Source organism: Aptenodytes patagonicus, chromosome 7 (genome assembly GCF_965638725.1).
Source record: "Aptenodytes patagonicus chromosome 7, bAptPat1.pri.cur, whole genome shotgun sequence".
NCBI classification, from domain to species: domain Eukaryota; kingdom Metazoa; phylum Chordata; class Aves; order Sphenisciformes; family Spheniscidae; genus Aptenodytes; species Aptenodytes patagonicus.
Genome location: NC_134955.1, coordinates 36,076,079 through 36,220,257, shown reverse-complemented (window position 1 = coordinate 36,220,257; position 144,179 = coordinate 36,076,079). Strand labels below are relative to the sequence as shown.

At 38.2% G+C, this 144,179-nt stretch overlaps 2 protein-coding genes across 4 annotated transcripts; one reads left to right on the top strand and one right to left on the bottom strand.

Moving 5' to 3' along the window:
- The first annotated feature begins 28,927 nt into the window (after positions 1–28,927).
- Positions 28,928–45,171, top strand: THBS1 (thrombospondin 1). Of its 2 annotated transcripts, XM_076344894.1 has the most exons (22): positions 28,928–29,071; positions 29,270–29,361; positions 30,106–30,683; positions 31,241–31,316; positions 31,564–31,760; positions 31,943–32,068; positions 33,604–33,697; positions 34,019–34,192; positions 34,580–34,756; positions 35,073–35,246; positions 35,433–35,560; positions 35,675–35,827; positions 36,358–36,576; positions 37,155–37,262; positions 37,645–37,804; positions 38,182–38,300; positions 40,044–40,278; positions 40,670–40,897; positions 41,051–41,322; positions 41,748–41,845; positions 41,955–42,094; positions 42,799–45,171. In XM_076344894.1, the coding sequence occupies exons 2-22, from the start codon at positions 29,295–29,297 to the stop codon at positions 42,804–42,806; spliced, it is 3,531 nt and encodes a 1,176-aa protein (XP_076201009.1). In that variant the 5' UTR covers positions 28,928–29,071; positions 29,270–29,294; the 3' UTR covers positions 42,807–45,171. The 2 variants fall into 2 exon arrangements, with proteins under 2 accessions (XP_076201009.1, XP_076201008.1); XM_076344893.1 differs by lacking the exon at positions 42,799–45,171 and having other exon boundaries at positions 41,955–42,786.
- Positions 45,172–52,035: 6,864 nt separating this feature from the next.
- On the bottom strand, positions 52,036–141,670 carry FSIP1 (fibrous sheath interacting protein 1). Of its 2 annotated transcripts, XM_076344891.1 has the most exons (13): positions 141,666–141,670; positions 140,030–140,161; positions 138,485–138,656; positions 137,510–137,608; positions 135,402–135,574; positions 134,380–134,464; positions 130,985–131,083; positions 127,918–128,018; positions 127,081–127,188; positions 119,570–119,734; positions 110,974–111,111; positions 55,674–56,220; positions 52,036–52,384 (listed from the first exon to the last, which is right to left on the bottom strand). In XM_076344891.1, the coding sequence occupies exons 2-13, from the start codon at positions 140,153–140,155 to the stop codon at positions 52,362–52,364; spliced, it is 1,836 nt and encodes a 611-aa protein (XP_076201006.1). In that variant the 5' UTR covers positions 140,156–140,161; positions 141,666–141,670; the 3' UTR covers positions 52,036–52,361. The 2 variants fall into 2 exon arrangements, with proteins under 2 accessions (XP_076201006.1, XP_076201007.1); XM_076344892.1 differs by lacking the exon at positions 141,666–141,670 and having other exon boundaries at positions 140,030–140,177.
- Positions 141,671–144,179: the final 2,509 nt, after the last annotated feature.

Genomic DNA, 144,179 nt, shown 5'->3' with positions numbered 1-144,179 from the left:
AAATGGCCAATATGAAAGCATCACTCTACAAGGAGCTACTTCATCATCTCGTGAATTATGAGGGGATTAACGACTGAACAGGATAGTAAGCAACCAGTGAGAGCATGACAACGGAGAAGTTTACACTGCTGAGAAACCTGACAGAGTGATTTGAGTTCCTGCTTCATGAGATGTTCTCTAGCATCATTACCCAGGAGTGGAGTAAAATTCAGGCCAGTATAAACAGGATGCTGTACTAGGATGAAGCTGCATAGAACCACCATTGATGTGCCTTTGCAACACTCCTTCCCCTTTTCCATCCATGGTAGCCAGATGCTGGACCCATATTTTCAACAGGCTTTGCAAGTTCTCTGGACTAAATGTTGTCACAACCCATGCAGAAAATATTTCCTAGGCCAGTGATATTTTTTAGAATTGTTGGCTGCTTCTGAAAACACTGTAATGCTAGTGCTAGCTTAAGAAGCAGCACACTGGCGTGCATGTATTTTCACAAGTCCTCTTGTTTTCCTTTCCTCTTCCACAGTTGATGACAGAGTTTAGTTTGCATCTCTAATACCAGCTTTCCATACATGCAGTAGACTACACTAATACCAGCTCCTGCATGCATGCTTACATTTATTTGTTCCCAAGAGAAATCCTTCCTGGCTTGCACCTAGGATGCAGCAACTGTTCTGTCACCTAATATAAGGTTGTTGATCCCTTTACAATGACCTAGATAATGCCAGTTTGTTCTTGTTGACATACCAACAAGGTGTATCTCCCTAGGTCTTTTTGCCTCCCAAGTCAGTTCCTCCATCTCTTCCTTAGACACTTAGACAGATTCAGGCAGGCTTTGCCCAGAATATGTCCACATCCTCTGTGCCTCAGCTTTGACCTCCATGAACAGCACCGGAGCTGGTCCTGCATTCTGCTCCCCCTCTGTTTTTACATATTTAACTCGATGCCCTTACGATGCTGTGGTAACACTCAGCTCCCATCACAGCCCATAGAGGAGCACCTTGCAGAGCTACTGGATCCGTTCCTTTGCGATATGCGCACTTATGCCTATATGGGTCATTTCCAGAGAGACAACTTTGGGACAGGTACAGGGAAGGCTAGATGAGATTCAGATGTATTTTAGAGCATCACAGAAGAGCTGGACCTCTTCAGGTGTGGATAAGAGTCAAACTGCAGTCAAGGATTTCTGCCCCAAATTCAGAGTCTTCCCCCCTGTTTTGTAGCAGCTGACCTAAAGGAATGCCTCTTTACTCAATCTTATATTAAAAAATTAGTCCTGAGCGGTTAGAATAGTATCTATTATGTTTGCAGCAATATGTTGCATGCTGTTTTGAAAGATTAAAAATAGACAAAAATTGAGTAAAACCTTTGAAAGCAAAATATCTGCGCAACACTAAGATTCTGCAGTGGAACAATAACCATTTTCATTGTCAGAAGTCCCCCCTCATGAAACAAACAAGGAATCTCCTTTTAGCTTTTGCCATTGGCAATGAAAAAATAGCATTTTTCGAATAAATATGCACAAAATGGCCACACTGTGGTCTGACCCAAAAGCTGAGGCAGATTTGAATCTACATTTTTGAAAGACTTCCAGCTACATCTGAATTGATACTCCTAAAATATCCAGTTTGCAAAAAAAACTACCCGTTTCAAAGGAAGTGCTGTGTGTATGATTTAGTTCTAGAACAAAACAGTTTTTTAAAACAGCAATCATTGATATTGGTCTAGTAGAGAAGAAATATAGTCAAGATAGCACTCATTATGACTTTTCATATTTGACTAATAAATCATATTTCTGCAATTATTTCTTTTGCATGTAGGTACTCCAATCTTATACAGGACTATTGGGCTTCAGACACTCTACAAAAGCTTGAAGATTATTGATTACCATAATATATTCCATCCCTTATACGTTCACATAGCTATACAGTTCCAGGGAATCAGCCATAAAGTCCTGTCCCAATGTCATCATGTCAAAGTTTCTGAATTAAGTGGACTGAAATCTCAGTTGGGAAGCTTAAATGAAGTTTAACTAACCTCTCACATTATAAAATGCATTATTATTATTCATGCAAGATTAAACATATATTTAGATCCCATAGATGAGGCTAAAACATATCTATAAAGCTACTTAGCATTTGTTGAGCTAAGAAACAGGAGAGGGAAAAAAGGAAAAGGGAGAGGGAAACCGAGAGAGAGAGAGGAAAATAACGAAAAGAAGGAACAGAGAAAGGTAAAAAAGAGAGACAGACAGACAGACAGACCGACCACACTACTTCTGCAAGAGAGCAAAGTACTTCAGAAAGGGAAAGAGTGAGACATTATTTACAATAAGAAATTTTCATAGATAAGAAAAAATAAATGAGTCACAGTGACACAACATGATGGAATTTAATCCAGCTGTTTGTGTCCTATGGCAACCCCAGATAAGCAATATCAGAAAAATGAATTAGGAAATCCAGATGGCAATAAATATTATTCTCATCAATAAAGAACAGATGCCAAAAGTACTTTTGACATATAAATATTATTTTACTGTGTTCCTGTCCTTTGGCTATTATACTTTAAAGTGAAAGGTTGGACAAGACACTCTTGATCTCTTTTTTTAAGTTACTTCACATGCTACTCTTAATTTTTCATATACTTCTATTACTGTGTTAATCCCCTCCTGCAGATTAAGTAACATATGTAGGCACATCCTTTATTTTATAATAAATCCTCAAATCTAGTGGCTTTAAAATGCTACAGAGGAGCAATTTTCAACAAATACTATCTTTTTGTAAAGTGGTAAAAGCATAGTAATTGTGTAGCGCCATTCTGGAATCCAAACACTTTAATGGACATTCTGGTCGGTTTTTTTATCTCTTTGGAGCCCTCAAAACATCTGTCTGGAAAAGATAATTTTCCTCAAAATTATGTGAGAAACTAAGGAAATGTTTTCTGTTGTGAAAGCTAAAAAGTACAAACTAAACTGAAAAAAGAATGGCTCCCATTTAATCAAAATCAGAATTTATGTTTTATAAAATTATATTTAATGAGCATTTTAATCTGAAAATATAAAACAGCTCTGACCAAATTCAGAACTAACAATGATGTTTTCCATTATGGAAAGGAGGAAAATTCCTTTCTTTATCAGCTAGTGGAAAAGTATACCCTGAGCTAAGATAATATCTATTCACATTTGCTTCAGAAATAGCATTGGATATTTTCTTCCCTGCAATGTTATTCAAGCACTTTTTATTTATTATTTTGTTAGCAGTAAAATTAAAGGATAATTAGCAATTATTAAAAACTTCAGAAATGCATATGCAAAAAAAAAGCACAAATTAAGACTGAAGAGCCAACCTAAGTTCTGGTGTTTCCTAACAGGTATTCAACTTCATAACTCTAACAGTGTTGACATATGGGCAAGAAGGAGTTATGCATAAAAATCAGTAGATTAGTAGCTAACCTGTGGATGTGTCATGTTCTTCCAGGCATGAAAATAACCCACTTTCAGAATGCCCTCACTTATCCGTCATGTAAATCTTTATCATAAGCCTTATTTTAAGGGGCAAGTGGGCATGAAGAGGTGCTCAATTTCAGCACCAAATGTAAAAATTCAGTCTAGGGAAAAATAGCTGCCTGTACCATCCATGTCACTAGAGAAGGGGAAAAGTACTGCTATTCCTAAATTCCAGCTCCTATAGGAGACGTAGGTGTGCCTGGTAGTTATGGCAAAATATTACTGTGGAAAGCCAAAAGACTTTCAGCGAAGGCTACCAAAGCTAGCATGCTGTACAAGTTAAAATGAAACAACACACCTCACTGCTCCCAGTGGCAATGTGCTGGCATTCTTATTTAAAGACGGGTGAAATAATAAATCACAAACTGAGAAATTACATCTGCATCAGAAACACTTGTTTAAATAATAAATCAAAACCGAAATAATTGTAGGCTTGTTGTCTCTTTCCTACTGGAAATTCTCTAAAGGGAAGTACCTACCTCTGAAATATGTACGTAAGACCGAGAACTCTCCAGTGACAGCAAGCAGTGCATAACCATCTCTCCTCAGACATCTGCATGTAACTCCTTCTGCCTTGAAATTCTGCCTAGCTACCACATAGCTAAGATATAACACTTCAGGCATGCTTCGTGGAGAGGTACCGCAGAGGTGGCAGTTCAGATCCAGCTGCAGAACATCCCACGTGCTAGTATTTACCAAGTCCTGGTCTTTGCAGAAAAAACATTAAGAAATGAGTTGAGGGGGAAGTGCACAAAACTAGTACAAGCTTGTCTTTCTTTTGGCTAGTCTATAGTAAAAGTGTTGAGCGATAGAGAGCTCTGTACGGTACCTGAAGATGTAAGAGCTCTTTAGATGTCTTCCAGCAAACTGATCCAGCATTTAGGCTTCTGGATAAAAACAAGTTGAACTAAAGGATATTGTCAAGAATGGGCCATGTCTGCTGTTGGTATGAATCCATACTGTTCTGCTGAGGTCAGCTAAAGCATGCTGATATTCATAGAGGAAAATTTGGTTAGATTCAGTCTGGTGGGTCTATCACATCAGTATTTTCTCCATACAGACAAAACTGGTGTCTAAAAGCAATCTCCTTCGTGAAGGCCGAGCTATATAATCAACTTTATAGGAAGAAATGCGAAGTATTTTCCAGGGAAAAAATTGGTAACATGACAATGCATCACTGTAATTTCCTACCTTTCCCAGCTGGATATTTTGTATTTGGAAGCTTTCCCTTGACACTGGTGAGCTATCTAATTGCATTTAGAATCATCTGTTCCTTTTAAATTGGGGTATATTTATCTCTCAGTTTTAATACTATAATACTGGCCATCTGGATGTAACAAACTCTGTATGTTTGCATGATACCTCCTGCAGTGCTTGCAAAGGGACTTCAAAGCATCCACCAAAATTACCCTTAGTTTTACCTGAGAAATTTTACTTTCTATCTCAAATTCCTGCCTTTGCCAGCAGGAAACTTTACTTGCCTAAGCATAGCAGATAGTATTTAATTCACATATGCAAATGGCAGCAGGATGTGTGGACAGGATTCTACACACAGACAAATCTAAGTGCAAAATTATCAGTGCATATTTATCCACCACCTTTCAAACCCTGTTCCAAGAATACAAGCAATCAAAATGAGGGGAAAATGGTTTCCTTAGCTTAAACATAACGTAAAATATGCAACACACATCAATCCCAATCTCAGAACGTGACTGTGGATCAAGGAGACATATGCAAGTGTATGAAGACTGGTAGAGGTTTGAAGGCTGAAATACGTAGCTGAGCATTATTTCTTTGCATTTTGCATAATATCTTCATAAGACAGGTTCTGAGTGCTACAATGTTGACAAGCCTTTCAACTGAGGCAGTTCAATGCTGCTGTCATTTTTAGGCAGGTATAACAGAGCAGATGCACCAGAAGCATATAAGAGGCCTATACATACACAAATTCAACTTTGCTGAATTTAGATGGCTATCTGGAATATTTGGCAGCAAAGAAAGTATCAGTTAGAGCCAGGTCACTGTAGCATGAGTGAAGTTGGCTCTGGCCAAAAGGGAACTGTTCCAACTTCTCTTCTTTTTAATTGCTTCTGACATCTCATGAAGGAAATAAAACAACAGAGAAAAGCATTCTGCAAAAAAAAGTTGATTCTGTTTATATTTCTAATACTCTAGGGAGAAAGGGAGGGAGGAATTCTCACCTGTTGCTTATTACCAAGAAATACAAAAAAGTCAAGAAAATCAGTCTCCAGTATCCATCTTTTCTTGTTCCTTACACTCCAAAGCTGCAGAGAGGCCCAGCACAAGGCCTGAGCTCTGCATAAATGCCCTGTTTATTGAGACAACATTGTGGATAGGCCCTGAAGTTGGTGACTTATGATAATTAGTGTCCACCAAGGGAACAAGCTCAAAAAACATAAAACCCATCAAAAGCATGACACAAAAGTATTGTAGGTAGTTTTAAAAATCAAGATATCTAAAACTGTTAGTTAGTCTTAATTGACATGGGACTGCTTTTAACCATTACACTTATAACAGCTGCATGGCTCTGAGGAATTTTAAGTGGTCAGATGATGTTCCTGTTGCGCAGACAGGAGTGCATTTCATACTTTAGTATGGTACTGTTTGCTTACCTGTTCTGACTTTTTAAGTGAAATATACAGTGTTGCAGACTTTGATGCATGAACATTTAGACCACCACTCCCGACTAGCTTCGTTCAACTTAATACCTTCCACAGCATCTGTATCAACTGAGGCACTGCCTCTCCACACCACAACAGGAAGAAATATAGGGAGGGATTCAGTTCATCTAAAATCTAGGTGTCCAGCCCATATTAGTTTTCCATGTTACCTCTATAACCACTGGAAAGAGACAGGACCACCCAGAAGGTGAATCCTTCCAGCTATCTTAGGCACTATTCTTTCAAAGAGATGAGTCACTTGCTGGAAGTGTCCATCTCCCTCTACTGTATAGAAGAGATGCCCAGGCAACTAGCTTAGACTAGATGCCTAACTTTCAGTTGCCTAAAACTAGATGCGATGAATCCCACTTACATTGCAATACTGACAATTTCCTAAGACACCAGTAGACTACCTGCTATTTTTTTGTCTTTGAAGCTTTTCTCCAGAATCCAAACTATTTCCTCTCCGTGGTCATGAGCAGATGGGTATGTTGCCTAGCAAATGTATTTTTAAAGAGACCGTGCTGTCCCAGATGGAGGGATGATATCAGTGGTCTCTAAGCACTAAACTCCTAATATCAAAGTCAGATCTCCATCTGACTAAAACCACCAGGATTGTGTGTCAAATCAAGGATTTTTAAACTTCCTTTTTAGATGACGTTTTCATGTTTCCAAATAACTACCAGAAAGAACTTGTCTGAACTCAATCTGATCTTTCATATTACTGTACTGAAATTCTTTAGAATGACTGCTTCTGTGTGCTAGTAATGCTGTCCCTTTAGAAACTCCTGAGATTTAGAAAGGGACTTCTTACCTTGGTAACATCCACTGAGGAAAATGATGTTTGTGTCTCTGCTCTTCCCCAAAAGGGACTGTTTCAGGAACAACCACAAATGTCTATGCATTAACATCCATCACACCCTTAACCTTTAGGAGGCTGCAAATAATTGTTCTCCAGGCATGGAGATTTCTGCACAGAATGCCCGTTATTATTCAGACTTCTTCTTCTTCTGTTTTCTGCCTTATACTACAGCGGGAACTCTCATCTTTCTAAAAACTCCAAGAAAAAGGAGAGCAAATGTCACATATTTGCTATATCAACTCATAAAACCACAACACAGACAAGAAATGGGTTTAAGCCAAAAAGGCTGGAGCCACATCCCGATCTGAGCCCTCCCACAGAATGAGCAGACTGAGATCCTCTGTTCTGGTCTGGATTCAATTCTGCTGTAGATGGAAATCATTTATACTGATTAAGAAAAGACTTGCCAGAAAAACACACCACCACCGCTGAGTTCGAATTCACTATCTTCATGGCTCTCCAAGTGCATAATGTGTCTAAGAACATGCAAAGCTGACTGTAGTCCTTGCAAGTAAATCTCTGGGGTAGAAGGCAGGAACAAGGAGAAACTCCCTGTAGAACTCCTTAGCTATCCATTGAGTTGACAAATCAACTCATCGACACCACCCTACGCACTGCTTCTGCCCTAAACTTTGCCTTCTTGACCTTGTGCTACACCTAGTTCTCAAACTGGAGTTCTGGCTGCTGATGGTGTGATGGTGCTGATGTTACAGACTCAGGGCTCCTTCTCCAGCCAGCCAGTCATTGGCTACAGTTGTATTTTGCTCCTCTTAGACTTTGAACCCTGGGGGGGGAAAAGGATTGTATTGGCCTGTTCAGCCTCCTATTTAATACATTTGCAACAACTCCAGGCAGTTCAGAATTACATCACCTCCCAGCATGCTGTCCATTCAAATGAGGGCTTGTGCAGCCATCTTTAGAGAGATTGATGACTAGTCTCATTTCTACCATTTGGTGATAACAGATCTACCTCAAGGCAAAAAACATTATTCATACCATAACAGCCATTAAAAGTCTTCCTTTATTAAAGCTTGCTTGTGCTTATTCAGAGGTTCCATATGTAAGATCCCCAAAGACTGTTTTGGACAAAAGCCGGTATTCTAGAAGACACATGAGTTAAAAGTTTTGTGTTTCTCCTGATGCTTTCTCTTCTGGCATCAACTGCTTGCCTTAGGACCAGGAAAAGAGCTGGGTCAGGATACCTGAGGGAGCCCAGAATGTACCCTGGAGACTCTCACACCAGCAGGTAAAATTCCACCTCTGACAAGCAAGTACTTTCCCATGGCATCAAGCAATTAGTAACACCAAGATCTGTGATACAGCAAACATCAAAGCTGCCTAAGTCTTTGGCTCAAAACAGGCAAAAATCAGTGAGAACAGGGAATGCAGGGGAATTTTTCTTCAGCAAATATATACTCACTTGCTAAAAGCAATGTTGGTTCTACCATTTTCTAGGTTGTCACTCTCTTATTTTTTAAACTCTTTGTATAGCTTTTTCACAAAAAAATTGTGGGTGGGAGTATTTAATTAATGTAGATCCAGACCACTGGATCTGATTGGACCCCTTAAAATATCTAGCATCACTTTGAGGAATATTCACAGAAAATGAAGGTAAAACTAAGAGGCTCCAGCATTATCTAATATCAAATTTTAAATTACCTTAATCTTTTAAAAATTGGAGAATCACAATGCAGTGGTTAGTCCCACAATTCAGGGGACAGGGAACACAAAAAGCATCTCCTGCCTTAAATAAGTTACCAACTCAGAAAAGACTGATTAGTCACATCACTCACCCTCCACATTAAGCCTCAAAATTAAAGCCATATGCAAAACTGTAGTATTGGTGGTGTATGTTTTACTCAACTGACTCCACTGGAGTCTCAGTGGAAATTGCAGGAACCTAGATCCACTACAAGGGAAAGAGTATCTCAGCTTATTTATTTATATGAATATCTTCTGATTAAAATAATGATGAAAATATTGACTCACCTGATGCTATAGCCTGATTTAATGGAGCAAATGGTGACAAATATAAAAAAAATATATCTGCACTTAATTTTTCTATACACCTATGAAAACAATTATAACATCTAAAATGGTTACTCCAGTCATACAAGTTGATCTAAAGTTCCTATATCTCCTCTGCTTAAATCATGTAGCTTTCTGGTGTTAACATACTGCATGACAGCCACTGGGATATCTCCAGTCATCCTTCTGCTTTAGACATGGGATATATATGGGGAAGCCATAAAACAATCACCAGAGTTTCTTTACAGAAAATGGGCACTGGTGCAAGCAGATGTTGTTCATTGATAGCTTTTCCAGAAATATGAGGCCTTACAAAAGATTGGGTTGACTCAAGCACAAGTAGGAATTTACTGAGCCAGATAAGGACTGGGATTTCTTGAAATTCCTGTGGGAACTTTTCATGAGCCTCTTGATGTTGAATGTCCTCAAGGAAACCTGTAACCTCACCTCCTTTTTTATGATAGTGCAGATATTCATGTCTTGGAAGTGTAAACTGACACAAGGGCTGAGGTTGAACTGCAAATGCCAAAGCAGTACATGGAAATATTTACATGCCCTATTAATACTTATTTAAACAAAAAAAGGGGGGAAGAAAGAAAAAAAGACACTACCAAGCCAAACCTTTTAACGTAAAAACAAGCAGAGCAGCTACTATGGCAATTGCATTTAACCAAACTTGGAATTGGCTTGTTTGTTTTCATCTTCTGCCCTCCAACAAAGACAGCCCTACAGCCTCTTAGCACTGTGAAGGCTGGAAGTCAAATGCAGGTCTGATGGGAAGATCATCAACAAGCTGGCTACGGTTTTGCACTGCCATATCGGGAATCAAACCCAGTTTGCCCAGACAGAGCTCCAACAATCAGTCTGCTGCTACATTTTGCTTCTCTGACTCTGAATCATCCTATTCTTTTGTGTACTCCTCCCACATGCAAGGTCTCATATGAGGCAGCCTATCCTTCCTAGCAAGAAAGGCTGCACAGAGATTCCCTCGTGAGCATGTGTAATACTGCTGCTGAATTGGCTAAGGATGTAACACAGAGCACCAAGAGACCGAGCACAAAGCCAGCCTGGGAGCAAAGAGCAGAGCCGTGAACTGCGGTTCCACCAGGCCCTATACGGTAGCATGGGACTAGGTCAGCTGTATATCAGATTACTGCCACGCTCTACAGACGATGGAATGCTAAGCAGGCAAACAGCCTTGTTTTCTTGCACTATGTTTTTCTGTCCTTCGGGGGGGGAAACAAAAAATCTAGTTTAGCTCAAAACATACTAGTTTTCCAATAGCATTTATCATGCCAATTTCAGTGATTCTTCATTTGTTCAAAATTATTCTGGATCACTTTTAGAAAATGTTTCTGAAATTATATCTGAGCTGAGTAGTGAGGAAGATCTATAGATAGTTTTTTTCAATTTTCTAAAAGTAATTTTGAGCATATCAACCAATTATGACAAAATAACTGCGTTGATACTATCAATTTACATTTCTTCTAAGATGGCACAGGCTCTTCTATAAAGTATCTTTAAATCATTCAGGAATCGATTCATCAAGCTGTGAGAGGCAGACAAGACAGTATGGAAGACAGTAGTACTGCCTAACAATGCACAGTAATGGCATTTTCCATGACACAGTAGTATTTAAAAATAATGCATTCTACTGAGCCTTAACATTTCATGCAGGGATTATGCTCAGAAGTTAGTCATGGTAAACTGTGGAAAAAAACCCACCAGAATTATTACCCTCTCCTTATTAAGTGCAGAATAACATCTTTAAGGACTTGCCAAATAATTGAGATCATGCTTTTGTTTAAAATCAGAAGAAAAATTGTTTTAGCACTGAGGGAAAAACATGTGTTAGCCCTACAAGAGGCACTGTTCTAAGGCAGTGTCAATGGATAGGGCAGCACCCACTGGATTCCTACTCCATTTTGGTTTCATACCTGTGGTCTCCAACATTGCTAACGGAATCACTCATCTGGAATTGAAGGTCATTAACGATTTTCAGAGGGCAAAGTTAAATTATTTTTAGAATGTTTGCTTTAAACCATACTGTATTCAAAGGTGAAGTGATGCTTATGCATTTTCAGTCCCAGGCATATAATAGAAAATGGTCTTGAATTTTCACGTTTTATAGAATTAGGAAGTTTAAAAGTAACAACAGAAGCAGGTAAGATTTTGCATCGTGCTGGGAAGTAGGCATAACAATCCATTTAGCATGGATCTTTAACAGAAAACATTTTTACATGTCCCCTCAAAAGATACTTCAGTTGGAAGAGTATTTGGTTCTGCAACATTTAAGTAAATCAGAAAAGTTTCTTATGGAAAACAATTTTAAAATTATTTGCTACTTTCAGTTTGTGGGAAGCTGAGGTGGGAGGATTTTTGTCAGACAGAAGGATCTTTGGGGGTTTAGGTAAGGTTCTTTTAGTCATCAGACTTGTTGAAATCCTCCTGGTTTAGGAAAGCTTAGTTTTGTTGTGTTCCTTTGGTTTTCCAAAGGCTTGTCCCTAGTCGAGGGAGTACCAAACTTCAGGGACACCTGTTGAGCTTCAGGGAATTCATCATCTGATTTTTTATATATAATGTAGTACCCTAAAGGAGCGAAAATGAATGGTCTCAGCATTATGGTGACATGTTGAAGGATGATCTTGTGCTATGCTAATGGAAGAACTCAGAGATCTAGTAAGTCATTTCCATCTGTCATTTCTATGACTTTTGCATTTTCAGTGTGATGTAGTTCAAATGTTGGTGTCATACGGAGAGAATGTAATCCAGAAATAAGTTTATTAGCTCTTTGGGGAGCAAGGATTCATGAATATGTACTGAAGACTTGCATTAATCGCTTCTGGAAGGCCTTTTATATGACACAAAAAGAAAAACATTTTTGCCTCCAGGATATAAAACAATGTTAGTTAAATTATATATATCAGAATGGAATAATATTAATTAATCTTTCATAGATTTCTTTTACTTCTTATACCTGCAGAGATTTTGCAATGGGTTCATCATTTCCCAATAATCCCCTCTGTACCAAAGTACCTAGCTAATACTTGGGCATAATGCTACAGCTGAAGCATATGGTCATTTCAGTTCTGGATGAGACTGTGAAATGGGAATACGACAATCCCATTTCATATATGTCAATGTATATACGTTTAACCTTAACAAGCCAAAGAGCCTGATACTGAAAGGAAATTAACTTTAAAATAGCTTTGATCTAAAATACTGTCAGGACAACATTTCTTCTGAGCCTCACTCAACACATCTGAATGCATTTAGGCTTTTAAAGTCTCACTGAGAAACAACAGTAACAAACTATAGACTTCCTCAGTCCACTTAAAGTTGACAATAGATAGAGAGAAAGGAACGGACATTTCAGGACTTGAACTTTTGCACTGGCATCTGACTGATCATGAACAGCTTTAGCATTTATGTAAAAGTAAGCAGACACATACCATAGATTGGGAAACAGAAAAAATACCCTGAGTGAGTAATCTAACCTGAAGGGTACCACAAAAGCTGTGAAAGAAAAACATGATAAGCAACATTTCAGAGCAGTGTGCTAGATTATTTAAACCTTCAGCCAGTGTTTGGTGTAGACACTAACTTACTGACGATTTGCAAGGGATCTGTCCTAGCTACATCTGGCTACATTGCATAAATGAAAAGCAAATGAAAAAATAAATTCTATCACATGCTATTGTCAATAGCATTACTTCTTGTCTCTATACCACCTCAGCAACTAAACTACCAATCGACAATCGTGTTCAAATGCTTTCTCCCAGCCCCTCTTCCTAGGGATGTGCGAGTCTGACTTTGTGAAAACTCAGGGAAGTTCGTCCAACTGATGAGCAAGGAAAGGGAAGCTGTTGGGGAAGAGAGAAATGCCTGAAGCCAGAAGGACCTGGTTCCCCTTGGAGTCCGACTGAAGTGCCTGGAAGATGCTGATGGCTCACTGGAGGTTTACGAGATGCTGTCTGTAGAAAGTTTTCTTTGGTTTTATTTGGAAATCAAGCTTTTGCTTTGACTTTGGTACCTGCATACAAAATTGGCACAGGAGATGTGTTGGTGCAGATGGGCCAGGCTATATTTCCGCCACTGAATAACTTAGCTCAAAGGGACAATGTGCCCTGATCCTGTCACACAAAAATTTTATCCCTTCCAGCTCTTCACAAATTCTGAGACCAATTTTCTGTTACTTTGTCAAGAAGCAAAATTAGCAGATTTCACTGAAATAAAATGTGAGCTAGTTGCTGATGATAAAAAATGCTGATCTCACAGAGAAAAATCACAAATGAGCAAGACATGAATCAACCAGCTACACATGAGGTCAGAAGAGTGCAAGAAGAGACAGAGCTCTGTCAAACCTTTTGCGAAAGTTTAATACCAATCTAAGGTTTGTTCACAGATGCCATGTACTGTAGCAGTTGCTTGGAAAAGGACAACACTGGAACCATGCAGTTTATTACTATATACTTTGTAACTTTTTCTTCTCCTTGTTCTTTCATAAACACATTGGCTGAGAATCATTATTTTGCAGCTGCCAGATGCACTAAAATCTCCCAGCACACTCACTCTCCCAGCTTTAGTTGTTCTCAAAGAAAAGGCAAACACTAAGATTTACTAAACAACTAGCCTGCAAACTGAAAACGCCCCAAAGACCTGCCTGGTAAAGTCACTCACACAGGATTGAAATAAATTTGAGACAGCAGTTCATAATTAGATTTTTTGGCCAGGGGAGGAAGGGGTAAAGTGTGTTTTTTGGTTTCATTTTCTTGGGCAAAATGAAGACTTTTTAAAATTTGACTTCTGAGTTTGTTAGCTTTCCCTGTGATATGCACAATGGCAGTGCTAGTCAATAGCATTGCTCCTCCAGAGACAGAAGGGGACAGATACTGGTCATGGCAAAAGGGAAGGGATTTGGTGCAGCCACCAGACAGGAACACCCCTGAACTTTAGGAAAGGCTGAATCTGGATCTGGCATTTAGGATTTAGGCTCATTTCTGGAACAAACAGTTCTGCTGTGCATGCTGCAACAAATGGGTGAGTGATTCACTACAACGTGCTGGCCTAAAACAAAGCCATCTATTCTGTTTGGAAGTGGAGGTTCACTCAGGAGCCTGCAGTAGGGCAAGGTCCTGATTAAAAGCTCATTGAAGCCAGTGGGAGATTTCCAGTGGCTGTGAGCGGCTTTGAATCCAGATAAATTCCTCTCCATGCTTCAAATACTCCTCACCCTCCCTCCAGACTTGCATATCAGCAAGGAGACATGTTGGAGAAGCCCAGAGGAGCAGGCTGGGACTGGTAGGGCTCAGCAAAAGCTCTGGGACAGTCCAGTCCCCTTCCTCATATTGCGAGCAGCCTTCCTTTTTTCCTCAGTGTTGATTTTCTCCCTTTTTTTCCAGACTTTTCTTTGGTCATGTTATTTGGATTTAAAACATTCTGGAATTGCAATCCTTCCACATTTTTGCCTTGAAGACAATTATAAACAAAGATATGTTAATAAGATTCATACCCAAATGAATTATATGGGGAAATCATGGGGGAAACTGTGACAGTGATGCAAAACCCACTGTGTGAAAATCCTCTGGGTGAGATGACTTTCAGAATTTTCTACGAATACCCTGAAACTATTCTTTAAACTAACGCTTTCATCCAACAGCCGCTCACAACTGGGGAGTTTATAGGTCTATTATAAGCCTGCCAAGAGTACTGTGGTCACAGTCAAATCCAAATAGCCTCTCTGAAAAAAATCCGCATCGGGACAAAATGAAATAAGTTTGGTTTCTATGACATTTGGAGGGAGAAGAGTGAAAGAAAATTCAGTGCATAACTAACAATTGCCATCTGCCATGCTAGGAATTGGTATTTTCACTTCCCAAGATAAAAAACAATAGGCTGATATAAGGCTCTTACTCATGACTGCAAGTGGCTATTTTGAGGGGGATGTCGGTTGTGAATTTAAACATTAAAATCTAACTTTAAATTAGCTCACAAATCGCAACTCTCAGAGTAAGCATGCAAGGACATTAGGGAGGGAAGATGCAAGACCCTGACTCTGAACTGTAGACCTTTTGCACAGTTCCCAGTGAAGGAAAAAAAAAAAAAATAGGATCAAGAACCACACTATGAGTACAGGCAATGATTCAGCCCAAGGATAAATTTATACTGCAGCCCAGAACAGAAATGGGATAAATGTGCCAAACAGACATCCATATTTCTGCAGTTGCTATCGGAACTTAAAACGTAAACCTCACTCCATACTGTGGAGGTCTCCACAGTGAAAACTGTCCATGATCTAAATTTTCAGTGATGTCCTCCAGGAGCCAGGAACTGGCAGAATAGGGGGGGATTCGCCTAGAGTAAAGAGCTTTACATTGATCTCTGTTGTGCTGAAGACCATTTCTCCCATTATCCAGGTCCACAATTGGACAGTGCAACTGGAAGAGCTGTTTTCTTCTGCTCTTCAAAACCGATTGGACTAGACTTTGAGATCACTCCCAGTATCTATCACAGGATAGATGGACACAGTAGTTTCCTCAGGCAGGCCATTCTGATCTGTTGCAGAAATTGGTCTCTGCTGTTTTTTTGGCAGCAGCTCTCAATCTCTTGCCAGCTCAAATAACCTGCCAGCAGCATTTCACCATTGCCATTCCCTATGCCAGGCTAATAGTCCTCAGTTTTTGTGCCTACTGCTCATGCCAGGCCATTGCGCTCTGTGACATTGCTACGGCACTCAGCTCAGGCTCAATGATTCTTGCAAGGTAAACAAGACCATAGACAGTATGCTAAAGAGCTCGACTAATCCAGGGCTAACCCCGCTATTAGAGCTGTTTCTTCACAATGAAAATTAAAGGAGAGGGGATGGGTAGATGTCAGGAGCAAAAATGAACATCTAATGAACGTAATGCTGCCGGACTGATGTGACATGCTGTGTTGATTCTTCTGGAGGGTGTGGGTATGCGCGTGTGCGTATGTGTGTGTGTGAAAGAACGCACACATCCTGAAGAATTCTGGAATACAGAAACTTTATGGCTCCACAAATTTCACCATAAAATCTCTATATGTTGAAAACAGAACAAAATGCCACAGGACTGAATTTCAGCTTTTTCTGGAAATCTCAGCCATGACATCTTTGGCACCTCACCAAGAAAACCTTTACTTCATGCATGGTGTTTTGTGATCCTAATTCTTTAAACCTAATTTTGACCAGTGTAAGATCCTGCATCATTCTTCCCTGTCTATGTAAATAGCAAATACCTAGCTGAGGTCATATTTCTTCTGAGTCTATCATCAGAATATATCACTTCCTTCAACAGGGATAAAGTAAGTGTGGCACTCTAGACCACAGGGAACATTTGCCAAAACCACCTAGAAGGACTTCAGCGCCAAAATTTCCATCTCCAAAAAATATTTTGACGTTCAGTTTCTACATGCTTTTGCAAGTCATTGGATTAAAGCTGAAAGTCACATTAGACCATCAATGCTACAGCAAAACGCCACCAAAAAACAAGGTGGAGCAATGTTTGAAGTTTTCTTATACCAAAAGGTACAGGTGAAAAAATTAGAGGAGGTTTCACTTACACAAACCCTTTGTGAGCCTAAGACGCTTCAAGCATTTTAAAGAATTCCACTCTTACTATCTTTCCTCATTTTATGTGTTCCCATCTCCTTTGAATGGATACCAACTTCTGACCCAAGTGGAGCTTCAAAACAGACTTTTATTTGGAACAATAACCTTGCCTCAAAAAGCATAATACTATCTTGCTCAATTTACTAACAGCAACAAAACCCAATTAACGATTGAATCTGTGCCAAAATGAAAAGCTGGGTTGGTTGAGGTTTTTTGTAGAAAAACCTGTTAAGGATTTCATACAACTGCGAAGAGTCTTGCTCTTTGCAGCTACCTTTACCCCTCAAACAAATTATCAGAGATAGTATCAGATTCTAAACCTGACAGAAAAAAAAAAGGAAAAAAAAAAAGACCACCACCAGAGGAAAAATAACCAGTATTGTTCTCTAGCAACATAGCAACTGTTCGTTGTTCTGGACATTGCCACACACAAGTAACCACTCTACTCTTCATATGATACGACACACTCATACTGTCAGTGATACTCCTCCCATCTCAAGAGGATTATTTTGTATTTCTTTCTGAAGTCTTTTTGAAAACAAATATTTGTTCCCATTCTGCACATCCTGAGTGCTGATCCCAAACTCTTTTGCTAGGAAAGCATGTTCTAGTGTATGTTCTTTTGTATGAATAATTTCTACAGTAATCTACTTTCCTTTCCCCACATGACTGGATTAAAGTTTTATGGGGCCCAGGGTAAAACCAAACAATAAGAATAACGTTACTGTCATCGTCACCAAGTTTCACAGCGATTCTGTTTGCATGTTTTCCTCATTCCATCCTTTTCCTCCCCTCTTTTTTAGACAATTAATTTCTCTACTTGCTGTCCCTTAGTCTGAAGTCTTCCCTGCTGCTCACATGAAAGAGTGTAAGTTACTGGCTGTTGAAAACTTCAGCTGAAATGCAGCCAGGTCAAGATGAGGTTATATAAAAGTCTAAAGGCAACTTTTTTAGGTCACATTCTCAGCAGCGCAGATTCCAAATGTTTCAGTACGCAGAATGCACTTAACACTCCAGCTGACAGTATTCATTAAACTAATACTGTGTCTACAGACAGTTCTTAAAGTGCATTTCTACCTATAAGCACATGCTGTACTTGTACCATTCCCAGACTACCTATACAGCCAGGCACTTACTTGTAATGCACAGAAAGGAAGAAACTTTAAAGTAGCTGTTTTTCCCCAAAATAATTTTATAACAAAACAATGGCTTTTCTTTTTTTTTTTTCTCTGTATGGAGATTAGCTAATCTTTGAAATTACAAACAAAATGAAAAGCCTAGTCCTTCTAAATACTTTATATTGTGCATGCTTGTTTTCTTTTCCTAACACCATTGCATGTGCCAACTCTCATCACCGCGAGGAATCTTCAGTACACAAAAGGAGTTTACCTTGGTTTTTTCCTTAGTAAAATGGTCTTTACAGTATTTTGGTTAAGCATTCTTATGACTGGAGATTTATCTGAGCATTTTAGACGTGAAACCTCTTGGGAATGCATTCAGTTTGGTTGCAAATCCTGAGAAAACATGCGTATTTGCTCATAGCTTCAATAAATTAAATAGAGCCTATGACTGTAGGCATGAATGGACCAGAAGAGAGCAACAGTATAGCTCTAACAGTAGCTGCAAAACTTATCCTTCAGAAAAAAATTACCACATTTTCTTTGTGCATTTCTTTACATAATAAACTTATACAATCCCATACCATATGGCTGCAGATACTTCTTTTTACCTAACAATCAGTATGTTCATGAGAATATTACAGCATTTTATGACTTTAGGGTGTACAGTGTCTCACTCCAGACCCCACTGTACATCACTCACTGTTCTGTGGTAGGTTTTTCAGATAAATTGGTCACACCAATGACTACAGTTTCGCATCATACATCTAGCCATACTCTTTGCTAGAATTTCAATAATGAGTCCATCTCCAGCCAAAACCTAAGCTCTGAGGAACAAATGCTTTTCTCACTGAAAACTTGGAAAGAGAACATAACCCAAAGCAAAATACAAATGACAGGAAAAAAGTGAATTCTGTCACTTGATCATCAGGCCAAAAAAGTTCACTATACCCACACATATCAGCTTTCTGGTCTTACCAGATTAACACTCCAGTATCATTCCCTGTGATTTTCTTAGCATCACATCTTATATGAACACTCAGAAAGGAGGAGACAGTAACAAAGAGCCCCTGTAAGCCTGAATCAGATCGATTGTCATTCAGGATCAGAGTCCAGGCTGCTGGTAACAGCTTGCTATTCCTGTCCTCACTGGTAACTCCCTATACCCCTAAAGATATACCCCAGGAGGGGCACAGTTAGTAGCCTGGCAGTTAGAGCTAGGTTATACCGTTTAAATGGACCCCGGCAAGATGCTGAGCAGAGAATGCAGAATCAGAAGCCTGCAAAAGACCCAGCTAAATTCCAAACTGAGAATAGCAACTAATTTCTGCCTTAAAAATATGAAGTATGCAAAAAGCAGCAGGCCCATCATCATTGTCAAATCCTTAATCAAAAGTATTTCCCTTTGCAAGGTTTTTGTGCAAGAGATATAAAGCATTTCAAAGCACAAAAGGGCTTACATACAAATAAAATAAATAGAAAAAAAAGGCCCAGCCCTCTTCTACCTAGTCCTGCTCTCTGAGAGTCATCTTCAACTATCCCACCCTCCAGAAACCTCCCTGAGCCTTCAGTTCTTGGCCATGTCTCGTTACCTCACTCCAGACACCTGCATAAGGTTTAAACTTTGCTAATGCGGTTCAGCTGAAGCCTCCTCGCCCCTTCCAATGCCAACAGCATTGTTTCTTAAACTGTTTTTTAAAGCAGTTTTGTAAAAAACTAGTACAACTCATTACCCTCTTTTTCCTGCTGGCTTTTGACTGAAATGGGTAAATAGAATTCTGGTGGAATCTGTAAAAGTGATGTATTATTTGACAGAGATATAATTTTTTCAAACTCTCTGAATTCATAACAGCATCATACCTTTGATATGCTATATGTATTTCATGACTATCCTACTGTTTGTGCTACGGTCCTCATTGAAGAGATGGGCGATCTGAGGTATAGAAAACTGATTTGGCTCGCCACACGGCAGGCAAAGCAGTGAACGGCAAGGCCCAGACGTGTAGGCTGTTCATCCTTTGTACTCCCACCAAATGTTCCCATAAATGTTCTCTTCTCTTCCTTTTTCCCACTCAAGTTCAAATTTTTCACTTCCTACCTGACTCTACAGTTACTCATCTTTATGTGTAAACCTCTGTGGTCGTTTTGCTGCTAGACAAGTTTACGTTTTAATAATTGCCTATGCAGAATTACACAAGCTGGGAAGGCAAAGAATTAAGTACAAAACTGACATTCCAAAATAGGGTGAGCTCCCCACTGTAGAAATAACAATGGTATTTAAAGAGGAGTTTTGCAATTATAAAAATGCTTTAACTATGGAAAGAAAATAAAAGAAAATACTCTCGGTGTCGCTAACATCCTTGCATGATGAAGCAACTACAAGCCAGTGTTCTTAAAGCATCATTTACAGGGAGAAAGTAATAAGCCAACAGGCTCTAAAAGCAGATGAATTACCATACATGAGTTAGCATTCCCCCCATAAATGTATCAATGCATGCATTATAAATACTGTCAAAATTTCCCTTTTGTGGTTACAAGTGGTATGCCAATTAAAAACCCCATAACCTTTATATACATACTTTCTGCATTTCAGTTGTATGTACTCAGTTATACGGTCCTCTTTAACCTATTAATATACTCAGTATCTTGTTTATGTATGAAGACGTTCAAGACACAAAAAGTCTTTTTTGAATGAAGAAAACTTCTTATGTTTCCTTTCCATCAGAATAAGATGTGGCTAGCAATCTGTTCCCCTTAGTAAGGATGTCATTGAAGAAGAAAGAGTGTTTTGACTGACAATCTACTACGCAGGAAAAACATGTTGATCATGATGTAGTCAATAGCAGCTAGCTCATTCAGGGTCAGGTCCCAAAATCATGGTCATAACTGGTACAGCAACATCTGACTACTATCACATTCTAATTTGTTAAAGCTAATCCTCTCTCCCAACCTTACGGGCTAACCCTCTCTCACAACCTTACGGTCATGCATGTTGGGGTGCAAAAAGGTGTGCAGAATTCCCTGTTTCCAGTTTAAGTTCATATATTTAGTTGCTTGGTTCCAAAATCCAGAGACCCGAGCTGCTCAGAGAATTTCTCCACAAACATGCCTTCCCTTAACGTATCATAGGCAATGGGGTTTGGATTTATGGGGGTTTTTTTTTCCTTCAGCCTACATGGGCTACCTGACCTCAGGTAACATCGTCCAACAGAGAAAAAAGGAGGCGCAAAGGAAAATGCCTACTTTTTCATGCCAATCACACATTCCACTGCCTTTTTAGTTTCTGTCTCCTGAAAGCTCTGATTAAACATAAATTCCTACTTGTTCGTAGAGTGGTTATTTTGTATGGAGTATCACTGGCTCAGAAATAAACATCTTGTCAAACACAAAGCAACACAGACTGATTTATTCAGCAATACAGGGGCAGTTTCTAGTATATGATGAACTGAAAAGCTACACGCAGATTTATTAACCCCAGAAACTAAATGTCTTCCTGATTTTAATCTTTGTCTATTTTTATCTAAAAGCAGAAATACTCCGTTTATCTCTCCCTGAGGATATATACTTTATTAAATACTTTATCTGCTTATGTTTCTGCAAGTGAATTGGAGGCTGTACTTTATCCCTGGCTTGTGACTATTGTTCACGTTCTGAAATATGTTCTAGCAGTTCTGGTTTTCTTGCATCTGTATGTTAAATAATATTCGCTCTTTAGCGTGGCAAAAAAGTTGTTCACAGCCACAAAGCCAGCATTTGGTTTTGTTACGGCTCTTAGCACATGGAGTATGTTTGTAGGAAGGGCTGTAAGAGGGAAATACGTATACTGAAATTCACACAGTGCCTACAGTTTTTTCTCAATAAGCAAATTCAGTGATGAGAGAGAAAAGCAGAAAGATAGAATTAAAAATGTCCAAAAAGGATAGGCACTTTGGATCAAGAGTGATGTCTTTTAAATCTGTACATGCCTGAGAATGTGAGCAAGGATACTGGATGTGCACACACGCATGCAACATTTAGCAATCTACAGGAGTATCTCTGCATTGATGAATCGGCTCTTTTGAAAAGTACATTTAGCACCACTCTGCACAGGGAAACTTCAGGTAGGTAAAAGCTCCTAAGAGAAAATTGCAGTCGGTATCCTCAAATCTTGACATTTATGGCTTGTGAAAAATGTTAGGCTGCCAGTGTGAGGCACTACAGTGCTTCATCCACCCATTGAGGATAAGACTGAAAACAAAGATTCGGTGTTTGCCTAAATGGACAATGAGATAGTCTCGTGTTAACTCCACTCACAGACTGAGCCAGCTAGACATGCACCAGCTATGGTATAGAGACACTGCCGGTTAGTGCCGTACCTGAGTTAATAAGCATAGCTGCAAGGCTGTATATTTTACTTCAGACCCTTTGCCAAGACATAAGATAGTGCGTACTTGTAGATACATACACTCAAATTACATTCTGATTTCTGCCTTGGCTTGATGTTTTCAGATAGGTTCCTTTGGTCAAAATTTTCCAAACAGCCTTCAAGTTTGGATGCCTTTACCATTGCAGGAAATCAGGCTTATTATTAGGAAGCAAATCTCTTACATTTGACTGATACATCTAAGGCTGTTTTGCGGTAACACAAAACTTGCACTGGCTGCTTTTGAAAATGTTACTGTCAAAACCTTCATGCCTCTAGTTTCCACCCCTGCAACTGAATAATATAACTCTCTACAAATATTTAAAGAATATTCTTGAATACTTCTGTAAAAAATGCTGTAATACTGATAATAATTTCCTAACAGAAGATAAGCTTTCCTAGTTTGTTCTGCACAGGTATATCAGATTCTTGGTCTTCACTTACCTAGGCAAAGTTGGCTACCTTGGCAAAGTTGGCTAAAACCATGTTCAGGTACAAAGAGCTCTACCCTATAAACAGTCTTGTATTCAAAATACTAAGGTGAAATTCATCACAGTGAAGAACAAGTCCTGTGCTTAGGAACAAGAAATCAAATACAATGTGAAAATAACTGGCAAGACAACAAAAAACATTGACAGGATGTGAGGCCTGTATTAAACCACAGGCAGAATACAGATTAATGATATGACACTGTTGCAAAACTAAAATTAAAGGAAAGAAAAAGTAGACCACTGTCATGCCAGCATACACCACCAGGAATATTCTATATAAAAGACAGTAATTATTTTCCTTCACTAAGGCTTCAGCTGGAACATTGCATTGCAGAAGAGTTTTGGTTATGATGCTTTTCAAAAAGCTAAAGAAAAGCTGGATAAAGTCTAAAGTGGAGAAGAAGAGGTTCAGAAAATATGACCTACAAAGAGAGACTGAAGAAATTGGGTGTGTTTAGCCTAGAAGACTGAGGGGAGACATGATAGCAGGCTTTCATGCGTGAAAGATTGCTTGTAAGGGGACAGTAACCAATCTCTCTCTATGTCCACTGAAGGAAGGACAGGAAGAAATCAGAGCAATTTGCAATAAAGAAAACCGTATTATGAAAGCACCTCTACGAGTAGAGAGGTGTAAGCAACTGCATGGGGAAGCTATGGAATTTTATTCAACAAAAGGTTTAGAAAAACAGGTTGGGCAATTATCCCTTTGGGATGGTCTGCTATACTTGAGCCTGGTTTACTGGAGAAGACTGGATTAGACAATCACCTGAGATCTCAATCCCATTCTTCTATTCCTTCCCCTCGCATTGCTGCTGTCATTCTAGAATACTGTCTACAACACAGCAGTAGTTTGGGTTCCTTTGTACTTGTATGCTATGTTGCGTATCTTCTCATCTCACCTAGCTCTCTGTGCTCTGAGATGCCATTTGACAGCTGCAGCTCCTTCTCATATTGACAACCTTATCTATCTGCTCTGAGTTCTCAGTTCCCTGCTTACTTCATCTGCATATTGTCTGGGAATAAAGAAGCAAACATTGGGGCTGGTTAAGAGTGCTTGCAAATAAAAAGCATGGATGGAGCAGCTGACTGGCCATCCGGCAGCTGACTGGTTCATAGAAGCAGCTGACTGACACCTTTGCCTGTGGGTTGTCTTTCTTTACCCAGCTGCCAATTTTCATGTGACTTGTTAGAACTTCCTTAAGATTTCTGCTCCTCCGTCAAATTTGTGTTTGACTGTGTTTGAAAACGGATTTAAAGTTATCAGGTGGGGAGGGAGAGAGCAGTCTATTACACAGATATAGCCAAACAGACATAAAGCGTGATTACACATGCCTCATTTCCTTACAAAATTAGGCAAAAAAAATCTACCCCTACTAACTCCACTTCATTCAAATCAAAGATAAAGTGATTTGGATGTCTACATTCTCAGGTCCTAGCAACTATTTCCACTCCCACATTCGTTAGACTGAGGCGCTTGCTACCAAAGGGAGGCTATAAAAGAATATGCTAGGCTGTGAATTTAAGGCCCGCATGTCCCACAGTCATTTCCTAGAGGATTCCCCTAATATTGAGTGAAAGCATCTCTAGGCAGAACTATTGTAGAACAGTGCTTGTGCTTTAGTTCTTTTTTGTAGACCAAGCCTTTAGCCTGAAAAAGGACCAGAAGTTTTCCTTACTAAAGGTCAAATGATTTGGTTTCTCTAACGTTACTGGGAGTTGCCAGATTGTCCTATTTCAGATATTCTAAGAAGTTATGTTTCAATGAATGTAGAGGTGGCTGGATAGTGGGAAAGATTAGTTTTATTTTTTCAGGGGAGAGAGGGAGTTACGTGCTACACATCACACTTGTTTATCTCCCGGATGACTCTCTCCAGAACAGCTTACTCTATTCTACATGCTGTGCAACTAGGCAACACTATGATATCAAACAAACTGCAAAGACAACTCTCAAAATTTCCTCCCATTCCCAATAGTAATTAATGTGACACAATTTGGGAGATGACTGTAATTCCTATAGGTATTATGCTATATGTGATTTGAATTTAGAAGGCGTGAGTCACAGCAGGCTGCACTTCTAATAAAGCAGTGTAAGAACCTGATCCTGAAGAATTTTATTCATGCCAGTAGTCCTTAACCATGTAAGCAAGTCAACGGTGCTAACGATGTATCTAAAAATTACAGGTATGAGAAAGGCTTTGCAGCAAGCATAACACTGCTGTTATGACCTCTGGGATAAAGAAAAGGCTAGACACAGTCTGAAATTGCAAGAACTGTGCCCATATTTTTATGCACTTTTCATCTCATGTATGTACATTATGCAGCTTGCAGTTCCATTAAGTAGCAGACTGCATGGGAGTTTCAACTGGGGCGTATCAAAGATTCTTAGTCACAAACTTCATAGATAATTTTGTTTGCTCAAAATAATCTCTTGGCAAGACATCTTACTTCCCTGCCCCCAAGGCATTGTTTGTAATAAAAGCCTGCAAATAGCTATACCAGGCAATCTTGTTATTCAGTCTCCTTCCTCAACATGAAACAGAATCTCTTCCAGTCTGTGTTCTTCCTAAAGTGTCTACTGTTACTCTGTATGTGCACATTGTGCAACAGCTGCTGCGTCAAACTGCTGCAGATACTTGTGCAGAATAAGGGAATGACTAAATGCCAGTACTTTTCATTTTACAGCTCAACAGTGAAGTTCAGCATTTGCCTTACCTTGTTACTCTAGACCTAGTTCATAACACAGATAAATTGTAACATAGGATGCTCTACCAGTTTCCATGAAAGTAGAAAAAAGCAGACAGCTACATATGTTGTGATAACATGGAGAGGACTTTGGAAATTACAAAACAGGCTTTTTATTTTATATTTCAGTTCTGAAATTATATGATGTGGTATGATATGATATGATAACACATTCACTTTGCTCTTCAGCTTTCTGCTGAGAAGGAGTATACTGACTGCAAGAAGGGAGCAAAATAATCTCAACTAGTATACAATGTGAGCTATTACAGAGCTCAGACAAGTTGAAGATCCAGCTCTACATTTCTTCAGTTTTTGTTTCCAACATCGGCACTTCAGAAACCATAGTCTTATCAATACTTCGGTCCCACCCCCCCACTGAAAATTAATCTGCTTGTTCAAGTCAATAAAGAATTTATAAAAAGCTCTGACATTTTTCACTGAAGGTTTTATGCAGTAAGCAAAATTATTCTGTGTACAATAACTGCAAGAGTCCAAATTAATTCTGCGTATATCACCAATTAAATGAATGGTACTGCAATAGAAATTAATTATTCAATTTCTGAGGGTATCATGAATATATTAGCTAAGTCTGAGCCAATGACTACACTGGAGTGAGACCACATTTACACTCACAGAAGTGAAACCATTATCAATGTTCTCCCAAATACTTACTGTATATCCATTACTTTTTTCCAACTACTTTTTTTTACAGTCTCAAATGAAGCAATACTAAGAAGCTTTGGACTCGTAAATATATTCTGCAATGAATATTCAGTGAAAATATAAAAGGACCCTGAACTCGAGAGAAAGTAAGGAAAAGGATGTGACTCCAGGATTCATGGCAAGAGAGTGAACGATGGATTAATCACATAAAACACCCATGCACTCCCAAGACCTGGCTACCAGTTTTAACAGAGCTTACATTCTTGAACACATCCAAATGACAACAGGTAAATTCCACTAAAAGTGTTTCAACAAATCAGTCATCTCTTGCCTTCTAGAGCAGAGCTAAGTGTCAAATCCGGCATCAGCTATAAGGGTGTAAATTGGTATTAGCTCCACAGAAGTCAACAAAGCTAGGTTTACACACTGTGGTAAGAATTTGAACCTAGAAGTGTAGGCCATGGTGAAATTATGGGTCAGATTTTGACCTTAATCATTGTGGTGTATTTCTGGTGTAATCAGATAGTTCAAAGTTGAATTCATGTTTTAAAGGCATTCTTTAAAATTTAAAGATGGGTCCAAATTACAAAAACTCACAATACCCATCAAGCAGGAGTATTCTCACAAAAGATTAGAAATTCATCCACACACCTTGGGATGAAATAAGAGATAAATTTTGGACATTATTTTTCATTTTGAAGTGGATGGTTCCTGGTTGCTGGCCCCAATCTCCTCACTTAATGTAAAAACACTTTTGAGGTTCTCTCACTGCCTTTCAAATCTAACCTCAGCTTGACTTACTGCCACATGAAGAAAAGCTTGATCGTAACACCCCAGGCTCCAAGACACAAGCTCACATGAGCAGCAGCCCCTTTGGCTTCCATGAGACAATCCATCAGAGAAACTCACTGGTATATAAAGGGCTTAGTGGGCTGACCACGAAGAATTACAACTACCTGTCAATTAAACCTGTCCAGGTAGGAGCAGTCAGCATCTCTTTCTTGCTCTCTTTCTTGCTGATTTTTTTTTCCTGGCAGGGCTCTCATCATCACCATCATCTCTCCTCTCTCTCAGTTTTTTATCTTGAGACACTTAAGGTTTTTCTTCTATGAATCATTATACAATAAAGAGGCCTACTTCAGATAGTGTACTCTATCTCTTAAGTTAAAAGGGCAGACAATCATTTTGGCTTTACCCTAATATACACAATTCTGCAGCTATCTCATTCTTTGGGTCAAGAATTTCCCAAGGCATTTCCTGGGATAATCTGTAGAGCAGTAATGCCTCCTCATACATTAGCCAGTCCGATTGCCTGATGCGTTTTACACAGTTCAGTTCAGAGTCCAACTCAGTCACTGCTCAGGGCTGCCAAGCTCACTCCAATTTTCCCTCACCACACATGCAATCGCCTGACGAGATCCTTCTCATTCACTGACACTCAGCTTTCCACAGGAGCACATGCCAAGCATACAAAGGCCGGGGAATGCAGAGGAATTAACCATTTTTGGAATTCAATTACTTCAAAGCTGTTTCACACACTCAAGTCACTTTCTGTCATACGGAGTATGACATGACGTAGAGAACCTGCCTTTTTAACCTTTAAAAGCTTTCCTCTTACCTGAAATCCGGATTATGTGGGAAATTCTTGGCGGAAGTAGCATTAGTCATTTTGCTCATTAAATAGAGCCACTACGGGAGATTCTCAGCTGCAGTACAGCCTTAGTAATGTCATTCCTTAAGGGAAGTCGTTAACCGGGGGTCATCCCCCTGCACTCTTCTCCAGTGACAAGGAGAAGTGGAGTGGGAAGGAGAAGGCGCCAGGCTCCCCCGTTCCTCCAGCCTGCCTTCCACCCCCACCATCGTTCCCCTCTCTTCCCCCACACGACCTGGCCTGCGTCCTTTCCAAGGTGGACAGAAAGAGCTAAGCAGAATTTACGTTATTCCCCCTTTTGTGGACCCAATGTCCCGTGTGCTGTGTATTGCGACCAGTGGGCAGGAAGAAAAGCTTTCCATTAAGTGAATTAAGTTAATTAAGCGAAGATTGCTTTCATTAAGTGACTCAGGACAGCCGGAGGTAGCGGCGTTTAGGCACCCCTCTCCTCTACGTCCCAGCCGGGCCGCCGGCAGACACCTGCGGCGGGGTGCGCCCCCTCAAGCGCTCCTCCTGGGGTGCCCGCCGGCCGCAGGGGCTACGGTTGGCCGGCGGACACGGCAAGGCCAGGACACCCTCACCCCTCAGCGCGGGGCTAAGGCCAGGGCGAGCGGCCGGGAGCCAAGGGGCCGGAGGGCAGGGCTGGGACGCCGGGCGGGCAGCGGGACAGGCGCGGAGCGGCGGGGAACGGGTGCCAGACGCGGCTCGCCGCAGGTTCGGGGGACGAGGGCCCCCGACGGCCTCGCCGCGGCTCCCCGCTGCTGGCGGGGAAGGCCACAGGGAGCCGGCGGCGTCGCGCCCGGCGCGGGGGCGAGGGGCGGCGGACGGGCCCTGAAGGACAAGCGCCGTACGAGCTCGCGGGGCGCCCCCAAGTGGCGCGGCCGAGCGCGGCGCCGCCCGTCAGGAGCGGCGCGGCGGCCGCCCGCTCCCTCGGCCGGCGGGGCGCGGCGGCGGCGGCGGCAGCGGGCCCGTCCCCGCCCCCCGGCGCCTGTGGAAAGTTGTCTCTGGCCGCGGAGCCACCCGGCGCCCGCCCCCCGCTTCCTGCCCCGCCGCCGCTGATTGGCCCGCCGCGCGCCGAGGAATGCGAGCCACCCTTTAAAGGCGCGCGCGGCGCCTGGCGCCCGCAGTGCCTCAGCAGCGCCGCTCACGCTCCCGCCTCCGCCTCCTCGCCCGGGACCCGCCGCGGCGCCGCTGTTCGCCCTCCTTTGCCTGGACGGTCGAGCGCTGCCCGAGGATATTAGTCGCCGGTACCCGGAGGTGCGGGAGGCCGGCGCTGCCCGCCCGGATCGCTCTCCCCGGAGGTAAGTGCTGAAGCGGCTCCCGCCGCGCTCGCCGTCCTTGCCGAGGATGGCGGCGGGTGGGGGGCACCTGCCCTGCCGCCGCTGCCTCCCGCTGCGCAGCCTTTCTGCCTCCGGGGAGCCTCGGGTGCCGGTGCGCTGGGCGGTAGGTCATGGGTGCGACGGCAGCGCGGTGACCTTCTTCCTTGTGCCTGTCCCCAGGCAGGTTCAGAGACAGACCTTTGCCATGGGGCCAACGACTGTTCTCTTCCTCCTCCTCGTGCTCGGCATCTCGGAGGCCAAGCGCGCTGCAGGTAAGACTAGCTCTGTGCTGGTACTCGGAGCAGCCAGGGAAGGGGGGGGGGAATAAAATGCTTCTTGGTGTCTGTGTAGGCAGCTGAAATTGTGCTCGGTGGTGAAGAGTTCCAAAGTTTTCAATGAACAAAAACTTTTTAACCTGAGCATCAGCTAGTTGGGAACAGGAAACTTTCTCTAGTGTGGAATTCCTGTAACCTTCAGAAATAGGAACGCATAGTCTCCAGGACTTGAGCACATAGCTCAAGTCCACCTCTGTGTTGGGCAGAGGAAAGGGGAAACATGATGTAGGAAGTGGCTGAAGAAGGAATGGGGCAGTAGGCTGCCGTTATGGTGCTATAGAGAAGCCGCTACTGTGCTTGCTGTCACCCAGCCGGACTAAGCAAGCTCACTTCACTGTATCCTAGCATAGGAATATTGCAGTCTGGGCTTCTGCTGTCCATTTCTCCTCTGCTAGAGCCTAATGAGGTGCCAGAACGGCTGCTACCTTTGTGTGTCAGTCAGCAGGTACCTGGCACTCCTGTGCCGACTGGCTCCTGTACAAGAATGCACATGTACTGCCTCACAGCAGCTCCTGGTGGGACTGCCGTACTATCAGAGCTACTGTCTGTGCTCTAATGTGAGGCGCTGTACCTTGCACGATGCACACCATGAGCCAGTATGTTAAGTAATCCTGGGAGATACGCACCTACTCAGCCTCTTCTTGTCCCTTGCTCATGATGCTTGTTCTGATCTCTCTGCAGAGTCCAGGAGCGATGATAACAGCGTCTTCGATCTCTTTGAACTCATTGGCTTCATTCGAAAGGGAGCCGGGCGCCGGGCACCCGGGGTGCACCTGGTGAAGGGACCAGAATCCTCCAGCCCTGCTTACCGCATTGAAGATGCCAGTCGCATCCCTGCTGTCCCTGACTCCAAGTTCCAAGACTTATTAGATGCTATCCATGCTGAGAAGGGCTTCATCCTCCTGGCCACCCTCCGGCAAGCCAAGAAGAGTAGAGGCACGCTGCTGTCTGTGGAACAGAAAGATGGCTCTGGTCATGTCTTCAGTCTAGTATCAAATGGCAAGGCAGGCACCCTGGACCTGAGCCTTTCTGGTGATGGCAAGCAGCAATTAGTGTCAGTTGAGGATGCCTTGCTAGCTACAGGACATTGGAAGAATATCACCCTGTTTGTGCAGGAGGACCGGGCTCAGCTCTATGTGGGGTGTGAGAAAATGGAGAATGCTGAACTGGACATCCCCATCCAGAACATCTTCACTAGGGACCTGGCCAGCAGTGCCAGGCTCCGTATTGCCAAAGGGGGAGTCAATGACAACTTTCAGGTAAGACTTTCACTTATGCTTTTGCCTAGTATTTTCAGTCATCTGCCTTGAAGGTGCCTTAGCTACTCAACCAGCCTAAATAGCTACAAAGACATGGGTAATAGGGAGAAAGGGTTCCACCACTGCCTAGTTTGTGTACATCTGATATGGACCGCCTCTAAATCTACTAGACTTTATTGATGGAGTTTGAAGGGTGAAGCATTAGATTTGCAGGGATAGAACTTTCTGCAGCAATAAGAAGGCACTGAAGCTTCCAAACAGGTAGTTGTAGCTTCATTGCTCGGCTTCTTATATGAGATTCAGAAATTCATAGGTTCTTTCTTTCTAGCCTGGAGAGTTGCCAGGTCCTTGTGGTCAAGGATGAGGATGTTAGGAAGCAGGGCTTGTTATCATTAAGGAGAATAAAGCAACATAGGTCACTTTGCCATCTGTCTGTCATGAAGTTACTCTTAATGATCTTACGTGACCTTAAGTGCCTACCAAGCTCTCTCCATGCAAGTTGTACTTCTTTCCCTTGCAGTCACTGCAAGTAGCTGTAATTCTTCCTCTGTCCACAGGGACTGCTGCAGAATGTGCGGTTTGTGTTTGGAACAACTCTGGAAACTATCCTGAGGAACAAAGGCTGCTCCAGCTGTAAGTTTGCAATCTTCTGAATCCAATGACCTATTAAAAATAAGATTCCTCATTATGTTAGAAAGACAAGTTGAAACAGAACTCAGCAATATGCTGACATCTAAATCCACGTTGCATAAGAAATAAGATTATATTTCTGCAGGCACCCTGATGAATCTTGTGGCAGCTGTTTAGCAGGTGTTACCCTGGAATGATAAATGCGCATGGTAAAAAATGCATTTACTTTATGTGTGTTTTTGTCTCTTAGCCACTAGTGCGATCATTACCTTGGACAATCCCATCAATGGTTCCAGCCCAGCTATCCGCACTAATTACATTGGCCATAAAACAAAGGACATCCAAGCAGTCTGTGGTTTTTCCTGTGATGAACTAACAAATATGTTTGTGGAACTGCAAGGGCTCCGGTCCATGGTTACAACACTTCAAGACAGAGTTCGCAAAGTGGTGAGTGTTGGTTAAATTCATGCTACCTTTCATTAACTGGCACTTAGTGAATGAACAACAACCTGCCCTTTGAGAGCCTGGACAAACAGTAATAACTTTACTCTGACTTTTGTGGAAAAGGGTGTTTTCTGTATTAACTTCTAAATATCTTCTCTCCACTGCCTCCCCCCCCAACCCCCAAGACTGAAGAAAATGAACTCATTGCCAAAGTGGTCCAGATCACTCCTGGAGTATGCATTCATAATGGAATCTTGCACAAAAACAAAGAAGAGTGGACTATTGACAGCTGCACTGAATGTACCTGCCAGGTAAGATTCCTCACATTCATAAATCCTCTGTATATAAATTCATGAGTTGAAATTAACAGATATTTCTAAATGACATTCTTTGTTAGAGTGAATCCTACACAGAACTGGGCATACTACAGTAGCCAGAGAATTACTCAGTTTATGTCATCCTACTAGATCTCTAGTATAAAGGCAGCTTTCATACAGTGTTACAACAGCAGTATTTTAGAAAACTATACAAAACATCACTTTGATACAGCTGTTAACACACTTTTAGTTCCTTAATTTGGGGAATGCCTGTCGTCTTTATGTAAGTCCATGAGTAAACTAAAAGTCAGCATCAACAGAACAAACTTATAGTACTATCAGTTTTGCTCCCTGGAATACTTTAGATCCACCTTCTGTCCTCACTGAACCTCCTGCTGGCTTAGTAGGAAAAGACATTCTAGTACTCAGTAAAGGCTCTTAAACTTATGGGGTTTTATTTATCTAACAAATGCTTCTAGCTGTGTCCTATTAGCTGTTACAGATTATATGGAACAGCAATCCCTTCCATATTTCAGTTTAGCTGTTTAAATCCCAGGACCACCTGGCAAGATATTCGTACTTTGTGTTCCGCTTCTGTGGAATGTTGTAAAAGTACACCAAAACATACAGTTTCAGAGTTTCTTTAAACTCTTTGCTTGCTCCCTTTAACTGTAAGTATACCATAACAAAAGTATCTTGGAGTACCAGTCTACCAAAGAGTGGGCTAACTAGCCTGCCGCTGTTTAGAAACTAAAGGCTGAGTATTTGTACATGTGCAATCCAAGGCATGTCACCAAGTTCTGCATCTGCTTCTACAGGTCTCTATCTTTTGTCTTGTAGTCAGCAAATGATACTTCTGCATTTGCCTCTTTCCTACCAACACTCACTCAATGTTAGCTGTAATTGCCTTAATGTAGTCATTTGCTTGGGGAGATAAAAATAGTAATCATGAGAGCATTCTTCTGACCAAGCTGCTACCTTCAAGTAGCAAAACTACAGGCTACCCTTTAGCTCTCATTGAGATTGGAGGTGGGTGTTCTTACTCTGCCTGCTTGGCTTAAAGATGAAAGACCTCTAAGTATAAGTTACAGATTTCATGGCTCTTCAGCAGAGTCCACTAAACTCATTTTATCTTTACCATATAATCAGCTTAAATCCATATTAACTGAAAAGAAAGTTGGCTTCTCATTCTTGTTTCATTCCCTTGAAGTCTGACTTATACTTTGGGTATCACGTGATAGCCTTTTACTCTAGCCAGCATCTGGTAGCTCTTGATCAACTTCTGCAAAACCAAAATACTTCCGCTCTTGACTAAAAAGTAATGGGTGAGAATGGGAATGAGGTGAAGTTTGACCAAAAATACCTGGGACTACCCTTGGGTTGTGTTAGCTCTAAATACAAGACCCTCTGCTTTAGATGTGGTATTGAGTCTTTAAAGCGCTGCAGAAAAGATCTTTTTATCATTTAACCAGACTCCAGACACTGTTTATATTTCACTTACTTATTGCAGTTCTCTCAATTCTTTATAGAACTCTGCCACTATATGCCGCAAAGTGTCCTGTCCTCTCATGCCTTGTTCCAATGCCACTGTGCCTGATGGGGAGTGCTGCCCCCGATGCTGGCGTAAGTACTTAATACCTTCATGCTTTTGTAGCAGTTGGCTTCATCTAGCTAGACACATGCTGCTCTAAAGTATACTACAACTGGATATAACCTTGTACCACTGGAGTAAGGTTAGCCTGATGCTTCTTTGAGGTTAATCACTTAGGTGATGCACGTGAGCACTGAAACATTTGAGTCCATGGCCTTATCTTGTACAAGAAAGGAAGATGCATGTGGCTTTTGAGGACAGTTCTCTCCTTTTTTTGTGGAGAAGAGGGGTGGGAGAAAAGACTATGGAAAACACATACCTGGAGTCTTATTCAGAGCTGTATCCATCTGCAGCTAGCGACTACGCAGATGATGGATGGTCTCCTTGGTCTGAATGGACTTCATGTTCTGTCACCTGTGGGAACGGGATTCAGCAGAGAGGGCGATCCTGTGACAGTCTCAATAACCGCTGTGAAGGGTCTTCTGTACAAACTCGGACTTGCCACCTTCAGGAGTGCGATAAGAGATGTAAGTGCTTAATCTACGCACACTGGTAATAAAACACAGGCCGCTTTTATTGGCTTAATGTTAATGGCAAAGATTACCATGTAGCTCTGTCACTGGGATGGAGCACTGGCTTCTAGCTTTAAGGACTTACACTAATCAGTTAAAGGGGAGCAGATAGTTAGTGCAGTAAATAGGCATTTTTAGGCACTGCTCCCAGGCAAAATTTGAGGCCAGTTTAGGTATGCAATTTCTCTAGTGACAAAACAACTTGATCTGTGATGGTGCTGAGGCTATCCAATATATATGGAGTCTTTGGTACAGTTCTGGTACTGGCTATGTCCTAAGTGCTGTGCAGCTGAAGTCTGTTTTTCAGAAACTCTATTAACAACAGACACTTCTCTCTTATAGTTAAACAGGATGGTGGCTGGAGTCACTGGTCACCATGGTCTTCATGTTCTGTCACTTGTGGCACGGGCATCATCACTAGAATTCGTCTCTGCAACTCTCCAGTACCACAGCTGAATGGCAAACCTTGTGAGGGTGAGGCAAGAGAAAACAAATCCTGCCAGAAAGATCCTTGCCCAAGTAAGTGTGTCCAGGTGGTAACTACTACTCGGTAGCTTAAATGGTGAACTTCCTGAGTAGTTGCTATATAATCTAGTTCTAGTAATCTTCTCTCTTTAAACTTAGAGGTAGGCTAGGTAAAACCTCACAGGTTAGTTTCAGACGAAACTAAACTTGTTTTCTGACTCTTCCATGGAGTCCATTAATTCTGTCATTTAGGTCTGAACAAAGTCTGAAGTGCTCTCACCGCAAAAGTAATAGTCCTTAGTCAGGTAGAAACTAGTTGTACCACTGAATTTAAAGCTATACATGTCTTCCAACTTCTATCTCCCTTTAGTTAATGGCAACTGGGGACCATGGTCTCCATGGGATGCTTGCACAGTGACATGTGGAGGAGGACTTCAAAAACGTAGTCGTCTCTGCAATAATCCTGAGCCTCAGTATGGTGGGAAGACTTGCGTAGGTGAAGCTAAAGGGACTCAAGTCTGCAACAAACAGGACTGTCCAATTGGTGAGTATCCATTTTCCCATAAACATCTGAAGGTTGTGGACAATCTTGAAAATACTGATTAAAAAACTTTACATGAGGCTGTAAAACACAAGTGCTAGAATGTTAAACCAGCATATCGGCCAAATACAGTACTGTAGCAGCATGGTAAGCATCCCTCATCTTAACACTTTCTCATTTGTTTCTCAGATGGGTGTCTGTCTAATCCTTGCTTTGCGGGGACTACATGTACCAGCTCCCCTGATGGTTCCTGGAAGTGTGGTGCCTGTCCTGCTGGCTACCATGGTGATGGTGTCCACTGCCAAGATATTGATGAGGTAAGAAGACTAGTTCACTCCTTGAAAGGGAGTGAAAAGATAGGAAGGGCGAATAAATCCTGGTGTTTTATAATGCGAACTGTTGTTCTCCTCTATTTCAAACTCGTATTTCAGTGCAAAGAGGTTCCTGATGCCTGCTTTGTCTTCAACGGAGTGCACAGGTGTGAGAATACTGAACCTGGGTACAACTGTCTGCCTTGTCCACCACGTTTCACTGGGACACAGCCATTTGGTCGCAGTGTTGAGGATGCCATGGCTAACAAACAGGTATTGTCAACTTGAGAACTGTTCTGGGTTATAAAATTTCACGAAGTTTCTAAACAACAGAAAGCACCTATGCATTTCAGGCAAGAAGGACTTGGTACACTTAATAAAACACCATCCTCTGTGATTCAGAACAGGAGGACCATTAAGCAGTTTCTATTGGAGCTCAAAATGAGTCTTAAAAATCACTATCCTCCTCAGCCACGGAGGGTTCAGATGTTATACATAATTTTAGGACACTAACTTAATCAGTATTCACTTATGATCCAACGATATGTGCCTTAGATATTTTAGTGCTTGGTTCCATTTGAAAATAAATAAGGTCTGAACAAGAAAAATAATAATTAGTGCTAAGGCTGCTACTGGAGTTGGGGAGTGGACGAAAGTAATGTATGAGGCTTTTCTTTTTTTTTCTGATTGAAGGATCTCTGATCAAAACGAGCATGTATTCTCTGTTTTACTTGAATCTCTGGGGGAAAAATGAGGGATAAAAAGATGTTTACAGTGGATTTAATTTCTGTGTGGTCTTCTAGGTCTGCAAGCCACGTAATCCATGCACAGATGGAACACATGACTGCAACAAGAATGCCAAATGCAATTACCTTGGCCACTTCAGTGACCCCATGTATCGCTGTGAATGTAAACCAGGCTATGCTGGCAATGGCATAATCTGTGGAGAAGATACTGACTTGGATGGGTGGCCAAATGAGAACCTTGTTTGTGTTGCCAATGCCACTTACCACTGTAAAAAAGTAAGTTTATCGTGTTTTCCCATCTACCATTATAATAGCCTGTCTATCTGAGAAATATAGAAAATATGTTAGGTTTGAGGTATAAAGCAAGTCTTTATCTAGTTAGAGCTATTAAACTGTCCTCTCTGCAAATAAAACTGGTAAAATACCCCTCTCTGTAGGGATGCCATTGTCAAGGTATTGCTAGGAGGCTCTTGCTGTTGCTTTAGATATTCCTGCAATATGGGGGAAAAAAATGAAGCCTGACACAATTATAAATGTTTGTTATAAGTGTTCTAGGAAGACTGTAGTTTAGGCTATACCTATATCAGCTTTGCTCTGACAGATATCGATCCCCAGGGGAAGAAAAGGAGGGTAAGATTCTCAAAAGCAGCCAAATCTTTGTTTTAAAAAATTATTTAAACTATGGCTTTCTAAGACTTATCCTCACAGTAATGACTAGCTAGAACTGAGAGAATTACAGTAACCTACCTGATTTGAGGTATTATGATTTTGCCTAATGATTAGATCTTACCTGCTAAAATCCCTATTGTAATCATGCCAGGAGTAAACACATCTGTGTACTTTCTCCTTCCTAGGATAACTGCCCTAATCTGCCCAACTCTGGGCAGGAAGACTATGATAAGGATGGGATTGGTGATGCCTGTGACAATGATGATGACGATGATGGTATTCCTGATGACCGGGTAAGACAACACAGAAGAACAGCCTTTGAGAAGGTAGCTCTCCCATTTCCCTTCCTAAGGCTGGGGTCTAGCTTCTGACCTTAATCTTGAGAAGACCATAGGAAGTTGCTGGCACTGGACAGCCATCCTAGAAACCTTTAGATATGCATAAATATGCAGACAAACTTTCTGCAGCTGGTTGAGCTTTGGAAGTGAATCTTCATTTTTATTCAGCCATTCCTACACTCATGCAAGCAACGGGGTGTTTTGAGATAGAAGCGTCCCAGTTCTGTTTCCCTGCCTTTCATTTCTCCTTTCATACAGCAGTACAAGCATAAGCAGAATCTGGTTAAAGCTTTAATTTGACTCTTTTTAAAGCTTGACTTCTTTCTTGCTCTTGTAGGACAACTGTCCATTCATCTACAACCCACAGCAGTATGACTATGATAGGGATGATGTTGGTGACCGCTGTGATAACTGCCCCTACAATCACAACCCTGATCAAACTGACACTGACAACAACGGAGAAGGAGATGCATGTGCAGTGGATATTGATGGAGATGGTAGGTGGCCTCTAATCACAGATTGATCAAACATACCCAATATACCACTGACTTCCTACCAGAATTCCATTCCTGAACACACAAAAATTCTCCTCTAGTGGTTTCAGGATATAAAGACTACTAAAGTAACAGTTATAGCTAATGGAAACTTGCTTTGAAATATACACATTTTGGCACAGTTAAAATCTAGCTCTACTCTCACAGGCAGTAGGAACAGAAGCATGTGGCAGAGCTAGTGATGAGTCAAGTCTCAAAGCTTTCAAATGCTGCTCAAAATGCTTTCAAAAATATATCAAGAAGTGTGTGGTGGCTTTCTACAGTTCTCTGCAGCATTTAGATGTCTGACTTTCATTCATGAACTCTCCTTAATTTTGCAGGGGTCCTTAATGAAAGGGACAACTGCCAATATGTCTACAATGTAGACCAGAGGGATACGGACTTGGATGGTGTTGGAGATCAGTGTGATAACTGTCCACTGGAACACAATCCTGACCAGGTAGGGGATTTGCATTTTTTTATATATATATATATATATATATATATATATATATATATATATATATATATATATATATATATATATATATATATATATATATATATATATATATATATTTTTTTTTTTTTTTATATATATGACTGGTATTATAAAAAACATAGTATGTTGTGTATTGTAGAAAATATTTGAACAACAAGTTACAGCTTAAAATTGACTTGTCACAAATTATTCTTATTAATTTGCCAAACGGTGCCTTTATCAAATAACATGCCCTCACAGTTCAAACAGCTGCTAGGTATTCTCTGAAAAGTAACTCTAGTGAAGATCTGTGAGACTACCGTGTGTACTCGTCTCCTAAACATTTCTTAGGTTTGTCAGTTGCAGTGATTCTCATAGTGAGGATATGAAATTCCTGGGAGCACTGTATGAAATCTAGGTAGGTAGGAACTACCCTCTTCATAGCCTGTAGTGCTCTTTAATCTTTGTCCTTAAGTTTGAAACAGCGCCATTTCAAAAGATAACTTTGCTACCAGTAAGCTGAAGGCAGCACAGGTTGCTTTTCTCTAAGGAAAAGGTGTATTCTGACACTTTAAAAATTCCCTTTCATAAAAATCTAGGGGATCCAACCTCTCACACAACTTCCTGGTTCAAAAACGTTTGAAGGCAGAGGTAGATAAAGCCTGTGCCATCCTGTCAAGCACAAGGCTCTAAATTTAATAGCTTCAGGGACATAACTGGAATGTTTGAAGGGCTAGAAAAGCTGTTGCAAATCAGTGGAATCTAGTGTAGTATGGTCATGTAGCCTAAAAGCAGTGTTACTTGAAGGATTTAAACAGATAATATAAAATTTCTTAGTCTCTGTCACTTGCTTTACTACTTCCCCACCTGAGGGTGGAAAGTGCCTGAAGATCCTTTCAGGCAATGTTCCTCTTACCACTTTGAAACCTTAATATAGGACTATCATGGGTTTTCAAACACTTTTCTAATCCAGTTCTAGAAGTGGAGATATTAGATTTCAAATGGCAGAATTAGTAGCTATTCAAACTGTGTGGTATGCCTTCTGTCTACACCAACACCAGGGTCATCCACTAGTGTTGACAAGACTACTAGACTAAACCTTGAGGCAGCCTCAGGGATGACTGGGTTGTTTTTTCTTATTTCAGAAGCTGACTAAGCAAATGACTGGCTAAAATATGTGATCAGCAAGCACAGCAGCTCATGCAGTCTTTGATCACTAAGGGAATAATTGTCTTGACTGATGAGTCAGGGGGCACGAAGAGCATTATAGGCTTTTATGATAAAGAAAATTATGATACGGTGTGGAAGCTGTAAAACCAAGACTTGTTAGACTATGTTTTAAGGCTACAGTCTCTACTGGCTAGGGACAGAGTAGTCCTACCCTTATCTGGCTCTTGGAACCAGGGAGCTGCCAGAGAAGGTGGGAGGTAAAGTACCCTGTGTCCAGTATGGTAGACTGGCGGCAGAAGGGAGAAGAGAAGCTGATGACCACACTGCTTTCTGCTGCTGTGGATTCAAATTAAAACCAGGGCAACACTAAAGCAGCCCAAAGCAGCTAGCACAGGTAGCTTTAAGCATGTATTAATCCTAATACCTCACTACATCTATCTTAGCTCTTGCTAAAGCAAGCAGAAATCCCAGTTAATTCTAGCTATTAAGACTCTATTTCAGCCTTTTTTTAAGTGGCTTTTTGAAGTGTTCTTTATTTTTTCCCTTTCTTAGGAAGACACTGATTCTGACCGCATAGGTGATCAGTGCGACAACAACCAGGACATAGATGAAGATGGCCATCAAAATAATCTTGATAACTGCCCCTATGTGCCCAATGCCAATCAAGCTGACCATGACAAGGATGGAAAAGGTGATGCCTGTGACCATGATGATGACAATGATGGTATCCCTGATGACAAAGACAACTGCAGATTGGTTGCCAACCCAGATCAAGCTGATTCTGATGGTAAGATGGCCAGTATCATAGCAACATTTTTAAAATATCTTCCAATAGTTTGATGCTACATGGTTTGTTTTGGTTTTTTTTTCCCCCCACACTATTTAGAGTTGGACAAAACTTGCAAGTAACAAAAAGATAGAACGTCTGTACTGTTGTTATAGTGCCCCTCAGGAGTAAGGAGCAATGTAAAAATGACCACATATCCAACTTACTCCTAAGTCACTATCGGGCTGGAGTGAAAGGGCATTTATACAGTAGCTGTTGTGGCTTCTGTAGCGTGTCTGCCAGCAGTACCTGGGCAGTCAGAGATCTGCAATTAAGATTTCAACTCCAAGTTGTAAGACTCAGAAGCAAACAACAATGGTGATATAATGGTGAAATTACTTGTGTCCTGCAGGTGATGGACGTGGAGATGCTTGCAAAGATGACTTTGACCAAGACAGCGTGCCAGATATTGATGATATCTGTCCTGAAAATGTGGACATTAGTGAAACTGATTTCCGAAGATTTCAGATGATTCCCCTGGATCCCAAGGGAACATCCCAAAATGATCCAAACTGGGTTGTTCGTCACCAGGGTAAAGAACTGGTTCAGACAGTCAACTGTGACCCTGGCCTTGCAGTTGGTAAGGGGAAAATTTTAACTCTAACGGACATTACACTGTTTGTTTTTTGGGGTTGGGGGGTGGGGAGGAGGAGAATCTGAGAAACCATTAAGGAGTTGTTTAAGAATCACAAAAGAGCAGCACCTAAAGCTTTCTCCTTTAATGCCCCCATAGGTTTTGATGAATTCAATGCTGTGGACTTCAGTGGCACCTTCTTCATCAATACAGAAAGGGATGATGATTATGCTGGCTTTGTATTTGGCTACCAATCTAGCAGTCGTTTCTATGTTGTCATGTGGAAGCAGATCACCCAGTCTTACTGGGACTCCACACCAACCAAAGCTCAAGGCTACTCGGGTCTCTCCATCAAAGTGGTGAATTCCACCACTGGTCCAGGAGAACACCTTCGTAATGCTTTGTGGCACACAGGAAACACTCCTGGCCAGGTAAGAGTGGCACTATGATAACCTACTCTTCAGCCTGCCTTACAGTGCAGTTCTTCCAACAAGTTAGATACTTGCAGGGGGTCTGTACATGCTGATCAGAATGGCGTAGTCTTCTTGGCAAAGACCAATAACTTTGTAATTATCCTCAATCATGCAAAATGTTGTATAAAATTAAAAGGATTGCATGCTGCAGACAGGCTTTCCAGGAGCAGTGAATCAATTGTTTCTGGAATTGTGGAGTAGTTTCCTATTTACATATTTAAAAGTAAATTTAAATGCAGTTGATTTCACAAGACCCCATTACAGAGCCTAATGACTTACTTTAAGCCTTTACTAGTCATAATGATGATCGTCAAGGCACTTTCATGTCAAAATAATGGTCGTTATCTCAGGCCTTTGGTTAATAGAAAAGTATTCTTTTGTAGGTGAGAACTTTGTGGCATGACCCGCGTCACATAGGCTGGAAAGACTTCACTGCATACAGATGGCGTCTTAGCCATAGACCAAAGACTGGTTACATCAGGTGAGCATCATCCTTTATCTTAAGTAATTATCACAAGGAAGGTGGATGTCTGTAAACATGCACCTAACAGAAGCTTGTCAAAGATGGCTGACCTATTGTCTCTTTGTAGGGTTGTAATGTACGAAGGGAAGAAAATCATGGCAGACTCGGGACCAATCTATGATAAAACCTATGCTGGTGGTCGGCTAGGATTATTTGTGTTCTCTCAAGAAATGGTGTTCTTCTCAGATCTTAAATATGAATGCAGAGGTAAGGAAGACATTGTATTGTAAGAGATCCTGTATAAATAAACTGGTTGAAGAAAGCTGCTCTCAAGGAAAAACAGAATGGATCAAGAAATAAGAGCTAAGAGGGAAAGTTCACCCATGATCTTCCATGGCTCAATCTCAAGCGAGTTCTGCAGGCAAAAACAGGACACCTTCTTGATAAATTCTTCCCAATTAGATATATATACTTGGATTTTATACACTTAAACTTTTATCCTGTTATTTCAAAGTATCAGAAATCCATGTTAAGTTCCAGATGTGAAATGTATCTTGAATCTCCTTTAAAATGCTGACTAGAATGAATCAACACAGCTGACAAAGTCCAAGGTGGAAAATGCAAAATATTGACTTTAGCAAGCAAGAAAGTAGTGTCTGACATGCAAAAAAACTGATTTGCTTAAAAGCCAGCAAAGTAGAAGGTTGTCCATATATTGCACTCTGGCAGTTCAGTGGAGGTAAGTGCACATGACTAGTTCCAGGTGCCCTAGTGTTCTTAAACGGTGACTTCAGAATCTAGTCTATGTAACCATTACATAATGAACTCTAACTCAAGAAAGTTCCTAAGCACTTTCAGTTTTCTTGACCAATATGTTCTTTACAAATGTCTCTAGAGATCAAGGTCTTAAACATAATCATGCATAATACACAAAAATATTTAAATATCTTCATTCTTTTTCTTCTTCACAGATCCATAATCATAAGGTTATTGGATCCAGAGACTATTAAAAATGCTGGTATTGCACCTTCTGAAACGTTTAGCCTTACAAATCCTGGGACCATTATATTATTCCTTCCTTTCTTCTTTCTGCATAAAAGTGGACTCGAAACACATGACCTGCCTCAAGAGAATGCTTTTGAGAGAATGGAAGTGAGAACATACTTGGTATCTGACCTCTGCTGAAGTGGAAGGAAACAAATGTGTCTTGCAAATGAGAATTGTCTTCACTGAACAAGCACACTTCTTTCAGTAGGAAAGACATTTGTTTGCTGTTTATTACAGTGCAGTGTCACTGCCTCTCTAACTGGAGGTCCCATGGAGTAGCATTTTTGTAAAAAGAACATCTTTGGATGTGCTGTGGACTACTTAAACTGAAGACCTTTCATTGTGTGGGGAAAAGGGGTTTTGGGTGGGAGGGTGAACTCTAAATCTTTTTCTTTATGGGGAGAAGATTTTTTTAATGAGGGCTGCGTGACCTTGGTTTACATCCATTTAACCTGGAGAAATGAGTATCTTTTTATATGTCATATCTTTCAGATGAAAACACAGCCTTTTACTCTATTTGTAGTGAGCTAGATCAGCTGCTCTATTACACAGGACAAAACAGATATCCTAAAACTGATTTCCATGGTGGGAGGGTGAGAGGGGATAAAAACTGGCACACTGGATCACACCAGCTTTGGGAGAATTGGGATTTACAATTAGATTCTGTTTTTTCCTGACTAGATGCAGATCTTTCTTGCCTTTAAATGTTTTTTCTTTCAGATATGGTGCCAGAAAGCACCGCCATCTCAGCCAGCACTGTGCTGTCCTTCAGGAAACCAGCATGTGCTTCACTTTATGGTTAAAAAGGCACAAAAATAATAGTAATGAAAACAACATTCCTTTTCTACATGCCATAGATGCTTTAAACCCCTCACTTCTTGGGAGGGGAAGGGGCCTGTAGATAAAATACTGAAATTGTAAAATATTTATTTTTACCTATCCTTGATGTTATAATGACTGAGGGATTATTGATTAAAACAAGAAGAAATGCGTCAAGACTATCCACCTAATCATTGTTACAAGTCTTCATGACTGTAAGATTGTAAATACAGATTATTTATTAACTCTGTTCTATATTGAAACTAGAGGGGTTTTAGTCAAGGAAAAAAAGTCTTGTCTGGAGCAGATAGTGGTGATGTATTTGTTACAAAGAGCAGTTTTCCCATAAAGGCTTTGAGGCGCAGGGAGAAGTGGTGGGGTGGGGAATGGGATGTTTGTTTTTTTTCTCAGTCTGAGCTCAATGTTGGCTTTTCCTTTCTTTGTGCAAGGCAGTTGGTAGCCTGGCAGGCAGCTGTTCTGCAGTGCTAAAACTCAAGTCCCCTTAGACGGTAGCAGTTCCTGTCTCATCCATAGTGCCAGAGATGAGGGAATGCCATTTACCATTTTAGCAGTTATTTAGTGCTGGGAAATGTCTGCAGTGCTTTACCACTGGGTCAGTGGGCCTGACACAAAACCAGAATACCTGCCCTGAGGAGATGGCAGAGAGGCACGACGACCGCAATCAGTAACCGTTCAAACCAGCTATTTGTGCCGCTGCACACTAATTATTGTAACTACTGATGTGCAGCTACAAACGAAGGAATTCTTCACGGACTAGACAGAATTCGGGAGCTCCTTGCAAAAGAGGGAGAGGGCTTGATGTACACTAAAAGAAGACTTTTCCCTAACAGAAGGGGCAGCATCCTTATACCTGTAGTATTTCCTTGTCTTTTCAAAAAAGGAAAAGAAATGAACACAGTGAAAGTTTTACGTACAAATATTACCTCATTGTTTTGTGACTGAGAAAAGCCTTTGGATTAAGCAGAGTTCAAATGTCTAACAAACTTTAAAGCTACTGTAGTACTAAGAAGTTAATGCTGTACATAGTCAAAATTTCTTTGCAGAAAATGTATTCCCAGTAAGGAAATGGCATTGGAAAAAAAATTGTCAAATACAATTTCTAATGTTGTGTTATATTTTTTTCCTGTCATCTTGTATACCATTGCTTGTATTTTTATAAATTATTTTTCTCATTGCCATTGTAATAGTTAATCACGTAATTGTGTAGATATGCTATTTAAATAATTTATCATGAAATGCTACCTGTAGAGTTAGTATTTCTATTTTTATAAAACGTTTGCACACTGAACTGAAGATTTTTTTGCTTCCATCCTCCCAATGTTTTTGCTAGCATAATTTTCTAAAACATGCTTTTTTGTAAATGTTTTTAACCATTTTCCATTTTAAAGTTGTGTAAGTTGTACAATAAAGCTTCTTACATACAAAGAACAATAAACCAACAAGGACATTTATATTTATACCTTTGTGCTCTAATTTTATTCATGTTTTGTAATACTTCTGTGGTTCACTGATGTTATTTATGTCAAACTTGGCTTCAAAGCAAGACACCTTTACACTCTACATTAAAACTATGACAAGGGGCTGCGCCTGAGCTTTCACCCCAGGTATAATAGCTTGTCCATCTGAAGGCACTTCTGCAGTTATATAGCATGGACAGCTGGCAAATTTGATTCTGAAGACTTCAACTGTAGACACAGCCATGCTGCCCCTGATGCAGCCACAAGGCAAAACACTCCTTGAGGGATTTCAATCATCCCCAGCCAGGCCGACCCCCTATTTCTTTCTTTGACGTGAAAAGAGGCAGCGTGATGGCTATCTGCAGGGGCAGGTGACTATCTGTTAATATCTCTTCTAGACTGAGACTGCTAGTGTGGTCAAAAAAGCTGATGACGTGGCGCTGTATCAACTGCTGGAATGTGCTGCTACAAATAAGAGCAGTTAAGACTAGTTGCTCAGTCTTTACTTACAGCAGTGGTTTGTTTTGTGAGCCCTTTAGCAAAGCCAGGTGCTATATTAGGAGTGCCAGATATCCACATGAGAAGTGTATTTAGGAGGTCCTGCAGGTATACAAAATTAATCTTTACATCTCCTTTTCCTGAGGATTAAGAGTCCTGTTCTATGAAGTTTTTTCCTATTTTTCTGTCACTAAAATTTTGAGGACAGTCCTGTATATTTTGTTTTATCCTACTAAGAACAAGGAGAAAAAAGACAAAGAACTCCTGAGCTGTTGCTTCCAAAATACGAGTGGCTGCTGAATTTCTGCCCTTGCCAGTTATAGGATTGTCTGCTTCACTTCTCTGGAGTGAGACGTGGTAGTCTCTTGTGGGAGTGCACCGTCAGTGTAACCCGTCTGATCTTATCTGGGCCTGCTGTACCAAATGTCCTGCAGTTCTGGTCCCAAACTCTCTTCTTGCCTCCCAGGGGCACCGAGAAGAGCGAGAACTACAGAAAACAAAGTAAGTTCCCACCTGAAGAAATCTCTTTGCTGTACTTGCAGGAAGAATGAGATACTCTGGATTTAGACAGCAAATCAGTTGTATGAACAGATATATCCATATATGGATATATGTAGGTCTAACCAGAAGTTTAGAAAAGAGAACTGCTGCTGATGTGGCGGAAGATAGCCTTGGCACGCCAATCCAATGACCTTGTCTGAGCCCAAGCCAAACTTTCACGCTAATTTATTGCATGTGTTTATGTAGCTTATATCAGTGTAGTATCTGAATTGGGGATGATACATGCCTTAGAATAATAAAGGCAAGCCGTATGCCGTGTGTTAACCCATAGGTTAATTCCACTCACTCGTTGCCTGGGGAGCGTGACTGCAGTAGGACAGAGGAAAGAGCTATAGGTGAGGTAAGTTAGGCCTGTACTTGCCCAAAGAAACAACTGTCAAAGAAAAACTAAACAGGGAGAGCATAGGAAATGGCCACACGCCACAGCGTAAAAACTCCGTAGTGGAAGCCTGTGGGAAATATGTTGTTCCCAGCTCCCTGGAGACTCCTCAGCGGGACACGTAAGTGTACCACCTAATGCATGCCCTTCTGGTGTTGCTGGGTACTTGGCCAACTTTTTGGCATAAATAATCTTTTGAGTTTCATGCTACTGCAGAGCGTGCAATGTTTTCTTACCGTAACATGCTCTTCTCAGAGCCCATACAAATACAGTAGCTTAAGTTTTCAAGTGGTCATCTGCATCAAACCTATGTTCAAGAGGTGTAGTAGTTTAACCTGTAAATATTGATACCCTATGGAGATAAAGACTGAGATAACCGTAGCAAGATCTGCATCTTAATGACAACAGCGCACTTTTTACTGATATTGCCATGATTTTGTAGTGAAGTCCGTAGTATGGTCATTGGTTGATTTTCAACATAAATTCATTTTGGAAAGGATTGCTGAGATTATCGAAGAGAGCATCTTAATATAACCACAAGGGGATTTCTAGCTCTTATTTCTCACCTTTTCCAAGAGAGAAAGAACAAGTGCACAAAGTTGTATAAATATTTAAGCAGAGTTATGACGAGAGGAAAAGAACTCATAGAGAAAAGTGTTTGTCAAGCAAAAGTCTTAAAGATAAAATTGTCCGGAGGAAATCCATAAAATTAGACAAGTATCACAGAGAAACTCGGATTTTCAAATTTAGACAAATCCCAGGAAGCCCAGCCATCATTTGTCTTTAATTTTTCAACTGCTTTCAAATTCAAGAACTGCTAGCCTAGGCAACACATACAAGAGCTAAACTGAGTGCCGCTTCGATACTGTGTCAGTCTCCCTTGATGACTCCACTCACAAAATGCGTACGGAGAGACCATTTTAGTGTTATTGTAAAATTAGGGTACAACGCCTCTGGCAATACCCTTCCCACCAAAACTATGCATACCAAATACACAAAGCAAACAACAGGAAAATAATGGCATAGAACACAAGAAGATAGCAAATTTTTAAGTGGAAAAAAAAAAGTTCTAGATACAGAATACCTGCCTGTAAATCAAAATCATTCATGCACTTGAGCAGTCTAGAAATTAATACACACTTGCGAGCATTCCAGTTTGCTTTTTTGTTTAAAGCATAATAGATAAGGTACTGCAGATTCAATTGCAAGCAGTGAACTATTTCACATAGACTTAAATGACAGGGAGCCTTTTATTCTAACTACTGCACCTGGATTCCAGCCAATCCCTCAATGAAACGTATAATTGGATAACTGTAGGTTATAGCATTAGTAGTATTCAAGCGCCTCTATTCTATTTAAAAAGGAAACAGTCTTCCTGACCTTTAAATCTAGCTACAAATAAAAGAACAATTATGTCTCAATAAATAAATCTGTTGAAAATTAAAAAAAAAAAAGAAAAAAATCACAGTTATTATTTTCCCTAGATTTCAAAAACCTTCCTAATTTAACAACATCCCAAGCATCTGCCAAACCACCTTGTCTTCTGTGTCTACCCTTCAAACGGTGAGATTCCCAGAGGTGGGGCTCTTTATTTGTAACTGGGGGAGGAAGCACTCTTGGCAGTGTATACAATGTAGCATAGTTTGCACCTAAAAAGCAAAAGAGAGGGATCTCATTTAGAGCTGCGGTTAGAAAGCCTTTCTAAGAAGTGAAACAAGGAGAGGTGCATTCTCATATTATTTGCTGAAATTTTATCTAGGAAATAGGGGGTTTTAATAAAATACAGAAGTTCTTATCATCATTGAAATTACAGAAATTGAGCTGCAAACAACAGCCTCTCACCTACCCCTCCCTGACTGGGAGGTAAAATCGCACCCTTTCTAGCCCGTGAATCACTGGCATACATTTTCACACTTCTAGACTAGTCCTCGCTACGCGGATGACATGTTTAAGCAGCCCTTTCCTCTCTGATCCATGCAGCAGATAGAGTTTTGCGCAGCCTGTTTTCACTCTGCGCTCAGCATGTCCACCGACTCTGCAGGAGTTCTGCTCCGGAAGCCAGAGGGAAAACATGCACTACAGATCCACAAAGTAGATACCAGCCATCGTCTGGCTTGGAAAAAAGCATTCGGCTGAGAATTTCGGGGGGGCATTTTCCTCTTGTTTTTTTTTTTTTTTTATGATGAAGCTGGAAGTTTTTTCACCCCTTGATAGAATTACTTTAATTTAAACTTGAATTCTGGACATATACGAATAACTTCACTCCTTTTATCATTGTTGTCTATAGTCAACAAACTTTTTCCTTCTTTTTTTAAAATGGGGATATTTAGTCTGCCACTTCTCCTTGAAATGGAAAAGACCCTCAACCACTCTAAATCTGCATCATAACTGTAAATCTGGACTGAACTTCTCGTACCATTACAGTATGCTGAAATCAACCCTATAGTTCTTTAAATCTTCTCACTCAAATATGTGTATTTATAGTATATATGATATATATTAATACATACAGGTTTTATATACTTTTATATATACACATACGGTTCATGAAAATGATTGAATCACCTTTATTTTCCTCTTTCAGAGGAAAACACTGTGGAGTTTGTAATTTAAAAGGGCAAACCACGCAGCATCGAAACATAGCCACTGGAGTAAATCAGTATCAACAGCTGAGCGCCGGCCACCATGAACACCAGCACTGTATGTATATTACCGAGGAGTCTCAGTGACAATGGCAGAATGGTTTGGTCGTGTATGGCTCAGCAAATAGATGCAAGCACAGCAAAATCTTCTCTTCATGGGTATGTTGTTTTCACCAACATTAAATTTTTGGAACAAAATTATCTATCTTGTGCTGCAAAATCATAGTGGGAAATAAGATAAGGAGCACAAAACAGCACAAACCTACATGCACACAGAAAATTTCTTATCCCTCAATACAAAACAGATCTCAAAGCCCAAAAGTCAGAAGGATAACTTTAAAAATCAGTCTCCTCTTCTCTGCTGTGGTTTTGGGATGAACAGAGCTAGGAAACACTGTAAAGAAGCTAGTTGTCAGAATTTTTTACCAAATACAGCTTACACTGAATGAAGGTATTTTGGAAAACCTGTTTCCAAATCCTGAGTTAGGCTGCGAATGAAAATTCATTTAAATATCTTAATCATCACTGCTGCATCACTCCCCGAGGAGAAGCCGCCGCATTCCAGTGCAGCTGGAATTCCAGTGGCAAGCTCGACAGAGGGGTTATTGCAGGTCACAACTGAGAGACACTGGAAAAACAAAGAAAAACCCATGAATCTGCCTGAACTCAACTTTCCTTTTACCCTGAGACTGGTGATGTTTCAGCAAATGACCTTGTCACTATATTTTATATAATATCTCCATTATTCTGTACCTCATACCAGTAAACGTGTTTTACCAAATAATTTTATTTCCTACAGTTTTACTTAAAACTGAAAATAAATAAAGGAGGGCTTGAATTGATATTTCACCTGTAGCATCAAGCAAGAAATAAAATCTTCCCAAAGAACCTGTTGTTTAATATCATGCAGTAGAAACCAAGCACAGATAAATATTAGGTCACTAATTTTTGACACAGTCTCTGAGTTCGGGTACTGACCCTAAGCACCTTTGGAACAGCGTTTCACGAGCTCTAGGTCCCTGCGGTTTGCAGTGACTCCAACTGGTGCAGGGTGCTCGGCACTTCCCAAGACCTGAAGTGAAGTAACAGAGTTCCTGTCGGGATATACTCTTCAAGTCAATAGTCATTCAAACTTGCCTGCTTATCCCTGAAATGCCAGATGTGAATAAAAAGTTGTATTCATGGCTTCAGGAATATCGTAAGGCTTAGTCAGCAACAGGCTCTTCCTTGAGGGTGCTAGGAAAAGCTTTTTCGTAACAGTAAGACATTTAAGATAACAAAATACACCAGAAAAGTAAGAATTAATTATTATTTCTCTTAATATACATTGTAGATATTCTACATATAAACTTGAAACAGAACTTAGTTTTCTTCAAAAACTATCCGAGCACTTTAACACTGTTTTTGAGAAGGACTCTATAAAACATGAATTCCATGTGAAAATAACTGGACTGTGGAAGGATTACAGCCAGTGGACAGTCCTGCATGAATATCATACAGGCACAGAAAATACTCTTGAAAAAAAATTGTCAGTATTGCTTTGATTATATTTATGGTAAAGAAATTATGACACAGACTTAAAATTTTTAAGATAAGAAATACATCTAGGTGAGATTTGCAACGCTCCATGAAACACGCTTACAGAAATCCTATGCAGAGCAATGGGACTACGCAGAACGCCCAGTATCCATGGATTTGTTATTGCTGTTGCAAAACAAGTAAAAATATCAGAAAATAAAACAATAAATAGCACTTGGTTGTCACAAATATAGTGTCCCGTTTACATTTTTAATTAAAAGACAGTAGGTTAGATTCTGATCTCTGTTATATCCACACAATTACCACTTCCTCAGGAGCGTACATCCACTCAGACTGGCAACTCTGTAAATGAGATTAGAATCTGGGCCAATATGTGCATTAATTTAAACATTCGGATTAGTTCAAGTAAGCCCTATGCCATAATGCAGCCATTGTACAGTTAACATGGTATCCATACAACTTTTCTTGTTGAATGTTAAATGGCTAGTATATTATCTGAGGAAGAATTTGTCCTTTTAGCTTGTGGCAAATGAGAGCCTGGCAGTGGGAAAATCTATTGAGTTTTCTTTGCTAGAATATCTCTCCCTGCCCCCCCCCCCAAAAAAAGAGAACCATGGTTTTTTAATAACTTCTTATTCTGACACTACAGTGCATGAAACGAAAACCTAACCATCAGCTCAATAAATTAAGTAGAAAATTCAGGAGAAACAGTAGTTAACTTGTAATGAATTTTTATTATTATCTCAAACACAAACCAGCTGTATTACCCTCCCCCCAGCTAGCCATTACTAGAAGGTTTCACAGTCCAGTAACTGCTAGGGCAAAGTTCTGATCTCCTTGACTTTTATTTGCACCAAGCCTCCACAAGGGACTGCGATCTTTCATCACGTAGTTACACTTCTTAACCAGAGGATAAGATTGTTTGCTCTATGGTTACGTTCTTCGCAGGATCAAGAATGGGACACAGCTGAGCAGACCGGTGCTGCTGTTCTGATCCAGCAGAAGACTTGTGCCAGTCTTCACCTTCAATCAAGCCCGCAGTCCAGCTGACGGCCCGGGGGCAGAAGATTGAGTATGTATTTGGGTCCTTCTCTGAGTCAGGGCTCAGCAGTCAGACAGGCTGCAAGCTCCAGCAAACTGTACTGGGATAATAGAGGTCAGGTTTTAACTAACTTCGTGAAAAAAGTAGATTGTGTTTAAAGGAGGAAAGATAAAATTATTATATACATTTCACATCCGTTCTAATAAAGTCTCATCAGTAGAAATGGAACTTTGCAAGTTGCATTTTCTATTTTTCATGAACAAAGACATGCATGTCTATCAGACACACAACTACACAAATGCGTATGTATATTTATTTATTAGCTAGAACACTCCCAGGAAATTTAATGAAGTGCAAGAGTTTATTTTGAAATCAAACTGCAACAATATATGATAATAATAATTATCTCTTAAGAATAAATCACCTCATGGAACAGTTTTCAATGCTGATAATTCATTGCCTTCAGAGTGTCTGAAAACCACACTTTCAGAAAAACCGTTGTGTAAACAAGCATACAATCACTCTCCCCTCAACTTTCAATCTTCATATCATCTGTAAAAAAGAAAAGAATCATATGCTGAACTGCTGCAAGCACAGTATTATTTGCAAGAGGAAAAAGCAACAGCGGTTTGTGATACAACTTCTACTTGAAACTTAATATAGCCAAAAAAAAAAAAAAAGAGCTGGAAATAATTACCAATTGGCTCATACAACTGAGAAATAACAACCTTTTCATATCTGTATGTGGGTAAGTCTGGCTTCTCTTTATCTCAATAAACATCATGTATATTTACATGCATAAGACCTTGACGCAAATCACTGCTTCTTTCAAGAAGCAGGAATTACTTATCTCTGAAGGCACATGAGAGTTTTCTTCAGAGATATATATATACATATATATATATAGGAGAATGATGTTAAAAATTATGCTTTCCTTAAATAATGTATTACAGTAAATCTATGTCACAGACTACAGTACCATAATGACTGCGAAACTGAAATTCTGCTAAACCAGTTTCACACAAACACAGTTTTGTTTGCTTACACAGCACTACACAGAGTTTAAACCATGTGCAGCAGGCCAGAAAATCAAACTGTTTACAGAAGATTACGCATATATGTTTAAATGTCCTTTAGAATTAAGACCATAACAAAGCTCAACTATGTAAATGTCTCTTAAAAATAGAAATACACCTGACACCTTCATCTGCAGGTGTATTTGCCTTAAACTGGACTCCACTGGGATCTCCATTCCTCCATACAGTTAGCACATCTAATCATGTCTGAACTAACAACAAGCTTACCTATAGAATACATTAGGCAACTTTCTAAATTTGATAAAAATCACAACCTTTTGCTTATGGCCAGGAATAATTGCTTAAGACAGAACTGGGTCACCTTTGCAGGAGAGGTATCAGGGTTTTCTGGTTTATGCTGTACACTTTCTCATAATCAGTACATTGACAAAAATAGTAAGAATGGACTGCCACCTATTTAAATGCTAATTTTAGATGTATGTTTTATCATTAGAGTAATATTAACGGAATACAATAAATCTGAATTTAAATTTCAACTTATGGATAACTGCAAAATATTTGGCACTAATGTAAAAACAATTACAAACCTCTGAAGTGGGTTTTATTTTGCACTTACTTTTATTGTGCCTAAAGATTACCTGTTCACACCATTTTTAAAAATGAGACACTGACACAAAGACTCAAAGCCTGATGATGTAATGATATCTGTAATGATATCCTTGGGTTTGTTTTCAGGTTTTTAGTAAAAATGAAAAGACTTAGAGACTCTGAAAATGCAGAACACTTTTCCCCCCTAAAAAAAATATTTGGTAAGCAGTATCACCATCAACCCAAGATGTTTATTAACCATACAGATTTGAGGTCTATATGGTTGAACGTTACTCAGCCGCTACTGAAAATAGATAATCGAAACACCCTATTGCATGGCTCTGACACAACGCATGGTTATGACTCGAAGTTATTTAAATTGTTATGTGATAAACATTAACACATTCACTTTAGAGACTTTTACCATGAGATGTCCCATATGGAAATTTACTTAATAGCTGAAATCTCCTTTCTCTCTTATGCAATAAAATTACCGCATAGTGACTATGTCTACCGCAACAGGTATGAACAGTTACCTGCTCACTTCACTACATAGTGGCTACAGTGCATGGTGTTTTGCTTGATTTAACACATCCCATCTTAAAATACACTAATAAAGAGAGATGGTAGTCGGGGCTGAGTCGCACTTGACTCTGACTGTACTACATCTATTCAGACTGAAGGAGAACTTTAACTCAAGTGAAGGCAGCAAGTTAAACTTGAGTTTTTCTCACTGTCGGTTGCTGAAGAAGACTGGTGGTGTAGTATGTAGTCATGTTAATCCTGCATGAAATCAGGTTGCCCCTGGCAGAGGTGGTTCTCTGTGGTGTTCCCCATCACCACCACTGCCATCCCGCTCTCCTCTGGGGCAGACCACTTCCTTCTTCCCTTGCTCCACTCTTCTGATGCTTGCATCTACGTGAAGAGCAAAGCTGGCATGTGAAGTTAGCTGAAAACTAACCTACCAAAAAAAAAAAACAACGCACACCCAACCTTTTCTACAGGTATTGTATTTCTATTTTCTTCCTATTGCAGCTATGGCCTAAATCTCATAATGGGCAAATATGGCAGGTGAGTCTAGATACCAAGTTTGTCTGGCAGTGTAAAAACAGCAATAACAAGCCTTCTTGCTTACTGATAGGTGGAATCATTTAAAAAAAAAAATTAACGTTCCCTTCACTGTAGAAAGGTTAAGTATGAACAATCAAAGAAACAGTTGTGATCATAATTAAGAAATTATAACATAGTAAAGAGGTATTAGGATGTTCTTCTAATTACCAATTAATGTGAAAAAATGTTTCTCCAAATTCAGAATAGATTACCAGTATAAGAAAGATCTATCTTGACAAACCTAGCAAAATTCATTGATTTCTAATACAATTAAACTATAGCACTGTAATCACAAACAACTTCATACTGTCACAACTTTTATGACAGAAATGAAAGATGTAGATGTACCTGCCTAAAATCTGGCTTATTTGAACAGTTTGCTTTCCAGAAAGAGAAGTGGTCTTAGGCTAAAAATCTAAATGTAGATTTAGATTACAATATCACTATATAATTGCATTTAAGTAAAGGACATAAAAAATAGAGACATTTCCAAAATCTTTTTATAATACCAGATAGGGTGAATTTAATTTTTTGCTGGTTAAAGTCTACTCTTTCTTTTACTGAACTAAAAGTAATTTATAGAAATTATGCAGTATTTATTCAGTTTGTTATCTTCTATGTGTAAATTTCAACTCCCTGAAAGCAATTTATTATTTTTAATATAGCTAGGTCATGTTTGTTTCTATACTACCGAGTTTACCTTATTAAAAACATTCAAGAAACACTTGGATTTTTGTGTGAATTGTTATACCAACTACTGGGGGAATATTTGCTCTCCACAGAACAGCGAACATGACTTTCTACTACCAAAAAGATAATCCATATGGGTTGTCAACACTGTTTTCCAGTTGACAGAATTAATCAACATCAATATTGTATTTCGTAAGAGTCCTAGTCTTATGGTCAATTATGTCAGGGCAAGAATTTTAATAAACATTCTGTTATTTTGTGTGTATTATTTTTGGCACAGTTTTACATTTTATAAAAGTACATCCTTGCCCCACCGTAACAATCAGTGTGTATTGGTGCATACCTTTGGTGAGAACCTGCTTAGTTTTTTTCATCATAATCAAAAGCCTATTCTAAAGGGTTGTTAAGAGTCTCACCTCCTTTGGTTTGCAGTGGTATGCTGAGAATGTCAGCCTCTGTGGATGGCTCATTGTTCATGCTGATGCAATATAATGGTTCACCCACGAAAGAAAGTTTCTTCAAACTTTTTGTGTTGAGTGCTCTTGACATAAAGTAACCTTCAGTAATACTCTTATCTCCCATCTTCTGTAAACCTTCTAGGTCATCAGGTTCCTCTGTTTGGGCCAGTGAATCCTTTGATAAGTGACTATCAGCCAATGCTTTGCTGATATAGTAGCCAGGGATTTCACTCTCTGCATTAACACACAAGCTTTTGTCTCCGAGTCCAGCCTTTTCCTGAGCCGTTAACATCCCTACAATATGGTCTTCAACTAACATTTTGGAAAGAGTAGATGTGGAGTGAAGAGTGGAGTCTTGACTTGTGTAACAAGGGGGACTTAATCCACAAGAAAGAGATTCCTGAGACTTTGGCATGGTAACGTTGCTTATTGTTCTCTGAGGCTGCATACATTCTTCCAGAAGGGTCTTAAGCTGCTCTTCAGAGAGGCCCGTTTGTTCTTCAGCCTGAAAAAAAAAAAAAAGGCCAAGAATTTCTTCTGTCAAAATATAATTAATGAAAAGCAGCGCCATAAAACAGTTTGAGAGATACAAAAGCAGTGGCAGAACTCTTAAACTGATATCAATGTCTTTCAATTCAAAATTAATTTAAATATACATTTACATAATTACATCATTTACGTAACATCTTCACTAGGTTCTAGATAGATTAGATGCTGAAAGTTAGGAAAGAAGTCTGATGTCCACAAGGCACTGAGAGGCCTTTGATTTTGCTTACTCTTCCACTAGATATCACTGCTTTTTAATTACCAAAGCACGTACTTTTTCATATATCTTGGTTTGTTGTGTGTACATACAGACACACATACACTTTAAGATTTTAGTTACTGAGAGCAAAACTGCACATTGCTAAAAGACTTTCAGCTGTTGGGGCGATGCAACTGCGGTCAGAAATGGTTTTGGATAGCACCAGCCCACAAAGATTGTCACATATTGACTGAAGAATTCCCAGCCACTCCCTGTAGAAATGCAACACAGCCTCTCTCAGCCATGTGACAAAAAGCACATCAGTTACTCATCTACAGGACCTACCACGTCAAGTATGTCCCATGGCATGTGACAGAAGAAAGCCCCATCTTCTGTAGGACAGTTTTACTGCTTTCTACAAGCTGTCACTGCTTGGATAGCTCACAGGTGTATCTCTTCAGTCAATTTCTTTTTCAGACAGTGGCACACTCCCATCATTTTTACCATGCAGGTTTCCTTTACTGGACATTTCTTAAAATTTGATATCAAAGATAATAACTGATATTAGCTGGTAATGGTGAAGAATAGCACAGGATATTTTGCTTAGAGAGGTTTGCAATGGGGAGTTACTTCTAGCCTTTAATCCTTAATGCTCCTTGGTAATAGAGAAGCACAATATTCCCTGACAATTTAAAGATTATAATGAGAAGTACAAGACATATTTTAGATATGCATAATACATTTGCCCATGAAATATGAGATATAGAAGATATAATAATATGTATTATAAATGCTATAGATACTATGCAATATTTAATGGAAAAAGATGCTTTCTACAATCAAAACCTCGGTTTTACCCAACCTCCAAGAGACAAAGGATCAGTTGACAATCTGATGAACTCCCTAAGGCTGCAGTGATTTATGTCAAACAACGATTTTATTCACTGTGTAATGACTATTACACAGAATTTACCTTACATTGTGCTAGAGCATGGAGCTACTGTCATTTCAGAGGAAAGACCAATATCCGATGTCTAGCTGATTTTTTTTCCCCTGAAGGTCTCTTATCCAACGACAGGAGTGATATCACTCTGTTTGATGTACATGACATGATGAGATTGCAGCCTAAGTAGCACAGGGTGTATGGATTACATCTGAAAACTCATTATTCATGTTCATGAATGGGGACAGTTTTCAGTCAGGAAAGAAGCAGTATTTCTTTGTAAAACTTATTGTGGCTATTAAAAATTACAAGGTGACACTACAAAGTGAACAAGACAGACATATTAGGTTACTTTCAGTCCCCATTCTGTATTTACATGTTCAAACATTAATAATAGCTAATAACCGCTACTATAGACTGATTGCTTTACAGTTCAGGCACTAGCTGATGTACTTAAACTCAGTTTTGTAGATTTATCCAACCCACTAATCTTTTCCTGCACAGAATGATTTCCTTCCCAAAGACACTTTGAGTTAATTTCCTACACAAACAAAGAAGACGACTGCATTAAAGAAGTTGAGATACTAAGGGCTTTTAAACAAAACAAAACAAAAAAAAGAGAGCATCGACAGCCTATCATTATGTGTAGAGAGCTTTATTTAGATGAACATAAAATCAGGTAATTATATTGAGATTCGGCTAATCTTGGTATCAATCAACGTACTTTTGATAATATAATCGATATCAAACCACAACCTTAAGCACTTATTTAGATAACAAAGAAAAAATTATGACCTCTTCAAACTTTTCTCAGGCTTTTAAATTTTATTCTTACTGCAGAAAGTACTGGCTGATGAAAAATAAGTCAGACAGGGAAAAACAATCAGTAACAAAACACATGACAAATCAAAAATGAAACATGGAATTTTTCAAATTTTTCACATTTCTTGAAGGAGTATTTTAACTTGCAGGACAATGTCTGTTTACAAGTTGTCATTATTAGAATGGACTCACTATAAGAAACAAGATGCATTCACTCAGGCAGAGCACCACAGTAACACAGTTATACCACTACTGGAAGCACAGCTGCATCGAGAGTATATCCACAGAGCAGAATATGCTGCTACGTAAACATATTTGTATCACTGAAGATTCTCACATCTGGAAACCCACATGGATTCCCACGTGTTTTTGAGTGTGTGGTTCTATACTAACATATTTCAAAGCTCTTGGCCAAGATCATTTGGAACTAATTTTATGTTAATGACAGGGCAATTCACTCACTGCAGAAAGGAATTCTGCATCTGGTGTAAATGAATGGCTGAGTACAAAATGAACATAGTGAGGAAGATCATTTTGTCTTGCCTTTCTTTTGTCCTTTTATTCCCCCCATCCCATTTATCTGCAATCTACTTTTCCTTGTCCAAATTTACTATTTTCTCTTTTTCCTTTCAGGAAAATCATACGGCTTGTATTGACAACTAGTCCATAGATTACCTTGATTATTACCAGAGGGCTAGGTGGGGAGATTTAGAGCCTAAGGCAAATGGGGAGGGAAATGAGTATAACAGCTACAGAGTGAAAAAGCTTGGTAACTTGTGGGCTTGTTTTCCTCCAGAGTGGCAGGCCTGCGGGCAAAGCAGACAGTGTAAAACATTACCTATTTTTGTTCTTTGTTTATCCCTTCCTCCCTTTGGATTGTTTTGTAAGACATGCTTGGAAGGATGCAAAGATAAGGAATCCAACAATTACATTTTAAAATACTAAAAGCTCACTGTTCGCAATTTTCTTGTGCCAAAGTCATTTTAGGGTTAAGGAAAAACATACAGTAGAGGAGAGGATCACTCTTAAATAGCCATCGGTCATCCACTAAGGAGCAAGCAATTTACATTGAAATGAAAGCAGAAAGGCTGCTGTTGAAATCAGAAAACTGAGTTTAGGGAAACATGCAATACCCTAAGGAGAGACACCTCACACCAACAAAGGCTGTGCATTTGCAACCAAATGAGCATTTTAACTCATGGGATCGCATAATACAACAACTGCGTTAGAAGTTTGCAAAGTATACATTTGCACACACCAGAAGAAATCCTGTCACAGCTAACTGTACTAGTTTAGAGTCATAAGACCTGGAATCAGTAACACAGTCTTAGGGAGACACTAGATTCTACTTCTCCCAAGCTTTTACTGCCCTCACCGTAAATAATTTACAACTCCTATCCAGAAAAAATACTTGAACATATTTCTTTAAAAATACAAGGACATAAAATTAATGTAATTCAAAATGCAGAAACAGCTCACTAGACAAGGGAAAATGAGCTAGTAGGTCTGGTTCCCATTAGAAATTGGAAAACCTTTTAATTGTTCTGGCTAATTTTTAATAAGACACTGAGTCCTATTCATTTCCTAGGCTTTTTACCGTTAATGATCCAAAAAACTAATTCCTAGCCAGGAGTTTAGGAGCCTGCTAATGACCTTTACTGTTTATGTGTGGCTAGTTTTTCACACACTTGTGGCCCTTCTCTGACTGAAGATTTCTTGTTCCTTGCTAAATTCCTTGGTGACATTGGTCTATAGAGAAAACCTTACTGCATGTGGTAGGAATGCAAACTTGTAGATGGCTGTGGACAGACCTGCTGTGACTATGGGCTTGCAAGTTCAAAGCTTTAGGCTTGTTTTCCACATCTAGACAGTAACAGAAACAGACTAATACTGAAAGGCCTTATCAGATTTTAGCACGGGGAGAAAGCTAATACGTCAGGATTATTTCTAATTATAGTAAATAATCATAAAGTGACACACAGTAAATGAATAAGCATTAGAAAGCCAGGACTATTCAAGGACTCATGTAGCTGGCATATCTATAAACACGTATATTTTGTTGCTTAATCTGAAAGTATTACAATCAACAGTTCTCATGATACTTTATTTGCTTGAAACAATTTACTTTGATGCTCTAATTTACTTACATTTTTACTGATGTGTAGGACTGCAACAGTCAATTCTAAAGTAACTGCTCTCTTCCTGATAAAAAGACTCCATTTTAAGAGTACATTGATCTATTGAGACAGCATTCAGATTTTTGACATACCAGCACAAGAAGGTTTTGTAAGTTTTAGTTATTTCATGACTTACTAATAGTTTCTCAAACAGCTCTATTCTGCTTTGAAAAGGCAATCCTTGCCTTGTATCTCCACACTGCTCAACTCAACGTGCACCATCAACTCCAAGGTCTCACCTTTATGCATCACACCCAAGCACCATGCACTTGTCTATGAACAGTACTGGTCAGTGCTACTGTGGAATATTATTAATCTGCTGCATACAAAACCAGACACATCATGTCATTGTGGAAGAGCTTCTTACAATTTCCAGAAAATGCTAAAAGCCCGAAGTTCTTTTGCACCACAGAAGTCAGGATTGGTGTCCATAACTTGTGAACTAATTTAAATTATGGGAATATGTCCTATGAAACTGTTGTGGGTTAACCCCAGTGGGTAGCTAAGCACTACACAGCTGCTTGCTCACTCCCCACCCCCCCGTCCCAGTGGGACAGGGGAAGAGGAAAGGAAGAGTAAAAGCAATAAAACTTGTGGATTGAGATAAGAATTGTTTAATAAGCAAAGGAGAAGAGAAAGAAGAGAGAAAGAAAACAAAACAAGTGATGCAAAGGCAATCACTCACCATCTCCCATGGGTAGACCAATGCCCAGCCAGTTCCTCACCAAAAGATGGGTAACTTTCTAGAACCCCCTCTTTCCCCTTTTTATTGCTGTGCATGATGTTATATGGCATGGAATATCTCTTTGGTTAGTTCGGGTCATCAGCCTCCTTGTGTCCCCTCCCAGCCTATTGCACATCCCCAATCTATTCACTGGGAGGGCAGAGCGAGAAAAAGAGAAGGCCCTGAGCTGTGCAAACACTGCTCAGCAACAGAGAAAACATGGGTATGTTATCAGCATTGTTTTGGTCACAAATCCAAAACACAGCACCATACCAGCTGCTATGAAGACAATTAACTCCATCCCAGCCAGTCCCAGTACAGAGATCCATACATCCACTTTTACAAAGAAATTCTTAAGTGTCTAGCACGTCATGTTACGGCTTTTAGCGCTTGCTTGTTTGTTTTAAAAACACTACTTTACGAGAAAGAGCTTAAAGATTGTAAAAGAAAAAAGTTAATCTTTCCTCTGTAAGGCTATTTCAGAATGTAATGAGAGAAAATGTAACTAAGGTAGATCAAAAACATGCTTCCAACTCAGTGAGAATGTTTCTGGGGAGGCCAGTAATGTGTATTGATTTGATGGTGTTAAAAATTAAGACTGGAAGCTAAGTAATGGATTCAGAAATTAAGAGCTCCTTGTGCTCCAATCACGATTCACCACCTGGTGGTCCTGCACTTATGTCTAGTTTGGGTGGGTTTGGGGAATTCTGTACTGTTTCAGGAAGGACATAAATCTTTAAGAATGGACAGGATTCATAGCCATAGGAGAAAACCTCCTGGTTTTGCTCTTTTCCTCCTTCTGCTATCTTTCCTTCTGTTAGTTACATTTTCCCTTCTCTTATTTTTCCACTGCTTCTGTTTGTGTAAGAGCAGAATGAAAAGGTCTGGTAGTCGATTTTCTGTGGCTGCTCCTGCTAAGAGACAGAAAGCAGAAAGGACAGAAATATCTAGGCAAGAAAACAGAAGCACCAGGAAAAAAGAGGAGGAGATTAGTGGGCATCTGGTAACATCACTGTCTGAAAAGAAAATTCAACTTGTAACATCACGAGCCATCACAACCACATCATCAAAGCCATTACCAGTCTCACGGAATCATATAAAATCTTCATTAAAAAATAAATTTTAAAATAGTATAAAAATTCAGAAGAGAAAATGAACTTCATTAATGAATTGGAAATAAAAAACCCTAAAAGATTTTTTCCCCTTTCTCTGACAACGAGAAATCTTAACAGACATCAAAAGGGGACATGAGTTTATACAATTTTACACTTATTTAGCGTAGCAAGAGACACAAAGAAAAGTAGGTGAAAATTGTGAAGAAGAGACATGGTAATTGCAGCAGTTCATTTCTTTGTGATTTTTAAGATAGCCTACAGGTTATACAAGTAAAACTAATTATGACAAGTTCTTGCAGGCAAAACTAATTTAAACATGCATATTTTAGTCATTACAAAGAGGCATAATACTTGTTTTTATCTTTCTGAAAAATATCCATTCAATTGCTTGTGCTTTGCATGTGCAAATAATGAAAAACTGTGCTTCATCAGCTATGCCACACCCTGTAGACTTTAGAAAGAGAAAGCAACTGATTGCCAGAGGTGACAGAAGTAGAAAAAAATAAAAAGGAAGCTAAAATATCTTTTACAATCATTTTCTTCTCATTTGATACCGTAGACGCTAAGCTACATTACTTGCAGCTGCAGAGTTTGCACGGTACAACACCAGGATATAATGAAGAGGTTTCAGTTGCTGTAAGTGTGAATTTTTTCTTGGAAGCATATGGAAATAATTTTATAACTTTTAAAGATCCAAAAAGCTTTATTTCTGAATTGCTACAAGTCGTACTTTTTACCTTTCATTTTCTGAAGCTTACTTTCAATTTTAGCTTCCTTTCACGGCAGCTTTTGATCTGCAGGTTGTATAACATTTTCTAGGTGCCTGCATATTAGCAATGAAGTTTTCATCCACAGACACCAAAATCTAAATTTGTATGTCCCCACCAAAGTTTGAAGAAGGTAACTTTAGGAAAGCTAAGTGAGTTTTGATTTACTGTTACAAAACAGTAAAACTGTTACAAAACCTCCTATATTTTATTACCCAATTAACTTATGAATAGTAGGTTTTACACAACAAAACAAATGGTTGACAAAGGAATATCAAAGGAAAGTCTGAATATATTGTATATAATACCTAAATACAAAAGCAAATAAAAGGTAATAGAAATTATTTTAAAGTAAATTACAGCTATTTTTCCTATTTAACTAATCTTTCCTAAAATACTGGTGAGTATGAAACTATGGCTAAATCTGGTAAAGTCTGACCTTCCTAAAACATAAACTATTACACATTAAATAAAAAATTATATTCAAACAAAAACAAGTTATAAAGAGTGTTTTATTAGTGGCTGGGAATTGTTACTACCTAAGCAGCTGAGTCGGCTGAGTTAAATGAATTGATAAGCCAAATTTTGATAATTATAGTCTCTTTCAGAGGTACTAAGAGAAATCTTATGCATTTGAATTTACTCTGTTTTCTTTAGTTCAATCCTGTTTCATCTGAATTTGAGAAACCAAACAGGAGCTGGAAGAGCAAGCAACTAGTTTTGATCTTCTGATGATGAATAAAAACAAATGCAAGAGATCTAGTATTCTAAAATCATGGAGACTTTTCAAGCAATAGGATCAATCCACTAACTGCAGGTAATATTTCCTTTTAACAAGAAAGTAAGTAGCTTTAAACAGGGGTATTCATTTTTTTTTTTTTAAACATTTGCAACATCATAATGAAATCTGGTTCTGTCCAAGAGGTATCCTACAATGTTATAACATTATTCTATTCTCCTCCCTAACTGCAACCAGTGTTTGTAGTGTTCTCGTACCTCTTGCCCTAAGATCCGCATCCTGGCTGTGATCGTATAGCATATTTGACTTTTGTATATATTGTATAATAAAAAATTTAATTAGTTAAGTTTCAATAGTTTTTAAACACTGTTGTCTCAATACTGAATTATACGCCAGCTTCCTTCATAAGCAGCGGGACACAAATTTCTAGTAAGCAGGAATCAACAAAGGAAGACGTTTTATTCAGTATCTTTAATAGAACAAAAGGTAAGAACTACAATTCTAAGTAAACATACATTAAACTGTGTAATTAAATGTGCATAAAGTATATTTTCCTGGCTAGGGTAAAGAGGTACTGACTTAATGTAATGGGCATATTTAATTGAAAATCAACATATCCTAGTAGTCACTAAACAGTAAGAGTCAACCGTTCTTTAGAAAGATAATTAAAACATTTAAGAATTTTAAAAGCTGCATAAATCATGATGTAAACCCCCCTTGATTTAAATACTAAACTATGATAAAAGTCTCTGATTTAAATCACTTTGAACTTAAAATCCATCTACTCCAAGGTTGTCAACAGATGTTTCGCAAGAATTCAGCTCTTCTAACTTCAGATTAGTGCAACGTTTAGCTCATCTAATCTACTGCATTTGTAGATAGAAAAAACTAAGCGTTGTACTACGTATGAGTCACTGTATAATTTTTTCTCTCATTTTTTAAATCTTCCTCAACAAATAGATAGCTCCCTGGTTTTAGAGCACTTGATTGCATACACTTTCAAGTATTCTTAGGTTAGAAAGCAAGCTGTCTTTATCTGAACACACTGAACGTATGTGCGAAAACGTAAGAGACAAATTCCTGAACTGGTATTTACAATCCATCATCCTGAATAAGACTTTCATTTTCTAGCCTCTACTGAAGAAGCAGAACTTCTGCAATCTAGGCTATTTAGCATTCAAAAAGTTTCCTAAACATCCCATTTTGTGTTTTTAACTGTTTGTTATTAAGCATTTAACAGATTTCATTCCAGAGAACTATCTTCCTTGAATATTATTAAGTTGTGGCTTTAATTTTCAGCAAAGCCAGTAGAGTAGACAAAAATGCCTTGATGTGGTTGCAGCTGTTTTCTGTTACAAAAACCCATTTATTTTTCTTCTTTCGGTCATGTTGGCTTTTATTTTTCCAAGAAATAGATACAGTGTAGCACAACAGTACCACAGTATCTTATTATAGACATTTTAAAACTCTGCAACAAAGTATCTTTTAAGATTTTAAGAATACTTACAGGTCCATAATCTGTTGGGGGAACAGAAAATATAAATAGTAATAAAACTAAGCACACGGAGATTTCTTTCTTCGTAACATAAGAAACGTCACAGCAAGTACTAAAACACCAATAAAACTAACAAAATGCCTCCATCCAATAAGAAGGAAAGCAGGGAAGCCACAAACACGTGACCTAGATGACCTATGTAGTTAGGTGGAGTTTAGTCTCACCAAAAATAAGGAGGACTGGCCCAAGGAGCAGTAAGCCATGAAGACTCACCAAAAGCAACTATAGGCAGAAGCTTAAAAAAGAACAAAATACTAGTTCATGTATTCTAGGAGTTCAGACCATATTTCCTGATATTCTTTAGGGGTATCTTTTAAAGTGAATCTTATTAATTGGCCCCGTGTATCAATAGCAACACGCACCTCCAAATACTGACTTCTTCTATATAACATATATATGTTTATGGTAAACCTGACCTGTGATATATATGTTGGAGACGGAAATACTCCCTCCCAATAGCAGAAGTATGTTAGGAAGGAAGTTCTGCTGTATGCGGAATAACAAGATACAGAAACCCGCAGTGTTCTCCAGTGAAGTCCTACAGTTAGTGTACAATCTCAATTATCCAAATTAAGGAAAAAAGTTTCTTTTATAAATGTGGTTTTCTGACAGAGTTTTTGACTCTGCATTAAATACAGATAATAGTATTCCTCTCTTTGTTTCACATTCATGCCACCTAAATCAAGAGCCTCAGCCAAGTACTAGTGTTAACTGTAGTTCCCCAAGGTCCACACAGGCGGCAGAGAGACACCGGCACTTCCGATTGTTATTCAACCCAGCTACAATCTAAAGAAAAGAACACTTAGAGTTCTGCTTACAAATTATTGTTTTAAAACTGAAACCTTTCTGACAACACAATTCAAAGGATACTAAGCAGAAAGAGAATAAACAGGAAGAAGTAGAGATAGAGATCAATATTACAACAGAAATTTGGTAAATCACAGAGGATTAGAAAAAGGTATGTAAGACACTACTTTTCAGAAACTTGTTTCCGAGAAATATGTCTAAGTACAGAATTGCAAAGACACCTAGTTTTAAATAACAAGACCCACAATGTATCACACTGGCTTAGCTTTCATTGTCTTGTTGTTGTAGTTCATCCCATAAGCTCAATAAAAGCATGTACAGTATTGCCATGTATTGGCAAATGCAAGCACTCAAATAGTGAGAGCCAGGACACCTCTCGAAAAACACCAGGTCTAGTACATCTGAAACTGTTTGGGGTTTTTTGGTTTTTGTTTTGATTTTAATTGTTACAGTTTTAAAGAAAGGCTTGGTTTTGTCTCTTTTTTAAACAGGAGCAAAGATTCTCGTGCAATTATGGCAGTGCAGAAATCTAGAGCTTTAACAGTACCAAAAATTACACAACTTGTGGCAAAAAGAAAGAGAAGTTGGCAATATTTGTAGTTACATGAATTGCAGATATGGAATCCTACTTCACAATGGCAGGGCTATTAAGTCTCTTAAAAAAATCAAGTTCCCATTTACTGCTCACGAAATGTTTCTGACCCTTTCCATTCACGGCATGAATAATTACACTCACTAGGGAACATCCCGTCTAAAATCTATGAAATTGTCATTGCCTTTTAGAGAAAAATCACATGTACATGAGTACAGATAAATGAGTAAGGGTAGGGATAGTTTTGCCACATCTCAGTCTCTGCTTATGAGAGGTCAGAGAAAGAACTGATAAAGAATTTGATTTTCTTTTTGTGTTTGGTGGGGCTTGTTGCCACAGGGCAAGTGCAAAGTTTCTATAGGGAACGTCAGGTTGCAGCTGTGCTTGTCAATGTGGGCATATATTTTATGGAGTGCTGAAAAAACATTTTTAAAAAAGAAAGAGAATAATGAAGAATCTTTTTCTTTGCTAAAGAATGGAAGGGTATTTTGAAATGAGAAACCTGCATCTGGCTCTTCTATTTCCATTCAAAACGAAAAACCAAAAGCCTGTAGGAAGAATGTGAGGAACAATATTGCCCCAGGGAAAACGTTTTATTTGGAGTTTCATTCTGCCTGCACCCGTTCTTGATTTTGAGGAAGGGGGGGCAGATCCTTTCAGTAAGTACAAGAACAGGAGTTAAACCTTGAAATATTCAAATATACATTACCAGAAAATTTACATTTACCACATAACAATAAGAAAAGCTAAGACTGAGATTAAAAAAGTTATTAATAAACCAGTTATTATTACTTGATGTTTGACAGCTGTTTTAAAAAAAATAGAAATGTAAAATGATAATATTATTTGTTTTTTGTCTAACTACAATGGTCATTTTTCACTAGGTCTAGTTTTTAAAGTAAACCTTAGTTTTGATCGTTTATTAAAACCCTTACATTTTTTCCTCGGACTTGTCTAACACATAGAGTAAATGTGCAACAGTACCAATGACCATATTCCTGCCAGCATGATAAATTTCCTCTATTATTATAACTAAAATCCACATATTTTATGTCCTTGTCAAACAGTGTAAGCATGATAAGACCAGGTAGGAGAGGCAGCCTCCTTCCCTTCTTTTTTCTTCTGGGGGGATGAGGAAAAACCTCACAGTTACTTTCTGCCACTAAATTTATGGTAGTTTTTAATTCTCTAGGCCTTAGGCATAAAAACCCCTTTCAGCATCTTCTATTGTTCTTTTTTCTCAGTCACAGATCCTTTCTCATGTCCCAGAACAAAGACATCTAGAAAAGCACATGCATTCGAAATGTTGCAGTTCTTTAATGTTATTAATCAGAAGCACAGGTCTATGTATCTGCATACAGATAAAAAGCAAGAAAGCCTTTACTCACTTTACAGAGACAGTAGGTTGATTTGACTACGGAAGCTATGGGCCAATAGGTACATAACGCAACGCTGTAGTACGCATGTTTCCTTCCCTCCACTTACTCATTTCCTGGTAAACCCATGCCTGGTAAGAAAGATGGCTCCCCGTTTGTAACCAGAAGCAATGATGGCATTCGACAGGTCACACAAGCACACTGGGCAGGCTCCTGTGCTTCCTCCTCATCATCAAAGAGAATGCCACAAGCCAAGTGACAGATGTACAGGAAACCAGATAGCCCAAATAGCATCTACTAAGCATAAGCATACCAGCTTTTCTGCACCAGGGACAAAAAATAATTATGCTCATGTAGAAATCTAAAGGCTTTATAGTAAAAAACCTCACAGTTTAAAATATAATGTCTTAATGATACAGGAATATTTTAGCGTTTGAATTTTTCACCCGTTTTCTGCAGAACCTGCTCGTATGTAAAATGTATTTCAAAACAGCTGTGTAAACACTGATTCTAAGAAATTTTACTTTTAGGGAAATTAATACAATTCTAGAAACAACAAACAAATTACCAAAATGTAAAATGGTACAGCTGTATGTAGCTCACAGAAAAGTTAATGTTTTGCAGTTTGAAACATATAATTGCTATAGGAATAGCTAAAATATATATTTAAATGAAGGTTGGGACAATCCCATTTATACTCAATGACGTACACCACTGCACAAAAAGCAAAAGAAGTCTAATATTTACCCTAGTAAAAGACATGAAAGCACCAAAAGACTCATGTTTTTCAAAAGAAAGTTATGTAAATTTATCATGCATTTGGGATACAGGTGACTCTACTGGAGCTGGAGTCTGTCTTTTGCCCATGAAGTCAAAGTTCACATGTCACTCATAAGATCTGAAAGATTAATTTACAAAAAGTCTGTGTGATCACATTACAAGGTCAATGGCTTAAACACAAAGCGCCGTGCACACCAGTTGCTTGGAACTTTCTTTACTGCACATTGGAATGTTTTTGCCCAGTTGCTTTGGTAAAAAAAAAAAAAAACAACCAAAGCTCACAGCTGTGTTTCTGATGAATTAATGATGACATTGTTGGTTTTAGAGGACACTACACTACTCTCAGTTATGTGGAATCACAGCTACTGAATCAGTAGGCATTGACACAGTGAAGTGTTTTGTGTGCATCTTCCAGGCAGTTAGCAGAAAGGTACTTATTCATTCGGCTAATTCAGATAGAGAGTTCCTGTTGAAATACATTGAGAAAAGAACAGATCATATTTTTTGAAGCAAAAAGTAGAAGCTTAGCGTGGATGATATACATTTAAAAGTCATAACTTCTTTAACCAAGGACACTCACTGCTTAGGTTAACATGCTTTTCCATTAAGCTTATTAACATTTCAGACTTTTAAAGGAGTTTCAGGATAAATGGGCAAATTATTCAAGTTAAATGTACCAAGGATCTGACTGAAACACAGTTCATGTATCAAGCTAAGACAAGTGTAACAGATGTTCACAGAAAGATATACACCTCTGAAAACACATAGTTTAGCAGCAGTTTCTAGCATTGTTATCCTGCATAAGATGCAATAAGAGCATACTAGAAGAGAGAAGTTCCAAGTATCTGATTTTTTTAATGCTAATGACAATAATAAAAACATACATAAATATCTAACCTGTTGTTGTTAGAGACATAGAAATCTATATAAATACCAAGATTGGGTACAGCTGCAATCTGGAAGGATGATGCTGTGTAGCAGTATAGCCTCTACAATGTGATTACGTGTGTGAATACCAGGCTGGCTGGCACAATTTGAGAGCTGTATCTAATTGCTAAAATGAATGAGTTTTAATTAAGAAAGACACATCATGGTTCTGAGCCACACAATGATATTCCACCCTTTTCAGAGACATCAGAAATCCATTCCTTCTGGAATTTTAAGAATGAATTGTTGTGGATCTCACTGGTCTGCCTTCTGGCAGAAGACACACCAACTTGTTCTTGCCTTGTGGAATCTGTTCACGCATGTATCCCCTTATGGTACTAAGCACCACTTGATACGGGAATTCTTTTAATGCACCTGATGCATCTGATGCAGTCTATGTTTTACTTTATGCATTATTGGAAGTATATTCCTTACATGGGTCATTCATTTGTAGTTTTATCTCAGCCAGTTTAATATTGGCTAGTGGGAGGAATAGGCTGTAAGTCCCCATACTAAAAAGCCATAAAATGGAGTACAGAGAGAATAACAAGGGGAGGGACATGACATAGGTATTTTTGTATTTTATCCTCAAGTCACTCTTGGGAAAGGGGATTAGGCACTTCAGTCTCCCTACTCAGAGCTGGATGTGCTAAGCACTAGGTCATAACATCTTGCACCTCTTCAGGCATGCTCCCTTTGGCTTGGCGTTCGTCACATAATAGAGCCCAGTTTCAACGACAGCCATGAATAGTACTGCACTGAATCTATTCTATAGCTTATTGAGGATGGATGGTTTTCCCTTAGAAGATCACAGATGTAGTTTGAAACTAAATTTAGTTCTACCATTGCTAGGCAAACGTTTGAACCATTAGATATATGAAATAATTAGAAGAGCTCTTCCCTGTTTGAAACAAAAATGTTTTAAGCGTGCCTAGCTTTACAAAGTTCCTCTAGGTTTTAGATCTTAAGAAGACAAAGGCACCTGACTGGAGCCCACGTAAGATACCTAAGCACCAGAAAGGGTGAGAGTCCAGACAGGTTTGGGTTTTGGGGTTTTTTTTTGCTCTTATAAGTTAGCCTTAGGCTGTTCCCAACTCAGTAAACTGGCTGCTCTGAATATTATTCTAAACCACATAATCCTCACCCTGAACTGCAGAGAAAGCCCAGGAATTAACATAACATTCACTCAATACAGCTTTAACTGACTTGCCCAAGGTGGGAGGGCAAAGAGTTAGCTGAGCCACCGTACCCACCTTTCTCTCATGAAGTTCCTAGAGCGTACTTGGCAGAAATTCACATCTTGTTTAAAAAAAAAACAAACAAAAAAGTCTCACTAATGAAAAGGAATCGGCGATTTAAGGCTCTCATTCACTTGATTTATATCTATGTATGTGGAGTGGGGGTGAGGGTGTACAAGTATGAATGCATATACCCACCACGCACCCTAATGAATTAATTTAATCATTTACTGGCTTATTCACAAAACCAGAAATATCAGGATGGGCACAGGAAGAGGCTGCAAATGAAAACAGCACAAAATAATAAAGTATTAAGAATAAGTTAGTAAGTGAAATGGATGCGTATAATGCAAATTGCTATTCTGCAGTATTAGGTAGTCAATTATATAATTAAAAAAAACCCAACATTTTACTCTAGGACATGCAGAGAAAATCTGGATCACTGTATCTCCCAAAACCACAAAAGAGACCCACATGTTCATGAAATGAACCATATGGAAAAAATCCATTTCTTAAAAATATCCAGGAATAATAACAAGGCTCAAAGAATTCTAATAATTTCTATAATGAGGAACTTAAGATTTATTTTTCTCATGACACAGGAAAAAAGTTCATGCTGAAAACTTTAAAAGGTTACTCTGGGGGGGGGGGGGGAAAGGAGTGGTGGATATTTGTTAATACAACAAATGTAATGAGGTAAGAACTAAAAGGACAGCTTCCCTTCTCCAAATGAAGCCTCTTCATTTCTGATGAGCAGTTGAGAGTTCCACCAGGAGGGGATCTTCTGGCTTTTGGACAGCCCCGAGGGCCAAGTACCCTACTGCCTATTCAAAAAGGGGCATACTGTAACAAAGAGAGGAGAGAAAGCCGTGCCGTGCTCTGAGCATTTGCATCTGGTTATAGCTACAGTATAAAACCATGCCTGTCTGAAGTTAGAGCACTGCATAAAAGGTGCCAACAGTTCTTGGGACAAGAGCAGTTTGAGAGTCAGGGAACTAACGATCCATCTTATTCATTCTCTTGTCCTAACAAAAAAGTGAACCTGATCCTAAATTTAAAAACCATCTGTGGCTATTCTGAAGCTGCTGCAAATTAAACAAGAGGAATTTAACCTGCTAAACTTCAATTGCTACTAAAAGTCCTATATACAGTTTCTACCGTGCATGAAATAATGACCAAATATACTGTACTCATAAAAGGGTAAATTATGTTTACTATCCAATTTCTATTCCTGGCTTTTCTATTGAAGTTTTTCTGTTCAGCCATCTACTGTATCTCAGTTTATCTATCTGAAAAAAAATACTATTTAAGGGACAAAATGGTTCAGTCAAAAAGCTTGACTGGAGAGCTCTGAGTTCCTTGAGTAAAAAAACTATTACACGATGGCAAGAAAGAATACTAATATGGGCAAGCTAAGCAATATTGTATATGCTCAGAATGAGAATTCAGACCTACAAATCACTTCGCACAATGCTGTGTTTTCATTCATACAAGTGATTGCAAAATTGAGATTACAGCAAAAAAATTGAGCTTGAGAAAGGTAAGCCGAAAAAAAGTCAAACCATGAAGAGAAAACTGCATTCTATGTTTCTTCTGGAAACAAAAATTAGAAACAGTAGGACACCACAAGTGATTAAATGTTACATTTTTTGAACACTAAAGCAAAATATTTTATTGAGAACCATATTATCGTAAGATTACTAAAAAATAATGGAAAGAGGAAAACATATTGATGAACAGAACTAAAAATGAGAGGTGACATACATCATAAAAATGAAGGAATGTTTAATTCAACCTCCTCAACTATTACTGCCTTCATAAAATAGTTCATATAATTTAGGACCATATACTTATATTATCATTTTCTCTTCACTTATCTCACACAAAGAAAAATAATGTAATCAAACGGACTACGGCCTATTCATCAGCACACATCTTCTAATCTCTGCACATGCATTGACACAGACTGTAATCACGTCTGATTTGTTAGTGCAGTTCAGTGAATCCTTTATCGCTATTTAATCCTGACTGCTATATATCCTACGATTGCCAACTATCTACACAGCCGCTATTGCACAGTATGTCTGACACCATAAAAGTACAGAACTGTAATTAAAATTACAGCATTACTAAACATACTAAAACCATTCCTAAAGATGAGTGCCAAAGGTAGCTTTCTGAATGCAGTTAGCTTGCACATTTTACAGTACTATCTGAAGAGAACATTACATTTTGAACACATGAACAATTCAGATGATAGAAAATACCATGAGGTAATGCCATGGCATATTGATATGCTCTTTGCACCTGCATATTTCAGTATTCTCGTCATATAACTACAAGGAGCTTGAGTAGAGCCACAGACAATATCCAGATGTGAGATTATATGACGGACCTTTTAATAGCATCAAGGAACTCACAGCCTATGGAAGGTAAAGGCAAAAGGTTTTAAAAAACTTGTTTTTCTCTCTGATTTTGGCTTGTTCAAGGGGTTGCTCAGGGGCAAGCAGAACCATTACAGAGTGGCCCACTGTAGTTTGACCCTCCTGCTCATCACCTCCCTTGACATCTACATATAAGAGAAATTCTTCTAAAGCATACCTACTCGTATTTCCCTGCTTGAGAGGACTTTTTTCCTGCAAAACACAAGACCTTTAGGGTTCCTATATAACCTTTAGCACTTTTACCTAGGGTATTTTCCCCAAAAAAGATAAACATATCCAGACAAAATTCCACTCTTAAAATTTTCAGACACGCATCTTATCCTAACCTTGCCAAAAGTCAAGGATTACAATCATTAGACGCTACCATGATGTAATTTGTAGAAATAAGATGTGAAGTATACTGTTCATATGCATGGTAACCAAAAGCCTCATATTCATGCTTTTAAAGTATTTCCTCCTTTCCTGATAAACATTAAGAATACTGGGCTTGTCTGTTTTTATTCAGCATGAAACAGTCAACCAATATAGTATGTCCAATAAAATAATAAAAGGTATTAAAAAAAAAGAGAAATACAAAAATCATTTGTTTCAAAGAAGGTAACGTAAGTAGATATCAAACATTTAGTCAGATTTCTTCAAAGATGTGAACGCATTTTCTCAGCTATAGAATCACAGAATCATAGCATAGTTGAGGTTGGAAGGGACCTCTGGAGACTGCCTAGTCCAAACACCCTGCTCAAAGCAGAGTCAACTAGAGTAGGTTGCTCAGGGCTGTGTCCAGCCAGGTTCTGACTCTCTTTGAGGATGGAGACTCCACAGCCACTTAGCCAGTGTTCAATCACTCTTACAGGGGTTTTTTCCCCCCCTTATGTTTAAAAGGAACGTCTATATTTCAATTTCTACCCATCTCTTTTTTTCTGCAGGAAAAGATATGAAAATAATGCTTGTGAAGCATGATTTCTGAGCTAGTTTCCCCCAATTGCATTCTGATTCTAGTTAAACTACAATAAACTTGAAATACTTACAAAGGAGTGTCTGAAAAAAATTCACACAATGCAAGGAATTTAATACTCTTAACCAACACAAGATTTTAAAGCTCTTTTTTAAGAAACTAAAACAACATGCCACCATCAATAAGCACAAGGAAGACTCTATTTCACATTTCATCTTCTAACACCAAGCTAATTAGTTTTCCTTTAACAGTCTCGGTAAATCATCGTAACATTTTAACGACACATTGTTCACAAATATTTACATCCTTTTCTGGGCTTGCTAAAGTTACTATTTGCTTGACTACTCTAAAAAACCAAAATCATCAGCCAATTGTTGGGTTACATAAGATGGCTAGCAAAACAAAGCTTCAAAAAAACCAGACAGACATCTCAAATTGTAAGTACATGAAAGAATGGATGAAATTCATCTGAGTTTTACACGGCAATTTGTTGTCAAGTTAAACAGGGCCAGGAACGTTTTAGTACAAAACTGCTCTGTGTCAAATATATCAAATGCATATGCAAGCCTGAAGTTGTATCTGGATTGCCACCCAATGGGATGGCTGCTGTTTGTCAAGCCATATACAAACTATCTTGAAAACAGTTAACAGGAAAACCATGGCAGCAGAGAACTCAACCCGGGCCAGCTATTATAGAATCTATTCAGCATCTCCCGGACAGCATTTGCAGTCCATGATGAATCCATTCTAACGACAGCTCCATTATCAGTGCTAGTACCACTGCTGCAGTCATACTTCTGGACTCTCTGGAGTGAGAGATGACACAGAATGATACAATACTCATATTCTTAATGTTGCATTAATCCATACAGAAATTGCATACTTCCGCTTTCTCTCCCAACCCTCTCAGGACGAGTCCTCTCTGCCAGTCTTTCTGATCACTACCCTCCAATATACTTTTTTTTTCTCCAGATGGTTTTAAGGGCAGCTGATTTACCAAGCACTTAATGGATTTGTGGTAAATATCACGTCTATTCCCACAGTGTACAGGCACGTGACTTAAGAGCCTCAACCTCCTCCAGTTCACAGCGTTTCTTTCTTCAACCACAAAGAACAAGCCCCAGATTACAAGTTAGGAAAAACTCCAGAGATTTCTAGTAAAAGAGTCTAGACATATGACATCTGCGCAATAAAACTAAATTGATGCTTGCTATATCCCATCATGAAATCCAAGTGAATCATATATCTCAAAGATTATTTTAAGCCTCTCAGCCTTGGCTGAAAGCTCTTATTTTATTCACGAAACTATAAATTAATACTACCACTCAATCAACTTCTTCAAAGTCATTGTCCCTATTGCTTTTCTCCCCGTCTCCTTTTTTAAATACTAGTACCAAAATGAGAAGTTTGTGTCACTGATTACTAATTCTGTGAGTTTTCCCTGACAATGAGAAATTTACTAGATGTGCCTTAGTAGCCCAATAATTCTATTTAATGAATTGGGAAATACTGTTCTGTACATTTTTTGTTACATTTTTTCCTAAGTGATTCATTATATAACAATAAGGTATTATATTATGAAACCAATTCCAGGTCTCAGGTTAAGTTAATACCGCATATCCTGAGATGCAAAGCATTTTTAACTTTTATTGAGGCTTCATGACTGCTCAAAGAATCAAATCCATACTTAATGCTTTCAAATGCAACAGAATTTGAAATGGAATAAAAGATAAAGCACATCAAAGAAAACACTTACTTGGCAATGTTACATAGACTATTAACAGACCATGAAAAATAAATTACATTACACAGTACATGTTGATCTTCTTTCAGTGAAAGAATGCTTATCTTAATTCTCTTCTTTACCACCCGAGGATGTTTTACACACACTTCACAGATGACTTATTGGATTGCCTTCAGATGTACGATAGTTTGTATTCAGCATTTGACAGGTACAGATGTACTGACAATCTAAGGAGATTGTAGCCTCCCATAATAACTCTTATGTGGCATATCCACTCCAGGTCTTGTAATAACGAATTCCTTTGAGGATTGCAGTTTCCCTATTACTACTGTCTGCCATGCTGTGAGTGCATCTAGCTCTAACTTGTAAGAAATTCTGTGACATCTCCTTTTGCCCATATAGAAAATTATACATTTTGAAAACAAACATGAAAAATCACTGCAAGAAATCACCTGTTCCAAGCCCTCCAGAAATATTTAACTATTGTCATGCCATTTCCAATGCAACTTTTGTCTAATCTCTTTTCAGGCCTCTAGTGGATGGAGGTTACATAAAAACTCTAGCTATTTATTGTTTTCTTAGTATCTAATCTGGATTTTTTCTTCTTCAAATCAAGCACAATTGCTCTTTTGTCTTTTCACTACGGAAACAATTTCTTTCCTTCTACTTTGCAGAAGTGCATACTTGAAGACTGTTACCACATCCTCCCAAGAGTTCTCTCATTCATTCCGACTCACCCCAATTCTTTCCATATTGATTCAGGTATTTTCTAGGTCTGTGATCTAGGTATCTAGACATTGTTTGATGCTCTCCTCTGCACCCTCACCAAACAGTCCACAGCTTTTTTACTAAGGTTCACATAACAGAATGTGGGATTCTAACTGAGAGCTAACAAACCTGCATAGAGCAGAAATATACCTTAATTTTTATACACCACAGTATGATGTTTCACATTTTTTGCAACATGATATGATCATGCAGTTCATGATCTGCTATAAACCTGAGAAACTTTCCACCTAAACAGTTACTCTCCTTTGGGCTGTTATTTCTAATCACAGCACCTTGCTGAACTGAATCCTAACATTTTTTAGACCGTTTGTATACAATCCTCATTTTTTAAGATATTGACACATCTGTCAACTTCATGCTACCAAAAATTAATAAGCATACTGCTCATTTCAATTTCCAGGTCATAAATGAAAATTTGGAATAAAACTGAGCCAAGGACAAATCCCTCCAGAGCCACATTTCACTGACATTTTGACAGTGAACCATTAATATTTCTAGCCTGCTTGTGTAAATAGATTTGAACCTAACTCCAACCTATTGTTTCTATCTAAATGGCCTCTGCCTGCTACGCTGTCATAGGAAGACTACCTTTGTCTTGGTACTATTTTTCTTGACAAATCTATTTGCTGCTGCATCCTTGTTATTTTTTCCTTATTTTTAAAAAATAAGCACTACTTTTGCCATTTCTAGTCTCTCAGTAACCACTCTTGTGGCCATCTTTAATTTTGATTATAAATATTTCTGAGGTTTCTTCATGCAGTAATTTAGGTTTGATGAGGTCCATCAAACAGATGATTTGAAAACACCCAGTCTATGTACAGAATCTACCCTAGTTTTTTTAGTTATGGATAGAGATGCTATTCCACTGATACTGGAAATAAAGTGATTAGCACTTCTAGACAAATTTTTTAGCAAAGACTGATGTAAAAAAAAAGTATTACAAACTTTGTCCTTAGCATGACTTAAAAGAAATCTTTACTGAATGGTGGGTTTTGGTCCTCCTTTTAGTACAAGGAATTTCTAACATACATGTTGCTTTCCTTGACATATCTTGCTCATTTTAGCTCATAACAACTTTAGCCTTTTTGAAATTATCTCTCTAAATTGATGCTTTTCTTTTATATTCACACTTATTACCTTATTAATGCAACATTATTAGCCCTTTTTATATGCTATCTTAGTGTGTTTGAAGTCAACAAGTGAGTCCCAATCCTTCCTTTGCAATTGGATTACCTTCACTTGTGACCTTTCCATTTTCAAATGAGTTTGAAAGTTGGGGGGGGGCGGGGGAGGGAGGGTTGTTGTTTTTCTAAAAAGCTTTCCTTTCAATCCTTATTCCCCTGAGATCTTTAGTTCGGTTAGTTCTCAGAGTCTGCTTCTTGACATCCACTGTTTCTATTTTGTTTTCTTTGCTAAACATTGCGAGTACCATCATTTCACTGTCACATCAATCAAGTTGCCTTTCACTTACCCATTCCTAGCTGGTTTCTCACTATTTAAAATTACATCTATAGAAACTTTCCAGCAAGTTGCTTTCTTCTTCCTTATGAAAAAAAAAAAAAAAAAAAAAAAAAGCACACTATGACATTACTAAAAGAAAAAAAAAAAGTCACCAGTGAATGCTTGTTAAACTTACTCTATTATACCTTTCTCAAAGGATATCTGGGTAGCTAAACATTTCTTCATACCACCAAATTCTAGATTGTTTTGCTAACTGCTCACAAAATGCTGCATCCATTTATTCATCTTCTGTGGTGGTCCGCTCATTTTGACTTTATCTTATTTTCTGTTCAGACTTTACCAGATCATTCTCTAGGAACTCTAGGTTCCTCTAAATTTTCGATAGATATGCCTTTTCCTCCTGATTCTTTGGCCTGTCTTTGAAAAGGCTATACCCCATTATAGTAATATTCAGCTCATATGAGTTCTCACGAAATCATGTCAATTGTGTCACATCCCTTAATCATACATTACGACTTCCAATTATATGATTTAGTCAGCATAATTCTTGCAACAGTACACTTATCTAACATCTACCTATCTGTGTATTGCTCCTGCACCCACCCACCCCAGCAGTCCTCAAGAAACACATCCACTCTAGTTTCTAGACTAATTCCCAAGTTGCCATTTCTGTTTACCTGCAGACTTCCATCACTCATTCTGCCCCTTATTACTTTATGAATAGCTTGTGAAACAACATCCTATGGTCAAAAATTAAAAGCAGTCTTGGCAACAGCAACCTACATGGATAAGTACAGAGCAGGGGTCATCTGGTGACTCTCAACAGCCTTTCAGCAATACCTCACATCAAAAATCCCAGAAAGCAGCAGTTCACCTGCCAGACAAGTACTTTAGGCTGGTGAGTCTCCTAACGGCTCTCAGGGTGGAACCTTCAACCACCACTACCTTTTGGTGCCTCTGCAATGCAGATTCAAGATCCTCACAGTGTTTGGCGAGGTATAACTCCTCTTTCTCAAATGCTGGGTTTTCATCTTTACTTTCTGCCTAGACAGCATACCTATTCTTAATCTCAACAGGTGGTTAATTAGAGGTGGAATACAATCTGCCTTCTGATGAGATCAGAAATTGCAGTGGCTGTTTCTCCTGTTAATGCTGATATTACAAACTTTTCTAACCAGCTGGAATCTTTGTTCTTTGAATATACTGTGGCAGTGGATGTACTCAAGAATATGTTGTAACCTGACTAATTTCCCTTGTAACTCTCTCACCTATTAGTAGGAATACAGAAGAATAAATCAGAATTAATATTTTAACAAATGTACCGCTTTGTCATGTTCAAGATGGCTTAAAATTTGGTAGTTTATTTTAAACTTATTCTTAAAACGTCAGCTATACCTTGGCTTTTTCTGCGCTAACACTCACATCACCTATTACTAATGAGAAAGATGCCAAAATGGTTAGAAAGACTAAATGGTTGAAGTGATAGTAAATTATACTGGAATTTTTTTCCTAAAGTTAAAGATGGATATCACAAACCTGAGGATACTATCAGAGGGAATATTCAAAGATGTAATATCACTTGACATAAACACAGCAAAAAAGACACTACCATCTGTGTGATCTTGCATGCTATAAGCAGAATCAGTTTCAACTCAGAATTTGTGCAAGAGAGATCTGATTAACTCCTAGTTCATGACTCAGCTGACTTTTTGAATAAATAATGGATCTTTGTCCTACAGAGACATATGGAGGTTCTATAATATAACTAGCCTTATTTGGAATGAGACCTAAAATTGGGGTTTTTAACAACTGTGCTAGAGAGATCCCTTGGCACTTTAAGCATACAGGTTTTAGGTTTACCACCTAAAAAACCAAATTCTAGTTTGGGTAATATTCTTTCTATTTAAATTCTTCCCATAGTTTCCACTGGAAGAGATATTTGCCCTCATTTCCTGCAACAAAGCTGTTGCTGTGCTCTATTAAAACAACTGTGCTACAACCCTGCTAACATCTGTGAAGGGTTACGTCTAGTGTTTGGTTTGCTTTTGTTAAATGCGTAAGAGACAGCAAAAGTGATTTAAAAGTGCCAGGCATTAAGCCTAAGCAAAATGAAGGTCAGTAGGGCTTAAAAGTATTATAAATTGGAGGAAGGGGGTAAATCTTTATATATAAAAAACATTGATAAACATATGAATGCAGTAATGTGAGGAAAGCTGTTCCTATCCAGCCTGGCTCTCATTTGCTAGAAATGTTTTCACCTTCATAATGCCCTAGGCTGACAGTTACCAGCAGGGCAACTAGCAACTTTGATTTGAGTTTAAATAAGGTAAGAGTTGATTATAATGGGAGAATGCCCAATACAGGTTTATAAATACCTGTACAATCTTTTACTTTATTAAAAAACGCCTGCAGAGCCTTGCAGCATTCCTCAGCAACTGCTTATTGAGATATAAATGGGCAAGCATTCAAACATGAAGCTTTTTCTTTGCAAAACACAAAATGAAGTACCATGGTGGACTGACACCTTGTAAATACATCTCCCCTTAATTTAAGATGTAGAAATTTAGAATAATAGGAATTATTTCTGTGAGAAAGACAACAGTTGCATGTGAAGTATTCCCAGCTTCCAGTGAACATGCTGAAATGCAGCAATACATTTCATAGATATACAAGTTTGCACTCAAAAAAGAAGGAAGTTTGCCCAAAGTTGGAGAAGCAAAAATCCGTAAAGTGGACAGTAACATGAACGGTAGTAGCCAATGCTCTCAGTGTTTATAAATACAAAAACAAGATAGAAAATTAAGATAAATCATTTTAAACAAGAAAATATTAAGTAATCATATGCAGAGAACTTAACAATTATTATAAACGAACCTGATGTTAAAATTACTTTCATATCAAACTAAACCTCCAAGAAGGTAGATAAAGAAATGAACTTTCATTTCAGAAATAAGTTAAAGAACATCAAATGTTTAGTTATTCAATGGATTTTAAGACTACCCATTTATTCATATTCAGATGACGTGAACACATGGAGAACTGAATACTCCAAAAGGCAAATCCAAGACAATTATGGAAGTGGTTGTTCGGTTCCTCAGTTGGCATTTAATATATACTCAGAGTCCTAACCTCTTACTTCTGATTTTAGCTTTGTCATATTAGAGGAGCTCTCAATTTGACTTGATCTTCATCTAGTTAGCAGAGGTGGTCTGTTAGCCCTCAGTTACTCCTCAGGATATCCAGAACCATCTTTCTTCTTCGCTTTTGCTGAAATGAAAATTTTGACCAGGTTACTCAGGGTTTTATCCAGTCGGGTGTTGAAAACCTCCAAGGATGGAGATGGAACAACCTCCCCGGGCAACCTGTTCCGCCGCCTCACTGATCTCATTATGAAAAAACTCTCTCTCTCATCCAGTCTGAATCTCGTTTCACATTAGGCCCATGGTTTCTTGTCCTACCACCATGAAGAGCCTGGATTCTCATAGGTGTTGGAAGGTTGCTATCAGTAGCCACCTCTTCTCCAGGCTGAACAAGACCAGTTACCTCAGCCTCTCCTCACAGAGCAAGTGCTCCAGCCCCCAGATTTCTCTCTGTTGCAGTTTAGTGATGTGTTTCCTGAACTGGGGCATCCAGAACTGTACAGAAAATCTAGACGTGGTCTAACAAGTGTTGAGCTGAGGCGTTAATCACTTCCCTCACTCTCCTGGCTCTGCTCCTCTGAATACAGTCCAGGATGCTGTTGGCCGCCTTTGCTGCCAAGGCACACTGCTGGCTCCCATGCAGCTTGACCTCCCTGTCCACCAGGACCGTGAGGTTCTTTTCAGTGGAGCTGCTTCCCAGCCCGTAGGTCCCCAGCCTGTACTGTTGTTCGCAGTTCTTCTTTCCCAGGTGAAGGACTCTGCTTTTACTCTTGTTGAATTTCATAAAGTTTCTGTTGGCCCATTCCTCCAGCTTGCTGAAGTTTCTCTGGATGGCAGTCCTGCCCTCAAGTGTATTGCCTGGTGTTGTTCCTCCCTCCCCCCCAATTTGGCATCATCTTCAAACTTGACAAGAACAGGTTTTATACTGTACTTTATAATCATTATGAACAAAAGTAGGTCACCTATGTAAATAATGCTTCCCAGTTTCATCCTATTCTCTAGAAATACATTATACAAGCTAAGAAGCCCACGACTAAGTAAAATCTAGACTCTCAAGAAAGTGTCCATATCCCCTCCCATCTCCAATTAGTAGCTAAATCATATTTCATTTTCTAAAGTGATGGAATTTTATGCACTAACCAAAGCTTTATATCCAGCTTAAACCAACTCTGACTATTACAACAAAAGAACCTGAAGGTACATGCCTCCTCTGACTGGCTGGATTTCTGCCATTCATGCTTACTATACAACACAATACCATTAATTGATGTCACAGTAGAGGAATTTTCCTCCCCCGGAGTCACATATTCTAGAGAGGCGAGCATTCAGGACAAATACCAAATTCAGTACCCAATTGCAGGTTCATGCTGATAAAGACTGAAGAGAAGCAAGAAAAAAATACAGCTATATTAATAATCACAGTAGTACTCCAAATAAAAAAAAATATCTCTGTAATTCATACTCACAATACTTCCCCACAATATGAAGTTAGAAGTGACAATGGACCAAGCCTTTCTCATTGAAGGGAACTTGGGCAGAAATAACAATGTGTGGTGCATTGAGAGCAATAATGCAAGAAACAACAGGGGTTGAAGGATTAAAAACAGTTTGAATTTAGACAACAAAGAAACAGACAAAGATACCAAAAGAATAACTTCACATTTTTTTTTTTAATATTTCTTAAAGCATTATTCAGTGATCCACTGTGTGCTATTTAATTCTTATTTCAGTATGAAGAAAAGAATCTCATCAGGGTAGGTATTGTGATGTGGAATTCAACAAAGCATTGTTCACAGACATTGTCTATTCATCTCCGCCACCTGGTTTTGAATCCAGTCTCACTAATGGCAACTAAAAGCTTCTTGAATTTGAAAGCTTTAAAGACTACAAGTGGAATAAATGTATACAGCCTCAGCGGAGCTTTAACCGAGCAGGGATTTGTGCTCTGTTTTAGAGAAGCATGGAAAGTGGCATGCTTGGATTGACCTGAAGTGAGGATTTTAAATTTCAAGAATTGCAGAAAGAGTATTCCACTATTCTCAGAAATCTAGTAGCAAACCAATTATATAAAATACAGTTGTAATAGATAATGGCTCTGATTTATTAGATATGAACGCTTTTATACCTTGTTGAAGGATTCAATAATCATAACTTCTATTTTTAAACAGATTTTATTTCAAGCCTTCAGTTAACTCTCTTCCCTTTTTTACCACACCCACAAATATATTGTCATTTGCAATTTAAAATAAAGATCTCCAATGTCAATGACAATTAAGAAAATCATCCAGTTGAATGGCAGTAAGAAATTTTGAGAGCAATATTTATAAAAATCATTGCACAAAGCAAATATTTTCATAAAATAGATTATGATCTTTTATTCCTGTCTTATAAGTAATCTGGATGCTGATTTGAAGATCCAAATCTTTGAAACAGAATTCTAACACTTATTTTTTTAATGGCTTGGAAAAGATAATCAGGCCTGCTCATTTGGTCTGGGTACAGATTGTCAAGCTGTTTCCCTACTACAGAAAAACAGGCTTCTAAGAAGGTAGTGAGAGTAGGGAAAGAATTTCCCATTCTGATTCTCCCTCCTTCTCTGCAGGAGGGAGAGAAAGAGCTCGAAGGAGATTCTATACTTTGCTCATCTATTCTTACACTCCCCTATCTTCTCTACAAAGGCTAGTTTCTACAGTGACTAGAAATCAGAAATGTCTTGCAGGAGACATGGAAGAGAAGGAGCATGCAGGGATCAAGGAGGGAAGCTACATAAACTAAAGGAGACAACACAAAGCATGAGACAGTGCTAATGATGGAAAGATATTGTAAGAAATGAAGGGATGAGTGGGTTGCAACCATCGTCACGGTTTGATAACAACTCAAAAGAGACCATCACTATTGTGGGGAAAGCAAAGAGGGGAACAGGAAAAGAACATGACATCAGAATAGGCAAACAGAAGTTGATGTGGGAAATACTAAGAAATATAACACAACTCAAATTTGAGAAACAAGGGGGGGGACACCAAAAACTATTTTCTACCTCATCAAAACAGTTGATTTGCCTAAAAATTCCATTAAGAGCCATGAATCAGAAGCCACAGCTCTGCTCACCTTATTGATTGCCCTGCTACTTTACCACCTGAAATCACCTGTGGAAAAAAAGACAAAGCACAAGAGGCAACCCTGCACTAAAAAAAAAGGCAAGTCATGCTAAAAACAAGCACCAAAAACTTTCAGAAAACAGTATGAATGCTGAATGCTTCCTATAACAGTGTCATCTACACCAAATGAATGCTTTGAGCCTCTTGTTACTGGTGTGCTCTACCTAGAATAAGAAATAATATGACAAACGGATAGAGGTGTATTTGCATCCCCTTTAACTCTGGCTAGTATTACAATGTTTTTAACATGATAATGTTATATTTAATAATCAGAGTCAGTAGTATAACTATGTTTATTATGGCTTCCTTTATGGCACAGTGTTTCTTGGATGACTTCCAATCACAAAATTCTCATAGACATTTCATACCTAGAATGACTTCTAAAACCTTCAGTAAGAGTGTGCCCTCATCCACAGAGAACTAGTCAAGAGAAAATGTGGTGGGTTGTTTGGGTTTTTTTCCCCCAATATGACAGCATTCTCTCCAAAAGTCTCATTCTTTATTTAAGGACACCTACACAATACTCCTACTTCTGGACTTAACCACATGAATTTATTGAGCATGATTTACGGACATGGTAATACATTCATGGTTTAAAGACAGAAATAAAGTAGTGAGATAAACTTATTTCCCTGAAATAGTCTAAAAAGCCAAAACCCCAAATCTATGGAAGCAATCAAAGGAGGATAAATCAAACTACAAAAAGGAGGTGAACTGGTAACCAGTTAAGTACCCATGTTCTGACCTGAGTATAGGGGTCTAGATGACTCAGTAAGTCAGTCCTAATAGAATCATCATTATCAATTACACAAAGAAACAGGTCTAGAAACCACGTATTTTAACCCTATACAATAAGATTTTTAAAAACTAATTAGGCAACCAAATTCCAATGACTTCAGCATGAGCTGTCTGTTTTAATTACTCTAAAAAATCTCCAGCCCCAGAAATCATATTTCCTCCTTTGAAAGAGTGCATACACTCATTGCTAATTCTTCAGTCATGAAGCGTTTGACTTTAGACATATAATTGGTGCAAGTTAAGTACTGTTCTCCCACACTTTTACTCCTGATGTTTGTAAAAATTCCAGATGTTAAAAGGATTCCTAAAAATATAAATAATAATAGAAGATAGAGGGTTTATGTACTCAAATTTTATTAGAAATTTGACACAATATGCATTGCAGTGTATCATGACCCTGTACTAGTACTTTGTACCCAGAGTTTACAAGTAATAATATTGTAAATTTGAAAGTTCTCCCAACATGAAAAAAATGCATTTGCTAACTCTATTTCCTAGAGACATGGGATTTTTCCAGCTGCTAGATGTCCTTAACAGAGTAGCACTGTGATTTCTACAACCAGAGGGTTGTAGAAAAAATGAGACCGAGTATTCCCGTGCTTATCCAAAACTTAAACTGCTTCTGAAGTTTTCCTTCTAAATTTAAAAAATATCTTTATGGATTGTGTGTTTATATGGTGTACTTCTGAACAGTAGTCAACAACTCGTCTGTCTTTTTTTTCGTCTCTATTTGTCATTAATATTAAAAAACCAAACAAGTGCTCAAAAGTTTTTATATAGGATTTCATATTTAAAATTGGGTATCTGATAACATAAAAATGGTGTTCAATTAAATATTTTTAATGCTAGTAACATAAAAACTGGTCATATCACTTCACCTGCCAACCCAAGTATTTTATTAAAGAAGAAAATTAAGAGTTAAATCCATTATAAAAATGACAATGATTTGCTAAAATTTTCAAATCCAGGGCATGCAGTCACAAAGTTCATATTAATTTTATTCAAAATCCACATGACTTTGAAAACATGAGCAAGTATTAACTACAGGGTAATTGCTGTTTCACCGCAGCATATCTGCTTCACACTGAATAATGGCTTGATGTTCTTTTAATGTATTATTTCCAACACCTTCATTTTACTACCATATTTTTCCTCTGAGAGAAGGCTCAAAACTAGGAAACAATACCAACAAAATGTTATCAATGAAAAAGATGTCAGGGATTTTGCTGGGTAAATATAAACTATCATCTCCTTAAAATAATGACACATGTCTAATTCATAAGAAGAGGTTATATGCACTGCTTATTTATATTACTCTTAGTGATGCAAGTGGACCTACATTTTTGGCTCATTGCTGTTTTCGTAAGTGCCTGATATTTAAGTCTTAAGAATAATGTATTTAAATTTCTTAAGAATATGATAAGCCTACATCTTTCAACAAGTTTTTGAGCATCTCCAGTTTCCGCTGTCATCAACATAGGCAAAACACATTCAGCAATGTGTTGCAATTTTATTTGCTCTACATACACCTAAACTTGCTAAAGTCATAGGAAGTACACGTGCATGTAACAAATGCTTATAAACAGCAACAAATACACAAAATCAAAAATGCTAATAATATGAGCAATTGAAAGATTTAAATTCATGACTCTTATTTCTTCCTTTTAGAAATATATTTCTCCAACAAAGATTAAACTACATCTCTTGAAATTAATCCTGCAGCCAGATATACTCCTTATAGCTATGTAATTTAAGAAACAATATTAAATCTTAGCAGTAAATCACCTTCAATATTTTGCGTGCCTTTGGTATTGAATTTTACATCTGCAGTTAGGAAAAAAAAAAGACAACCGTCTTGCTATTACTCAGCAGGATACAGATTCCTTTTTGTAAGTGGAATTCCAGACATTCCGTCTGTTTTCCATAAAAGTAGAAAATAGTTGGTCTTAAAGTAGATCAGTAATAGTACATCTAAATAGTGTCGGTAGAAACCACATCCAGCCAAACAACACACCTATAGCAAAAAAGTTTCTTACTCCTTTATACAAAATTCATGCATATTAACCATTCCTTAAGCAACGATATGATTTACATATCAGAAGACTGACATTTCCTGACCAGTAAAGAGATAAAACAAACGTTTTAAAGTCAGATTTACAAAATGACTGAATATAACGGACAACTACCAAAATGGAAACAAATTAATAACTATCCTGTTTTCACTGTCTTTTTCACTGTTTTCACTGGCTGTTTTCACAGCCAGCCATCTCAGGGGGCTATAGCTGCATTGCAATGTCTCATCTGGTCATGCAAAAACTCTTTTCACATGATTAGACTTATGCATCTAATTTATTATGTATACAGAAAGGGTACTTTCCTATTGTGAAAGCAAATCTCCACGTTACTATGTTAAAAGCAGTAACTACATATGCAAACATTAACTTGCATGAGAAAACGACTCTGCACACAGCATATGTGCGCTATGCAGAGTTTGGTGATATGATAGTGTTCTGACAATTTAGCCCTGGTTTCTGTTGCCTGACTAAGCAAGACGGCATACTAAGCAAGCATACACATTTAAATACACACATATGTGTACAAAGCTCATCTAATGATAATTTAAAAATCACACAAAACTCAGACTTCACACATAGGACCATCATAATATTTCTGTCCAGTTTTTAGTGTAACAGGAGCAAGCTCATAATTAAGTTCTTGTCATAAAGAAAATGTAAAAATCAAAGTATTCCACTTACTATATGCAACCAGAAAACTGCACTTTTCTCCTAGAGGTATGCATTTTTGCTATGTTAAGAAATCTCTGAAATGGTCTAAACCTTTTTTTGAATTACTTTTAAAAATTTTCTCCTAGGCATAGGCCACAATAATGAATTATGTTATTTTTCTGTCACTTTCATAATTTCCAGTAATACAAATTACAGGCCTAATCCTAAATACACACAGGACAAAATTCAATCATAAATATTTCTTTGAATTCATATTACAAGCATGGACCTGCAGGATCAGGCTTTATAATGTTGATTTAAGTAGTGAAGACTGAATGATAAACCCTTAAAATATGAAACAAGTAAAGCTTTCCTTGTGTACTTGAACAATCTTAACCATGCGCACATAATCATGACAAACAAAACCACTTGTTTTACTGCTTCACAGTAAATGCAAGTACATCATGGAAACATCTATGAAACTTAATCTACACCCATGAAGCATCCAAATACACAAATACTGACCACACGTTTTAAAGAGAGCTATTATGTTTGTTCTGGAGAAGGAAAACAATTGAAAACGAAAGTGAGGAAAAAAAGTTATGTCTAGAAATATTATTCTATATCATTATATGTCTTTCATATATGATATGAAAGAGAACTCAATAATGTTTCTCTGAAGTAAAACACTTTGAAATCCAGTATGAATTCTTAACACTTAATCACCTTCACTGTTTAGTCTACTTGTCACACTAACAAAATCCCACTTATAGCAAGGTTTCCCATTTTATTTAAGACTGTGTTGTGCAGATATACGTCAACAAACCATACTCATAAAGGATGCCAAAAGCTAGAGATGAACTATTGACACATTTCAGACACCCTGAGCCAAACTATCATCCTGCTTTTATAAACAGTAACATAAGAGTAACACATTTGTGACCTGTATACATTGTTATCTCTTCCACAGAAAATAGGCCTAGGACAGTTCCTACTACTTTATTTTTTATATGAATGGTCCTGATAAATCTGTCAGAATGAAAAGAGAATTATGGTAACTTGAGAGGAAAACTATTTCTAACATCTTCTATATAATAGCAGCTTTAATAGTTTCGGGACCAATATTCCCTTTTTCCAACAAAAACAGTAACCTAAGTATTAACTCTGAAAAAATGAAAAGATACAAAATAGATACTGTACTGAGCTAAATATGTTATTCATTGTGTTCTGTATTGTACTGCTATTTCAGCCTAAGTATATTTTGAATGGCTAGTTCTTTTTCCTTACTGTTTTCCAGGATTAAGGTATTATTAATGTTCAAACACTATATAGGCCTTTTGACTTATCACAGTAAGTATTTTATTTTATTGATAACTTTACTATTTAAGAGAAGTGATTCAGAATCAACAAAAAGCAAGGAACCTGAAGAAGGGTCTAGAGAACAAGTGCTATGAGGAGCGGCTGAGGGAACGGGGGTTGTTTAGCCTGGAGAAAAGGAGGCTGAGGGGAGACCTCATCGCGCTCTACAACTACCTGAAAGGAGGTTGTAGCGAGGTGGGGGTCGATCTCTTCTCCCAAGTAACTAGCGATAGGACGAGAGGAAACGGCCTCAAGTTGTGCCAGGGGAGGTTTAGACTGGATGTGAGGAAAAATTTCTTCACTGAAAGGGCTGTCAAGCACTGGAACAGGCTGCCCAGGGAAGTGGTTGAGTCACTATCCCTGGAGGTATTTAAAAGATGGGTAGATGAGACACTTAGGGCCATGGTTTAGTGGTGGACTTGGCAGTGTTAGGTTTACGGTTGGACTCGATGATCTTAAAGGTCGTTTCCAACCTAAATGATTCTATGACTCTATGAAAAACTTCTTAGTCAAAACCATACTACATGGAGAAGAATCTTTTTGTTTGTTTGTTTATTTCAGTTTATTTCAAAACTATGTATCTGATACTTTCTATGTTGAAAGTATCTATATTTGTGATGTTTAGGTAAATGTTTTGAACAACAACTTGTACGTTAGCAGCTCACTAGAGAATTCCAAGATACAAGGCCACTGCTTCTATTATCGCTAGTTTTCTATTCCAGAATTCATTGCAAAGACTACTGTGCTCAAACACAAAGTATCTACAATGAGGAAGATAAATGTTTTCAAGAAAATTAATTTGGTTTGGAATCTTCTTTTTCAAATAGAGATTCCACTCTTTCTCTGGCACAACAATAACAAAAACATAACAAAGAATAAGGTTCTTGATTCTCCAGCTTGACCATTTATGATAAACTCTGTTCCAAAACCCATAAAGATTATAGCTCATTAAACAATTAGCTAGTTTACCTGTAAAGATTATTATGCATGTATGTTTATATCTAAATAAAATTATTTGTTTTCAAAAGAAGTAGTAATTCTGCATGACTAATCTACAAAGTTTTAAGAAAGCATAAGAAGCGGCAGAGTATCAGGCTATCCCTGCCGCCCCACAAGAGATATTCAAGATGATCTTATTTTACAGTCTATGCCACAGGTAATATATTCCATTTGATTCATTCAAGATTTAGACAGGCAATAAATACTGAAGGAAATTACCACATAAATGACATTCCTTGAAACTAGATGGGCCCGAGAATGAAAGAGCTGTTATTTTATCCAAGCAATAATACTCATCCTGTATTCAAAATACAGAATAACAGTATTCTGCTCAAAATGAAAGGACAGGTCTCTACTTTCTAGTTCTTCAGAAGGTAAATTGGTAAAATTCAGTCTAACAGACTTTTTGATGTTACTAATTGCAGTCATGAGCATAGATTATGACTAGCTTTAGATTAGAACCTTAAACTGACTTAGACTTTAGCAGGTCCCTTAAACATTTCAAGTATAAACTATGAAACCGCATGAGATTTTTTTTATACCTTTTATGCAACCTGATGCCCAAGCACAAGCAGCATTCACAAACAGCACATGAATGCACGTGCAGGACTATGGCTACATTAAACTAAATGAATTCCACTTTCTTCAATTGTGCACTTGTTTATATAACATCAAGATTTTCTATAGTGATCGTTCTTGTAATGATTTAAGCACTTATATGTATCTTATCTGAAACAGATGTAGTGTTTTAATAGAATATGAATTACCAGATTATCCAGGAAAAAATCTTAATTACCTATGGAAAAAAATGAATATATGGACTTATAAATGATCTTATGCAAGGAATCTCCCTCTCTGAACTTATCTGACACCTGCCTAACTGCATCTACAGTTAAAGCCTTCAGAGTAGAGCAATATGCGTAAGACACTTTGCCATCTGTACACAGGGATTCTGTGAAGGATCTGGCAGTACAGAGAACTTTGGGCAGACTTCCCCTTTCTTGACAAAAAGAAACTCAAAAGGCTGAGAGAACATCAGCTTTCAAAAGTATGATCTCAGTACTAAAAGAAATCTAGTTTATTCTTGTTTTAATTATTGTTTAATTATTTGCAGACTGCATTTTTTTGTGCCAATGTAATACTAGTTCATCAAGTTGAAATATGCATGTTAACTACTTTAAAGCATTTTACACTAGATGGCTATGCAAGAATGATTCAAAGAACATTCCTGCAATTTCAGTCCAAATTAATCTTTAAATGTGATTTTAAGAAGTTTTTTCTCTTTTTTCTTGCAATAACAAGTAACCAAGAATGGAATGTTTTGCTTCAAAGCAGAAACTACCTACAATTTTCAGCTGTGGCTGACAACAGGCTGTTGTGTAGATGAAGCAAACTCATTGCAGGGGGCATTCATTTCACAAAGTTGTGTTAATGATTAATTAGACTGCACTTGAAATGCTGTCCTACAGACAATGTTTAGCTAGTTCAGCCAGACCAACTGTTAAAATCACTAAATTCAAAATTTAGCTTGCTATACCATAAAACCCACAAGAATGGGTGTAATTTTTCAATCTTGCATATTATATTGTTCTTACACGATATTGTTTTACTTGCTTCTACCCTCTTTTAAAGCTTTTATTAAAGACATTAGCAGTTTCATGGTATTAAAGAGCTCAAAGTCATTCCCATCTTTACTTCGTACTGTTTCTTTCCTTTTGTCTACATCACATTTGGTCACATTTAGAAGAGGAGTGTAGGCTTTTTTAAGGCAGCAATTTTTCTTTTTTAGTGAAAAATGACCTCGTAAGGCCTAAAGATGTATGGAGACAAATTAACACATAACTTGACTGTTCTCTCTAGCTTTCATCAAAATATAAATGAGTTCACTGTATTTCTGCATGAGATTCTGGTACGCTGTACCAAAAGTGTATATCAACACTACTTAATTTAACCTAACCTTAAAGTTTATATAGTTAGTGAATTTGCACATTACCTGGCAGCTCATAGTTTCAAGTAAGTTATTACTAGGTGAACCACAGAAATGGCTTAAAATGGAGAAGATTAAGAACAAATTAAATTAGAAAGTGTTTGCTACATGCTGTGTTCTAGAAATAAAATGAGGGAAATTGTAAATCAAGATTAAAATTGCACATTAAGATCTGTTGTCCTCACAGTGAAATCTGTTTTCAGTTATTTGCATGCTCAATGGAATTTGTAAAAGTAAACACTATTACTCCATATTCAAAACTGACTAAACATAAGAGGAAATGCACAGAACCATAGGTGGTAGCATCCTAACTTTGCCAATACTCAAACACATTTTTCCCCATGAAGTATTATTTCCCATGTTTTTTGGGTTTGGGTTTTCTTTTTCCATCCATGGGATTGCAGGGAGGTCAACTGTGAAAGTACAAGTAAGATTTAGCCTAATCATTTTCTACCTGGCAAAAATCCAAATAATAAGTCAAGTAGTATAATATAATTAGTAGCTTGGAGTTGTTTTATCATATGTATTTGCTTGTGAAGCAAGCTCAACAGTGTATCAAACTTTAACTGTGACACAACTCTAATGGTTAACCAAGGTCTTCCCTTCCCATATTCTCAGCATCAATTAATTGTTTTTATCCACCGTTAGCTGTATTCTCAGATCATTCCTGTCAACCACAGAAAATACTTTTGTAAAGGTCTTACCAAACCAGACATTCCAAGCATGACTGGTAAACAGCATTTACTGAAAGGTCTGAATATCAAAACCAAGTAGTAACTTCAGCATTAAATTTTAAAATTACTCTGCCCAGGCAGATCTCTATCACCACTCATACTCCTCTGTGCATTCTCAAAAGATTCTGTGGGATTATGGCATGTCTTGATTGACTTAATCTCTAAGAAAATGCAAATACAAAAGAGACCTAATGAAGGTAATTATAGAGTAAGAATTAATAACAATGTATAGAGCAGATACACATACAGAAAATAATTATTTAAACAGTTTATCTAATTTTCTCTTCTCCTCAGAAAGGGCTTACAAAAATGAGAAAAAGATAGGATTCTCCAAAACAGAAAAAGTCATTTAATATCATGTACCATGTCTGGTAGATTGGAGGTGCCTCTTCTCCTTGTTTAACTATATCAAAATGTATTCAATATGCTCACATGAAGATTACCCTAATATTTAACAATTCAAATATTTAACAATTCAAAATCAAGCTATTCAAATAACAGCTTATTTTTACACAGCACCTTTGTTTCTAAAGGACATTGAAGTGCTGCATGAAACTACCTAAATTGTCAGTTAGAAAAATAAGTCAGTCAACTGCTGAGCAATGCATACGAAAAAAAAGGAAAAAAAGGAGAAAAGGAAGAAAAAGGAAGAAAAAGAAGGAAGAAAAAGGAAGGGGGGAAAGGGGGGGAAAGGGGGGGAAAGGGGGGGAAAGGGGGGGAAAGGGGGGGAAAGGGGGGGAAAGGGAAAAAAAACCCAACCAAACATACAACTGGCAGAAAAAGAAATACCTGACACCAAAGAGTAGGTTTAAGTAGGAATAATAAAATTAGCTGAACTGGAATTGGTTCTGGCATTGGTGTTTATTTCATTTCAGTTCTGTTTCACTGTTTACACTGCTAGTTCCATGTCAAGAATGTTAAAGGAAACCCAAATCCTATACTTGACAAAAATCACCAAAACAGGGAAAACAGGTTTTATCCCAAAAGTACCTTGAAAATTGAGAAATTTATTATTTAATTTTATTCTGTTTTGAATATAATAAAGATACTTTTTATAAATGTAATAACTTCAAATAATATCTTGTAACTTATCCCTCGGAGGTGAAAAGTATGCACAAGAATCAAAATCCCTAATTTTACTTTCCATCTTATTAAAAGATCAGAAGTTATCTCTGAAGCAGCAAACAGTTTTCCAGATTCACATTTTATCTATAAAGAAAATAGTCTAGTAAAGCAAAAGATAATTAACTGTAGCCTAACACTGATGGCACGAGTTTCTGCTCTAGTTCTTTCCATGACACCAAATTTAAAAGAAGAATTTAAATCAAAAGATTGTAGTTACATCATCAGCTTTTTCACCAGCTCACTGAGATCCTGGCCATGTTTCTTTCTGTCCACTACACCATTTGTAACATCCAGTTCTGTAAAATGCTTTGACTTCTGTAAAGCAATACCAGAAAGGAAAAAAAAAAAAAACGTAACAAACTATTTTTCTTTTGAGGCTTTTATTTTCCAACACAATTCTTCTGATTTTAAAATGCATCAGTCGCTCACATCATCTTTATTTTCTTTGCCCACTCTTGACACATGGGGGAAAATATCTGGTTTATCACTATCATCTGAGGAATTTGCATTTGGGCTCTTGATTTAAAAATTTCCAAGGTTTCCCAAATAAGCAGAATTAACTGAATTAGGAAAAAAACACAAAGCAAAAGAAAACAAATCCACTCATTTCAGCTCACTTTCCTAGACTTTCCGTAGTAGTTTAATCCCATAAAATCCAAAGTAAAGCCTGTTAGATATAAAAGAAAAGTGCAAAGCTCCCAATTTAAGGACTAGTTACAACTCATTAAAGTAAGGACACATATAATTTGAAGCATTAGAATGTATGCTGAAATATAATTAGTGGCTATGAATCAAACCTGGATGGATTAAACTAATTCCTGGAATGCTATTATGGAGAGTACCTTGTGGAGAAAGAATGATCCTTCTGTTTGCACAGCAACTAAACAGCTTCAATTTACTTTTTAAATTGACATGAATAGAGATAAAGGCCCAGCATTTCAAAATGTGGCCTTCTAAATATAATCAGCTTGAATTATGCCTGTTTCACACTGCCGTACTTGCAACCTGGTTACAGGCAGCAGGGATAAGGCTGCACTCAGCTTATTACACTGCTTAATTTATATGGTAATTACCGCACCACAGCCAGAATGGAGAGCATCTGCCAAAACTGAAGGCCCCAGAATAATAAAACTGACATGTGCTGTGATATTGTTGAAGTGCTGACTAAGAAACTTCTTTTATCTCCTCTTGAAGCTATAAAATGGTATTCGTGTTATTACTAGCAGGGAATTTTAACAGCCTTGCATTGACAGCAATTATGTAACACATGCACAAAACAATAGAGTTTCACATCACTTAATAAATCCTTGAGCTCTCTTAGCTCCAGATCTCTCGCTGGCTGGATTTTATGGTCTGGTAGTTCTATCCGACCTTCAGAACACTGAAGTATACAAACCACAAAAGCACTAGAAAATTATTAGAAACAAATGGCTTTTCTCCCCGTTAGATCTATTTAATGAAGAGGGCATGATGCATAATCATGGAGGTTAATTAAAAGACTTGCTCACTCACTTTTCTCTGTAGCTAAATGCTGTTGTGAATCCCCGGTATTAAAACAAGCAAGATACAGATATGACTTTTCCTACTAAGAACATCCTCTTGTTAAACAACACTTGCATTAAAAAAAAAAACAATGCAATTCCTATAGCATGTAATAATAGAACAAATTCAATATAATTTATTTTCTGTTAATTTTTATGAGAATAAAAACATCATTAATGTCAGGAATCTAAATTTGCAGCTGATTTTCCTGCTGATATTATCAGTTCAGTTTCCAATACTAAGCTTTATTTTTTTAGCTTTAATATATTGCACCTGAAACTCCTAGCTTCAGTACCAAAGCTTCATAAACAAACTAGAAACATGCTATCATAAAGGTTTAAAAAACAAGTTGTCAGATAAGGAAGTACAGGTAATTGTAAAATAAAGAATACAAAGAAAAGTTAAAAGGCCGTTTCTGTATTGGAACTTACACTAAAAGATTAATTCACATGGCACAAATCCTCCCTCCTCCTCCAATCAAAAATTATTTGATAGGTGTATCCATTCAAAAACAAGCAATGCTGTTTCACCTTCAGAAACTAGACAGTCACTGAAAGTCACTTGGTAATGAGACAGAAAAAAAAAAGCTATCAAAGTCATTCATACAATAATTTCAAACACTGAGAATTCAGTTTTCTTACTATTTACAACTGGAAAGACATTTGTTCGCATAATGATTGTTTGCATGAATTCATTATGCACCACTTCTTTCTCTCCGCCCTTCATACCTATACTCCTGATCTATCTACAGGTTACACTCTACATGTATCATTCATAAAGAGTTTGATTAATATATGCATAATTATTATTTCTAATCTTTCTTCACAAATTAGTCCATACTCTCTACCTTCTATGCAAGACTTACTTTTGCCATTTCTTGAATTCACATAATTCAAGTTTATTGTTATTATATAAATTCAAGTTAAAGACATGCCTTTCTGAGAAAGTACCCTGAATCCATTATTGCACTGTACTTGAAATTACTCTTACAAACATAGGCCACAATGCCTTCCTTTGTATACTATACCAAAAAGGTCCCTGTTCTTTTGCTGCTTTATTACACTAAAAATTCTTAGCTGCTTGTTGCTATCACTTTGAAGTCACTTTTCTCATTACTGCTTTCTAGCTTTGTCCCTAAAAAGACTAGTAATAAAAACACTTGCCAGTATTTACATTGAATTTTATTTCCCCAATCAATTATCTTAAATGAAAAATTAGTACAAGATATCGCATGTGAGTGACAATTCTAGCAATAAACAACTCTGATTACTTTCCCAATTACACAGGTATACCTGTTAAATATATGATAAATCCAAAAACTTTTAAAATGTGCTATATTTATATGCAAACCTTCTTATCCTAATATATGAATCTTTGGATTTTTTTACTAGAAAGAGGACTAACTGCAAAAGCCTGCATTGGCAAGAGCTTCTTCAATAAGAAGATTCTATGAAACTGAGAAAGTAATACACATGGCTTCAACAAAAAGGGCAAAGTCCTGTAGACTACTCCTCACAAACCAGGAGCTTCCAGCACTCTCTTAATAAGCTTCTATTACACTTAAGCCAATAGCAGAGACAGGCATAAAATGTTTGTTTCCTGTAGAATGAAGACTCCCTGCTGAGAGACACCACTTTTTCTTGAGATTTCTTTGAAGGAAAGCTTTGATTTACAGAAAGAAAAGCAGCTAGGAAGAAAAAGGGTCTGCTACAACCACATGTTCGTGTTTTTATAAGCAGTTATCCAGTTTTAATCTGGATATAATTTCCCCATGAACATCACAGAAAGTGAAACCATTCAGAACATTTAGAGTTAAATACCCTTCTTAGCAACAAATATTGTTTAGTGTTCAATACATACATATAGATACACCACAGTAAAATTACACTACTTTGCAGTAAGGCATTAGAGAAGATAAATTCACTCAGAAGAAAAATATATACCCTCTAACCAAAGACTATCAATAGTCCAGGCAGAAAAGACTATACGACCAAGGTATGAACAACGACTAGATCCCACCAGAAAGGGATGGGGAGCCCCCTGCATGTCAGAAAATTAAGACAACCACATGAAGAACGTGGAGGTGCTCTAAAAAAAGGGGAGTCACAGAGGGCATACAAAGGGAGATTCTTAGTATGGAGGTGTGTTTAATTTTGACTGCTTTTTGTATTTGGGAAAAAGAACTGACTTTATAAGTAAACCTTATTTGGTTTACTCTTTTAAATTATTAAAAAAAAAAAAAAAAAGAGCCTGTGAAGACATAGTGCAAGTACTCTTGAAGAAATAATTTAAAAGCGTAGGACCTCTTCTATGGAAGGAATTCAAATAAACCTATTCTCTCCTAAATATAATTAGCAGAGTAGAAAAATAAAAATGGGTCATATTAATAAGTAGAGGAAAACATTTCTTACAAAGTCCAGTCAGTATCTTCAGTTTTCCAATGTCAACTTATTATAACAGGCTTCTTTTTTAGGTACTACCTGAGTAGGTGAAACTAAAGGTAACACATCATTTAGTAAGCATATCTCCATAAATAAGTACTCTAGAAGCAAAAACTTGTAAAGAATGATCACTATCATACAGTATCATGTACCAATGTACATTTCTCAATATTTGCAAGCAGGAGAGTGCCAAAATGAAGAGAGAATGGGGGGAAGGGGAAATCAAAACCAAAACTAAATCAGACAACCGAAAAGAGCCAAAGAGAAGAACCTACAACCCTGCTTCTTTCAGAATCAGAGGACTGTGTTAAAGATTAGGATTTATCACAAAGTATGTGGCCGTGCCTCTTCGGTACACGCAATCAGTTTGTGTGATGACAATTACACTTGCCCTTCACAGTTACCAAAGTACACGCCCAGAAAGTGATTTCTAAGTCTCAACCTACTTCCCCTTTTTATGACGGGAGACCTCGATGACAAGGATATAGGCAAGTCTGAATAAAAACTCTCTTCACCACAACCCTGAAACAAAGCACTAGGAAAAACAAAATTCACAGCATTAGAAACCATTAATCTAGATCAATGATGAGACTGTCATCTGCAAAAAGGAAGTTCCTAGTCCCCACACAATAATGTTTATGCATTTTGCATGAGAGAATCAAGGTCTGTACGAGCAGTGCTGAGAATGTTATCTTCTTTTCTTCCAGAGGAGCATCCTGCCCATCACCGGGCTACAGAAATATCGTCCTTCTAATTTATGCTGGTTTGGCCCTGAATTTTGTGTTCTTGGATGAATATCTTAGTTTCATCACTGGAGAGATGATGTCCTTCCTCCTCTCAAACTTACAAAAAATTATGTAGGGGTTGGGTCACTCTCTTGTGTGAAGGAAAATGGAGACAAAGCTACTGAGGTGAAATTGTTGAGGTTGAAGAAAGTGGAGGAGTACTCTAAGACAGATGCTAACTTCCTAGGTTGTGTTTCTGAAAGAAAATGGGCATAACCTTGAACATGACTGGTAACATGCTTTGTACTTACGGCTACTTGGGTGTATTGGTGTGCTCTGAGCATGTCTAGCAAACAGAGCCCATAGGCAAAGGAATGCTCAGTCTGGGAATTAAAAAACAGACTTAGGCATGAGATAGGCCACAAGATGCCCAATGAATACTCAGTAGCAGAATGTTAGGTATCTACGTAATTTTTCCATCAAAAGTTTGTATGCCCTTAGCTCTTCAGATTCTAATGAGAGGGAATATTTTAAGTGAAGATTTTCTGGAAAAGGGACATCCCAACTTTCTGAGTATTTTTTGATACTGGCCTGCACTGTGCAGCATAACTAAAAATTATGCTGTGTAATTAGACTATTTAGATCAATGAGACAAAACTTTCAAAGCTTTTCTCAAACCAACTTTGTTTGACTCTGTAAACAGGATTACAGTGTTTCTGAAAAGAAAATTATTGCACTCATGCTAGAAATACTGCTGTTGCCACCTCAGGAAACTGTTTCTAGAAGCCAAAAATCCATCAGAAATACTTCTAGCTTTCAACTAAGCTTTGTCATAAACTCTGATTATCAGATTTATCACAGTATGCCATCAGTTTGTGTTAATATATTAACTGTAATATCAATCTTATCTATAGATTTAATGGAATTTGTATACTCTTAGGAATCATACCAAAAATGACTTTTTTCTTTAATACTATTGCCTTTTATAGGTGAAAATACATAAACGATTATATAGCTTAAACTGAAATACATGAGCTGCCAACACCAATATTACAAATATTTATAATAAAAGTCACATCCTGCTAGGAAATTTAAGATGTTTTTGGCTTAGGAGCCCCATGTGGCTGTCAAATAGTTTGATACAGTTTACAAGAATATCAGCACCCTGTGCATCTGCTATGTGCTTTACATCCTCCGCTTTTAGAGATGCTGTTTGATTACACATCCATCCTGGCCTGACAAGTTGAAGTGTCTCAAGAAAAGATTAAAGCTCTACTACACAGTTTGTACATGCAGACACACATGTATAAGATAAATTTACAGCCTGTGGTGGGTTGACCCTGGCTGGACGCCAGGTACCCACCAAAGCCACTCCATCACTCCCCTCCTCAGCTGGACAGGGGAGAGAAAATATAACGAAAGGCTCATGGGTCGAGATAAAGACAGGGAGAGAGCACTCACCAGTTACCCTCATGGGCAAAACAGACTTGACTTGGGGAAATGAGATTAATTTACTACTAATCAAATCAGAGTAGGATAATAAGAAATAAAACCAAATCTTAAAAACACCTTCCCCCCCACCCCTCCCTTCTTCCTGGGCTCAACTTCACTCACGATTTCTCTACCTCCTCCCCCCCAGCAGTGGAGGGGGACAGGGAATGGGGGGTGCTGTCAGTTCATCACACGTTTCTGCTGCTCCTTCCTCCTCAGGGGGAGGATTCCTCACACTCTTCCCCGGCTCCAGCGTGGGGTCCCTCCCACGGGAGACAGTCCTCCATGAACTTCTCAAACCTGAGTCCTTCCCATGGGCTGCAGCTCTTCATGAACTGCTCCAGCGTGGGTCCCTTCCACAGGGTGCAGTCCTTCAGGAACAGACTGCTCCAGCGTGGGTCCCTTCCACAGGGGTCGCAAGTCCTGCCAGCAAACCTGCTCCAGCGTGGGCTCCTCTCTCCACGGGTCCACAGGTCCTGCCAGGAGCCGCCTCCAGCACAGGCTTCCCATAGGGTTCACAGCCTCCTTTGGGCATCCACCTGCTCCGGCATGGGGCCCTCCACAGGCTGCAGGTGGATATCTGCTCCACCGTTAACTTCCATTGGCTGCAGCGGCACAGCCTGCCTCACCATGGTCTTCACCATGGGCTGCAGGGGAATCTCTGCTCTGGCGCCTGGAGCACCTCCTCCCCTCCTTCTTCACTGACCTTGATGTCTGCAGAGTTGTTTCTCTCACATATTCTCACTCCCCTCTTCCACTGCCGTTGCTCAGGTTCCCCCCCCGCCTTCTTAAATATGTTATCACAGAGGTGCTACCACCGTCGCTGATGGGCTCAGCCTTGGCCAGTGGCGGGTCCGTCTTGGAGCTGGCTGGCATTGGCTCTGTCGGACATAGGGGAAGCTTCTAGCAGCTTCTCACAGAAGCCACCCCTGTAGCCCCCCCTCTACCAAAACCTTGCCACACAAACCCAATACACTGCCAAAAAGTTTCTATGTTGACATTTATCACAGACTCTAAATTACAGAATCTTCAACCCTAAGATGGAAAGATGCACTTATATACTACTTATTGAAAGATCAAGATGTTAATACTCGCCCATAAAGGATAAACTACACCTAAGTACACATTGCAGAAAGTTTCCTCCACAGCAGCCCTGTTGTTTCTCTTCTCTCATGATGAATGCAACATCTTAGGGCAAAGTAGAAACATAGCCTTCCCCTACAGCACTTGCAGAGAAACAGAGGCTTTTCCCTATTTCTCTCTAGTGCACAGGGTGCAAGCAGGCCAACAAAAACAAGGCTTCTTTCCTACAAAGATTAAAGAACAGTGCTAACTGGCAGCAAGGAATGAGGAACTCCTAAGTTTGCCAATAGAGATGTGTAACAACAAGTAAACACCTTCTCCTCACCTCAAAAGGGCATGCACAATTCAATGATGAAAATTTTATGCTGTGGACACCTGTACTAACCAGAGAAATTGTTATTCATTATTTTAATACCACCACAGCTAGAAACCATAGTCATTGCATTGAACTGTGCTGCTAGATGTTGTACAAACACAGGAAGAGGAAGGAGAAAAGAAAACCCCAAACAAACCTGTAAGTATATCCATACAAAAGCTACATATACACAGGTAGTCAAGCTCCAGGAAAACACTGAAACTCCACTGATCAATGTGCTTGACTGTCTTAAACCAGAAATACAATCCTCATCAATTCACTGAAAAGTGTTTTGAAAAGGCTTTAGGCATGAGAGAAGCAGAGCAATATGCAATTGTTTGAAAAGATAACAACTGGGTGATGAAGGGCATTGTCCTGCTTTGAAGCCATGTATTTATCTCAGCCAGGAACTAAAGATGACAGGTTGAGAGAAAGGGGAGTTAAGAAGGAATGAGAAAGGGCCTTGCAAGTGGATACATGCAACCTGGTTTAAACATGATGGTGGGAGAGGTCAGGGGACAGATAAAAGGATGTCATAGGAAAAAAAGTAATAAGCAAATACAAGAACACTGTTGTATCGTATTTGTTGAGGTCAGAGGGTGTGACAAAGGATATACTGAAAGAATAATATAAAGGCATAGAAGCAAATCAGTTTTCATGAATTCTGTCATCATCTAAGACAAAACACACTTCCAATAAGAATCTGTTTGATGGTGTTGAATGCCATTTATAAATAAAGACAATTAAGAAAGTAGTGCAGTTACAGTTAAATTTAAATCATGTTAGAGACACAAAACTGAAGGAGATTGAACAATGACTATAAACAGCACTACATGAATTTAGAGATGGGTGGGTAGTCAAAGACAGTTTGTTGTTATTTTAAGATGGCAAACACCATGATATATAGGAGAAAAAAGGTGAGAAAGATCAACTCTACATAAGAAAATGAGATCATATGCAAGACATTGGGAAAGTGAATGGGAACAAATATAGTGGTTAGAGGGGGGAAAAAAAAAAAAGACAAAACGCTTCCTTCATTCAAAATTAGCTGAGAGAAGTACAAGAAGGGAGATGCTTCTCAGTTTTCTCCTACACATTCTGGGGCAAACGATTAGCAGAGTCGTCATCTTAACTGGAAACTCTCTACATTTTGGGAGAAGGAGGATCAGTACATTGAACTGACAGAGAATTTGATCATTCTTATCTAAAATCCCATTATGTTTAGAACAGGTCTCATTGCAGGTATCAAATTCCAGCAATGATTTCTCATACACAGTATCAATGCATAACTAATACTTATGATGCAAGTTGGCAGTGTTACTTACCATCATATGGATGTAGTTCAATTTAACTGGCTCCAGCATCTATGTAAATATTATCTTAATAATTTTCTATATAAACTAGAAGCATCATTATGATTTTAACTGATTAATATTTTAATATAATTTAGTATTAAAAAATTAACATTCATACAAAAAATTATTGAATTATATTAAATCTTAATGCAATTTATAGTTTTCAAATTATTTATTATAAATAATTTTAGCAGCTGCTTCATTCTTGTCCACAGTACTGTGAAAAACAATCAATAAATAGGAAATTTATTTTAATCATATGAGTGAAATACTTAAATTTTATCAATCTTATATTAATCTTACTGCTCTCTTCATGTGTATAGTCGCTGTTAAATGAAGAAAATAAGGTTTTCACACTAATATTTTCTCCCAGGTGGAAATGCTACCACATTTCATCCTGAAACAATTTTGTACAATCACATAATGAGAATGAATTCTTGTAAAACTTGAATAAACAAGATCTATTTGAAGCTTGGCAACAACTTGGCAAGCAACTTTAGGACCTGGTAGATACTTTCTGAAGGAATAATGTAGAAAGTGGTATATCTCAACCTCATTTAGATAAGTTGTCCTTTTTCCCTTTATTTGGTGCAATGAAATATGTGTTATGAAAATATTTTATTAAACAAGTTCTACTTTTATGGACAAACATATGCTTATTCAGAAACCAACCACTACATGATATTATGTGAATTGAAATAAAGATGTTTGCTATTTATATGTTACTGCACAGCATATCGGAAGAACCTAGAAGGACTACCAATGCACAAAGTAGTCAAAAATATGGCTATGTTCCTGTGGTCAAAAGTATTTGCAATTAATTTCTGCAGACACTGTGATTGAAAACCGTATTACAGGATTGTCTAGTTGACAAGTTACTCTCCAAATATATGGTAGGACTTTATCTTGCCTTCTTCCCTTTAAAGGGGAAGAAAGGAATTATGGTAGAAGTCAGGAACAAATTATTCTTTTCTGGAAGTTGCCTAATACAGACTCAGGATCAGGTGCATTGAATTCAATCCGTTTCAGGGAAAAAGCTGGAATAAAATTATGTATAACAACAAACCCCTTCATCATCCTGATGCAGGGTAAACCATGAAATGGTTTGTGAGACTTTCTCCACTATTAAACAATAATTAATTTTATCCTGAGGTTTCCTTCCCCACAGATATACATTATTCTGCATCAAGAAGGTAAGAATCATGCCTTTTGGAGTAAGCTCCTACAGGTAATCAAAGCTCTTAACAGCATTGATATATTTACTATTTTTTGTATTTTTGTATTCACCATCTACACCAATTGCTCACCCTCCTGCAAAGTTCAGCCATTGAGATAACGGAATATGTGTAATTTCATATTATTTGATATAAAAAGACCTCAAAATTAACAATCACATATTGCATTTGGCCACTAAATTGCATAAACTTGTGAAAAAATAATTCCTAGAGATGTACGGACATCTGATGATAAATTTAAATTTAAGACTATGCAAACTAGATTTAGCTTGTGTTTTAAAAGTACTTACTGCAAGTAAGCAGACTTTTTTTTAAAGTAGGTATCAGTATCTCGGTCATGCTAAGAGGTAACACTATTTATACATATGTGTGTGTATACACACAATTATATGCATATATATATATTCAATATGCATTTGAAATATTTTTGAATTTATCTATTTAACCAAAACCCCAATACAGACATCTGTGGCTAGATTTTGGCAGGAAAGAATCAGTTTCCAGTGTAAGACATTTGAAATAAACACACATATAGCCAGCAAAGGTGAAACTATCTTACTTAACAGCTTGCTTGGATGTGCATGTAAACCTACTATCTGCCATGAAGAAATTCAACACATCATCAAACATGCTACTGGATTATCGCAAATGGCCAACTAGTAGAAGCCACAATTGAAAAATAACTACATTTCTTATTTTTTCTATATAAAATTCTTTTCATTAATGCTCAGCAACACGCATTTGGCAGCTGAACATTTTTTTTGAAGCAGCAGTTAACAATGCAACTCACAAAACAAAGATAAGCTCAATGGTTTCCAGGAAACTGAAAGATGAAAGAATGTGCAGAGAGTCAGCCATGGTTTCAAATGAAGGACAAGTGAACTAAGGTCAAACTAAAACCTAAAAGAAATCCAGCAAGGGCCCAGAAACCACAGTACAGATACATTTCAGTTGGATTGAAATTTCACAATGCATTTCAACAATGCATACAATACATTCTTTGGTATATTAATTCACTGGGGACAATTTTTTCAAAATAAAGGAGGAACTCAGATTCCAAAGCCCTTAGTTTCATTACTTCAAGCATAATACTTAGCAGCTTTTCTGGTTTTTATATCGATTATAAAGTAAGTTAAAGTCTTATCTTCCAGCCTTGCTTTGTGTGCTCAGTCCCAGACTTAGCTGAAACCATGAAGTGCCACAGTACACATGAGGTAAGGTGTAGTGGAGGAATCCATAAATGTTAAAATTTCAGAAGCCAGCACCTACTAAATAGCCTGCTCCAGAAATATGATGAATGTTTTCCTCCCCCTTGAAGAGAAGGTCAGAGTAAAGCTACCGTTATACAAATCCATTTGAATAATTCATTTTGCAATAGTAGAAGAAATACAGCATTCTACCATACACACACAAAAAAATATTAATAAAGTTACCTTTATACCTACTGTAAGTTACTCCCTAACACACAGACCTAAGTTCTGCTTAGTTAAACTATCCGTAATTTCCACCTAGGAAACAAAACCAACCAAACAAAAGAAACAACAACAACAAGAAAAGATTTTATCTGAGGGATATTTTAAAATACATTTTAAAAAGTCATCTCTCAGACATTAAATTTGTAAAATACCGTATTTTAAAATTATAAAGCCCAGTATAACCATGCATTCAGAAATAACATTCCTAACTGCTGACAAATCACCTCCTCTACTCAGAGCAGAGAATTTATTTCCAACTTTATGCAGCGAATTACAGTGGTTTAGGAAAGAGTAAAGGAGAAATTTAAATGCAATGTGAATTTTAAATAGACAATTTAATTAGCTAAGCTAGAAAAATAACTGAACGTTAAAAGCTGCACACCTGGAATCTTGCCAAAAGTGAGAGGCAATCTCTCACAACCTGTATTTTATACCACAGAAATGACAATGTTTTCACCAGTAATAATGTCCCCTAGAACCATTCCTAGGCATTCTTCCTCTGACATACAGTGAAGAGTGCCACCTATTGAATAACAAACAGTATTTCCAGAAATAATTAAATTATTCTGGGAACTTGCCATCTACGTACTCCCCCCCTCAACCCAAGCATTCAGTTTAGCTTTTCAGCACGCAGTTTCCTGGCAGAGAGCAGTTTTGCTGCTAACATTGTTAAAGAATTGATGGCCAAAACATTACATTGGTATAGAAACAAGGCACCAATCCACACTGCATAAGTTACCTGATTTCTAGACATTCCCACATCAAATAAGAAAGATATTATTCAATTATGTATGTTGCATCAGAAGGAGATACCATACTGTTTTATCCAATCTTCTCTAGTAATAACTGTATTTTCCAGAAATAAGATTAGAAGGTATCAAGGACACAAAACAAAAAAAAAAAAGTGTTTTCTGAAGGCTGTTCCTTGTTCACACAAAAAAGTGTACATTTTCTATATATTTTACTTTACTGTTAGAAGGAAAAACCTACTTTCATTCAGAGTCGAATATTTCTTTATTTACACTGGCAACCAAAGTATCTCGCAGAGGACCTAATACACAAATATTTTATATCCATATGCTATGATCTCAGTCATGCTACAGAGCAGCAACGGATAAGACGACACAGTATATCCCCCTGAAGAAGCCTTACCAGGTGCTGCATAGCACGCAGCAATGCTAGTCTGGCCATGAGTTGCACATTGGTACAGAAGACATATTCTATGTTTATAAACACTGTAAATTAACATTACAGTCTATCAATTTAGAGTTCTAAATATACACAATCTAGCCAAGGAAAAATGTGTGGTATGTTGCATGTCTGTGTGTAATGTGACACCAAACAATACTGCTATAACCCAACCAAGACTTGGAACTCAACCACTTATATACAAAATATTTGAATGAGTCAGCAGCCCACTGCATTTCCCAGGCCTGCTGTAAACTATCATACAGTTCCCAGACGCACTTCCTCAGATTGTGTTTGCCTCATGAACAAGGTCAGTAGTGACAAAAAGTGACATAAAGGTCCATGACTAGGAAAAGATGACAATTCACAGACTTATTTTATCTGTTTACCCATTAACCCAATCAACATACTGAAGTTCCACAGAATTCCTCCAGTTATTTGCCTTCCATCTTTTAACTAACATAACAGAGCAGTGTATTAAAATGAAGTTCTACTATTGTTTTGGTACTGTGAACAGGTAAGAGCTAAATATGCTGCCTTACTGTAGTGACACACACACATGTGAACAGCCTCTAAAGCAATCACTGTCTCCTTTTCTGAAGTCTTTGTTCCCACACTCCGTTCAGTATGTAAAATTAACTGACGTCAGGAAGAATGTGTCAAGTTAGCTTTTTTGTTTTTTTTTTTTTCCCCAAACCAAAGACTGGACTGCATGTAGTTGTATACAAATTAGCTTTAAACCTGCTAGAAGTCTAATCATATTGGCTGTGCAGTTCCAGCACTGCCAGCATAAACCCTGCATATCTAGATAGTGGCTGAAGTTTTTGCAACTGTAGCGACAGTGCTATCAGTAATTGAGATTACACCACTGTGGTTATGCTGCTATCTGAATCACAAAGCTTTTGATCCACACTGGAGGTCCCTTTTTGAGGGCGATAAAAGATAACTGGAACGGTGTTTGTCCTAACTCTGATTACTGCAGAAGGTAAGCCTACTACTGAATAAAGACCTCCACAAACCAAACGTAGACTACATGGATTTTTGGTCTGATACAACAAACTCATATATTAATGTTTTTATGACTACATGAAAAACACTAAAATCAGCTACACACAAGAAACAAATTTCTACAATGCACAGCCATGAAAAATTACTATTTTCCCTTCAATGTAGTAATTATAAAGAAAGATTACCACCTGAGAAATGCATAAAAATTCTCAATTCTTTTCCTTGTAGAATCAAGAAATCATCAAACTGGGGGGGCGGGGGGTGTCAGGAGGTCTCTGGTCCAACCTCTTGCTCAAAGCAGGGTCAGCTATGAGATCAGATGAAATGCCTTATGGCTTTGTTCAGCCAGGTCTGCAAAATTTTCAAGGATGGAGATTTCACAGTCTGTCCATGCAACCTGCTTCCCATTCTTAATTACCCTCAGAGGTTTGTTGGTTTTTTTTCTTTAAATCCAGTTGGAACCTCCCCGTTTCAATTTATGAATGTCATCTCTTGTTCTCCCACCATGTAACTCAGTAAAGATACTACATCTCTGTGTTCTCTGTAACATCCTCTTTGCTATTAGAAAGCTACTGTAGGTCCACCTGAGCCATCTCTTCTCCAGGCTAAACAAACCGAGTCTGCTCAGCCTCACAGGTCAAGTGCTTTAGCCCCAAATCATCTCGGTGGCCCTCTGCTGAACTTGCTCAGGTGTGTCAACACCTTTCTTTACTGGGGAGCCCAAAACTGGATGCAATACTCTAGACACAGTCTAATGAGTACCAGGTAAATGGGAGTAATTACTTCCCTTAATCTATTGGCTATGCTCACGTTGATACAGCCAAGTATGCTGTTAACCTTCATCACTGCAGGGCACGCTGCTGGCTCATGTGTAGTCTATTGTTCACAATGATGCCAGGTCCTTTTCAGCAGAGCTGCTCCCTGGACAGCCAGGCTCCACCTTGCACTGTTAGAGGGAGTTACTCCTCTCTAATGCAGAACTGCATTTGTCCTTGACGAATTTCATACGGTTCCTGTCAGCCCACTCCTCCAGCCTAACTCCCAGCGTGTAGCAGCCCTGCCCTCCAGCTTACAGAGCAGATCTAGTCATTTCATCAAAGGTGGCAATCAGGTTGGTCAAGCATGACTTCCCCTCGGTAAATCCATGCTCACTATTCCCAATCACCACCTTCTTCATTTGCACACCTCTTTTATGTCAATTACCTATACTGATGCCTCTTGCTAATGTACCAAAATATAATTGGGTGTTTCCTAGTAAAAATCCAGCTTCATCAGGTTACCCATGCCAGCTGTCATCTCACCGCAGTCTCTTGTTCACTACTGTACTAGTTCGTCGTCTCCACATAGCACATTCTATGGAGAACCAAAAGTTTTCTCATCTCAAAGCAGAAAAATAACACTAAACAAAGATGTTAAAATCTTTAAAATTTGCATATATATCCAGGTTTTAACTGCTACTGCCAGCTCAGTAATGCAGTAATGTTCTTTTAAGTCTTCAGCAGTTTCAGTCCTGACTTCACCTGAGCAAGGCAAACCTTCAAAGTTTTGAACAAATCTATTAAAAAAAAAAAAAAAAGGAAAGAGATTTTCTTCCTGTGCTCTTAAGATCTATGACAGATCCACCATAAAAACAAATACCAACATTGGCTTTCAGGCCAAACAAATGACAACTGTATCATCTTAGGACTCTCCTTCTGATTTCATCTGTTTTTTAGTGTTTTATATATTTTCTCCCTAATTCTCTTCTGTATAGGCTGCTTTGTAGCTCTTTCAGCACAGATCAAACAGCACGTTTACAATGTATATTTAAAAACAAGTAAAAAGATTCCTGAAGTCCTTGAGGTTCCCCTGTCACTAGTTTTTAGTTAAATTTCCTTATTTTAACTTGAGAGTAATGTAATAAATTATACCCACAGGAAGAGAAAAGAATAGTAATATATTACTTGGGAGAGGCACGTAAGTTTTGGGTTGTCAGTCCTGGCTCTGTGACTTAGAAAGAAACATAATTCTGTCTACTAGGTTAATAATAGGATCCTCTTGGATTGTAAATTGCCTTTTCCCTACCTGCTTTTACTCAAAGTAGTAATAAGGATGAGATGTGATGTACTTATTCTAAAACAGTAATGATTTTTTACTACCATTTTACTTACATGCTCCTATTTTAAAGGCTCTTGCATCTATGAAATTCATGTATTAAAAGAAAATTAAGTTACAAAAATACACTAAATGAATTCAGCAAAACTAAATCACACAATAACTTAGTGTATACAACATTCCCACCAGACCTGGCCCTTCAAAGAAAACTGAATTATACGAGCCATAAAAAGATCCTTTTAGGATGTATTTATATACGATTCTTTATGCTATCCCCCTCTGGGAAGGAAGAGAGGAGAATAATGTCTTTCACTTTGAAAGACCCTATGTTAATGGGAAACATGCATTACAACTGAAAAATATGATTCCCAGATTAAGAAAAATTATTTGAGACTTTTGCTTGTATATTTCTTTGAGGATTCCTTCAGTAATTTACACAAGGTTGCAGAATTTGATTTGATTTTCTTTTAAGACACATGGAATGATAGACTCCAAAGTTCTCAAACTGAGGGGAAAAAAATACGACAAAAATAGGAGACTTACAAGATTTCTCTCTAGGGATTTCAGCTGATGATCTATTTCTTTCAGACGATTTTGTTGATCACGTTGTTCCTTATTGTCTCGCAGAACCTTTTCACCTGGAACTGCTTCTAGGCTTCTGTTTGCATAAACCAGAGACTCCTGACAAAAAGAAGAATAGGCAGAAATTAAACATATGACTTTATACTGCTTCAAAGCCAGACGAGCGTTCTTTTGACTTCTATCAGGAAAACATGGAAATGTTTAGAATAATGTGTCAATTTCAAATTTGGCAAATGTATAATTTTCTTTATGCACATTTTCAAATACAATAGCTAAACATCAGGCTGGACTTATTTCAGTAAAAGAATTCTTCCCCTTCGCATTTTAAGAGGAATTTCTTCGTCTCCAGAGCTAACACTTTGATGCTTAAATTCAACTACAACAATAAAAATGCACTGAGAATCAGGCAGACTGAATGAGGGGTTCAAAGCTTGCTGCTATTAACCATACTGGGGTCAAAATTAGGCCAGAAGGGAAAGGAAGAACTGAACTGTAATGACTGTAGGTTTTATTTACTAGATATCATGGTAAATGAGAAATAACCCTCTCTCTGTAAGTTAGAGTTAAACGCACAACCATTATTAAAGATTTGGGTTACACATTCTCACATCCTTCAGTAGCTTTGGATCAGATTCTGAAGTTTGTATCAGTCCTGAATACATGCAAGGTTCAATATTACATGTAATTTAGATTATTAAGAACAACAAGTATTGGCAAAACAGCAAAATTATGTTGTAACTGGGAAAAAACAGGGCTTTCTCTTGCAAGCCAAATATCCTATAGAAGAACACAAGGAATCCAAATAATGGTAGAGGGAAAAAACACAACCAAAAAAACCTCCCTGTTAGTCAACTCAACCCAAAGGAACATGAGCAACCATTTAATAAAAACATACTCTAGTCATTGTTATTTTCAGAAGCAGCTCAAGCAATCTCAATAAACACACACAAGGAAAAGAATTTCAAGTAGCATGTCTAATTTGAAAGAAAAACGACCTTTGCAATTTAACATTCAATGGAAAATTTCTCAACTACAATATATAAAAAATTGCGAGGATCTGTAAACAACTTTTTCTAAACATCAAACAAATTTGTAAGTCCTGACATTTAAACCAAACTATTAGTTGCCTGAAAATAAACTTATTTTAAACACAGTACATATATTTGAATATATATTTACAATCAGCAATAGTTGGCAGTACCACAATGCTAGTAAATTTTCCTGTAACAGACAGAGATATAAACAGGAACATCTGTTAATGACTAGAATCCCTCCAAACTGGAGTGACGTTTAACATGGGCCACCTAAAGCCAAATTCTTAATATTGAGTGTCTAAAGCTAGGCTTCTAAATACAGAGATTTTTTAATTAAATATTATGCCCGATGGCAAGAAATCTGCACGACTGACATCTATACAGAACATAAAAAAACAAAGGACTTATTTAAAGTTGTGTTTATTAATACATGAAACAAGGATATGACCTTTATATCTGCAATACAAATATAGAGTTGGCAAAGCAGCTCAAAGTGTAACAAATGAAGCTCCCTCTAATAAGAGGAATTGCTTTTATACAGCTTTGTTCTTCCAGCAATTTTAATACAAGTGAAATTGTTCATGGAAGGGTGGGGAGGAAGATGATGGCATCATATTTCTTTTAAAAAAAAAAAAGTTACAGCTATATCTGCAATTACATTTCTAAATCCAATCTTTTTATCTGTGCAGATATAGAGACATTGCCATGTGAGCAGTTAGTGCTCAGCACGGATCAGAGCTGCAGTTATGATTTGTTTTAAAAACCAATGTTATGAATACATCTGTAAGAATATGCAACCAGTGGTACTGAGAAGTAACTAAATACTATATTATACTTCCCAGTATTTTATTTTGGGGCTGGTATGCACAGACTACTGGTTGATATTTTTATATGAACTCAGCCTTCAAAGAATAACAGAGCTCAAACTGCAAACAGCATGTCTGAAAATATTAATGCTGCAATACCAGCTAGATTTAAAAAGGTGACAGTGAGAGTAGTCATAAAATCAAAAAAATTACTACCTTCAAATTTTTTACTTTCTTTTCCACACACATTTCTGAAGCAAAGCTTTATGCAGATCTCTGTCCTAGTCTTTGAAATAGTTTCAGGCATACATGTTTCATTTTACAGACAGCTCAGCTGCTGCTGCAAGCACTTATGAGCAACCCCTTCAAACTTTAGGAAAACTATGTATCATAAGTTATTTTTCCTTTTATCACACTCACTATGATTTTAAGCCTGGCTGCTTCTCTAGTAAGACAATACTGTTCTATCAAAAGAAATTCTTAACTGGGATAAACATGATGACTTTATTCTCCATAAACTTTTCTTGAATATTGTCCTCCGCCATGATACCTAACTAATTCCTATCAGAGAGTGCTGGATAAAACTTGAACTATGAACATTTACCAGAAAACAGAAGTAAAAAGCATTGTTTCAACATTTCTCCAACATCAACATCCACAACTGATATAATTCTATTTAGATGAGATGGTAAAAAAAATTTGTTACTAGTTACTCTCTCTCTCTGATCAGCATGATTTTGTACACTTCAATCACATTCCCTCTTACTCCTTTTTTCTAAACTGAAGAATGTCTCTGTGTAAGTCACTCCTGGCATAGAAGCCATTCTACACTTCTGAGCATTCTGGTAACCAGTTTTCCATTTTTTCTGTACTGGTTATGAGATCCGGGGACCGCAACTGCACAATAGTCAAGCTATATGGTGCACTACAGATGTGCACAGCAGCACGGTGATATTTTCTGTTTCATTCTGTATTCCTTTCATAATTGTTCCTAATAATCTATTTGATATCTGACCACTATGGAGCATTAAGCTGCTGCTTTCACAGAAGTAGTTCTTACAGTCTCATTTCTCTCATCCCTGAATAGTAACTGATCAGAACTCACACCATATGAGCAAAGTTAAGACTTTTCCCTACTTACTAATTTTTTAATATTTTTCTCAAGATATCATGAAATAAACATAGGAAGTATTATATCATGGAAAACATTTTATTGTCAATGTTACAAATGCTTCAAAACGTTTTATTTTTCAATTATATAGCATGTCTAGGTAGTGGAAGTCCATTTGATATTAATTAAGATCTAAAAATCTTAAAGATAAGGTAGAAAATAAAAATTAGATATGTTACATAAGGGAAGATATAAGTAGCAACAGCCAAAGCTGTAACGATCATAACGCAAAACAAAAATATCCAGTATTTGAAATGGCTAAAATTATTTGTTGCACTTCCTTTTCTGCAAAATTCTATAAATAAATAAAAACAAATCCCACCTAATGAAAGATATGAGTTATACAATCTTCTTGAGCCACAAAACTGGCTGATCAGCTTATTAACCTGCTTCTAACCATGCCCTGAAATAGAGATACCTGTCAAAATCATCTGTTTTGATGAACTGCAGGCATAGAGTATAGGCTATCAAAGAGTTCATTAATTGAAACATCAGTGTATCTTCAGAATTTTTTATCATTTTCAGTATTTATTTAGTTTTAAACTATTAACTATAGTCTACTGCTGTAACTGAAAAATGGAATATTTTTCTGATAAAAGAAACCCGATCAGGTACGAAAGAACTCATCAAGGTAATATACAACATTAAAGTAACTACCTTTATAAGACAATCAAGCAGACAGATATTATTGTTTCTTTAAACACCATCTCCATTTCTTTTTATTTTCAGGTAGTTTTCCATTTTTTCAAGCTGGTTACTGTACTCATCACACACAGTCTTACACTTCATATTCTTCATCCTACCATTTTCCTGTCTCTTCCAGGATTACGTTCAACTTACTTAATATTTTGGGGAAGAACAAATAAGACAGAAGCATTTTTAAATATTTAATTAAGTTGGCACCAGAACAAAGAAATGTTTCAGAGAGAAATACGGTTCTAATGAGAAACATTTCCATGTAAAAGAGAACATTAGTCATGGAAAAGCATTCTGAATCCAGCTGGACTCATTGCACAACAAGATGAATCTGTATGCTCCTCTGTAACAGCTCAGCTATAGTACTGTAGGATAATTAAAGCCAGTTGTTAAAGATTTCAGAGTCAGAGCATAGATCCTGTATCCTGCCAAAGTATCTACCAGTGGCAGAAAGCAGCTCTCCCATTGAGCCAGTGGTGATTAAGTGTTTGCATTTTGAAAGTTATATCCAATGAAATTCTTGGAAGAAAAGAATGTGCAGCTTTATGATATGTAACTCTAAGCTAATTTTGTTTTAATTACTTCTAAAATTCTAAATGAAAATTCAAGCAGATGATTTACACACTAACAATTTTTCCCAATGTTCCCCGTCACTAATGCATTATACCCTACTCAACCACAAAATATGAAATCCACATCTCATGGAAATCAGAAGGAATTTCAGCACTGGTTTTTACAAGAAAAATTAATGTCACCAAAATCAGCCTCCTCTCCAAAGGAAAGGACATCCATGTTCCAAATCAGACTTGTGTCCTGTAACAAGTAGACTCATTCAAAATAAAGTCTGTACGTTCAGGATTTTTTTTTTAGCCCTCTCCTGGCACCTTAATTTAAAAAACCCCAAACTTTAAAAAACTAAACTCCTAAGAAACAAATATTGCAGTGCATTCAAATTTGCATTCCATAGCATCTGTGGCAACATCTTTATCTAGCAATTAAGTTTACAGAATTGACCTCAGTTATGAAAATCTAAGCTGAAACTCTGAATAAAAGAAATCAATAGAAACTTATCTAAGACTTCAACAATACCAGATTATCACTATCGGTTTTGAATGCTAAAGAAACACAGTCTCAACAACAAATATTTTGTCTCTCACAATGTTCAGAGAATATGTGCGAGGGTTAATAAATAAGGTAATTCCTGATATTTAATTCACTCCATTAGTAAGTCAAATGTGTCCCACTTCTAATTGGTTAGAGAATAACAGCCTTCCAGTGCTGATAGCTAGTTTACTTCCTCATTTAGTTGCTGTGGTCAACTGAAGAAGCAATTGAAAATCTTGTCATTGAACACTTGAAATTAAACCCAACAAGGGGCAGACAACCAGAACTCTTACTGTCTTTGTCTTGCATGTGGCATTCATGCTAAGATATCACAAAACAAGATAATCTTTTAGCAAAAGCATCATTCAATTAATTTCTTCAGACCCTTTCTGGGTAGGTATCAGTTGCTTTTGATCAGGTTCCAAAAGACATTCAGTACAAAGAATTCTGATATTGCTCTGTGACCCACCTATTTTCTGATATCAGAACTGATGCTTCAAGAATAACAACAGGTGTTTTAAAAAGCAAATTCATTAAAACTTCCAGTTTATAACAATATTGGGGGATATTGATCGTGATGAACAAGGCTGTTTTAAAAAGACCAAGAGCAGCAATGAACTTAGAACAACTACTCATAAAAAAAAAAAGTCATTTTTCATGCCTTTTCACAGGAAGCTCTCAAATCAGTCACTAATTTCTCAGCTACTGCTGCATGTTACTTCCTGTTTTTTTGAAAAAGCAACTGTTAAAGGAATTTGAAAACAAAAAGTGTTGAGAATGAACTCGCGTAACCAAATTCAGAACTTGACGTGTTGTTATTGCTCTATGTATGAATTGAAGAGTGATTATTTACCTACCAAAACAAAAATAACCATAACCAAGAATATAGGACTAAAGGCTAGACCTGGTTCGAAGCTTCCACACTAAGCAGTCAAGCTCCTGAAAGTTGAGACAACTATTTTCTCCTCCACTTACCATAAAAAAAAATTAGCAGCTGAAATTCTATGTAAATATAAACAAGCCCAGTCATGTCACAGTGCCAGATACAATCAGGTTACACCTACAAATCAGGCTTCATGAAGAACTTAACACTGACTTGCGTGAAGTCTGGATCACAATGCAGCTAAGACAGCCACTAGACAGCCTGTCCTCTGCTGAGAGCAGCAGGTCTGGACATGCAGAGAAGCAGGAATGAAGGCACCTAGGGGATTTTGGAGTCAACTGGGAAGGCACCTGGAAATCAAGACACTTCTGGAATTAGCTAGCTGCAGAGCGGGATGATTTGCTTTTGTTGTTTGTTTTGTTGTGGGGGTTTTTTTTAATTAATTTGGGATTTATGCAATTAGTGTCATTCTAAGTCCAGTTTTAAATAACTAAAGCCTCCTACTCACTTCAACTTATATTTATTCTGTTTAGCTCTTTCTCTAAATTTATAAAACCATCTTTCAATAGTCCCATGCTTTGGTAGCTTTCATTGAAACGACTCACATGTTTAAGTTTATCTGAACAAAACAAAAAATGACAAATGGAATCCTGTAAGTGTTTCCCAGAACTACAATGTCTAAAAACCTTTTGTATTCTGCAAAACAAAGTTGAAGGGCAGCTGCTTTTCACTAATGAAGGGTAATTTATGGAATTAAATTAATTCCGGATCTTTTTTTGGTTAAGTGCAATATTATTCAAAAAGATAATGCACTACTCTTCAATAAGCATACACATAAACGCAAGTTTCTATTCAAATACTTCCAAGCTTCTACCTGAAAAGGAAGCAACAACCACTTGGACAAATGTTCCCAAACAGAGTGTTCATTATCATAGGCAGTCGCACCAGCTTCAAGCTGATGTCTCACAACAGTGAACACAAGATCCGGCAACCACTGGCAAGCCCAGGTCCATGAATCTGAAGTTACTGGGTAACAACTGCATTTGCGTAAGTGATTACCCACTAGAGGGAGTCGCTGTTTCACACATTAAATCCTAGTTGGTAAATGATCAGCATTTGCTGATCAGCATTGCTCTGATCAGCAAATGATCAGAGTACCCCACTCCTGGTACCAATGGTATAGAATAAGGGGTGGATACTGTCCTGGTTTCGGCTGGGGTAGAGTTAATTTCCTTCCTAGTAGCTGGTACAGAGCTGTGTTTTGGATTTAGGGTGAGAACAATGTTGATAACACACCGATGTTTTAGTTGTTGCTAGGTAGTGTTTACACTAGTCAAGGACTTTTCAGCTTCCCATGTTCTACTGACTGAGAAGGCTGGAGGTGCACAAGAAGCTGGGAGGGGGCACGACCAGGACAGCTGACCCCAACTGACCAAAGGGATATTCCATACCACGTGACGTCATGCTCAGTATATAAAGCTGGGGGAAGAAGAAGGAAGGGGGGGACGTTTGGAGTGATGGCGTTTGTCTTCCCAAGTAACCATTACGCGTGATGGAGCCCTGCTTTCCTGGAGATGGCTGAACACCTGCCTGCCCATGGGAAGTAGTGAATGAATTCCTTGTTTTGCTTTGCTTGCGTGTGTGGCTTTTGCTTTCCCTATTAAACTGCCTTTATCTCAACCCATGAGTTTTCTCACTTTTACCCTTCCGATTCTCTCCTCCATCCCACCGCGGGGGGGGGGGAGTGAGCGAGCGGCTGCGTGGTGCTCAGTTGCCGGCTGAGGTTAAACCACGACACTGGGTAACAACTGCATTTGCGTAAGTGATTACCCACTAGAGGGAGTCGCTGTTTCACACATTAAATCCTAGTTGGTAAATGATCAGCATCAAAATGCCACTCCTCTGGAACTGTCAGAGCAATAGAAAATACTACTATAGGTAAAACAAAACCTAAAGTTCAGAAAGAAGTCAATACAAAAAATGACATTAAAGTGCTCTCTAGAAAAAGAAGAAAAAAATCCCACAGTTATTTTAGCCAAAGAGATGTTTCTCATACACTGGTAACTGAAAACATAGTTTTGCCAACGTACACTCTTACAGAGCTTCTGATATACCTGTTCTGGCTATAAACTGTAAATTTTACAGAAGTAAATAAGTTTTGTGCAAATTGGTGCAAAATAGGAATTATGGTATTTTATGTTGTATTTCCCCCATTATATCAGGACAACATTACTGGGGCATGGGATAAATTGGAGTCTTCATGTACAAAATTCAAGCAAGCATTTCTCAAGGCTGAGACCCCAAAGGTTCTTAATAGTGCTGGCAAGGGAAAAAGACAAAGGCCATTAAAAACAAGAGACATACAATTTCAGTCGATTTTCTACAGTCTTTAACTTTGCTTATTGGTAATTGCTTTATCTTTCGGATCATAAATGAAGAGGCACTTTTGGAATCCTGAGATAAGAAGAAACCTAATTCTAATTCCCAAAGATGAATTATCATGTGTAACGTGTTACTATGCTGACAAAACCCCTGAGGCCCTCACGCAGTTAACATCATCTGAGTTACCAATTCCTTCATATGAAATTTCTTGTTGAAAATGTGGAATCAACAAATGTTAAAAACAAGACAGTCCTTGAATTACATACCACTCAAAACAGCAACATACTATTTTTCCGTATGATTTCTACAGCCAAAGATTTCACTTCATTCTTTAACATATACTTTGAGAACAAATAGAAGATAACTAAAGAAAAACGCAAAAAATACAAATACAGACACATGCTGTATTTTCATTTACATCAGATCTCACCACACTCTTCAAACAAGAAATCTGCAACATAAGGTCTGTTCTGTAATATACCTGATAAATCTGGCTTGGAGGTTTTGAGCAAGAGCTGGAAATTGCAGAAAAATCCCCATCAGATAGTAGCACTTGAAGCTTAAGGTCTATCTCATTTAGGTGATGAAATTCCATTGGTTCAGGTGTGTACCCTTCTCCTGGTGCTAGCCAGCCAGATACATCCTCCTATTTAAAGATACAGAAAATATTTAATCCTCATTCCCCAAGGAAACAGACTTTAAAGGCCGTTACACATGGAGTGTATTTATTTTTCAAATAAACCGTACTTAAGAATGAAATGTAAGTCTTCATCCATCTCAATATATAGCTGAAATCTGCCAATATTCATGTACCAAGCGCACTCAAAAGTATATGAACAGAACAGTTAGAGGCATACATTTTTCATTTTTAAATATAATCAAGCAGCAACTTAAATGGACTTAAAAATATATAAAAATATAAAAATATATATCATTTTATTTTTAGAAAGCACATGCAGCTACCTGCATTGTTAAAATGTAATAGCAAAAAAGGTGTTGTGTAAACCTAAACAGACTTCTGGTATTATTTTACTTATTTCTGTGAAAGTCCAAAGCCTGTGTCCTCACTAACTAGCCACTCAGAAGCCCTGAAATAAAATTGCTTAAAGCCAGATGCCTCACCTCCATGCCAGCTGGCCAAAGAGCAATCAGACAGCTCCCAAGTTCACCATCCATTCTTCTGAAGGCTATACAACTCCCTTGATCAAGTTCTCTTTACACCTAAAAGAAGCACTTTAGATAGCTAACCCCTTTTCCTTAATGATGCATTTCACTTTATAGCCTCTTAGACAAGTTAGTCAAACCTTTAAAACAGTCTCATGCATGCCATGCCATGCCTATCGCAGCTCCCTTCCATGGATGCAAACTCTTCCCTTGTTGCAGTTTCTGTATTTGTTCAACGTAACAGTCCCAGCTCCCTTTTGAAGGAGTAATTGCTTGTCACAGTCTAACTTGCACATAGATCTTGCTGTCCAGTGCTGCACAGTAAGCATCACTTTATGATGCCACTGACATCAAAATCAATTTTAGGAGTGTTGTGCTCCTTTGCAAGATAGTGCAGAGGATAGAGACGAAGAGGAAAGCATCTGGCAGACATAGATCCACCAGTCCTAAGACAGAAAACACAAAGAACATGCTATAAGCTCACATTTTCAATGCTAATATTGAAGTGCAAAAGCACAGCCCTCAGAAACTGCACTAGAACTGCCCTCAATATCATCCTAAATCACTTCTGTTATGCCTGGCATCTCAGCACTCCTTGTTTGCACGTTTATTCTGGAGACACCGTATTACAGCTTAAGTCCAAGGAACTGTACAGAGAGTTGACCATACTCAAGTTGACCAACTTGAGACAGCAAGATATTTTTTGCTTTTAAAAAAGACAAATGCAAGTCAACAGGCATAAAAATGAGATGTTCTCAACTACACTAAACACATCTTGTCAAACTCCCCCAATGAGCTTACATCTCAAAGTCTGGCAGCCAATCCAGAGACGTATCTATTCTGGTACACACTCAATCACACCCGCACAGCAGCACATTAGAAGTCCAAATAAAGTGGAACATAATACACTACTCTCTCGTCCTCTGAAGGAAGTGGAAGCAACAGACCCCTGTGCAAGTCAAAGAAGGAAACACAATCAGCAGCTATATCTAAAAGGACAACCACTTTCCATCTGGTAAGGAGTCAAAAAGAGAGAAAACCTGACCAAAACCAGGCTTGGAATGAAACTGCAGAGGTTGATGCTATGGCAGAAACCACCTGGAGCCAAATCTCAAAATGAGGTTATGACATGTAATGTGACACTTGCAATGCATCACCAAAGAAGAAAACAAGGCATCTACAGGAAAGCAAACGAACTGCTCTGAGATGAGTAGCTGCCGCCCTTCTGGAGCCCCAGTATGTTATCAAAGAAACACTGGGAGAGACAGAGAGCACAGAGTTCTTTTCCGGATCATGATTTACATTACTTTTTCCTCTTGATAGCAGTAACACCTGACTAGCCAATATGAATATGTGCTCCTAGTACAGACAGTTGCATATTATGAGTGAGCTTGGCCCACTTAATGCAAACAAATGGGCTCATATTGACAAACAGATGCAGGTTCTCCACAGCAATCTGGCACTCCTGTCTAACACTCAGGGAAGCAAGTCTGCAATACCACCATCCACTGGGAATGACACTAGCAGATTACATCTCTGTCCTGACACCAAGGAAACACCAGGTAGGTCCTTAGAAGGGCAGGGCAGGGGTGTATTGCTGGTTTCCTTTCTTTTTCCTAACAGAAGAGAGCCAGCACCTTGCCCTAAGACTTCAACATGTGTCTTGCAAGGGATTCATGTCCACCACTCCTTTACAGCTTCCAGATTAATCCTCTGGCTATTCAAGCAGCCACATCCACACAAGGGGAGGATCCACATCCACACAAGAGCTTCCAATTACAATACCACTGCTATGAGGTCATCCCTGGTTCATCCCCATTACCCTGAATCACACTGGTTGCAAAAAGAAAAAAAGCATACCCCAAACACCTGTTATAAATTACCTCCATACTAAATTAAAAAAAGAGTAATCTCTTTTGTGAAACAAAATCAGTTCTTCTAATGCTTTCTCATACAAGTATGTTGACACAACTAGTAAGCCTCTCCAGACATGACCTGACTCCAGAGAAGCCACTCAAATATCTCTAGAAGCTTGCCAGCTTTGTGGAAGCATCTCTTCAGGTAAGACAGTGACCATCATAACAGAAGTATCCAATGTGGTACTACACTTGTGCCATGTTAACCACCCCCTAATCAAACACTGAAGAGCACAGTGCAAACACACAGAAATGACTCTACAGAAGTCAGTTAAGCTGCAACTGGGCCCATGAGCTACAGCTCAGTGTCTATATCCCACGCTTTCATAGCCCATGCTCCAAGTATCCAAATTACTCCAGTAGTTGCTTTACTCCAGGGTTAAATGGACTCACACATTCTCTTCTGTATTTTCAAGATGGCTTTGCTTGGAAAATAAGCTTCTGTCCTGTCAGTGTTTCCTGTGTGTTAACTCAGAACAATACTTTTATAACAGCACAGTCAGTGCTTATTACTGTGGAACATCTGAAACAAATTATACCCCTGCAGCTTTGACAATTAGGTTAGCATGAATATGTACTTCTAAAACACTACTCATAAAACACTGTTTTTAAAAAGTGAGAAGTGCTGTTTGGATATTTGACATATTTAGTAGTACAAGTCAAATGAAGTTATCTAATCCACATTACACTATACAGAGGAATTCATACAGCATAGCCAGCTCTGCCTTGATTGATAACCTCTGAAACATTACTTTAGCCAGTGTGGTTGCACCAGCTTTTCAAAAGTCAGAATGAAGTAAGATGAAAGTGGCCATCAGCTGGACAATTACCTGGACCACCTTGAAGCAGTCTAGATTACTCATTAGCTCATAATTTCCTCATGATCTTTATTATAAAGCAGCCACAGGAAATGCCTCACCCATAATATAATTCAAACGTGAGAGAGGAAGAATCCATCTCCAGACTAGACAGATTTAAGTAACTAAGTATTATCCTTTCTTTTATTCTACTTCGGCAGTAGATTTAGGAGCTGTTTTCTTTAAAGAGATGATCTAGTACAGACTAGACTAACTGTCCTGGTTTTGGCTGGAATAGAGTTAATTTTCTTCCCAGTAGCTGGTACAGTGCTGTGTTTTGGATTGAGGATGAGAACAATGTTGATAACACACCCATGTTTTAGTTGTTGCGAAGTAGTGCTTACACTAGTCAAGGACTTTTCAGCTTCCCATGCCCTGCCAGTGAGAGGCTGGGAGGGGGCACAGCCAAGACAGCTGACCCAAACTGGCCAAAGCGGTGTTCCATACCATGTGACGTCATGCTCAGTACATAAACTGGGGGGAGTTAGCAGGGCGGAGGGGTGACCACTGCTCGGGAACTGGCTTATTTTAGCTGCCTGCCAGGTTAAACCACAACAGTCCAACGACGATGTCATCTATGTATTGCAGGTGTTCTGGAGCTTCACCCTGTTCCAGTGCAGTCTGGATCAGCCCATGGCAAATGGTAGGGCTGTGTTTCCACCCCAAGCTCAGTCAGTAGAGCATGAGACTCTTAATCTCAGGGTCATGGGTTCATGCCCCATGTTGGGTGCCAAAAGGATTGTTGTGGTTTAACCCGGCAGGCAGCTAAACACCACACAGCCATTTGCTCACTCCCCCCCTCCCAGTGGGATGGAGGAGAGAATTGCGGGGGAAAAAAAGTAAAATTCATGTGTTGAGATAAAGACAGTTTAATAGAACAGAGAAGGAAGGGAAAATAATAATAATAATGATAAAAGAATATACAAAATAAGTGATGAAGAATGCAATTGCTCACCACCTGCCGACCGATGCCCAGCCAGTTCCCGAGCAGTGGTCACTGTCCCCCCGGCCAACTCTCCCCAGCTTATATACTGAGCATGACGTCACATGGTATGGAACACCCCTTTGGCCAGTTTGGGTCAGCTGTCTTGGCTGTGCCCCCTCCCAGCCTCTCACTGGCAGAGCATGGGAAGCTGAAAAGTCCTTGACTAGTGTAAGCACTACTTAGCAACAACTAAAACATCGGTGTGTTATCAACATTATTCTCACCCTAAATCCAAAACACAGCACTGTACCAGCTACTGGGAAGAAAATTAACTCTACCCCAGCCAAAACCAGGACACCAGCCTACAAATCACCTTTCCCATTCTTGTCCATTGTATCAAGAACATACAGGAACACACATGTCGTGTGTAGTTATCTATTCAATATCTGATACAAATAGTAAAATCTCTATAGATACATGCCCACATGATAGTGACATGTGCCAAATACAAAATTTGGAAAAACGTTATACTTTTCCATTGCCTTGATGCCTTGAGAATTGGTGCAAAAAAGGTACAAAAAGCCACTATACTCTAGGTCAGAAAACTATGATGTTTACTAACAGAAGGCTGTTTAAAACATCTTCATGTCTTTAAATGCTGAGGTTTATCAAATGAAGGACCATCTCCTCAAATTGGAACATGTCCTTGATCAGGAAAGAACAGAAGAGACGGTATTGTTAATCAAACACCAGCCTTTCCAACAAGAGGAGTAAAACAAAAACAAAGAAAACCCCCACAACCCTCTCCCTACAGTTTCTTCCTATTCCAAGGTTGGATGAAGTACTGTTTCAGATGAACATTTTGTCACCCTTACATGGAATTATAATGCCAAACCTGTTGCAAGCATATCTGATAGAATACCTTGAATCTTTTCCTAAATGCACAGACAAAAGATTAATTACATAATGATCCAGTGAGCTTTAACTTTGTTCTTCTAATATGCAAACAAAAGTAGAATAAAAATCAACTCTCTTAACCAGTAGATCAACATTAGACCAAAGAGTCTTCCACTGCATTTTTTTTAATGTTAAACTATGTCAGCCAAGTCAAACATCTCTGTGCAACATCATTAACTGATGAGTATTTTACACAGATAAATAAGTCAATCTGCAAGGTCAGTGTTCATGTCCCAAAAAATTCAATAAGCTTTCTATGTAAAGTGAGGGAACAAATGTCAGGTCAACAGGAAGATCGGTGCAATTTCACAGAAGTCGAAGTTTTTTGTCTCATGAACACAAGCACTGAGTGTGGCTGATAGTTTTAAACCTTTGCATACCAATGATCAGCAAAGGTTATGTTTTCTGTGCTTCTACTTCAGTTTACTAACCGTGAAAGAACAGTTACTGTTAAAATACAGCACATTTATATAACCTTAGTCATTTGTCCATCAGGTTTACCTGACTGATCTGGACTCCTTCACTTATATTTGCCGCACAAAGCTCTGAAAATGCCAAAACATAGTGTGTATTTACTAGTTTCCCTAGAGTAAAAAGTTTTGGACCATGGACCGAAAGAGTTTTGACCTAGAAATCACACTGAAGTTGGGTAAATTACAAATTTGTTTAATGTCACAATGGGTAAGTTAGTTCTCTGTTTCCATAACCGGTTTGGATTCAGATGAAGAAAATCCTGAGCTCACCTCCTACCCCATATCCTGAAAAAGTAATTTATAAAGACGGATTTTAGACACATTTCAGAAAATAGTAATGAAGAACATCACCTCTTGGATGTCTTCACCACCATTAGAAAATAACTCAAAGTACAATATGAGAAGAGAGAATTAAAAAAAGAAAAAAAATACATTGCATTTGCTTTTGTTCCTTTCTCTCACACGTAAGTTGTTATTTAACCTACTGAAAAATAATTTACTCCAGATCATTTTTAGCTGTATAAATTAAACAGAAAGTGGACCTTGGATATATTTTGTTCATTCTACACAAAGTTGACATCTTTCTTCTTAGGTACTATCATTCAGTGTATACTTACAAGTGTTGTGAAAAAGTTTGTAACATTACTACAGACTTAACATAATGTACATTTTAATGTAAAACAAATTAGAAAGGTCACCTCATTTCTTTACCCAAAGCAAGCATTTTCCCAATATTTCTTCTTATTTATTAAAATGCAGTTTTCTTGAAGTGTTATATCAAGTTTACATAGTTTGAGGATGTTCATTCTATGAAAACACCTATCTTTAGCATGTTTAATACTATATATAGTTGAAAAATACTGTAAGTTCCTAGTATGATTTATTTTTCAAACCAAATTTTATGTTCCCATCCTAGCAGCCTTATGATTACTTCTGTAAAACAACAGAGCCCCTGAGAAGTCCTTCACATTCCTCTCAAAGCAGTAAGAAATAAAGGCCATCTCCTAGTAACTGGGAGATCAAAAGACTATTTGACGTCTTCACGTTACTGGGAATCATTTTGTGGCACAGAGTCTCCTAGAAGCAGTGACTGGTGGACAAATCAAACACGTTTTTACTCTCCATGAGGAAAGGTATTTCTATCTACTTCAGCTCTTGCTATCCACTGCAGTATACTTAAGCAGACTTTGGCTGTGTACTTTTCAGAGAGAGTGAGTTGGAAGCCACACAAAGATGCCATGTTATCTTTCTAAATGGACACATAGGCTTCATCAATGTATATTTCCCCAATTGCTGTATTCTGAAGTTCATGTCCTCAAAAAACTCTTGGGGTTTTTTTGAAGCAGTTACTGGCCCTTCTACCAGAGACTACAGCACTAGCCACTCAGATTGATAGGCAGCAACTTCACATTTTATGCAGAGAACACAGCTCATCATCTTCTCTGAGTGTGCTTCTAAGCTCCTTCCACCCACGTCTAACTTTTAAGTTTTGCTGTTTTTCTGAGGCCAGGCATGTCCAAGTGTTAGTAAAATGAACAAAGAAGTCAATGAAAATTCATTCTTGGAGAGAAAGCCAATCAGATTTGTCCAGCTTTTCTCTCATATCTCAGTAGGTTACTTCATGGTAAGACTAAAACCAAATCAAATTTAGATTTACTGTACAAATAAGACAAATACAGTACAAATTAAAGTTGCCATACCTCAAGACCTTGCAATTCAATTCCATCTTCTGTATCTTTCAATAGTTCAATTAACCTTTTCCTTTCTCTCTCAAGCATAACAATCTGGTTTCCTGAATCCTTTGCTAGCTGAAATATTTACAAAAAGAAAAAAAAAACAAACTTTAGAACTCCATTAGCTCAAACAGCACCAAAACAAAGTTTTTAAACTCTGGGAAATTAACATCCAAGTCTTGCTTATTGCCATGATACGAAAGTATCACTCTGACAGAAAAAGCCAGCAGCCTATATCTAATACATTGATAATCTTATAACAGTCTTTGACATGGGGAGGGGGGGCGGATATTTTTCGTTGGATGAAAAATCATTATAGCTACTAGTTCTTCACAGAAAAAAAAGCATGAAAAATCAAGGTATCTATTTTCTGACAGAAAGAAGTCTTCTGTGAATAAGGGTCCCATGCAGGCTATACATGAACAACCTGCATACCTATTCCTTATCTATGCATAAGAACATCTTCCTTTAACTTAACAGTAAATACATTTAAAGAAAATCTTAGGAAATATTTGCCCTCAAAACAAGCTATGTCCAGGCACAAACAGAACAATTCAGTTTCCAGTACTCTTTAGCAAATACATAGACACAGTATTATCTCCACCAATGAGAGCATCCAAGATGAGAACTATCTTATACAGTATTTTGCCATAAGCAATTTTTAACAGCAAGATTTTTTTCATTTATGCCTAATTAGCTTTTAATGTTCCTGATAAAGAAACCCAACTGTCCGCAGAAGTACTTATATACTATTTTTAGTTAACATTTAACAAAATGTTAATGATTTTATGCTTTAATGCTTACCTCAATGTTCTTTTTAATGAAATCCTGATTGTTTTTACTTTTGCTATGCGTTTTTTCTGCTTGATTAAGAAATTCATTTGTTTCTATTTCACTTGCACAATCTGAAGTTCAAGGAAGAAAAGTTGCTAAGTTATCATCATCCCTTTTCTGAATCAATGTGAGCTGTAATAACAGCAATCCCATTTAAATCTTTAACAAACATATAAACTATATTGCTATATTTAAAACACAACTATTGTCAAAATCTAATCTCATTTTTAAGCTTTTACTATATGAGATAATTCAGTGTTGGGGAGGCTAAAATACTTTTGGATTTCTGACCTCAAAAATGTTAAACATGGCTGCTTTAAAAGCCATGGCATTCCTTCGAATCCTATCATTGTTTCAGTTTTATCATCAGTACAAAACCAGACAATAATTTTTTTGAAAACCACAGAACTATTTGGAGACATATCAAGTACATTTTTTAAAATAAAACAGCTGAAGAACAGATGATATAGCTGATATTATTATAACACAGCTTATAAAACAAATTTTGTTTAAAAATAAAACTTGTTGTAGAGCTCTAAAGCTATTAAACACAGCCACATGATATTCTGACAACATCACATATGCTTTTTTCCAACAATGGGTTTCTATCCATCATACTAAAATGGGCACACATTCTGTTTTTCAGAGACTTTTACCAGTTTTAGAACAGCAATTGCTTTACAAACAGCAAATATTTATCACATTAAATAACAAGTCTAAGAAAATACAACCAACTTCTAAGTCTCAAAAACTACTTCAAAAGTAGGCACAGTACCTTTGGCTTTTCTGGAAAGGAGAGATTTGAAAAATGGGTGGGCTATCTGCCTACAAAAAACCTCAATGTTAAATAATAGAAGATAGGCTATGGAAGTTTACATGGAATTAACTCTTTTTCAGAGTGAGTAGACTGAAAGCAAACTCCCAAAGATATGAAATAAATTCCATGCATCCTTTTGCACACTATGGACAAAAAACTGTGCAACATTCTCACCAATCAGATTTACTCTCAAATTGCAATTAAACTTTAAAGGACTGAGGTGTTGGATCTGACCTGTCACAGTTCAAATGCACAACTGTTAACTGAAAGCATCCCAAACCATCTTTAACATTACCAGGAAACATCTTGAATCTATCAAGGAAGTGGATCATATAAGAATTTACCAATCAATATAAACATGACAAGTTGTATCCTGAAATGAGCAAAACACACCAAACACCAACATAACATGCAACATACATGAAACATTATTTTTAAGCGTTTATATCTTTCTCTAACTGTAGAATAAGCGTTTTTGAGAGGAAGCCATCATACGGAACATCTCAGTACATTCCAGTAAAGAAGGGACAGACATGGATCACTGGGACAAGGAATACACTGAAGATTGCCATGGGTAAGTAAAAGAGACTGCAGCTCAACAAATTTTGCATACAAGTTTTGGTAGATTTGGTACAAATTTCAAAGATGTGGTACGAATCTTGATAAGACTGCTAAAGTAATATTATAAAACTAATACATACATTCTTCTTCACAAGTAAAGCTCCTCTTGTTCAGGGTCTGCCTTTATGACAACTGTTACACAGAAATCCAAAAGCAACCAAAACAGTAAGTCTTAGCTATTCAGAAACCATATCAAAAGCCTCCAGCAGAAACAGTAAAAGTCATTTAAGTAATTTATTGCTTGTAAGTTGTAAGTGATCTCTATTTCATGCGTTCCCAAACTAAAAGAATGTAGAACGTCTCAAAATACTGCAAGCAACAGCAACTCCCAACCATGCCTGTACTGGGAGCTTTAGAAGTCATTGCTTTCCTGAACACTGGTAATGAAACCTGCCATTGCTATTCAAGGACACTCCAGCACAACTGAGAAAGCGTGAAGGTGGAAGCATGAGGGTCAAGCTTCATTTTAAGGGAGGAATGAAGACACACGGTAGGGAGACAGAGAAATCAAAAGCACAGCACTGTTCCAACCCAGTGTGAAGAAACATTTAGTAACACAAAATTAAGGTCACATACTGGTGGACTAAGACAAGTGATAAAAGGATAAGGGAGTTGAGGTCCAGGTTTGAGAAGTTAAAACATGCAGTCACATTCAAAAAAAGTGCAGAGATTCCGCTGCCATCAATGGTCCAACCTTGAGGAACACCTGTTTATTATATCCTTGTCATCTTAAGCAGTCACCAGGAAGACAGATTCCAACTGTTTACATAGAATGGTAGATGACAAAGAAATAAACAATTGCAGCTGATAGCAAAGGCAGCTGAAGCTATTCTTCTTATGTCACAACACATGTGAGAAGTTACTCAACCACACAAATTTAAATTTCAAATAGGGAAAGAACAGAGGCACAAAAGCACAATTCCATTTATTTTGAAGAGTTGGACACACTACACTACTACCAGCATTTGATACCTCTATTCAGTGCACATAAACAAGTGATGTCTAAAAGTATCAGCACAGATGTTTGATTTTTGCCAGAAAGTACTTAATCCATAAAAGCAATGCAGCCTTTACAACAATGAGCATAACAAAACATAAAATGAGTTGTCTGAAGATTTAGGTTTGTCACAACATCCATACAATTTCTTCTGAAAACAAAAAAATTACAGAACAGTTGAAACTGTATACGGCACCACTCTTCATTTTTAGATGGTTTCTTGAATATAAACCTATTAATGAAAGTTACAGTACCTTAGAATAACAGCAAAGACAAGTTTTTAAAGAATTTCTATGAAGAACCAGTGATACATTTTACAACGAATCAGTTGCACTCCTCATCATTTTGCAATGAAAGAAAAAAAGGTTTATAACCCTGAAAGTAAAAATTTTCTTAGCATGTTGAGTAAAATGTTTTAGGTAAGTCACAAACAAAATTATTCTTTTTTATCATTTGTAAAAAAATAAGAACTGTTGCCATTCCACTAAGTGACCTTGCTTTTTCTGATTTCATTGGCCTAGCCACAAAGGCCAAGTCTTCATTACCCACCCATTGTACATGTTGTTTTGCCATATCTAGAAATAGAAACTATAAAAGCTTACCCTGATTATGTTGGGTTTTATGGCGATCATAATCTTCTGGATTAATTTGTGTGTGAAATACTGAAGTACATATTTCATCTTCTTTAGCATGGGAGGGATCTGTAAAGAATTTTTTCAGTAAAATTTAATTGAAATGTATTTAAAGAAGATCTAGTTTCATGTGTATCAGACTACAAGATCTCACACATGAAAGTTAAAGAAATTTACTTGGATAAATTGCATCACCACCATATTTCTCAAGAAATAAAGAAGGGGGAAAAGTGTAAGGTGTGTCTCATGAATAACTATGATGTTTCACATGGCTGTGTTTTTAACAACTACTGCCCATTCAAGACAAATAATTACATTCTAGAAGGTACAGCCCAAGGCCCTAAAGTTCAAAAGCCTCTGCAGACACCATGTGGCAAGTCATCTAGAAGTTTAAACGATAACAAAGCATCCAGATTTTCACAGTTGGTGTCTGCAGGGGTGCAAGAATTATTAGACTTCCAAGTGGCTTAGGTCAAGGGTATAGTCTAGAAAAAAGTGTTCAAACACCCCAGCATGCAAGAGTTGTTTCAGTTACTCAAAAAAATTCAGTTATGGTACTGACATATATCAACTGGAAGTATAAGTTAGAGCATTAACTTGCAGTCTATATGCTTCACACTTACAGAAAAGGACTCATATTGCGAAGAACCATATATATCATATGAAAAATGTGTTTTTCACACTGAAAAAAACAACCAACATCCTGTAATAATGAAGTTTAATGGACTCAACTGAAAGTATGATTTTGTTACACAGAGCACAGGGGAATGAATTTAAGGCCGTTTAATTAAATCCTGATTTACATTTCTGCCATGAGCGTGTCAGAGGTTTTTCTGTGCCTGAGAGGCTGGGACACATAGCTTATTAATGATTTTGTACCCAGAACTTGTGTTTGATTTCACAGCCACATTAAAAGCTATAATTAAATAGCTCCCCTATATAATTTATTTAATAAAGCTCTTTATCAAATTCAAGCTCTGAAAAGCAAAATATACGAATTGCATTCCATTTCAGTATCAACCAGGGCAGCTATCAAGGCACTCATTTAAATAAGTAAGTAAATAAGACCTGAAAAGTAAGGCACTAGAATGTCACAGAAAATTCAAGATAAAGATCAAGCTGGCTGAAAAATATAAATCTAAACTATGCAGTTTTGCCAGTACGGTACACCAGAACCCGTATGATGCACCCTACAGCAAGGAGTTACCACTGAAACAAAAGAGGAATTAAAGCACGGAGTTCATTAACAACCATATAGTCTTGCTTGCCTATTGATTTTTTACTATATCCTGACACCTACTGGAGACTTTTTAAATATCACCCGTATCAAATTCTGTGTTCTTCCCTCAATAATCCAAACTTTAGCACAGAAATAAAAGTAGGTTACCTTGTAATAAGAAGTTTTGTTGAAATGTTTTAACCACACATTGCTACCATTATTATGCACATACTTCCAACATTCAAGCTCAGATTTTTGCTCAGCAATAACCATTCAGACCTCAAATCCTTGTTCTCTCCCCAACAAGAAAAAAGAGAGGATGCAAAATGTGCATATGATTGACAAATGTCTAAGTCCAGCACCAAGACAAAGTATTCAAACAGCAAATTTTTTTAAAACCACTCTTGAGCAGTTTTGACATGGTATATTCTTGAAAAATTCAGTCTGTTTTTGTTCTCCCTGCCCCTCCCAATAAAGACATTGTGAGCAGAATGCCTACAGTTTGTTCCAGCGTCTCCCCCAGTAAGAGTCTAGCCACAGAAAGAAAAAGGAGGACATTTTAAAATACCCATTTTTTTCTTTTTCCAGGTCCCTGCAAGCATGCAAATCCTCTGTGCATTCTTGAAGAAAACTATCAATATTTCAGAACATGCTTCAACCACTTGCTTTGGAACTCCAACAGAATTGTGTCCTTCCAACTCAGAAGAGAAAACATTTCTAAATAGTTTTTTAACTTTTCTTTCCCTATTCTACCTATAGTTTTACATTATTGGTATTCACTGTAATTTTGATCATAGTTAGTCTTTTTTTGTTATGTATCACATTCCATATTTCTCTGTATCATTAACTATTTGTTTACCTTTCCTGTCAAAGAACTCAATCCTTCCTTAGTCATTTGCCTATTTTTAATGCAGCTATAGAATTTTGTGTTTTAAATGCTACTTAAGATGGAAGCGATTTTTACTAAAAGACTAAAATGCAAACATTTATTCTTATCAGTGTGTTCATTTCCACTTTGAATATTTTTGTCTTCATTTTCATATCATGAAACTCAGAAATGATCTTATCAGACTTCCCAGTCTTTTCTTCCTGAGAACAGTCTGCTAGCACATCTTTAACATAGTTTCACTTTTTAAAGCTGCCATCTATCCTAAATTTTCTTCCCTAGAATTCTCAGAAAAAAAGCTGGTTAAGAAAACTAAGTTCATGTTTCATATTCACGCCTTTTCCTTAGAAACACACTCCGTATTATTTGATGATCCCTTTTACTCTAATTCTCTCTCACGTTCAGAATCTTAAATTCTTTTAGACCCTTTTGGACCATGGTCCAAGACCTGGGCTGTGCATGCATCTTCCTGCATTCTTTTCCAACATACAACTCAGTAGTTAGTATCATAATTTGGTCCTAATCTTTTGGTTCTTCTGTTAACAATTCCTAAGAAGGCTCAGGATTTCCCTCCCTCTGGACCTGTCATATTATGAGATCCTTACTATGGCATTGCCTCCTCACTCTCTCTCTCACTCCCACATGAAAATTTTCTCCAAGATACATGAGTGGCAGGGCCCACATCCCTAGAGCTTCTAAGTAATGTTTTTAGGCCTAATATTTTTTAACTGCCTGCCCTTCCTACACCAAGTACTCCAGCCTGGCGAACTCTCTCACTAAGACCACCAGTAACCACACAGCAGTAACTTCATCATTTTGTTTGTTTACCAAAGCAATTTTGAATTCTTTGCTTATTGCCCAGATGTTCCAAAACAGTAAAGACATCCAAGCTTTTCAGCAGGTTTCCACTCTTCTTTTTCCCTATACCTGCTATCATTTCTTTAATTTACCAGTTTTATCAGTCATGCATCCTTTCTGAAATCATCTGTTTGCCATTAACTTGAAAAATGCTTCTAGAGTAGCCAGTTCTTTGGAAAAAATACAGTTTCTATAAACAAAATTAAAGTACAACTTCTACACTTGTGATAATGCAAAAATTATTTCAGTTAATTTTTCAAATATTCCCTTGATGTACTTTTACATGCAAATATTATTTTATCGTAAAGGTCTGAAAGCTTTATTTTATAGTATCCAACAAAAATATGAATATTAATCAAAATACAGGATAATTATATCAGGGTATTTACTTCTCTTTCTTACCAGCTGTATCCTGCCATAATGAGATCAAAGCTAAAAAACGTTTTGTGTTTTCTATCTCCTCATGGCTTCCAGTGGTACTGATAGACTATTCAAAAGAAATAAAGCATAAATATACAGATACATGCATATATTTACTTTAAGGTAAATACTTTAAAGCAAAATACGTTGTCTGCTTATCAGGTCTAATGAACTTCAGGCCCTATTAAAAATCCCTTGTTCAGCGGCAACATTTACTTACCACTTTGTTTTCTTATTGAGGCTATCTGAACATCTCCTAAAGTTATGATAAGGGCACAGTGGAACTTTAAAGCTTCTGTTATATATTGTCTCTCACATGGAGACACATTTCACAAGACAAAGAAGTTCTGTATTGTATATATGGCTCTCAATCCAAATCCATTGAAATTATGAGATGCAGTCAAACCAACTGCAGTCACGTCCTTTTAGCAACTGACATTTGCATTCATGTAAATTATACAATACTTAACCGCGGAGGAAATAATAAATCTCATGTTTCAAGGCTTAAAGTGACATTTAACTGCTAGAGACCAGGATAAGAATAATGTGAAGGAATTTGTGCTGTAGGGTTCTTGTGCCTTCTCCAGGGGGCATCTCTAATTTCCTCAATAATAGACAGTACTGAAATAGATGGGCCTAAGAATGGTCACACTGGAACAGAATAAACGCTTTTAGGTTTGGGTTCACAGGCATTACCTCTTGTCACACCTTATCATACCTGCAAGTAGTGACCTTAAGCGTAAGACTGTGCTAGTAAACCACACCTAGACAGCTGTATATTTGGCTACCAGTCATACCAATTTTTAAGTACCACAGCCTTCTTTCAAAGCCTGCCTGCACAATATATATTAAAACCTATTCAAAGTTACTTTTTAAGATCAATTTCTCCACTTTAGTCAGCCAACTGTGAGTTATTTCATAAAACAATGCATCTGAAATATGATAATTCTGTAAGACAGTACTCTAAGATATACTATTTACAAAATAAGCAGAACACTTCTAACCTGAAGATCTTCCCAGAGCTTTGCCCTCATTTCTTTGCCTTGTTTTTTAATTGCTCTCTCCTTAAAGTAGTTTTTTGCCAGTATTGTGTCAAGTTTATTCATTTTCTTCATAGCTGCTTGAATCTGAGGATCTACATCTCTTTCTTCAGAATCTTCCAAGTTGAAAGAGTTTGCTGTAGAATAGATTTAAAATTAATGTTAGCTTGAAGCATTTCAACTTAAAAAAAATGCTAAAAAGCAGTACAAGTAATTTGATAACAACCATAGACAAGAGTACTATTATTCTCAAGCATATATATCATGTTCATTTCCAAACCTGTTTGTAGCAGGGAAAAATATAAAAGTCTTTGTAACAGAATGCTGAATCAAACTTTTAGCTGTAGCACTTGGATATGGGGGTGTGGAGGAGGAAGAACCCCCCCATTTTGGGCAAGTGGTTCAATTCAAATTTATAATGGAAGAGTGACAACATCTCCACAGTATCAGCAAAAATCACAGACAAATAAGCTTAAAAATAAAAAATAATTTATTCAGGCTGACTAGTAGAATATATGTTGAAATGTCATTCATTAAAATGAGTAATTCTGGGGTTAAGAGACACTCTGTAACATCTCTACTTTTAAATGATACAGAAGTTTCAGTCTTGACTTATATCCCAGCCAAACCAGATTCTGATATGGGTTCTCGAAAAATGTTGTTTTGAAAAATAGAAATGGTGAAACACTATGGAAACTACCATTATTTAATTAAAATCGATTTCTGTATTGTCTCTTTTTCCTAAACGTGCAGATTACAATTTCTGATCACTTTTAGCTTTTCCCCTTCCTATAGCATCCTCATGTTCTGCCCTCTTTTCTGGTCAAACTTAGCTTCCGTAGCAAGAGTAGAGGAAACACTTGTAGCACTGTCCCTATCCCATAGACTTCCAAGTTTTGGAGTCCTGCAATACTTTTTCATTTTCTAATCTTCTGAGGTCAAATGTTTTACACATCCACTGATCCCAAGCATTTACTGTGATGCATTAGTCTAATTTGTGCCATAAAAAGAGATGAGTGATTCAACAAGCAGAGAGCTATAAAAATCTCACTGAGCTCCAGGGAAGCCTCAAGGACAGAAGATAAAAAAAGAGGACTTATTTCAACTGGCCTGAACCCAGCAGATGAATTTGGACCTAAAACTACTGAGTGAAGCTTTGAAGTTGAGTTCTATCGAATTTGTGTTCTGAAGAAATGAATATTATGTTAGATGACCAGCAATGCAGCACAAGATAGAATCACCACTGGATTCTGCCTTATTAGATTGACCTAACCTAGTAAAACTCAAATACTATCATATCATTAAAGAAAGTGAATATCCTGTAATAAAATAATTTTATTTAAAGAATTCATCCAACACCTCTTAAATATCACAATGCATATACATTTTCAATTTGTAATATTTCTTTATAACTATAAAATACTGTCCTGGTTTCGGCAGGGATAGAGTTAATTTCCTTCCTAGTAGCTGGTACAGTGCTGTGTTTTGGATTGAGGATGAGAACAATGTTGATAACACACCCATGTTTTAGTTGTTGCTAGGTAATGCTTACACTAGCCAAGGACTTTTTAGTTTTCCATGCTCTACCGACTGAGAAGGCTGGAGGTGCACAAGAAGCTGGGAGGGGGCACAGCCAAACTGGCCAAAGGGACATTCCATACCATGTGACGTCATGCTCAGTACATAAACTGGGAAAGCTGGCCGGGGGGGCCGCTGCTCGGGGACTGGCTGGGCATCGGTCGGCGGGTGGTGAGCAATTGTACTGTGCATCACTTGCTTTGTGTATTATTATTATTATCATATTATTATTATTATCATTTTATTTCAATTATTAAACTGTTTTTCCTCTCAACCCATGAGTTTTTCTCACTTGTGCTCTTCAATTCTCTCCCCCATCCCACCGGGTGGGGGGGAGTGAGCGAGCAGCTGCGTGGTGCTTAGTTGCCGACTGAGGTTAAACCACGACAAATACACACACAAATGCACTATGATCCCAAACTCTCCTAGAAGCATTAACAAGGAAAAAAGAAGTTTTATTGCACTGTTCACTTTATACACCTGAAAAGTAATACCTGCTTCTGCATTACTTAGTTTTCCTTGGGAAGGTTCACAGAATTTCGAAGCCTTTGTCCCAATGCTATCATCTCCAGAATCTGAATTAGAGATACATCCTGAAAAACACAGGAAAAAGTCTTTCACAATAAAACAGATGTGAAATAAACTTTTAAAGATACTGTTTGAAATGTTAACAATTAAGAAACCAAAATACATTTTTGTCAGGGATCCCACAGAGCCTCTGCAGTGGATTACTGTTTAAAAAATGATATGTACTAGTACACCAGGACTCATGTTAAACACAGGAACAGGAATCAAGGGATATCTTTTAACCTCAGTTCTGTCACGAAATCTATCTAAACTTGAGGAAGGTATCCAAACTTCCTGCTTCACATACTGGTCTTCGATTCTCTATTTTTAAATAGTCAGAAGCTCTAGAAAGTTAATTTATTACCAGTTATAGAATGCCAAAACAATGCCATCTGAAGCACTTCTATGAGTGCTTTCATTAAAATGAGATATTGCATATTTATATTTAAAGTATGTTATTAGTATGAGCATTGTTCAGTTGTTAAATGCTCTAACTTACAACCATAATTTCCAATTTTTTGGACTGGTGGGTCATTATTAGGATACAAAGTTTCTAACAAATGATCATGATCTCTCTAAAAAGTTTGATAAAAACACCTTACTGAAAACACTTTCTAACACGGTTTCGTGGAACACATGCAGATGGTTTCTCCTGATCTTTTAGGCCATCACCAAGGTGCAGGTCACAGCTTAGATGCCACGAGACATACCCTGTGTTATCACTGCTGTTACCACTATATTTTCTTCAAAGACAGATTCAAAATAGTGAAGAGAAGTAAAGGTATGAATTTTGACACCTCCTTCTCTTCTAGAATTCTACCTATTTGCATCCTCTTTTCCCTCCACCAATAGAATTTTACCCAGACTATACAAACATGGTATTTGGTCTAGCCACAACACACCTGACAACTCGTTGGGATTCAGTATGGTCGTACTCTCCACTGTGGTTTGCTGATCTGTTCTTACTTCCTTGACATCAGAGTTCTGTCTGTCATCACCTTTGTCTTCTTCTGGACAGCAGTCTTCTAGACTATCTCTTTGATGACTACCAGCCAAACTGACAGGTGAATCAACCTATGAAATGCAAATTCATTACTACCATAAAAATACAAATCTTTGGGGGGAAGAAAAAGATAATCACAATAATCACATACTATCACAAAGGCTAACAACGATTCTATACAAGACTGCAGAGTACTTCTTAAATAAAAGAACCATTTTCAGATCTGATACAGAGTTCTGTTTCTTAGATATCACGTTGATTCCCAAGCTCATCATTCCACAGACTGCCAGATTTGGGCTTGCCAGGCTAGGAAATGATTCCAAAGGTTTATGCCATTCCTGCTGCAGCAGAGGGTACAGCCAACCAGTTAAGAGTCTGTGTGTACAACAGCCTCATCCATTTCCTGACACTGTGGGTGCCCTGCACCAGGTAGCATCCCAATCTCTTGCTCATACTATAGAATTTTTAAGAGTCTCTGAAGGGTTGAAAAGCTTATGCTTAATTCATCAATCTCAAGAGACTGCAATTTTCATGCAATAGCCTGTGATTAGGCTATGATTTAGGTCAGAACTTGGATTCGGAGTTATCTGATGTTAACCTTAATACCTGACTGTGAACTTATAAAAAAAAAAAATTTAATACTTCTGGGAAGCATCTAGGTATGATCCCATTCTACAGACAGGTCAACAGAGGTACAATACAGTTGGACTAATCTAAGTAAATCAATCTAAATCTCTAATTCCCAAGTCCCAGTTCCTACATTCCAACAACCATATCATACATCCCGTTCCCAAAATTAATTTAATCCCCGATATTAATTTTCTCAGAGGATGGATTAACACCTACTTCCAACAGACTTTGCTGAATCCCTGGAGCTGTCGTATTTCTTGGAATACTATAAATTATTTTTTTTATTTGATTCAAACATATCTTGAGAGAGCCTTGTAGTCAAAAATTCAACGTGTGAGGATTGTTCAAATGCTTTCTTTTAATAAGCAAAATAATTTTTATTCCAACTTAAATTTAAAAGCACAAATAGGATGGAAGTGAAATTATGCACATACTGGTTCATGCATCAACAGCCTATAGCTGTGTATCTACACATTATTGCCAGAATTTCAAGTGTTTTTCCTTAAAATAGAATTTATTTAATAATCTGATTAAATATAAAGAGGAAGACAACCAAGTTTTCCAGGTCGTGGTGCTGAATAGCCCTTTTTGTGGCAAATATAAAAGTAACACATATTCAGAAAAATGAAATTAAACATCATTCCACACATGCATAAGGAGCAGCCCACATTCATGAACTTTCACATAACCCCTTAGCACACCGGCAGAGCCCAGAACTCTATGAAGCTAAAAAAGCAGAATCTTATTTCTTTGGCATTCTACTAAGAAGAATTAGGCATAAAGTTTCTAACCCACTGAAGGTGAAAAGAATTACCTTTGGCAAATGTGGCTCTAGCGTTAATAACTCCATAGATGTACTTAAAGATCTACAATTAGGATAAGCCCTTGAGCTAGATGCAGGCCTTGAAATTTCATCCAAGCTCGCCCTTGTAATATCCATTGCGACCTAAAATTGGGACAAAAACAAAAACAACCTTCCAAACGATCAGTTTCATAATAAAGCAACACAAGCCCAGTAATCTTTCAGATGCAGATTAAACAAGTTTCAAATCCTTTCTAGCAATTCAATGTTGAGAGGTCTTTCCAGTATAGACTAGCTTGCCACTCAAGTATACACTTTTTAATATATGTACAAATATATATCATCAAGCCAACCAAAGTATTCAAATGTGCTTACTGTCAAAAAACTTCAAATGGATTAAATCGTAAAAGTAATCTCACAACAAAGGAAATGCCATGGCTCTTTATTTTTTTCTTTAAAACATGGGACTGGCAAAGTTAGCATCAACAAAAGAATGAGGGTATTTTATAGACATCTTGAACATATCAAATAAAGCAGCCAAAAGCTTTTTACATTCAGTAGTTCCAAGCGGGGGGAGTTCCCAAATCCAAACAATCACATTCCCAGTCCCAATTCAATTTTGAGTTTATACAACAGAAATGCATGGTTCTCTGCAAAAACTGCATAACTTCACAGGAATTATATATCTGAGTATGTGACGTGCACTGGTAATTTTCAGAAGGCCCAAGTGAATACAACTTTTTATTTCAGTACAAGAAACAGGACAAACCCGAGTCACATATACAGGTCCGTAACATCATGACACAGTATAAAGAAGTGGGCAGAGAAGAAAAAGAGAAGTTTACATTCGTTCATTCATTTCAACTCATGAATCTCAGGCTCATTCATCGAAGAGGCCCCTTCACACCATTTACCACTTGCAGCCGGGACCGATGTAGTTACAGTCGCGGGAGGTGCCCGCGGATGCCCCTGGAAGCCCGTGGACACCCGCGGACGCCCGTGGAGGCGGCAGCGCGGGGAAATGCTCTGCAACCCGCCCCACGCCTGCTCACAGAATGGCCTGCAACGGCCGGCCTGGAAACCCACCAACTCTTTGCCGAGTTCTGGCCACCTCTAGGCCTCTGCCAACGGCGGGTGTTCCACAACCTCTGAGGGCTTTTTAAGAGCTTCTTTCATGTTCCCGGGGCAGGTGGAAAAGCAAGTACAGAAGACCCAAAATAACATAAACGAAGAAGCCAAAGATAAGCACCAGCTGAGACTCAAAGGATTCCGGAACAAAAAAACAAACACACAAACAAAACATAATCTCACAAGAGGTTTCAACAGACACCCAGACAGGAAGCTCTTTCCCGCGCTCGCAAGAGAAGCCCCCGGCGCTGCCCTGACGGGACTGCTGCCCGGCAGAGCCCCAGCTCCGAGAGCCCCGCATGAGAGAGGGCGGGCGGAGCCCTCCCCGCCCGGGAGCGCCTGTAGCCGGGAGAGCCTGCGGCCGGCACCCCCGTCAGGGCCCGCCAGCCCCATGGCCGCCCCGTCCTTACCGCGGGAGGACGGCAGCGCGGGGGCGCCACAGCCACAGCCACAGCCACAGCCACAGCCACAGCCACAGCCACAGCCACAGCCACAGCCACAGCCACGACGACCAACTCACCGCACGCTCGTCTTAAATTGGGGCGGTACCATCGTCGGGACGGGGGTGACGGTGGAGGAGCTGTTCTTGGCCTGTGTCAGGGATGAAAATATGATCAAGCTCTCACTTGCTTACGAAGTCTAAAGCACCAGATAACTCCATTGAAGCCTGTCTTCTCCGTCCTGATAGAGAGAAATGCTGTATGGAGAGCGTCCTCCTCCTCGCTTCCCCCCCCGCAGGTAGTTGGGCTGTGCCAGGCCCGTTGCCGGGGCGGCGGGATCGCGGCGCCGCTGCTGGAGTGTCCGTGGCTGTGCGGCGGGGCCGGGCCGAGCTGGGCAGCGCCGAGGAGTGGGGGACCGGGCCATAGGAAAGGGAGAGCCGGTCTCCGAGCCCGGCTGAGACTGTCACCGGGACACAGGGCGGCGGCGGTGGGCGTCCGTCCGTCCTCCCGGGGGGGTTCGGTGTCCTGGGGAGGCTCGCCCTTCCCTGGCGCCGATGCCTGCGGACGCCGAGGCCCTCAGCTGCCTGGGCCCGGGGCCGCGCGCCGCTGAGCGCGAATAACGGGAACGGCGTCTTAAAAGATGGGTCGCTTTTAGTAAGCGTGTGCTGTCAGCGGAGTAAGTGGCACGGAGATGCAGAGCTTAAAACTTGCATTTTCCAAAATCTCGGTGAGGAGCGGTGGGCGCTCGTGTCCCCCGCAGGTGGTGCAGCCGCCCCCGCTGAGGCCTGCGCCCCGGCCCCCGGCGCGCTGCGCCTCTTCCCGAGTGGCCCCGAGTCTGGCAGGGTGTGCGGGGCTCAGTAAGGGGGGGGTTCCTCTAGAGTCAGCGTTAAAACCCGTTAGCAAGGGTGTTGTCGACGTGAGTTGCAACCATTTTCATGATAGCGTATTTGTCATAGCTGTTGTCTTTCCCACTTCAGTAAAAGAACAATTTTTGAAGTGTTTAATCCAACAGAAAAAAGTTACTGTATTGAGCCTTTTACACAATACAGCTATGCTGTGAATTATCATTGTTTCTTTTGGCCATCTGTTGTTTGTCTAGTCTTCTGCATAAATTGTGTCATGACTTGTAAACAAGGATAGTTGAATGACTTTTAAATAAACTTGTTAAAACTTAACACTAATACTGTGGTCACCATTTTTTACCTATTCACTGTTAATAAGGAATTTAATTAATAAAGGAAGTGTAGTTACCTTCCTAATCCCATCCCTTTTTATTTCTTTTCTACATTTAAATAGGATGTGAGGATTAACTCCTGTGTTCTGATTAACTTGTAAAAACTGTAGAGAGAGTTACTGGCCCCTACAAATTCCTTTGATACCCATATATGTTAAAATCGGGCTTTCATTGGCGGCAAAAATTTACAAGAAACAGTTTGAAGGAACAAGATGAATCTTGTTCAAAGTAAGGTTTTGATTGACAAATTTTTCTGCCAAAATAAATCTTACTTTGTTGGGGACACGTATTTTCTGTTTGCAGTAGAGCTTTTATTGATGCTTATAGTGTATGGCATTTTACTGTCACATTCCTGAAAGTGCCAGTAAGAGAAGAACAATTTTTTCCTGGTATTTAGTGTAGTAACAATGCAATGTGGTTTACAGTTAAGAGCTGAATACAAATACCGAAAATACACTAGTGAACCACGTGTATTTTAGCCTCCTTCCTAAGCATGCTGAGCTCCAGGTATGTTAAAATTCTAACATAAATCCTGCGATTGCTCATGCAATACCATAGTGGTGTTTGGAATGTGTGGTGCTTTCCAGATGGTGCAGATCATGATTTGAAGCAAAAAATACAAGCTTGAATGTTTACATCCACAAGTTGAGTATTTAAGGCCAGTAATGACAATGAGAAAGCAGTAGAATGGACAATATAGTTCAGAACTAGCTGAACCAGAATGTGGCTTTTGCTTTATTAGGAATTATATTAGCTATGAATAATGAGGTATGGAAAGCAGCTAGGTATAACTACCCCAATATTTGTTTCCTTCTACAGTAGAGTGTATATGCTTAACAGCTGACAGAGTTTGACGTGCTGTCAGCTTCCCATATTACAGGCTGCCTACAACCTCAGAAGAGCCCATGAAAGGAGTGTCCAGCTCTGCATTTGGTAACAAACAGACATAAAACTCCTTCGCAAGTGGTGCAGGAATAGGCTCCTTAACTGCTGCTTGTCCACATAGAAACAGTGAAGGTTTTCAATGAGGCTGTCACACCCGAGAGTTAATAATAATGGCTTAGCAGGAATATCTCAAACCACAGCTGATCTCAAGATCTGTGAGTGTTATGTGTCCTAGAAGACCCAGGGAGGAAAAGAGGAGGTTCCTAGAGTTCATCTCAAATGCTGCTAATCAGGCCGTGAGAGTCTTCATCTCCAATAAGAGGACTGAACTTTGTAAACATCGTTAAATATTATGGAATCTCAAATATTGTCACAGGTGGCAGGTGTATTTATAATGAAGTTTCAACTGGAAAAGCAGAACAAAGGCTGTGATTGCCTTTTTTGCCTTTCTGGGAATAGGTCAGGTTTTTTCCAT

Bases quoted from the DNA above. Each gene is read 5' to 3' on its own strand.
- THBS1 (XM_076344893.1), top strand. From the start codon at position 29,295: ATGGGGCCAACGACTGTTCTCTTCCTCCTCCTCGTGCTCGGCATCTCG. The intron at 35,247-35,432 runs GTGAGTATCCAT...TTTGTTTCTCAG, and splicing joins CAAACAGGACTGTCCAATTG to ATGGGTGTCTGTCTAATCCT. The intron at 37,805-38,181 runs GTAGGTGGCCTC...TTAATTTTGCAG, and splicing joins AGTGGATATTGATGGAGATG to GGGTCCTTAATGAAAGGGAC.
- FSIP1 (XM_076344891.1), bottom strand. From the start codon at position 140,155: ATGGATATTACAAGGGCGAGCTTGGATGAAATTTCAAGGCCTGCATCT. The intron at 135,575-137,509 runs GTATTACTTTTC...TCTATTCTACAG, and splicing joins ACTAAGTAATGCAGAAGCAG to CAAACTCTTTCAACTTGGAA. The intron at 56,221-110,973 runs GTAAGTCTCCTA...TTTTTTTTTCAG, and splicing joins AATCCCTAGAGAGAAATCTT to GCTGAAGAACAAACGGGCCT.